Source organism: Aulonocara stuartgranti (assembly GCF_965226115.1).
Source record: "Aulonocara stuartgranti genome assembly, chromosome: 20".
In the NCBI taxonomy this organism is placed as follows: domain Eukaryota; kingdom Metazoa; phylum Chordata; class Actinopteri; order Cichliformes; family Cichlidae; genus Aulonocara; species Aulonocara stuartgranti.
In genome coordinates this window covers 30,295,628-30,439,806 of record NC_138956.1, presented here as the reverse complement: position 1 = coordinate 30,439,806, position 144,179 = coordinate 30,295,628, and the positions used below count along the sequence as shown (strand labels likewise).

Genomic DNA, 144,179 nt, shown 5'->3' with positions numbered 1-144,179 from the left:
ACACTACTATGTGTGCGAGCAAATATAATGTAATTTTATTGCAATGCATTTAAAAATGTTGCTATAAAAATCCTTCTATTTTTGACCGTTTAGCCAATGAAGCCCATCGCATTTGTCGTAGAGCGAGAGGCGAGGTACACTCTAGACAGCTCACCAGTCTATCACAGCATCAACAGACCAGATCCTCAAGACAAAATCCCTACACCTGCCAAAAAACCTCACCCAAAATACTGTCAAAATTAATTTGAGTAATGCTAAAGTAAAGTCAAAGCTCTCATGCCCGGTCCAAGCGAACAAATGTTCTGCAGGCTAAAAATGTAGCACAGAAGTTAAATATCCTCCAGAAAACTCACAATAAACAAACTGATCTACAAAACAAACTAAAATGCAGAACGCACAAACAATGAGTTCATTCAGTGCTGAATGAAGTAAACGTCCTGAAACAGAGCTGCCATTTTCCTCATCTCCCTCGCACTTTTATGTAGGCTGCACAACCACAGGCTACACATTCCACCGAGAGCCCAAAGCAGCCAAAGGTTTGCTCAGTGGACTGTTTAGCCTGAAGTGAGATCTAGTTTTGAATCATCTACATGACTCAGCTCCACCAGGCCGAACGGCAAATGGCAAATAAAACCTGACGTAAACAAACAAAACAGGAAAGAAAGCATGTCACCGCTCTGATCTCCCCTTCAAATGTACTCTGATATTTACATGAACACAGATGTGGCGATATGAACATTTGAATATCTTTAATAAACCAACAATATAGCGTGTTTGTTCAGCCCTGTGCGCAAAGGTGTCCTGTGACTGTAACAGAAAAACAAACAAACAAAAAAAAACAACCTTGGCTAACCTTGATGATGAGAAATGCTTTGGTCTGCAGAAGGATATCGTCTTCCAGTTGGGCTTTCCGCCCACAGGAAGGTTAACGGCCTGGCTGAGTGTCTGAGAAACACCTTAAACCAAATCCAGGATCTCCATCAAGGATGATTCAAGACAATAAGAAATTATTTTCTTACTCACAGCACCAGCCTGCTGCCAAATCTATAAATAGTTGTTTTCATAATCTGCACGAAATGCTTACTTCCAGACCTCCAGGACAAATGCTTTTGTTTTTTTCAGCTGCAAAGGTCCAAATGAAGGAGACAGAAAATACGTGAAGTAGGACACGCGCAGCAGCAGACACACAGCTCAGGAAAGCAGACAGGAGGTGAGATGGACAGACAGACTCCGGGCTGACTGAATGAGCAGCAGGCAGAAAGGACTCAAGATGCTCATGGGGAGGTTTATTTATAGTTGCACTGCAGGATGAAAAAGAAACAACTGGGACAGTCTCCAACTTGCATGTCACCCTTTTATTAATGTCACTCTTCCTGCAGCTTCTCAGCAGATTACTGTTGAAGGAAACGTGATCTTTCAGTAAAGATGTGAGGTTAAAAGTCTCTTGATGTGCCCCTCACCCTATGACACTAGAAAAAGGTTGAAGTCTGACCCTAAACTGGATAATTGAAAGAAAATGGATGGATGGGAAAAAAGATAATATGAAGCAAGTCAGCCTTCGAATTGGTCTAACTTTGTTTTGACATGAATTTGCATAAACTTAACTAAAATTAGTGTTCGCTCAGCTGTCTTCTTATTATTAAAATCCAATACCTGTTCTATCAACGTTCAGAAAGGGCTTCTTCCTGTTTCTTCCTTTCACAATAAAAGGCCCTGACATCTACATTGTCTGTTTGACTCACAAACTAAGTGCTCAGCCAGACTGAAAACAGGAAGTTAGTGTAGAGCTATACAAGCATATTAATAAATACGGGAAGCCAGACAGAAAAGAGGAACTTGTACCATATAAGGAGTTGTTGAAACTGTGTGACATGTAAAGTACCAAAATAACACCTATATGAGACACATTTTATGATTCTAATGTTAGAGATCCTGCAACTGGCGTTGGGCTGTGCAGGGCTCTCTCTTCCGGAAGATGATTGAATAAAGAATTATAAATGTTTTGACCACTATGAGTCGGGTTTTCTCTGTTCTATCATGGGGATCAAAGAATCGGGTTTTAATAACATATATATATATATATAATTTTTTGTTTGTTTGTTTTTGCTAAGAATGTGTGTCACCAGTTAAATATTAACTGACATTTACAATATCAAATAAACTCTGTTCCTCAGAAAAGAATGTTTATGAATTCAATTTTGTGATCCACAAACAGGATGGGTTTGAAAAAGATTTAAAAAACAAAAAAAACAAAAACAAATCTTAAGCATTAGTTGCATAAAATAACTATATTCTCCACCTGAATGAAAAAAAGCACAAACACTGTCAGCTTAAAAACTCTCAGCTTTCACACAGAGATATCATTCGGCTCTCTCACTATCATGTCATAATCTTGTTTAACTCACCATTTTAATGTTCTTATTTTTTAATGAGAACAAGGCTTATTTAACAGCGCTGTGTTTTCAAAACTAGCTTGATCACAAAAACCAGCCCTCATAGGAGAGTCTGGACTTCTCTGAAGTAAAGGAGATGCAAAATTAACAGGCAAATGGCTGCGTGGGGATAGTACTGGCTGCTGCACGATGAGGAAGACGCAAACAAGAACAACTGAATTCATATCCTCATTTTTTTCAGAGTCAAATCAAAGGTTTATATACTTTTAAATACTTACTAGAGTATTTAAAAGTAGAATGGGAGCGAGAGCATTCAGTTTTCGGGCCCCTCTTCTGTGGAACCAGCTTCCAGGTTGGATTCGGGAGACAGACACTATCTCTACTTTTAAGATTAGGCTTCAAACTTTCCTTTTTGCTAAAGCATATAGTTAGGGCTGGACCAGGTGACCCTGAATCCCCCCTTAGTTAGGCTGCCAGGGGATTCCCATAATGCATTGAGTTTTTCCTTTTCAGTCACCTTTCTCACTCACTATGTGTTAATAGACCTCTCTGCAGTGAATCATATCTGCTATTAACCTCTGGCTCTCTTCCACAGCATGTTTTTTGTATCCCTTTTATCCCCTCCCTGAGCCTGGTTCTGTCGGAGGTTTCTTCCTGTTAAAAGGGAGTTTTTCCTTCCCACTGTCGCCAAAGTGCTTGCTCATAGGGGGTCATATGATTGTTGGGTTTTTCTCTGTATCTATTATTGTACGATCTACTGTACAATATTAAACGCCTTGAGGCGACTGTTGTGATTTGGCGCTATATAAATAAAATTGAATTGAATTGAATTCAGGTATTTACACTTTCTAACAACCACGCTTGTTTCCGAGAGGCACATGTCGGCCGTAGCTCAGTCTAATGAGAATATGATTTAGAGGCTAATCGGCAGTCTCCTGTCATGGCAGATCAAACCATACAACTAGAGTCACTTATTGATCAGTGACTCTCCCTAGTAATGCTACTTTTCTGCAACAAATTACTCTAACCATGCAACATCATATTAGTCACTGACTTGAGTGTGTGGATAGTGTTATCTCTGATACACCACAGGTATACATTGACTAATCTGCTCATCAGCATTTATAGGGCTGTACGTCACTGACCTTCAGAGTGTATTTTTATTGAAACCATTTAACCAAAACCATAAAACTTGCAACAGACATTGCCATTGTTGTCTTGTTGATATTAGCTGTAGTCAATAGGAATGTAGGACTTCAGGCAAAACCACTTTGATTTCCACTGAACTCTTCACCAACTCTTCAAAGATCGCATCTCATCTCAAATACCTGAAATAGCTGCGCAGAGTTGTCACAGACCTGTGTTGTGTTAACTTTACCTGGCTGGACCTCATTTTCATTTTTGTTTTGAAGGAACTCTACACAGGCTTTCTGACAGACACCTGCAGCCATCTTTGGCTCTGCATGTGTTGGTACAGGAGGATCTAATCTCACAGAACCACACAGGCTTTTGTCTGTTTGTACGCGTGTGTGTCTTAAGAAAGACAAAAATAGTCCCTTAAACCACTTGGGTTTTGGTTTTTGGAATTTCGTTTATTGTTAAACTTAGAAACTAACTGCTAGTAAATCTGTTTCTCATTGTTACCTAGATGGTATGTTAACACCTGTAACTAATCACTCGATCGTAGTTGAAGGAATTTACACCCATTTAACTGCCAGTGTTGTGCAAGTATTTATCTAAATATGATCTGAAGAGGCATTTGGACCGGAAATGGCTAAGTGCGTCAGACTTGACTAGAACTCGTGCAATGTAACGTGTAGTTACATTTCAGACAGGCTTTAGCTACTTCAGTTAATGACACTGGGGCGATCGTGGCTCAGGAGTTGGGAGTTCGCCTTGTAATCAGAAGGTCATTGTGTCCTTGGGCGAGACACTGTGAATGTGTGTGTGAATGGGTGGATGACTGAATGTGTAAAGCACTTTGGGGTCCTTGGGGACTAGCAAAGCGCTATACAAATACCATTTACTGGTTCCACACAACAAGGCAGAGACCCTTTAAAAGTAACCATCAAACAACAAACAAACAAGCCACATGCCACAAACAAATGTGGCGTGTAAACTTATTAACAATAAATAAACTTTTTATCCTGCATATACAATTTTTGTCACCCAAGGCTTAGTTTACCAGACATGCCATAAGCCTAGTGTTAGTCTTAGGTTTAATCCAAGTCTGGGAAACTAGCTGGGAGGATTTAAATACAGTTTTGTTAATAACAGGAAAAGCCAAAGCCTTCTGTAAGGTGAGCCAACACAGACTCTTAAGCCTCAACTATATGCAGACCAGTGCTTCCATGAAATTTAATCTCAAGCCAGGAAAACAAGGTAAATAATCTTTAAAAAAAAAGTTTTAAATGTCATAAAATACTATAAATAATTACACTTGGAAGAGAAAGAACTAAGAAAATAAAGCCATGGGATTTAAAAATGACGTGTGTTGATCAGAGTTGTAATTAAAGGTTTGGGCAGGCCAGAAAAGCTTTCTACACGTCTAAATGGCCTGCAGACATCACTAGTTTGGCTGACCTGGCACACACACACACACACACACACACACACACACACACACACACACACACAGCTATAACCATACCTGGTGATACTCTGACAGGATGTTGTGCATGTCTGCCACATCCTCGCTGGAGATCTGCTTAACCACCAGCGTCCGGTCATAAGAGTTAAGGAGCAGGCCTTCTCCCTGATCATCAACGCTGAAAGGTGGGCTGCGAGTCAGTGACACCTGGAAACGTCACACGGGTTAGCACAGGCACTCATCTTTAGTAAAGTACTAAAGACAAGAAGTAATTTCAGTCATTTTTTATGAAAACAAGCTACGATCATCCCTTATGGTGCATTCGCCCCAAACATGCAGTACCACCAATGAAAGCTCCGCCTCTCAAATGGCTTCAGTACAGCCATCCTCCATTTCTGATTGTCGGTGGTGCCAGGAGATTTACAACTAATACTTGCTGTCTTTGTGTAGCCCAAAGCAAATTCAGGTCAATTCTCTTCGCTGCGCAGACTGTTTGTACTCGAGCCAGGCAAAAACTTCATATTTGTTTTGAATGCGCCATTCAACAGTATCATCAGTGATCACCAGCCAACGACTCAACTTTACACACCTGATAGTCCAGATCCTCAATACCAAACCGTTCCCTTAGATTTCGAAAGACCTGAGGGCAGTATTCTTTGAACTTGAAATGTCCTGGGAGGTTTTCCCTGTGAGAGGAAGCAGTTAGGAAACTTAACTCATTCCAAGACAAACATGACTTATTTCTCACTAAATTTCAGCTCCAAAACATTTGTCCAGCTCTACAGTCCAACACAAACATCCAGTCTTATCACTGATTTATACCCCGATGGGTTTTTTTGTAGTTTCTCAAACGCTTCAAGGGGTCAGCAAGTTACATTTTCACTTGACTAGTTATAAATTTCAATCTGTTCCATGTGAAAATGTGCTCATTTCTGAGTCTTACTTGTTGAAGAGGTGGTTGTTGACTTTGATCTTAGTGTTGGCTTTGAAGTCATCGGGCAGCAGCATGACGGGAACAGGCACCTGGTTGAGATCATTAATCTGCAGAAAAAAAAGAGGCAATCATTAAACAGAATTCAGTGTCTGAAATAAACCCACAACTGACAAATATCATTTTGTTTTTACAAGCAATGAAAGACAACTGATCTTAATGTTACAATGGGCTTCACAGAAAGATTAAAAATGCATTAACCATTCAAAAGAAAATGATTAAAAATACTTGAAAATGACAAGAAACAAGCCAAATGAAGCGAAAACAAGTCAGGCAATAAGAAGAGATTTTTAGAAGAGATTTAGAAAACAAACATTTGTAACTCTCAAGCTGTAAGACAGCACTGTGGGGACTTGTCAGTTTTCTGATGTTGCACAACTAAAGCGGCTCATTAATCATTTTAAGAGAATCCAAAATGAGGCCATCAAATGTCTTTCATGTAAGAAGAGAAAAAGCACCAGATTGCTGATATCTTGGATTAAAGCAGCATCAAATGTTTAGTTTAAAATTACTTCATTACTTTTCAAAAATTTCTTTCAATCTGACACTTTTTAAAAAAATATTATTTGTAGTTAAGAATGAGCTACTTTTATAAATGAAGTATAGAGTGGAGCAATCCTCTTGTTACTCAAAACCACAGGCAAACTTTGGGGCACAAAGTCTGCATGGATCTCAGCTAATTTGCTCTGTGACCTCAGCAAACACCTTCTTCATGACTTTATGGGCTCATTCACTAGTTTCAGGTCCTACTGAATAAAACATGGAGTGCGGTTTATAAATTAACGCATCCACCAATAGCTCCAAGAAGAAAATGCTCAGCAGCCCATCACGTTCATTGAACAGTAGGACAAGAATAAAAAGAAGAATAAGACATTTGAGCTGTAACGTGTTTCCAATATTTTAGTTGAAATTTAAAGGCTGTTATTGTTAAGATGTGGTCATTATTAGACAGCTGTGTCAGAGTTTCTGCATGATTCAGCACGTTTAACCTTCAAGTGGAGTTTTTTTAGAACGTAACAATGCTTTCTACCAGGAATCTGTTCATTTACACAGTTCTATTTTTTTTTTGTTTCTTTACAGAAACTGACCGATCAGTGTGGCAATACTGAAGGAAACCTGTGAGGTCATGTGCACCCCACCCACAAAGATGCACCTTTTGTATTTGTAAGCATTTTGAGATATGCACAAAAGATTTACAGACTGAGCCACATGCAGACTTTAAGTGAGGATCTTCACCCTATACAAGTCATCATACAGCGATGCTGGGATAGCGTGGAAGGAGAGACAGTGATCTCAGAGAGAGATTATTTTATTTTAGTAGTCAGCTGCTCAAACTTCCAGTTTTCATCTCATCAGTTCCCTATCCTTTATTTCTAGCGCCCCACCCAAACACAACAGACTAGAACCACCCTGATTTCCCCTGCTTGACACATTTAAAGGGGGAATTCAAACAGATCTTGAAATATGAACATTTTAATTTTAGGCTGTCAAAACACAGATGGTTTCTGTGGTCTTATAGCCCCGTATGTGCCAAGTTTGAATGTTCTTGTATTAATGTATACTTGTCTTTTATGTTTGTTTATGCCATTCATTCATCTGTTATGTAGAAATTGTGACAGGTGTTGTGACCCCTTCAAATAATATATACATCTGAAAGTTCATGAATATTAAACTACACCGGGAATTCTTTAGCCAGGATTTTATGTGAATGATTTTCACTCGTGAGAAACTTCAGCAGGACAGAATCACATTTACCTGCTTTGTAAATAAACTGTACGACTATAAAGACCTTTCAGCCCCGTGTGCCGCAAAACAAGTTCCCACCGTTTGTGCAGCTCTGTAAACATCCGTGTTCTTCTCCAGGTGAACGTGTACTGTCACTCAACCAGACGGATTTCGATCTAACACCCTCACCTGTCCGGGGATGTTACCTGTACTCTGGCTAGCTTTCATGCTAACACTGAGCTAAACATTAGCATTTAGTGATACGTTAGCTAACACCGACTCACCGAGTGATTAACGCCCCACATGAAGACGCTCAGCACGGGGTCGCTAGCCCGGAACACCTTCACCTTCTGCTGCACGAAGTGCTTCTTCTTCGTCTTCGTTTTGGGCGCCAGGATCACCATAGGACTGGAGGTAGCCCCCGTGTTACCGAGGGCAGCCATAGCCGCAGACCGTCTCCCCCTTGTGCCCTGCTCCGACTGGCGCTGGTGCGGGCGGTGACGCCTCTTCCTGACGGCTGCCGTCACCCGGAGCTCTCAAGCTAAAGCGGCTAACCTTCCTCGCGCTGTTCTGTCCAGGCTCGCAACAACTAAAGGTCACCAGACCCGCTCAGCTGGTGTCAGACTGACGCTGTTTCCCCAGAGCACCGCTTAACGTTTAAACCGAGGAGATGAATCATTACTAACTTCACCCAAGCGTGACTTCACAGGTCCATGTAATCACTGACAGACAGTCCACCACCGCCCCCTCGAGCCCACCTGTGTTATTATAGACCACGTGGTCAGTGTACGATTAATTTCTCCGTCAGTTGGATACGGTTTCTTAAAAACTGGATCATATCAAATGTTAATTCATCTCTGTCATAGATCTGAAAATGAGAGTAAATATTATCTTAATACTGATATATAGTAATGTGCAAAAGTCTTGAAACAGCCTTCATTTCTTTATATTTTGCTTCTAGGCAGCCAAACTTTAGAATAAAGTTTTTTCAAGTGGTTTTGAGCAACAGTTCTCCAGTTTTTCAGTCATTTTCAGAAATCTGAAAAAAAATAAGACATCCCCACTTTTTCTCTCCTAGTGGCTCTAATCCTCTTCTGTGCTAAAGAGCAATTATCCAAAAACTTGGCATATTTCAGCTAGGTGTGCAGTGTTTCCTTAAAAAAAATTAAGGAAAATTGAGAAAAATGTATAGGTGGAGAACAAAAGAATAAGTTGAAGATGTAATAATAATAATTATGACAAATAACAAAAAATATTGTGTGTGTGTGTGTGTGTGTGTGTGTGTGTGTGTGTGTGTGTGTGTGTGTGTGTGTGTGTGTGAATATGAATATGGCACAATAAAGATTAGTATTATAATATAATACAGCTGTTTTAATGCAATAAAGTAGTGTTGCTATTTTTAATGTCTTTAGCTATTTAATAAAAAATAGAGTAAAATAAAAATGACTTTGTAATTACAGTTAACAGACATAAAAAATAAAACAAGCACAGTAAATATATGATGGCTTTTAATTGGTTGATAAGGGTGTAAATGTGCAAATTGTAGTAGACAGAGTTGTGGGTGATTGCCATAAAAACACACAGAATAACATACAGATTTTTTTCTGTCATGATTTTTCTTCTTCTCCAGGTTCTGCTGCATAAAGCAGATTCCTCAAAACCAGCTGAAATTCTATTTATTCCACCATTGTGGTGCCAGTGCTGATGCAGAATCAGTTCTTGTGTTGATATCTTCGGAGAACTGGCCCACATTTTGACAGGTTTGAGAACGAATCATTATGTATTGTGGCTGAAAGAAGTTAGTGTAATTTATCACTTGTTTTATAAATGTTGTTTGGACATTTCAAGGGGGTTTATCCAAGCGTAATACAATTTTCAGCTCTTAATTTCTGTGGAAATTTAGAAATGGGCAGACTCCATGGATTGTTTCTGATTATCATTAGAGAATTTCTTTCAGTAGCCTGTCCCATTTGAACCTACTGATGTCATTGGTTCAACTGGTTTTGTGATACCTTACTAACACTGGCATTTTTCAGCATAAATATGTGCTCTTTTCGCCAAACTATGTGGATCCCAATCTGACTGAGCATCTGTAGAATGCTCTGATAAAACAGATCTGATACACTGATTCTCCAGCCGCACAGCCAACAGAACCTAACGGTTTTACCTCCAGCATCCCATCCTCAGAGGTCCTGTGTCCAAGCCCTGAGGGACTGGAGATGTTTTGAGAGCATAAGATGGAACCAATAAGTATTAGGCAGGCATTTGTTACTGTTGTGACGGATCTGTGTATAATGGGGGCCATAGGGGCCCAACAAGAAATTGTATTTATATCATTTGACTTTGGGACTGCTATGTAAAGATATGTAACTCACTTAAATAAATGCAAAACGTTGCCTTTATACTACTATACAGTAATCTTTATAGTTTCCTTTTTTCATATTTAGATGCGTAACCTCTAGGGGGCAGCAAAACCTCAAAATTCTGTGAGGTTACTTTGTGTGGAGGTCACTAAGAGATCTCACAGAAACAGCTGCCTTGCTTTAGCTTGTCTTTAAAGGGACACTGCAGCCGATTGATATTGTACTTCTACAAAGCCTCTGGACCTGTTGGACCAAATCTGTGCAGAACAGTCTCTTGAAATGTCCTGATGGGATCCCAGACTGCTGGATCCCATTTTGCACTAAACAGCAGAGATGAAAGATCCATATCTTTCAAACTCTGAGCTAGAATATGCAACACAAATGTGTTTTTAAAAAAGCTAAAAACCTGACATAATCCTGTTTGCATTACGAAAATTCACAAATGAAGTGCTTTGCAAGGTGCTTAAGACCAAGCAAGGTATCTGTTATAAAAACACATGAAAATAATTAACAGTTTCCAACAACTTCAACAAAAATTTATCATTTTATCTCATTTAAAACCAGAGAATTGAGTTGACTTTTGATTCAAATATAGAAATAGGACACACATGTGATTTCTGCAAAGGATCATGTTTGCGTCTTCATTTTCTCCAAGACCTTCAATTCATATTATGCATTTATAAAGAGATATGAGATATTCTATGCTGTTACCTTGGAAACAGGCATGTATCTGGTCCCTGAGCGGAGAAGCAGAAGAAAATTATCCTTTATGTGCCTACTAATGGCTTAAAGGCAGCATGACTCTAATGTGCTCTAATGTGTAATTTCTGTTTCGCTGCTGGCAGCTGGTTAGTGTGACTGCAGAGGGGATTCTCAGAAAATGGATATAAGCACAAAGCCTTAAATCCAAGAACTACACAGTACCATGCTTGCATGCAGGTAATGATTCAAAGAAGTCTTACTTGTTCATGATTAGAAAAATGCGAAAGTTCATAATGTTTGCGTAGCAGTGCCCAAAAAAATGAGACTTTAGTGTTTTTCCCTTTATGAGATCAGATTTGATTTGTCACACTTTATTGTTCCCTTTCAGGCCTAAGTGTTTATAGCCATTAAGTACACACTTGATTTAAGCTTCTCGTGTTTTGTTTTGTTCAGAAAAACCTGTTGTGGAAATTGTTTTTTAATTTTCAAGTGGAGCCTTCATCCCTGAGATCAGGACAGAATATGCAGAGTGTTTAACAACAAATAAGCTGCTGGGGCCCATTCAAGGGCCCTTTCTGCAAAGATTCACTGGGAAGTGTAACTCAACATTATATATGAAAGTATTAATTTTATGCCATTACTGTGTATTCAAATTATATCGATAGAAGCACATATAGTTTTATACAGCATAGTCTTTAATGCTTTGAAGATTTACTATGTTTTACTCATAGGCTGTATATAAAAGATGGGAGTCATTTCCAGGTCTGACAGTGAAGCCATATGTCAGCTTCGAAAGATACTTTAGGCCGTGTCGGGTGTTAGAGGAGGATGCAGAAATGTGGAGGTAGACTGAGTTCAATTTCAAGCAAGCCATTTAATGACTGTTGCAAATGAGAGACAGCTGAACTAAATCACAGAAGCAAAACAAAATAAAGCAGGAAGTGTGATAACTAAACTAGGAAAGCAGACACATGAGTGAGCTTTATACTTGGCTCGACTCAAGACGATTGACTACTGAAAATTCCAAAATGGACCAAGAACAGGACTAACTACAGTAATGCGGGCAAATAGGTAAACAATATAAACACTGAGAAAACCAAGAATTACATAGAGTAGTTAAATAAACAAAACTTGAACGTCTAAAAAACTCAAACAAACACCGGGTAAACTGACCCAGGGTCATGATAAGTGCAGTTTAACTGCCTTGAAACTGTATTCTTTTCAATATCCATCAGAGGGTGACTCGTGTGACGGCTAAAAGACTTCTGGTTGTTTAGAAGTCTAATGAGTTTTCAGCTCCTTCGTTTTGAAGCCTCAGTAAAAACTTTCCTGATGACCTCATGGGCTCTTTTGCTAGTTTCAGGTCAAGCTGAATGAAACATGATGTTCTTTTGGTAAATTGTTCTCATTATTAGAGTCACGGTGGACGGAAAGTCTGGGTTTTGGCAATGAGGGTGCACTGTCAGCTCAAGGTTTCACAGCAGGTTGTCACTAATGAAGAGCCGGCATCATATCAGCTACGTCCATCGTTTATATACAGTGTGAAACAGGAAGTCGCCAAATGACCTATTTAACACTGACTGAAGAGTTAGAATTTACCCAGTGACTTTTCACAAGCAGTTCAGGACAGTGCAGTTTATTTCATTCCCCAATAAACAACAATGGTGAACTGTTGTTTTGATTCTTAACCTGCACATTAGATGCACATCATTTAAACCACACTAACAAGTGACTGTGCGCTTTGTGGTAAGCACTGCAGTGAAATTTGCAAAGCAGTAAGGTCGAAGTTTCAAATACAACTCAGTTCCCTGTGTTCGTACTAAAGAGCCGTTAAAAAGAATCAAATTGTATTTAATATCCACATTTTAGAATCACGTTCATGATTTTAAGTCTCGAGCAGTTATAGGCAATGACAAGATTAAAACACAGGTTTGGTAGATAAGTCCTGGCATGCAGTTTTGAGATAAATACATATTATATGGACTGGTTTTTTTTATAAATTAGTAAATCCAAATACTTTTTGACAGTTTAAGTAGTGACGCTGTGCTCTCTCTCTGTTCAGCCATTCGTCTTTTTTTCTTTTTCTTTTTGTTTTACTTCAGAGTGGTGCATTATTTTGAGTCTACAAAGCAGGGTGTCATCTTTTATGCATTCAGTTTTGGATTCAGATTTTCATGCTTCATCATTCTCATAACACTGAGCCTGTTTTCTGATTAGTATTTGTTGATTTTTGGATGCATTTCAGGGTGATTAGTTTTGAACTCCTATTTTTCATTTAAATCTAGTTCCCATTCTGACTTTGTTATTTCTCATATTTACTCCCTTGAGTGTTTTCCTGTCTGTCTTTTTTCCTGTTCGTCTTGTCTTTCTGTGTTTATTCTCTAATCAAAGGAGCTTGCAAAGAAAAGCGTCTGGACTTCTTTAAGTTGCTTGAAGACGTTTCACCTCTCATCCGAGAAGCTTCTTCAGTTCTAAGGTGAAATGGCACTTACAACATTGCAAAACACCTTGCTACCATCCTTGCACCTCTCGTGGGGAACACCCCACACCACATCAAGAACTCCACCGACTTCACTGACAAGGTCCAGAAACTTACCCTGGATACAGATGAAACCATGGTGTCCTTTGATGTAGTCTCCCTCTTCACTTGCATACCCACCACGGAGGCAGTGGACGACTACAAGAAGACAGCTCCTTGGAAGACAGAACCAACTTCACACCCGATCAGATCTGCACACTGTTAGACTTCTGCCTTACCACAACATACTTCAAATACAATAAAGGCTTCTACAGACAAAAACATGGCTGTGCCATGGGCTCCCCCGTGTCACCTATTGTAGCCAACCTTTACATGGAGGAAACTCAGGAGCGTTTTCTCCAAGCACGACATCCCGGTGCATTTCAGACCCAGCAACACGCTCAGACAGAAACTGGTTCACCCGAAAGACAAAACTCCAAAACACAGACTTAACAATGTGGTGTACGCTGTACAGTGCAGCGAGGAATGCCCAGACCTCTACATTGGAGAAACCAAACAGCCACTTCACAAGCGTATGACACAACATAGAAGAGCCACCTCCACAGGACAAGACTCAGCAGTCCATCTGCATCTAAAGGACAAAGGTCACTCTTTCGAGGATGCCAATGTTCACATTTTGGACAGAGAGGACAGATGGTTTGAAAGAGGAGTGAAAGAAGCCATCTATGTCCACTGTGAGCGACCATCTTTGAACAGAGGCGGTGGTTTACGACACCAACTGTCTGCCATCTATAATCCAGTTTTGAGATCCCTTCCCAGACGCCTTAACGCCCACTCACATCCTGGGCCATCTGACATCAGGAATTCGCATGATAAGGTGGGGCCAGGTTTCACAATGAACACACCCGAAACTCTGGCTGATTGGGACCCACACCCAGTTTCACACCTTGGCTCAGGCGATTAGAGGATCATCAGGGGGTCCTTTGTCCCTCTTTGGGGGGATACTCCCACTAGGTTTAAATCTGGGACTCTCCTATTTGACCTTAGAACTGAAGAAGCTTCTCGGATGAGAGGTGAAACGTCTTCAAGCAACCTAAAGAAGTCCAGACGCTTTTCTTTGCAAGCTCCTTTGACTACGATGACCTGGATGACTGAGAACCTTCACAGATTTATTCTCTAATGTTTCCTGGTCTCTGATTTGATGTTTAGTGTGGATCTTGTCTTTGTGAATAGTATTTTCCTTTCACTTCATGTTTTAGGTGTCTTTCATATCCACCACTATTTTTACTTCCACGTTTCCTGATTCTTTTTACCTGTCAATTAAATTTTATTTATGCAGCGCCAAATCACAACAACAGTTGCCTCAAGGTGCTTTATATTGTAAGGTAGACCCTACAATAATAGATACATAGAAAAACCCATCGATCAGATGCCCCCCTATAAGCAAGCAGTTTGGTGAAATGGGGAAGGGAAAACTCCCTTTTAACAGGAAGAAACCTCTGGCAGAACCAGGCCCAGGGAGGGGCGGGGCCACCTGCTGCGATCGGTTGGGGTGAGAGAAGGAAGACAGGACAAAAGACATGCTGTGAAAGAGAGCCAGAGATTAATAACAAGTAATGATTTAATGTAGAGAGGTCTATTAACAGATAGTGAGTAACGTGACCAAAGAAGAAACACTCAATGCATTATGGGAATTCCCCAGTACCCTACACCTATTGCAGCATAACTAAGGGAGGATTCAGGGTCCCCTGATCCAGCCCTAACTATATGCTTTAGTAAAGAGGAAAGTTTTAAGCCTAATGTTAAAAGTAGAGATAGTGTCTGTCTCCCGAATCCAATCTGGAATCTGGTTCCACAGAAGAGGGGCCTGAAAACTGAAGGCTCTGCCTCCCATTCTACTTTTAAATACTCTAGGAACAACAAGTAGGCCTGCAGAGCGAGAGCGAAGTGCTCTAATGGGGTGATATGGTACTACAGGGTCATTAAGATAAGATGTCCCATTCCTTTTCCATTTTCAGTTAGTTTTAGTCCTCAGTGTGTATACTCACTGAGTACTTTATTACATACACCTTTCTAACACTTTTTTCTTCAGAACTGCCTTAGTTCTTCATGGCATAGATTCAACAGATTCAACTGCTGGAAACATTCCTCTGAGATTTTACTCCATATTGACATGGTAGCATCACAGTGTTGATGCATTTGTTTGCTTCTTGTGAACTGTTGGGGCCATTAGAGTACAGTGAACTCAAAAAATTGGTACCTATGGTTATGGAAAACTTGGGCCCTCTCGCTACATTTGCCAAACCTTCTATCAGGACCCTTGGTGTAAATTTTGACTCAGCTCTGACTTTGGACACTCATGCTAACTTACTGGTTCACTCCTGTTTTTATCATTTAAAAAATATTGCTAAGCTGAGTCCCATTGTATCACGCTCAGAACTAGAAATGGTCATCCATGCATTTGTCTCATCTCGTTTGGATTATTGTAATTCTTTGTTCACGTGTTGTGTGAAGGCTCTGTGGATCGTCCGCAAGTTGTTCAGAACGCTGCCGCAAAGCTTCTGACCAAGTCTTCTAAATACTCTCACGTTACACCTCTTACTTTATGTTCAAGAAATCATTTTAAGATGATTAGAGTTTTGTGAAATGCTGGAAGCATGCATGTTGTATATGCCAAAGTCTGTTCTTAGCTGACAAGAGTGGGACCTGGTGTGGTCTCTGCTACTATAGTCCATCTACATTAAGGTTTGACATTGTACTTTCAGAGATATTCTTCTGCATATCTTTGTTGCAACGAGGGGTTATTTGAATTACTGCAGCCTTCCAACCAACTTGAAGCAGTCTATTTACTCCCTTCTGACTTCAGTCATCAACAACGTATTTTTACCCAGAGATCTGCTGCTCACTAGAAATTTTCTCTTCTTCAGACCACCTTCTGTAAACCCCAGAGATGGCTGTGTAGGAAAATCCCAGTTGGTCAGCCGCTTCTGAAACACTAACACCAACAACCATCCCATGTTCAAAGACACTTAAATCATCTTTCTGCTCAATTTTGATGTTCAATTTGGATAATAAACCTAAGATGTTTGTGCAATGTGATTGGCTGATTTGATATTTCCATTGATAAGTAGTTGAACAAGTGTACCTAATTAAGTCTTGATATACACAGCACTGGCTCTAGCTATTATCAGTAAACAAATGTTGGTCCAAACACACATTTGGCTTTAGCGCTAATTAGTCTTAGTTTTGCATTTAAATGCTACAAACACTGGCATTATGCAGTCATACATCTATGTATAATTTATAGTACACATAGTGTATTATTATTTCTTATAGCTTGAGACTTAACTTCAGTCTACTGTAAAGTGTTTTAATCAGTGTAGCTACGTCCTTTTTAATTACATAATTGCTTGTTCTTGTTGTGAAAATTTGAGCCTAAAGAAATGATCTTTACAGCTGTTTTCTTCTCTTGGTCACTCCCTGGGTGATTAAAATTGCTCTCAAATGACATATTTCACAAAAGAAACACACACAACACCAGTTGTTATATTAATATATGTTTTATTCTTCTCTATTTTTTATTATCATTATGTTTTATTTTCATATTTGCAAATCTTACAGGTCCTTTGTGCATGGACCTTTCATCACGGCACACACATTGGCACAACAAGATTGGTCAGAAATAGATAAATTCTAATCACACTTTAATAGCACACAATTTCATGACTTTTGCAAGGACTCGGGAAAGACATACTATAACAATAACAAATTTGATCTTTTTTTTCTGTACTGAAATCATAATTTTAAAAGTAGGATGTGCCAAAAGAAAACATAATAGTAACATGGACATTCTTAAATTCTCAAATGAACAAAGCATAAATAAACAAAAAGGAAAATTAAAAACATGAGATCTAACCATAAGATGTACAGCAGTTGAATAGAGCTCTGATGAATGTGATGAGTTTTGCCATAAAAGTGCCTCTAAAGCACAACACTTCCCCTAACATGAAATAAAATAATCTCTGTCTTTAAATAAGAAACTGCTGACAATATAAAAATACATGGCATTGTACTGTAGTTCATTAAATAAACCAACAATTCATATATAAAATATTATATTGACGTGTATAAAAATATGCCTTACAACTTTTTGAAAAGGGTAACAGCCGTAAGCTTTTTGTCTGCCACTTCAGAACACACAGTCGACCACAAAAATCCAACATATGTACAAACAATCAACCAATAAGCAGTCAGAACGCTATTTTGACAAAGAAAGTGAACAGAAGCTTCCAGTATCATATTAGTATGACTTTTTTTTTCTCTCTGACTTGACATATATATATAAGATACTGTGAGATTCAAGCAGTACTTGATGGAAATACTCAAAAAAAATAAATTAATAGAAAAGAAATATTCTGTCAATTATAAGTATGTTGATGTCAGTGTATCTTTGGAGAGAGGGAGAGAGGACGGTGAGGGAGACACTTTTTTTTCGAACGTTTGTGTCACATCACCTGCGTAACAGTATTTCAGCCCACTGAGATCAGAACAAACACAGGCAGTGTCAGCTATCCTAAAGTGAAAAGGGAAAATAAAAATCTACCAGAAAGCCAGGACAAGAGCCAGGGAATATAGAGATCATTCGGAGAGATACAGCTTGGATCACTGAGGCAGTTCACGGAGCAATAATGTGAGCATGCAGCGCGCCACCACACGACGCAGAGGACATTGCTGCAACTGTTGAACATTCAGGCAGATGTTACTGTTGCTACTGCTGGACTGTGAGAGTGTGTTTGTCTTGCTTATAGAGAGGACATTAACTGGTGTGTATTTTCCATAGGAAGTGGTTTATCCCTGCTCCCTCCTGTCCAGGCAGTGTCTAGCACAAGCTAAAGCCACCCCCTCTCCCCGTGCTCCTGCTCCTCCACCTCCTCCTCGCCCTCCTCCTTCTCCACCTCCTCCAGGCTGAGAGCAACCAGGCGGACTTGTCCCTCACTCGCCATCGCATGGTATGGTACCATCTTCGCTGGCACGTGAAGGCACGGGCGTGCCGAGCTCGTCTACGCACCAGCAGTGGCCACGCTGCATGCCCTTGGAGGAGCGGCACTGTGTGAAATTAAAGGAAAGAGAGGGAGATTTTTATAGGGAAAGAGCGCCGAGATAGAGGGTAGGAAAGGTGGTGAGGGAGGCAGAGAGAGAAAATGATATGTCATCATAGCGCAGTAGTGATTCTCTGAGCCCACAGCTGAGAGGCTCAGAGAGAGGTGTCAGTTATTCTCAGCCCCTGTGGTCACACACTAATCTGTGGATGCACTGAACAGAAAGCTGCAGTGGAGTGCAGCTCTGACACATGTACAGTAACACCAAGTCAGTGCAGCAACGAGACATTTTCCCATCACATAAGCTCAACAAAGTTCCACTGTCATGCCTCACGATAGCTCTACTGATAATGCTCTACCTGCTTTTTCCTGTAGAAGCCACGAGTGTCACAGTTGGGTATATAGATGTCGCGGTCAGACTGGAAGATTGTCAGCTCAAGACCCCTCAGGACGCTATTGAGCAGCTTGCGACAGGGTGCCTGAAAACAGCAATGCAGAGTGTGACTTCAAACACCGCCAGAGGCAAACAGAGAGAACCTGCCTTAATATGAAGAGTGGCAGTGGCAAGCTGCTATCCCCCCTCAGGTGATTGTGTTGGCAGAAATCCTCTTTGCAGAACACATGTCGATGTGAATCACTAAGGATTAGCTACGGTGATGCAGCATTCCAGCCAGAAGCAGAGAAAATGCACATTTCTATATATATAGATCAGATGTCACATATTGTATATCATTATATAACCATATTGTTATACAATGCTTTTGATTTTCAGGTCACTGAATGGTTTGAAGTGACTCTGCGTTTTTGTGTCACTTTGAGAAATTGAACTGTGCAATAGCCACCTAAATATGACCATTTAGGTGGCTATCGCATTCTACTTATAGCATCCATACTGGCTCAGACACTGCACAGCAAACCAGCTCACTAACTGAGAAATCTGTAGCGGCAGCGGCCGGCTCGAAACTTTCCTGATTCACATCATGCTCAATTAGTTCTGCCGCATAGCAGCACACACATCATGCACCATAATGCATGGCTTCAGAGCAGTGTGTGCGTGTGTGTGTGTGTGTACATGCCACTGCAACACCCCAAACGACAGAGAATCTATGGGAAGAACTGTGTAGATGCAGCTCAACATACAGCCATAACAGGGTTAGAAATGTCAGATTTTTAATGATTTAGGTGAAGATGGAGTAGCTTATCTCACAATAAGAGGATGAACTTACTTTTTCAATGTCACCACTGTGTGAAGGATGTGGACCTGAGAGGAAATGACACGCCGACATGAGAACATTGAAGCATGATACCGGTAAAACAGCACCCATTGTCAGATCATACACTATATACTTAAAATAATGCACTCACACTTTGTGATATAGCTTTGCTTCTTTTAGCGTAGTACATTAATGAACCTTCAGTAAGAGGACATGCATGTGTGCTGGCCATTTAATGAGAGACCTAATTTCTGTCAGTACGGCTCCTTTTCAGATAGTTAATCGCAGTATCTCAGTTTGAACAGTAGATGGAGATCACTGCAATAAAAAGCAGCTTGATCAGAATGTAGGTGACACTGTTACAGTTTTCACATTCATTCTAAATTCTCTACAGAGAAGCCGGCTTGTTGGACAGATCATTGTCATGCACCCTGTCACTGAAATGGATGGTAACAATAACACTTCATGGGTGCATATCTTCACTTACAGATCCCCCAAAATTGAAGAAAGCTCACACAAGGTGTAGTTTTCTCTTTGTTAATGTGATTGTGGTGATTTTCCACCATAAAAGGAACTGACATTTTCATCAACAGCGAAGCCAGAGGTGCTGCGGAACAGATGCCAGAGGTCTGCAAATTCATTAGTGGTGCACAAAATGCAACCAGGCTTAAATGCCACATACTAATTGTCCCTTCTTGTGCTGGTAAGTGACACAGCATCACATGCAATTTATAGCAATACTGGGGGAGGCACACTGTATATACACTAATGTGTGGCTGTCGCCATATATCCCCTTCAAATCAAGCCTATATGCAGTTGCCGTGCAAGCCCCTGTTTGCATCTGTAGGTGCGTGCCTATGTGATTTCATGCACGTGTGTGTGTAAATACAGTATCTTACCTGTGGGGTGGGGCCTCTCGGTGGGACTAGTCTTGCTGTACTTGGCGCAAATGCCCCTTCCCTGCAACAGAGCCTGGAGGGGGCTGTGCTCCCTTGGTGGGGGAACACAACGGAGCCCCTTGGCACAGGTCAGGGTGTACACACCACAGGGCTCTCCTTGGGCCAGCACTGACGTGCTGCCAGCAGCATTATGGTCCCTGGGGGGCCGACCTGCCCCCAGTGGATCCTTGCAGGAAGGGCAGACCTTGAAGGGACCCAAGCGGTTCGCCCCGGTCCATGATCCGCAGTGAGCAATGAGCAACAATACAACGGTTGTTAAGTTAGAAAGGATAGGCATTTTCTGTCCAGGTCTCAGGTTCTCCACACTGTCACTCTCTGTCAGTTAAATGTAGCTGATGCTATTTCTGGATGTATATTTCTCTCTCACTCTTACTCTCTTTCCCTTTCTCTCCTCTTTCCTCAGTCTTCCTCCCGCTTCTATACAGTAGCTCTCCTTGGTGCTTTGCCGGTCGAGAGTCCCCTGCAGTGCCAGATGAGACAAATGGAGATCGTGAGAGACACGGCAAAGCACCAGCTTTTAAAGATCTGAAAGGCGGTGATAGAGAGAGAGAGTGAGAGAGAGAGAGCACAGTTATGACACCTTCAGGGGCTGGGACTCAGAGAGAGAGAGGGAGAAAGAGAGAGAGAGAGGGAGGTGGCAGGGAGGGAGACAGAGCAAGTGGGGGGTGGATTATGTTCCTTTCAGAAATTATCAAAATCTCCCCACCCTTTCCTGGTATATACGAACACATTCATCTAGTCCTTCTTCTTCCACTTATGTTCAACATCACCCATGCATAAACAGTAGAAGTCACGTTCAGCCATTTGCACTTTTTCCAATGTCAGAGACCTTTCTGGAAGAACATTTGCCATGGTAACAAACACAAATGTATAGTATGAGCTTCCATCGGCGGCGCTGCCACTGCATTGTCATTCGCCACGACAAATGCACAGCTGTGTGTTCGCTCCTGCTCGAGTTCGGTTTGAGGTTATGACAGAATGTTTCCTGAGCAAACATGTAATCCTAAAACTGAGCTACACACCTGTAATACTCCGTCTTTCTGTCACACGTGTCAAAGTTCACAGAATGAGCTGGATTCAGAAGAAATACACCAAGAAATCCAGCGTGCTCATACACTGATGTAAGTTTACTCCACGCACCAACTGCGTGCATCAGCCTAATCACTGCCATGTCGGATATTGCATTACATCTAATCCAGTCTTTCATAAGCTGTTAAACCTCTAGATTATATTTCAGTAGCTATCAGATATTAAATGGCAGTTGGAGCTTTTGCTTGCCAGGTGTTTGACTTGGAAGAGTAATCATCTGGATAATTAGAGGGAGGAGGAGAGGGACAAATGCACAAGACCAAACTGAATTATGCTCCACTCAGTGAGGATTTTCTTCAGCTACTGATTCCTCTGCGCTTCTTCTCAATGTACAACACTTGACCGTGGCATAATAAAATGGACACCTCAGCCCAGTTATGTTAAATATTCTCATGTGATTCAGATTATTCAGTGTATCTAAATGATGTTTTTACAGCGCACAAAACTGTAAAAGGCACAAGTCTTGTTTTCTTACAGGCATATGCAAAAAGTAACTTTGCAACTACTGCAGTTGAGAGAGTGAAGTGGTTAGATCAGACCTCTCATTCTTAGTCAAAGCTGCACTTTTGTGTATAGTCATTTAGTTAGAAAAAGCATTTATGTTTTGGGAGCAGTTCTTTCTGTTTTTTTTTTTTTTGCCACTCTTGTCACTTATGCCCAACTATCCCTGCAACATATCACAGGATTACAACATCACTGGTAGAGGTTGGCCTAATATTGATTGAGTCTGCCAAAACAGCTCTTATCCATCAGGGCATGGACACGGGAACTCTCTGGATGTCCATTCAGCTGATCCTTTGGGTGCTGTGAGTTACAGGGGTGGGACCTCTGTGGTTTTGGCTTGTTCTGGCACATCATTGGGATGTTTGATCAGACTGGGGGAGGCCAAAACTCAACACCTTAGGCCCTTTATTGTGTTCCTTTCAGGTTTTGTAGTCTGGTAGGAGCTTTGTCCTGCTGGGGGAGTCTGCAGCCGTCAGGGAGTGCTGTTTCTCAAACAGTGCTTATGCGTGATAATAATCAAGGTTATAACTTTACCTTGCCTTTCACTGGTCCGCATACAGATGTAAAAGCAAACAAACAGGGCATAAATATTTATATTAAGCCAACAACGCTGAGTGGTAATGACATTTCTCACTAGCTTTTTTTTTTTAATACAGTGCCTGACCTTAAGACATTTAGTTGTTAAAACGTGTGCCTGGCTCCCGCAGTAGCAGCTCAGACTCTGCAGAGCATACAGACATACCCACCGGCCTGTACTGGCTGGAATTCAGGGCTACATGAGGCCAATTTCGGCCTTGCCATCAGCCGCCTGCTGTTCTGATTAATCTTGGCAAGAAGGGCAGAAATCACCTGCCATCTTGTGTTCCCATCAGCTTGCAAGCCGCAGCACTTCTAGTCCTTTTCCACATATTAGGAGAATGTTCCAAGACACTTGCCAGACCGACGGGGGCTCTGTTTTCCACAGTGCCCTGGATTATTCATTTTTCCTCCTTCGGGCAGGCTAAATACAATTTCTTCCTTCTCTTGATTCCTCCATAAAAGTTCAGATCTGTCCCAACTGGCTCAGAAAGTTTCTCTCTCTGCTGCCACTTCTTCTTCTACACAAACCCTGTGGTGGGGAGTGGGTCAAATCCCCTCTGGACCCCTACTGAGGTAGCCAACTGCCTAATTCATATTTATAGTAATGTTTCAGTTTGGGATAATGAAACAGAACCTGTGAACAGAAGGCGAGGTTTACAGAGTGTAAAGTGTGTGGTGAGGGATTCATGAACATAATGAATGGTGCCAAATACATGGCTGATATATACATCGCAGAAGCGGGATTGGCCAAGTGGCTTCTCACCACTTCTCAAACCTCGCTGCAATTGGCCCGTTCAGCGGAATGGGGCGTGACGTCACTGGGAAGCGCCGTTCCCAAAGTTTACACAAGTGTGCCGCTGATGGATGGATAGCTGATGGACGAAAGTGAGTTTCTGCCTCATTTACTGCCTAGATAGCAGGTTAGCGAGTGAGTTATCGGAAATGACGGCTACACTGACGCAAAACTCGGCTCTCCGGCTTTAGGGAACAGTCTCTCGTTGTTCTCTTTGCTTTGCGCTGAAGCATAAAGAGGCTATCGCATTAGCCGCTAATGACGCTAACCTGCGTTTAGCTCCCTGGCCAAATTCAACCGCTTTCTCCCCCTCTTCGTCTGGTGAGCTGATGTTTGTAATTTTGGAGGCTCGTTTAATCATCCCTTAACTGTAACCTTCAGCTAACAATACACAAGTTACCTGTTTGACCATCACCTGAACTTAAAACTAGCATCTTCGTTAGCACGGCAGCTGGATGACAGATGTAAACATCGGCACGCCCCCTTCTTGCGACTGTGACGGCGAAAGCTTTACGTTTGTATTTCTAGTGTACCGTTTCTCTTATGCCTTGGGGTCATTGGAAGCAAGAATTTTATAGAATTTAAAACTTTAACAAATGTCAATAACTATCATAACTATGATTTATTCTGGCTAGCTTCAGTGTGTGTGCCACCTGTTTCTTCGTGCTGATACATGTTTAATAGTTCATAAAATGGTTATAGAAAGTAGGTGACGATTAAGACTGAGATTTATTTAGGAACTCATCTGTATGATTGACTGGCGGTTTATACATGTTATTAAGTGTATACAGTTCTCTGAAAAAGCAGAAAGGCTATTTAAACCTACCTGGCCCTGTGTGAAAAATAAATTCCCCCTCGTTAAATCACGAATGAACTGCAATTAATCACATTCATTTTCAACTGAAGTTCACTATATTTGCCATATTACTGATTGCTGCCAGACTTTTTGTCTCAAGAATTCTGTTAAATAGAATCTGTCTGATGAAGTGAAACAGGATAAAAGCAACACATCATGCCACAATCGAAAGAAAGAACAGATGAGAAACAAAGTCATGGAAAGGATTAGAGAGGCATTCTTGAGGGTTTGGGACTGCAGTGAACCACGGTGAGAGCCATTATCTGCAAATAGAGAAAATTTGGAGCAGTAGTGCTCTTTCCCAGGAGTGTCTGGCCTTCCAAAATTACTCCAAGAGCGCATCTACGACTCATGCAGGAGATCACAAAAGAACACAGAACAACATCTACAGAACTGAAGGCCTCAGTTAAGATTCAGTGTTCATGATTCAAAAATAAGAAAGAGACTGCATGTCATCTATGGGAGTGTACCAAGGTGAAAACTACTCTTAACCAAAAAGAACATAAAGGCTTGCCTTACATTTGCCAACAACATCTTGATGATTCCAAAGACTTTGGGAGAAAAAAGTCTGGGAACTGATGACAGAAAAGTTTGCGTCTTGTTACATTTGGCGTAAAACTAACACAGCATTTCATAACAAGAGCGACAGCTTTTGGTCTGAAGTTGCTTTGTTGCTTCAGCGTGACTTGCTGTAACTGATGGAAACATGAATACTGCTCTCTACCAGAAATTCCTGAAGGTGAATGTCTGGCTGTTAGTTCATACCCCAAAGGTCAAAGTATGTCTTTGTGCCCCCTTCTCCCTGTTAATGCCCTATCGGCCCCCCTGGCTAAACTTTGCTAGATCCGCCCCTGCACAGTTACCAGCTGTCAGCTATGTAGAAAAGGATCCTGGTCTAGAAAGTAATATTAAATAAATTCTAACAAAAGATTATCAAGCTTAAACGTGCTGCTGTTGTTCAGCCGCTGGTTTCCTCTTTCTGGCGCGAAGTGGGCGATAAACAAAGAAGAGAGACGGACTTGCGACAGAAAAGCCAATCAGCTGATCATTGATCAGTTTCACGTTTTAAGTAGCAGCAGGAGAGGGAGGAAGAGAGAAGAGGCAGTCGCTCCATATATCGGTCGTTAAGCTTAACGTGGGAATGCTTTACAAACATTCAGAGATGAACTTACACACTTGCTTTACTTCTCTCTGGGATCACTTCCTCGGAGATAAAATGCTGGTTTGGTAGCGAGGCTACAAATACACACAGCCGCTCTATCACGTGACACATACTGCTCCGACGTGCTACGGTTATGAACCGAGTTACGCCGTGTCGCAAGTTTTGTGAGGTGCTTTTTTGATATTTAATGGATCGGATTACATTTTTTATTTCTCTCCGATATCTGATCCAGGAATTTACGTCAGTATCGGACCGATACGTAATATCGGATCGGTCCATCTCTATTAACTACTAAATTGTTGGACAGACCCCTCAGAATCCTCTCCCAGAGTTCTGGGAGCCTCTGGAAGAGGATTTATATAATTTGAGATGTCTGTCTGACTTCCTCGACTTCTCTTAGACTGTTTCTCAGCTATTTTCTTTCCAGTTACTCCAAGGAATAAATAAGATAAACAGTCAAACTGTTGCATTCGTCAGTGTGAGAAGGGGCTTAACTGAAAATGGGAGGCTAGAGTTGATCAAATAAGCCTTCAAGCTGATGTCTGTTAGCTCTGTAGTGTAGTGGTTTACATATTTGCCTAACCAGCGAAAGATCCCTGGTTCAATCCTGGGAGGAGACAGGGCAGGGCAGGGCAGGGATAGCTCAGTAGGTAAAGTGGTCGCCCCATGATCGGAAGGTCGGCGGTTCGAATCCACTTAACGGCTACCCTGAGGTACCCCTGAGCAAGGTACCGTCCCTACACACTGCTCCCCGGGCGCCTGCTTAGTGGGCTGCCCACTGCTTCACTGAGTGAATGGGTCAAATGCAGAGAAAAACAAGTAATTTCCCCATGGGGATCAATAAAGTATCTATTATTATTATTAGAGCAGGGCGATATGGCCAAAAATATTTATCACGATATATATTTGAAAATTTGCGATAACGATATAACTGACGATATAATTGATGCGAGACAAAATACAACTCCACAACATTACTAGCGCAAAAAGACAACCTTCCATTTATTTTCACTTAAACAAGAAGCTGGTTTTTATGTACATTAAAGCTTTATAAAAATGTAACAGTGCAAATGCAAATTCCTTGCTGAAAGTTTAACCAAAAGGCATTTCCAGTAGAAATGGGCTGACATATCCTGAGCATAACCATGTATAATATCCACTGAAGTTAAAAAGAGGTGCTTTGCAACATTAAACTGCAGTGTGCAGTACGTATTTTTCGGACCATAAGGTGCACGGGATTATAAGGCACATTAAGCGAAACAAAGCAGTCAGATAAATCAAACTTTATTAAACTCATTCTTCTTGCTTCCTCCACTTCTGTACCATTGATTCATTAATGTTGAATTCTCTGGCAGCTGCTCTATTCCCATGTTGTTGCAGTATATTAATGACTAACCTCGTATTGTGGATGGATTATCTCAGTTGTTCTCCTGACTGAAGATTGGTCCTTTTACAGCATCCTGCCATGCGATTGCATTTGTCTCTAACCATGAGGAACCTTAACGTTAACTTTTATAAGTGGAAAAGTGTTAGTGTTTGTCCTCCAGCTTCACTGTTTATGTTATGCTAACATAGCTGTGTCGCTAGCGATCACGTAGCACATAATTATATACCAGCTAGCCCAACTTCAGTAACCCTACAAACGTCACTGCTGTTTAGTTTCCTGTCTTCATTTATGTTGGAAGTGATAGCAGAGCTGTACGTTTGATTTTTTTCAGAAATCTCTCAGTCAGAACATGCAATATCATGCTTAGGTAACTAGCGAAACTAGCGAGCTAACTTCCGCTAGCTTCCTGCTAGCTTCTAACTCCGTTAAATGTAATACATTTTGTTTTCATGGATGCCTGGAAGTTAAACTTCATAGTTACACCTGGTAAAGCGGCAATGCTGATCGTATTAAAGATGAAAGAATTTAGACAGTTTTTAACTCTTAGTGATGCTGCAGTGTTAGTTTGACCTGAAGATTACGGAGTTTAGGACCCAGATTACTCCCAGATTTAAGGGCATCTTAGTCCGACGGCCGCTTGCATGTTCTGCAAAAAAATGTGCTTTGTCGTGTATCTGACGGACAAACACCAAACCAGTTCCACATCACTGAAGTTGCACCATTTTTACAAACCAATTCTGGTTCATCTGTTTCACTCAACAATCGGCCATGTGCGTATGAAAACAAAGGCACTGCGCATGCGCGTTTTACTCATATTCTATCGCGATATTTCATTTTCCTATCGTAGCCTAACATTATACCGGTATTACCGTGAACGGTATAATATGGCCCAGCCCTAGTAGCAACTAAGGCTACGTTCACACTGCAGGCGAAAGCGCATCAAATCCAATTTTTTTTTACTCTATGCGACCCATATCCGATCATGGTATGAGAGTGTGAACGGCACAAATCCGATATTTTCAAATCCGATCTGGGTCACTTTCGTATGTGGTACTGAATCCGATACATATCCGATGTTTCAGAAAGCGACTGCTGTTTGAACGGTCATGTCGCATTAAATCCGTCTTTTACGTCACTGACACAAGACAGACGCCAATTATCAGCGCCAGAGAAGACATCGTGAACGCTTCCTGGCCATCCGGTGAAACTGCTGGGAAGACAACGTTGGAGAAACGTTAACATTTTATTTGTACTGCATAACCTGCAGGTTCTGACAGAAATCTGCAACTATCCTTTGAAGCACCGCTCCTCTAAAACAGCAATAAGGATCATTATTAGGTTATCTACATTATTATGTAAATAACAAAATAACTTAAAGCAAAAATCGGGAAACATGAAGTCCGAAGTCTTTATATTAAGGCCATCAGTCAAACAACAACAGTTTGTTCTGGGTCTAAACAGAGCGCGTTGTGTATGACGTCTTCTTTTGCGCATGCGGGCCGCTTTGAGGGTTCACACTAGAGAGCGTTTGCTGTCGCATTTTATTTGTAGTGTGAACGAGCAGACAAAAAAATTGGATTTGATCAAAAAATCGGAATTGAGCATTAAGACCTGCAGTGTGAACGTAGCCTATTGAGCAGTGCTTAGGTCAAGTGCAGAAGGGTGAGACATAAATTGTCCTCACTCTTAGATTTGTTTGACCAGGCACATGTAAACATCACTCCAGGTTGTGGCTATGAAGAACAAAGAGTTTGGAATAATTTGTGGAGAACATAAAGAATTACATGTCTCAGAAGGAAGTCAATTCATCATTAACCGGAAACCGGACATGCCCCCCCCCCCCAAAAGAAAAGAAAAGAAGAGAGATTAGACAACAGATTGGCCTGTGTGATTTGATAGTAAAGATTACAGAGCCTGCTGTACATGATCATAAAGTGCTTATTTTGTTTTAACAGTTCCATTTTCTTTACTCAGATGGATGACATCAACGTACTACACCACAGATGCCTCCTGAATCTGAGGCGTCGTGTCAGAGACATCGGTGATGGTCGACCAGCACAGGAGCGATATATGAGGCTGCAGAAGGATGGAGACACACTCAGGTCAGCCTGTTCTTAAATGCCACTGTTTGGGGATTCACTTGAAGAGATCATTTGGCTTTGTTGAACAGGGTGAAGAGAGGACTGTTTTGTTTTGTATTGCTTAGACCTTTGGAGCCTCTTGTAATTACTGATGCACATTAGGAACAGTTATCAGTGCCATGATAAATATTTTCATTTCCAGTAACAGTCAGTTTGGCAATTTATTTTTTTGTCAGTTTATTTATGTAGAACATAATCCTGGGAATGGTTCCATCTCCCGTGTGACTCTAAGATGGATAAGTAGGGAAGAATATGGGCCAGTACAACCATCATCAAAGCAACACTGGTGATGGTAGAAATTTCTTGACATGAAGGTTTAACAGGCTTGGAAGTTCACACACTAAAGATGTACAGGAGGTTTTCTGGTTGAAATCTCTAAACACAGGGTTTTTCTATACAAAATAAAGTCACCAGACACTTCAGTAGATACAGAGGCCACTACTGCCACGAGCTCACCAAAATTGGACAGTTGAAGATTGGAAAAAACGTTGCCTGGTCTGATGAGTCTCCATTTCTGCTGAAGCATTTGGATAATAGGATCAGAATTTTGGGTAAGCAACAAGGAAAGCATGGATCCATCCTGCCTTGTATTAACAGTTGAGGCTGGTGGTGGTGCTGTAATGGTGTGGAGGATATTTTCCTGGCACACTTTTTTCCCCCTTAGCACTAATTGAGCATAATTTCAAAGTCACAGCCTATCTGAGTATTGTTGCTCACCATGTACATCCCTTTCTGACCACTGCGTACCCATCTATCATCTTATGGCGGCTTCCAGCAGGATAATGCACCATGTCTGGAAGCTCACTCCTTGCCTTAACTACTGTATATGTGGCCCCATTGTGCTTATGTGTGCTATTTGAGCCAGGAATAGCGACATGTCTAATTTATTTGCATAGCTTAACATTTTTGTTCTCAACAAATTCTTCTTATTTCCAAAGAGAATTGATTTGAGTCTGCACAAATGTATAGCTGTCTGCAGAGACATTTCATCATGGATATATTTATTTATTAATTTTCAAAATTGAATGGCAAAGGAAATAAAGCAGCAGTGATCTGCTCCCCCGATCAAACACGCAGCAGACAACAGTCTCAAAAGAAAGTCCACAAAGGGCAGAAACAATTGCAATCATTACACGTGTGTGGTTTATTTGAATTATATAAATCTGCTTTTGTTATTATTAGCATTTTAATGTCCATCTTATTTCTCACATCTGTTGCTGTGTCGGTGTGTGCCTATTGATCAAAATCAAGAGGACTTTGTGTGAGATGAGATGTATTCTTTCTGACTGTGCATACAGCAATTACTAGAAATCACCCATTGTTAACCTGTAATTTCTCCTCTTTAGTTACCAAGGGAACTCTGAAGAAGTGGGATGCTATGTGGCTGGCCGGCCTTTATCAAAGGGAAATTGCTACTTTGAGGTAAGGCACATCGATAGTGATGCTGCATGTCAGCATTGTTTTATTGTATTCCAAGTACCAGGATTTATTTGTTCTCTTGCTTCCTCTTTGTAATGTTTAAGTCCAGCAGAAGTGGATGAACAATATGAAATCAGTGGATCGTTATTCATTATATGATAGCCCACATACCACCATCCTTGGTTGTGCCCGCGATTGCTTTTCCATCCAGCCATTTTATCCCCTGGAATCCAGTTGCTGACAATTTTCTCAACTTCATATTAAATTCTCGGTGCCCCCCTACAGCCTCAGTTCACCAGTGCAAAACCACTACCTCAAAAATGTCCCAGCTGCTTTGGAATGAGGGATGGGGTGTCGGTTAGGTGGTTATCTGTAAGCGCAGAGATTAGTCTACCACACCAGTGTTTTTCAGCAGACAGGAAGGCATTCAGACTAGCAGCAGGAGAGGTTATTATACATTTATATAGCAAAGCTGATGCGTCAGTTCCTTCTGATAGTTGTTATCCTTACGGACACGGGCGGAGCCAAGGGGTAGCCTGGGGTGGACACAGTCACCACAGATTATAGTCTGAACATCCTTCTCACTACCGCACACAGCACTGTTGTAGCCAGTTAGGCAGTGTCCAATGTTTTCCCCTACCAACCCACAAAAAGCAAATTTTCATCACTACATATATATACTGGGAATCTTAATCTTTAATAATAAAACATATTTTATTAGTAGATTAGATTTAACATTAATACTCACACGTATCTATACTCCTAAATCCAGCATCCACATGGGTAAGTTAGACAAAAAAAAATCACCCTTGAGGGACTGTAGTTCTTCAGGGAACTACTGAGCTGGTAGTCACCTTGAGGCCGTTCCAAGAATTTGCTGGTCTGAAGTTACTGGTCCTGTTTGAATACATGTGGTAACCAGAGACCATGAAATGTCAAAGAATCTCAATGGCCTGTAGTGAGGTGAAAAAACTGGATTTACAAGCCCCGAGTGAACCTTAAAATCAGCTTTTAGATGAGGCATTGATGCAGCGACCGATTCACTAGTAGGATACCGATGATTGGCATGTGAGGGGGGTGGTACATATGTTACAGGGTTACTGACGCAATGGGGAGCCTGGAATGTCCACTAGCAACCAAACATCAGCCACAAAGCGATGCATTACGAGCAAATCGTTTTGAACGGGGCTTGATATCTACTGAACCAGTCTCTTTCTGCTGGGCTGCAAATATACTAAGACAGGACCCTCCAGCAATACCATACTTCTTCAAATGATTCACTTCTTCTAGTTTTCTTTTCACATCTTTTCTTCTTGACATGAGAAGCATCATTTCAGATATATGTTAAAATATTCCTCTACTGAGACTCTATGCAGGCTGGCAGCATGCTTTGACATTATTTCTTATAGCTGTGAGGTGTCCCTGATATGTGCCAGAGTTGACATTTCTCTTAAATCTGATGTCAAACTCACATATGACCTCTCTTCTCTCCCCTGCAAGGAAAATCTTCACAATAATAATGTTTATACTGAAACAAGAATCACATTTGGAGGATGGATTTCTTTGACATTTAGTGGATTTTACGTTGGTCATTACCCAGAGGTTTGCGCTACATTATTCTCCACTCTGTGACGCACATGCTGTCAGTTCCCAGGATATCTCAAAATTCGGAAGAATTTATTCTGATAAAGGTCGGGGTTCTGTGCGCGTCTGCGTCACCGCTATCCTCGTGTTTCCCCATCTTTCAGCTTTCACAAAGAATCCATTTCAGCTCCGTTGTCAGTACCGCTGCTCGCTCTCCACTTCTCCTCCTCATCGCTTCTTTCAGCCCAGACTGAACATCTGCAACATTCCACTTGTTTTAATAGATTTATTTGAAAAAGTCAAAACTATCATAACTTAGTTGTCACACATGTTTTTGTAACTTTTATTTATATCATACAGACACAAATGATATTTCAACAGCACAGAAGTGGTATTGTGCCTCGGCCAAGAATGTACTTTTTTACAAACCAGTGATCTACACTATAATCTCTCAAATGCCAGATTGGAAAGGAATCAGACCAGAAATCTTTAGTAAGGGAAACCCAAGAAGTTTGGTTTCACATGTTGATATACTTAGAGAGACAGGTGGGATGAAGGAAACCTAGAGAGGTGAGAAATAACTTGGAGTGTTCGCCAATAACATAACGGAGCTGATAAAGATTTAAACCGGATGGGGCCATTTTCCTGTACAGGATTAGGATTGCATAACCTCTGACTAGTGCTGGGCAATATCAGCAAATCGTTGTAGTCATATGAAAAGAAACTTTTATTAATGATTTTTTTTTACAAGACTGCATCGAGTTCTGTGAAAAACTAAGTATACCTTTACTGTTTCAACACCAGTTGGAAAAAAGCAGGTTTTTTTGCATTTTGCAGGTTTGAACATTCAGGTGTGTGTTAAACAAAACCACAGTCTTCCCAGGATTAAAAGTCCCAGCAAATTCTCTCCAACAGCAGACTGTGCAATGCTCAGAGAACGTGCAAAAACCCCAAAAGCTGATTCTGCTGAGCCCAGTTAGCGTGTTATCCCTTTATACCCAAATACAAATGTATTCTAATGTTCCAGATTCCTGAACAAAAACAGAATGTATCAGTTATCAGTTATATCAGTTTTTTAAAAACTATACATAACCATTTAAGATTTGTACATTTATATTTTCATCAGTTTTTCCTCCTGTTATCTCTTCCCTCATCTTCACCTATCCTCTTCCTCTTTTATCACAAGCCTCATCTTCTGAGCTCAAGGCAGGGATCTAATGCAAAAAACTGCACATAAATATGCTTATGTAATTACTAATACCATCAGCAGAACAGACATGCAACTCTCTCGTCTCTGGATAGCTGCTACATAGAATATATATAAGCTATATAACAGACATAGCTGTTGTTGTTATAGCTGGCTAACATTATGCTAGCTAATGTTAGGCTCGAGTGTTTAAACATCACACTGTTTTGATAAACAGCTTCATTACATTCTCATTTCGAAATAGAGCTTATTTGCTATGCTTGAGCCTGACAATGTTAGATCTAAAGAATTCAAAGAAAGCTTCAGTAACACCAGTTAACAGTGGCTAACATTGGCAAAAACACAAAAATGTTTACCGAGAGAAAAGTTCAGGTAAAGTAGCATTTGTTACTGATGAATGCCAGCCAGAGCATTTGAGGTGAATTGGGTGTAAAACAAACAAACAAACAAACAAACAAACAAACAATAAAATATTGCAATTAACCTGTAATTTTTGTGAAGTGTTGATATTCAGAAGTGTTGAGGTATAGTGTGTACAGAAGTGTTTTGTACACAAACAGTAACAGTAGAAAATGTCAACGGCCATTGTGGGGGAAACGAAAAGCAGCTGGCTATGGCTGTTATGGTGTAAACAACGTTAAGTGTTGAAGCTTGTGACTGAAAAAGACTGAACAAGTATGGTTTGTTTGGAAAGATTGCAAGGAGAAAGCCTCTTCTATCTAAAAAGGTCATGGCAGCATGGTTTACATTTGCAAAGTTGGGTCATGATTGGGTGATGGGTGATGTGGGGTGAATGTGATAAACTGAAAAATGAAGAGCCAAGCTTTTGCAATGGCTCCAAGTCCAGACCTCAACACGATTGAAATGCTGTGGTGGGACCTTAAGATAGCTCTGCATAAATGGATGCCCACAAACCTCAATGAACTGAAGTGACATTTTAAAGAAGTGTAGGACAAAATTCCTTAACAAAGATGTGAGAGACTGATAAAGTCATACAGGAAACAATTACTTCAAGCTAGTTATTCTTGCTAAATCCCCGGTTCGAGACACAAACGTAGCTGGTCCCTAGTGCCAGTCCCAAGGCTGGCTAAATGGGAGGGTTGCGTCAGAAAGGGCATCCGGTGTAAAATCTGTGCCAAATCAAACATGTGGTCCATCCACGGTGCTGACCCCTTGGGAAAATAGGGAGCATATGAAAGTACCTTTGTATTTTTTGAGAGTATATGGAATATAATATCCCAATGCAACACAGCAAGTTACTTGTATATCAGAATCAGAATCAGAATACTTTATTGATCCCTGGGGGAAATTATTTTTTGGAGGACAGCGTGCAAACACCATCTCCATTGGTTTCGTACTAACAGTTCTTTGCTCTGCATAGCCAACTACCTCTGCCAGCAGACACTGCAGACCACCAAGAGACGTGGTGGCACTGAATTAATTTAATGTGATTGTAAATGACCTGGATACAGTTAGTTCAGGCTGTGGATTTCATATCTGAATATTATACCCTTACCCTTGCTTCTGGCATTAGACACTGACTTTTATCGATGTTTTAGGCATTATTGGCACTGTGGCTTAAATGAACTGTAACTGATGCCACTGTAGTGTGTTTTCAATATAATGTGTGTGTCTTTGTGTAGGTGACCATAGTGGACACAGGAGTGAGAGGGACCATTGCTGTGGGCCTGGTGCCTAAGTTCTACAGGCTGGACCACCAGCCGGGCTGGCTGCCATACTCTGTAGCTTATCACGCTGACAACGGCAAGTAAGTCAAACTGGAGTTGCCTATACGCTACAGGGCAGTGGTGGTTTCTTGCATGGTTTGGCTGCTGCATTTATATATTGGTTCGGTAGTGTTAACTTGCTCATTTCCTCATTTCTTGGTTTGTTGATATTTTGTTTTGTGTGACTATTTTAATAGTAGCAAAAAGGAAATTTAACAGAAGTAGTTTAAGGTTACTTTTTCAGAGTATTTTTTTCTTTTTGTTTGATGAACAAGTAAATAACCAGTTCATCAACAGTTAAATATTTTACCTTCCAGTTTTGCTTGCTTCATCCTATGAATACTGTGTGTTGGATTTATACACGTGACTTACTTTTCAAAGCAATACATTCTGCCTCAGGAACTGATTCATATGTCAGCATCTAATTTCACTTGATGATACCAAATTTCAGCACCAGACAGATGTGTGGCCAATTATCAAGCCAAAGTGAGCTGTAATTATGCGCTTCAAAGTAATTGTGTTTACATATTTTTAATTTCCTTTCATGTTAAGTGAGATAATGGAACGTTTCGTCTTGTCTGGCTGCGTTTACTGAATATTTGAAATAATTTTTGCATTCTTTTACTTGTTTTGTGGTAGAGTGCGACAGCTGTGGCAACACAAGGTTTACGTAGTGAAAGCTGTACAAGATTACAAAGTATGCGGTTGTAGTTCAAAGAAGCTTGGACTTTTCTTAAAAGGATTTTTATCTCCTCTTTCCATTTAGGTTGTATAATGGCACAGGGATAGGGAAGCAGTTTGGCCCGAAATGTGCTCGTGGTGACCGCATGGGCTGTGGAATACACTCAGAAAATATAGAAGCAGGTATCACAACAGTCTTTTTCACCAAAAACGGGAAAGAGGTAGGTATTTTTGTTTTAATAATAACACGCTCATTTCAAATGGGCATGCAGGGTTGTTTATTCAGGATTTTTACATCCGCTTTCTCTCCAGGTGGGTTCAGTAGAGGTTCCTGTGTCGGCAGAGGGGCTGTTCCCCGCTGTGGGGATGCACTCTATGGGGGAGGAGGTGAAGGTCGACCTGCAAGCTGAGTGGTTCCTGGAGGAGGATGATAGTATGATGATGGTTGACAGCCACGAGGACGACTGGGGACGACTTTATGACGTCAGGGTGAGCGGCACGGTAAGAGCAGGTTCTTTTTTTCCTTCTTTGCTTGATTAAAAGGGATGTTTGGAAACATTGGAAGTTCAGTGCTTTTGGTTATATATTAGTGGAAAAAGGTTATCATAGGTGTTAATTAATTTGCTTGGGCTGCCTCCTAAACATTACTGATCAGTCACTCAAGCCACATCGAGAAGGTGAAGGAACTCGTGTGCTGCTTCTCCGACTCTCTCAGCTCTGATGTTTAATGTTAGTGAAGATTTTGTAAAACCTCTTTTTTTTTTTTACTTAATTTCTGTGTAATTTTTGTTGTTATATCACAGTTGAAGAGCAAAGCCATTAATTATGGGATGAACAGTGTCAGAAGAGTCCATTATGGGATGGCTGCCCTGCATTTTTTTTGTGTTTGTGAGACGTAGTGAAGAAGAAATGTTAACCACCAGACCTAAAATCAATTAGTTGAAAATATTTAGTAAAATATTTGTTCAGTTCAGTGGTTCTTTAATTTTATAAGGACGATAATTATGAAATCCCCTTTATAATCCTTTATAATAATAGGATAGCTTATGTTAAAGCATATGTTAAATGCATTTGTCCTATTACCTCAGAAGACTTCAGTGTGCCTGTGGTGTCACGTTTTTTCGGTTGTGTTTTGACCCTCAAATGACAGGAGGAGTAGAGCATATAGGTCAGCATGTGACTTAAAATCATGAAACTTTACCTGATTCTCTGTGCTGTGGATGCCTGCAATGTGGCTTGATGCAGATTCTATTGACAGAAAATAGACCTGGAACTTTTTATGTTGATACAAAGGGATGTTTCTTTGTATCAACATCTTTCTTGGATGTTTCTTCAAATTAAGAGCAACTTACAACCAAATCACAGAGACACCAAGTTTGTGTTAGTAGTCCCAGGTTTGGTGCCTGTCCAACTCTGGCTATTGTTAGCTTACCTGTCTTTTGAATGGGACAGATTATAGTGTGGCTTTTCTGCAGCTTGCTCTTCTGTGCAGTTGTTGACATTCCACCATGTTTGTTCTGTACTCTTACAAGATCCTTCAACTGCCTGTTCTTTACCAAATCCCTCTTTGTTGACAGCTGTGCTTAATGCTCTCTAAAGTTCGGGGAAAGCTCCAGACACAACCACTTCAGTTTGAATTATTTTGTCTCAGCCATTGTATCATCTTGCCGTGACGGGATTTGGGTCACCTTTGGAGGGGTTTTGCAGATTGCTTCATGACATCCGCTCAGGAATTTTCCTTTGAGTCCTGCACACATCACTTTCATTAACAAGATAAACAGCCGACTTACAGTAAAGGAGTCGTGTCTGCTGTGCTTTCTCTGCCTTTCTGCTGTATCAGAGTCTGGGGTGATGCAACAGTTTGCCATTTGTACCCTCAGAGCTTAAGCATGCAAGCAGGGCCGTATACCAACTTTTTATCTGCACATGAATCTGAACAGGATCTACCAAACTTCCATTAGGTTGCTGGATGTGGCAGAACGCTTTCCACATGGTAATCATTTAACTGCCATCATAATAAGCAGACATAATAGTACTGTGTTAGCGGTCTAACGAAATAAAAAAAACAAAACCCACTCATACAACACTCACAAAACATTTGGTGTTCACATTTTCACTCAGGTTTACAGTCACAAAAAAAAAAAAAATTAAGGCTGCTTAAAGTTCAGACTTCTTTTTAATTCTTGGATTCAACCACCCCAGCTTTGAATGACTTACCGTTTAAAAGTAGCCCTTATTTATCTTACACACGGCTACTCAATTCATCCACCATCTGAAACAAGCCATCTATTGCTGCCTGAAGTTGATCTATTATGCTAATTTTTAGCTCTGTGTTTTTATTCTAGCTTTGCATCATTTATTATTCCAAAGTCCTACTTTATCTTACCCTGGGCCTCGCTGCAGATCGGCCAGTTATTCGCTGTCTGATATAATCAGTTTTAGGTTTTATGCCTTTTAGACGTTAAAGCTTAAAAAACAAAACAAAAACGTGAGGGCTATTCTAAAACTTTGATGTTTTATGATGTTTTTTTTTTTATTACTGACATCACCCTGTTATGGCGTCACACTGTGACATCATAGGGCGAGGTATTGAAAAATTAAAAAGGGGGTTTACAGCTCTCTCCATGGATTACTCGATATGGTTTCTTTACATTTTTTTCAAGGTCAACTTTGACCTCGGGCGCTAACAGTGAAGGTGAAGGTCAAATGCTTAGCCAACCTACATACTCATGTCCCCCGAGGCCTAGTATATTGTTTGAAGGTAATCCATAAAAAATTGCAGGTAATGATATTTGGTTAACAATAATATTTGACATGACTGATTTTCACAAGATTAAATCATATATATAACGATATATATCGGATGACGATATAAAAACATCTATCGTTTCCTATCACGCTATCGTTTGTTTCGTGGTGTTGCAAAATAAACTGTTTACAGCAATATTTTTTCATAATTTTGATGGTCACTGTAGTGGCTATATTAATTTCTTAAAGTTCTCTCTTTCTCTTATATTTAATATAACCACACTACGGACGGACAAGCGCCTGTTTTTACGTGTTGTCGTTAGCAAAAATGATGGTAAAACCATTGCCTGTCTCCGCTGTCCGCTTGTTTATTTTCCACGTAAACATTTCACAATAAAGCTCTTATTTTGAAAAGATCATGTTGAGGCTTTTCAAAATAAACTAAAATCATGTGAATGAGTATGCCGAGTGTTTGCGAATGAGAAGCAAAAAAGAGCTGTCAGGTGCTAAAAAATAAATGAACAGCCTTTTCCCCACAGCATGCCGTGTAATAAATACAAAGAAAACGGCGGCTGTTACAACTTATGTCTAAAAATGTATAGTTAAACGATGCCCATCTGGAAACACTAAACGCAAGTCGAGCTGCCCGAGATTCACAGAATTTACAGAAAAATGTTAAACTTTTGTGATTTATATTGTTGTCTTATATCGGGATATGAGATTTTGGTCATATCGCACAGCCCTACCAACCATCATACAGAAGTGATTGAAAATGATATCTTGACGACTCTGAACGTTAAACTGCTAACAAACAGACAGACAAACAAACAAAACTGAGTACTACACGATGAAGACTTAATTGTTAAAAAGAATATGTTTAAAGCATTACAAAGCATGTTGACAGTCTGATATGTGGCAGCTAACTTATTAGTCTGGATCCTGTTGGGCTTAAATTAGATTATTGGCTGCTTTAAGATAAGGTGAGGTAGGGTAGTTAGTGCCTCAGATTGGTAAAGTGAAATTGTTTTATTTTCTTAGCCAGGTACGTGTATGTCTGTGTTTCAGCCATAAAGTTTGTGATGCATCTTTATAACCAACCGTGCTAATGTTATCTGATAACTTGGTACTCCACACCCTCTCAGATACGGTAACTTCTGGCTGCAAAGAGGGTGACGTTAATGTGGCTACCTCTTATATACAATCTGATTATGATTCAACAGTTCGTGGTGGCGGCTTGAATGGAACTCATTGTTGGCTCAACTGTGTCATCAGAGGTATCACAGATCTTTATTCCCACCTGTTTACAGTGGAGGTCTATAACACCTTTGTTCTCCTTCAGCAAGTAGCCACAGGGCTACAGGTAGGTCTGTCATTGGCACAGGGGAGATGAAGGCCAGTGTGTGGGTGAGGAGGATGATTCAGCCAGCCGTCTTGCTCATTGTCTCTCTTTTCTGTTTTTCTGGACCGCAGAGTGGCAGTGGCACAAAAAGTGTTTTTGGAGCCAAGTGCCTGGCAGCACACCAGGTTGTAAAAATTCAATAAGTGCAGGAATGGGACTCTAAGGAATCTTTTACTTTTTCTCATGTGGTTGGAGGTTTTCACAGCTGGGCTGGCCTGGCCTGGCAGTGTGGGCTGCTCGGCAGTCCGGCAATAATTTTTTTTCTTTATTCTTCCTCCCTTTCTTAGTCTCTTTCATGAAGAAACAGACATTAGCCTTAAAGGGACAGTTCACCCAAAAGTCAGATGTATGTAGATTCCTGGAGTATGGAGTGCTGTTTTTCCCTTTACATTATTTTTGGCGTGTCTTGCCCGGTTTTGGAGATATGAGCTGCATTGATTTTTACCTTTTATTGATTATACTGCAACTTAATTGCACTTGACTGATGGTGAGGTTTTTTGGATATATCCTGGGAACAGATTCTTGGAACACTCAAGACATGCTGGGGAGATTATGTCTCTGGTCTGACAGAGCTGCAGGTTGGGCCAGGGAGGTCTGAGTAGACCTGGATAAGTAACTTCTGGTATCCATATTGATGTTGGGTTGTTGGTCCTTCAGTTTAGCTTGGGCCAAGGAAAAAAAAAGACTGTCATCGTAATAATAAAAAAACGTATTTGTAGTAAAGTGGAATGGAATGGTAAAACAACTGAAAGTGTCGCCTCCAGCTATTGTTTCCATTGTGTGCTTTTTTTTCCTTCTTCATCATTGTTGTTTCCTGCCTGCTCAAGATTTAGAATATCCATAATTCTTCTCCTTTCTCTCTCCCTAACACAAGAATTATACAAAGGACACAAACACAGGATCTTAAATATGGCTTCCCGAAAAGAAAGAGCCCTTTCATCCATGAAGACTTGCCTTACTGTGGCAGGTCTCTGTAATATTAGCTAGCTGTATTCTTCTTTTGGTTGTATCTCTCCATCCAGCCAGCCACCTTCTTCTTCTTATCCAATTCAAGGTTGCAGGAGGGTTTTAGCCTATTCCAGCTGCCATGAGTTAGACGTCGGATACACTCTGGTCTGGCCAGTCTGCTGCATGGCTAACACAGAGAGACAGATAACCATTAGAGTCACCAGTAACCCAAACATGAAAGTCTTTGAACTGTGGGAGTAAGCCGGAGGGCCCACAGACGACACATACAGGCACACAAACAATGTGGAAGCTCTACACATAAAGGCCCCAGCTGGTGGATTCAAACCCGGGATCTTTTTTCTATGACGCACAGAAAGGAAACTAGCTCCTACGTGAAGGTGGTCACAGCAATTTGCGAATTATTTTTAACTGGAATGGTCTAATTTTTGGGATGAGCTGTACCTTTAAAATCCATTATGTGATCACCGTTGTGAGGGTTTAAGTGAGTGCTAATACTCAGACTGATAACGCTGTCAGGTTCTGACATATACAAGGATTTTGTGTACACAGTGAAGACAGTGAAAATTTTGGTTTAAGGGGGAAGCAAGCAAGAGAGAGAAAGGGAAAGTGTGACAGAGGAAATGAAAAGCTCGTCGGAGAAGTGCAAAGTTTTGTCTTGATCATTGGAACTCTTTGCGTAACAGGATTATGCTTCAAAATTATGTCAGCCACAAGGTGGTCTCATTTAATCTCTTTGTTGGTTTTGACTTTTAATTCACTTCATTGTGCGGTTTTAACCAGTCTCAGTGTGCCTCAACTTTTCCAGCTGTCTTTGGACCTGCTTTTCTCTTCTCTACCCTTCTTCTTTATTCTGCTGTAGTCAGTCTGCTTTTACTCTTGTCCATCTCCTCTTTTCATGTTTTTTCCACTTTCCTTTTTATCTCTCCTCCTGTCATCTGCCCTCATTTTTCTCCTCTACCATCAACTCCTTTCCTGTCTCCTTGTTGTTCCTTCTCTTATCTCCTCCATACATGTCTCCTGTCCTCTCCCTATTCACTCATTTTTCACCTACTGTACCGCATACCCCCCTCTATCCTTGTCTCCTGTCCTTGCCTTTACTTTTATCTCCTCTTTACTGCCCTGTGTGTCCTCTTTCCTTGTTCCATGTCCTCCTTTCTTCTCGTAGTTTCTCATCCTAGTCTCCTTTACTTCTCCCATCTCTCCTCTACTCTTGCCTGCTTTGTTTCTCCTCTTCCTGTTTATTCCATTTTTATTATAGTCATGTAGATTTTAAGTGCAGCCTAAAGCTGTGAGGTAAATTTTAAATGTCATGGGATTTTTTCTTTTCTTTTTTGTACATGTGGCTATGCAACAGACATTTCCAGTGTCTGTGGTTTCTGAAGACTTGCGGATCTACCGTTACGTTGCCATAGATGAATTAGGCATCAACACCTCACCAACATTTAGTCAAAACGGTGGAATAGTTTTTACATGTTAACTATTTAGCAAGTATGGATAATCACTGTTCTGGAGGATGGTCATCCTTGGTGGGTGGATGGGTGGCGGGGCAGGATGATGGAAAAGACTGCTGCAAGATAAATGAGTTATTTGGCTGGTATGCTTTTGATGAGAAGTGCAAAGCCGCAGAATGCACAGAACACAATGGCGATGGTAGTGACTTGTCTGCAGCTAAGTCTTTGCCTTTGTGAACTGTTTATTTTACAGTAGGGGGATGGCCACTCCTGTTTAAATAGGTGGGTTTCTCATCCTAGAGCACTCTTCATACCTACCTTGCCAAATATGTAGACCTCTTGCTCTCTTTGATGCAGTCACGTGTTTCTCGCTGTCTCTCTCTATCTCTCTTTTATAACTCTTTCCATTTTATGTCTTTTCACCAAATATTACACTTGCATAATTCATCTTGCATGTCCTTGAAATGGCTCTGACGTAGCTGGTATAAAAGATATTACTGCTTTGGCTCTGGCCTCTTTCTTTCTGTTTTGAATAATCTTTATTTTGATGCAATCTTTGTTCCTTTCAAACTTTTTATCACTCATCTGAAGGCCATTTGTTGAGGGTAATAAATGCTCTCAACTCATGCTTCTCTTTTAATGGAAAAAATGAAGTAAATCAAGTGACTTATAGTTTAATGGCTGTGTCCTTGTGGGCATGAATTTAGCTTTAAGGAGTTTCAGTGAAAGCTTCATGTGGCGAAAATAGCTTTGTCATTAAGCAAAATGTAAACTTGGAATGTTTTCAACAGATGCAATTGTTTCAGTTTAGGAAATATAACAAAGACCTCTCTTTGCTACAAGCCTTTTTATGCACAGTGTGATCATAAAATTCTGCTTACAAGGAATGAAAAACGTTTCTTTTTTTTAAGCCTTTTAGGATCAAAACCACAGAATGTGTAAAACACAGACAAATCCATTGTGGTATCACAGGAGATCATAGACACTGACACTTTTTTTTGGTACCTGTAAGTTACCATGTTTGAACTAGAAGGCGTAGTGCTAATTTATTAGCTAACATTTGCTAGCTATGTCTATAAACTATGGGTGTAGCACTCAAACCTGCGAATAGATGCTAAAGCTTCAGTCACACAGGCCCAGAGACCAGTTGGAAACCCTTTGGGAGCCAGTAGCTGCAAGGGAAAATTGTGGTTAGTTGCTGAAGATCGCTGCCAGTCTCTGTGAAACCCATACTTGGATAACATTCGAGGACCGCTTGGTAACCGCAGAGAGGTATAAAACTTTGCTATTGATTTGGTTGGTAGCAGGTAGCCAGGTGGTTTGTACCACACAATAAGCCATAATATTAGTCAGATAATGCCATTAAAAATGCTCCAGAAAGCACCAACATCACAAAAATAGTCCAGAAATCCAGTCCAGTGACTCCTGTTAGTGGAAGTGAGGCCTTGCAGACAGTGCCTGTGATGGGACCGCACTGACTCAACTTGAGCCAGACCTGAAACTTTAGAGTCCAGTGGGTTATTGGTTTTGAGATGTATGGTACCTCCTTCAACATTGGAACTGCAAACCTCTGCAGATTGAAGTTGTAGCCAGGGACCAAGCTCTAATTACCAGTGATGATCCCCAGTCCCAAAACTTTGAAATCAATGGTGATATTGCCAATGAGCACGTGTTTCTGTTAAGAACGGGGAGTTTACAGATTATGGAACCTTCTAAAAATAACAACTTTGGAAGTGGGACAGAGGTGCTTAAGGAGACAGCCTTCAGCTTTTTAGTTGGTTACAAAAACATTGATCTCAAAATAGAAAAGATTTCATGCACTTGATTTAGCAACCAGTTTACATCTGTAGACTCTGGAAAGGTATGTGCAAGATTAAATAAGCTATAAAATAGAATTACATGTGCAATACAGAAGGTACAAGTTGAGTAAGTACATAGTAAATATGCTTACAAAGCTTAAAAACCCTCCTGACTCACTCACTCTAACAATTAAAAACATCCATCCATCCATCCATCCATCTTCATCCGCTTTGTCCGGGGCCGGGTCGCGGGGGCAGCAGCCTAAGCAAAGAGGCCCAGACCTCCCTCTCCCCAGCCACCTCCTCCAGCTTATCCGGGGGAATACCAAGGCGTTCCCAGGCCAGCCGAGAGATATAATCTCTCCAGCGTGTCCTGGGTCTGCCCCGGGGCCTCCTCCCGGTGGGACATGCCTGGAACACCTCACCCAGGAGGCGCCCAGGGGGCATCCTTGTCAGATGCCCGAACCACCTCAGCTGGCTCCTTTCGATGTGGAGCAGCAGCTGCTCTACTCTGAGCCCCTCCCGGATGGCCGAACTTCTCACCCTATCTCTAAGGGAGAGGCCAGCCACCCTTCGGAGGAAGCTCATTTCTGCCGCTTGTATCCGCGATCTCGTTCTTTCGGTCACTACCCACAGCTCGTAGCCATAGGTGAGGGTAGGGACGTAGATCGACCGGTAAATTGAGAGCTTCGCTTTTACACTCAGCTCCCTCTTCACCACGACGGACCGGTGCAGCGTCCGCATTACTGCAGCTGCAGCCCCAATCCGTCTGTCGATCTCCGGCTCCCTTCTCCCATCACTCGCGAACAAGACCCCGAGATACTTGAACTCCTCCACTTGGGGCAGGAACTCATCCCCGACCCGGAGTGGGCACTCCACCCTTTTCCGGCTGAGAACCATGGCCTCAGATTTGGAGGTGCTGATCCTCATTCCCGCTGCTTCACACTCGGCTGCAATTAAAAACAATACAATCATATTCTTGGTATGTGAGCTATTTAACTATAGTATAAATCACGATGCTCAAGGGCAAAACAACACCAGATTTGAAAATGTTGACATGATTGGTTTCTTAGAATCTGTTTTATTTGTACCCTGAGAAAAATTATTGAAAAAGTACAAAAAACAAAATCTAAGGAGAATTTAAATCAACAGTTGGTTTTAATAGTTACGTATTGGAAATCAAGTTCAGTTATTATTTAGATTGTTTCAAATTACAGAAAGAGTACAAATCATGACATTTATAGTGTTAATAATCTTATCAGTTTCTGGGAATTAAAACATACCAGTGGCACGACGTACATTCTAACATCTGAAAAAAGAGAAATGTGTCATTGACAGTTATTTTATTGAATATGGACGTTGCAACCCACAAAGGGTTTTTTGCAAGTGAGCCTTGTCCTTACTATGATGACAACTGTCTTAAACTGACAGAGCTTTCACTAACAAAGCTGCAACTTAGAAACGTGTTCTAATAAACAAGAACAGATGTGTGAAAATGCCAGTCACTCAGGTGTGCTGATGTTGTGACAACCCTCTTTCTGTATTTTTGCGATGGGGCGTGCAGCGCACTTACAAACGAGGCGATATTAACCGGTATGTTAAGGACTAGAATGGCCGACAATGTTACCACCTGTCCTCGGCTTTTTCGTTCATTATCCTTCTTATGTCAAAAAACCTTCAGTTCTTCTTTGGGAAGCAAATGATGTGCCTTAGTTCAGCAGATGTTGCCTTTTCAGTTGAGGTTATGTACATCTTTAAGGATCATTTGCCTGATGGATAGCTTTAGCTTTCATACAAAAGATATCTAGGCTTTCAATAAAATGCAAAGACAAAACAAAAACTGCAGCATGTACTGGTAAAACTATGACTCAAACACGTGATAAGTTTTTGGCTTTACATGGTTACACGTACTTTTAAATGTAACACATTTCATTCACTGTTGTTTGGGGAATTTGTCTGCTTTACTGTTTGACTAAAGATGTTTTCATGGCATTTGTCTTTATCAGTAAGCATATATCTGATGTTTATACTGTACATGCAGGGTGCAACATATACAGTGCAACCCTTTTGATAAATAATGTAATGAAAACTTGTAGAGTTTACAGTTTTCCTTTAATGCCTTGACTGAAAGTACTCCCTATTTAAACCTATATTTTAAACCACTAGCAGGTGACGTGAATAATATTGGTCATCTCTAACCCACAGACCTAGCTGGTTATCAGGGAGCTTTTAAAATAAAAGCAAAGGTTGCTAGTAAACTGATTGCAGAGGGTATTTTTCTTTTAGCAAGATGAGAAATAAAATTGAAAAAAAAAAAAACCCAAATATATCTGTTCAACCTGTTCAAGTAAAAGTTAATATGGGAACAATGAAATAGAAAAGTGTTGCCTCCAGTACCAGATAATTAATATTAATAAAATAATAATATTTTTTATACATGTCAGATTTCTGATTTACTGTGAAAGGTAGTGAGTCTCTACATTTTCTCTTCTTCTCTCAAATAATATAATATTTACTTGATTCATTCTTAATTCTCATAACTTTGTTTAATGATGGTCTTCTGTCACGACTAAATCGTATTATGAGACAAACATTCAGCATAAACCTTTTAGTTTCTTTTCCCTGTGGGTTAATGGAGGTGTGAAAGTGATTGGATTACCTGACATTAACAAATGAAAACAGCTGTTTCAAGCACCGGCTCGGGCCCTTACCGCTGTTGAGAAAAGGCTTGATTGATTGTTTAGCTTCAGGGTTCCTGTTTTACACTGGTAAATTTAATGTACCTTTGAAAGTGATCTCAAGTTCTCACACATACATCGGGAGATTTATTTTTTTCTACCTTTCTCTTGACTGTCAGCAGCTGGTGTCTTAGGCAAACACAACATGTTTAATACTCTACATGAATGATGTTTTTTCGCTCGCCACCATGCTTCTGCTCTGCTGTTTTTTCTTGAGAGGAGGCATTTGGCTGGCTTTCCACTGCGTACGTGCGGCTCAATGCGAACATGAGCCTCCAATCCCCTGCCTCCTGTTGTCACAGCAGTCACTGTGCCCACCAGCTTAATCCCCTCAGCTGCGGATGAGCGGGCCGACAAGTAAGTGGACAGCACCTGAGTCTACAGTTATCGGTTTTCCCAAGTGTACCGTCACCCCCTCACAGCCCATATCTCCCTCCACCACTCCCCGACATGTAGAAATTGGAAAAATATTCAGGCCGGCATTTTTTTGCGCTGTATTAGTGCACAGAAGTTTTTCAAAAGCAAACAAACTTGTCGACAAACTGCAGTATCCTCACAGGAGCATCTCCTCGTCTGCCACGCAGCAAAGTGTATGTGAATGTGAACCACTGTCCTCCATCGCTGCTCCATTCCTTGTTTTACCTTTTCCACTTGCCAGAGCCAGCTGTAATACCAACGCCCCTCAAAGGTTGCCTGCTTCCTTCCTTCCTTCCTCTGGGAACAATAGTCATGAATCGCCACCATGACACTGCTCCTGGATGAAAGTTCACAACTTTCCCATCAAGTTGTTGTAGTTGCAACCTGATGATGGCACCATCATGATCGCCTCCCATTCTTTGAACTGATCAGCGTGAGAAAAGAGGAAACTATGAATAACTTAATCCAGGCTGGGCAGAGTGAAGCCTCTTCACACAAGATAACCCAGCTGGATTTATAGCTGACCCACAGGATGTTGTAGATGATTATGAGTTAGAGATGGGTATCAAATGGAAGGAAAAGCCAACAAAAGATGTCTTAGTAAGGCGTTGGTCCGTCAAATGTTGCCAGAACAGCTTCAGTGCGGCACTGATTTTCTGAATCTATGAAACTCTTCTAGCGGGATGGGATCCTTCTTTCAAAAGGTCGTTCTTCATCTGTTTTACAAGGCAGTGCTACATCCCTGAACCCAATGTTTTGACCTGGCCTCGAAAACTCTTGAAATCTTTATCTGATCATGAACCTGCCGGAAGTGCCACAAAGCCAGATCAGTATCCCACCCCACCACACCTTAAAGTCCTGGTTCCAGACTTTACAGAACACTGCAGAAATCCCACATCAGTGTCCTGAAGAGTCTGTTTTTGGCACAAAGAGGGATGTGCGCATTATTAGGCAGGTTATTTTAATGTTGTGGCTGGCCAGTCATCACCATATTCACAACGGTCGTCTCAAAGCGCTTTATAATGTAAGGTAAGAACACTGTAGTGCTACAGAGAAAACTCCAACAACCAAACAATTCACTGTGAGCAAAAAAATTGCCAACAATGGGAAAGAGGATTTTGTTGTAACAGGAAAACACCACCAGCAGATCCATTTTCAGGAAGGCACAGCCATATGCTGCAGCTGGTTGGATGGTAAGGGAAAGCGAAGACAAAGGGAGAGAACAGAGAGAGAAGAACAAAACTCTGATCAAATCTGATAGCATGTGGTATATAAACATATGAGATGAAACAAGATATATACAGAAGGTGCATCATGGGAAATTCTCCAGTAGCTTGAGCCTATAGCAGCATAACTATAAGGAATGGTTCATGTTCTAATGAGAGACCTTTATCAAAATGTAAAGTTTAGAGCTTTACCTTAAAATTAGAGGTAGTCTCTGTCTCCTGAATCCAAAGTAGGAGCTGATGCGACAGCTTGAAGGGTCTGCCTGCTGTTGTAGTTTTGGATATGTTAGGAACCACGTGTAAGCCTGCAGTCTGAGAGTCAAGTGCTCTATCGGGGCAATATAATACTGTAACGTCTTGAGGATAATTCAGAACATTACGCATGAGGAGAAGGATTTTAAAATCAATAGTTTATTTAATGAAAAGATGTAACAAAACATACATAGCATATCTCGCTTGATCTAAATGCTGTACAATTCACGTCATTTTCACATCAATCAAACCATTCAATGACCCCTTGTGTCCTTTAGATGGGGATATTTCCATCCTGCGGTGGCTTTTGTAGTCATCACATCTTAAACCCACTTAAACACCTGTGCTTTGTTCTGCACTGATGTTTTAAACAGTGCTTTCCATCACATCATCAACGCACCAGATCAGGAGATATCTTTTGGACAGGTGGTGTTAATCCCGGTAGTTGAGCTCCAGAGACGTGCCAAATTCCACTAAAGATTGTGGAGGTGTCTTGTGCCTTGTCACATGGCCTGGGCAATTTACGTTGGTTTTTCTTTAAATTTTTCACTCATCTGAAAGTAATGAAGTTTAGCTGAACTAAACTCATAAGCGAGAAAATGTGTTTGAATGTTTGCATTTGCAAGTATTGCTTTGCAGTAATGCTTCTGTACTTACTGATAACCTAAAAATATGAAATGTACCTAGAGGGCAGCCTAACGCATTTGCAGATTTCAAGTGCAAATGTTTCCTATATATGCATTTATGTTAGTAAATCTATTTCTCTTGAAATATTCTTGGGGAATACAGTTTGGCTTAGACCTTGAAAAGGTGTAGTCTTTGGACAATAGTGTTGACTTGGATCCTCATCCTGTTATAAAACACCTTCCTCATTGCTCTGAATTGTGCTCTTGTTTCAAACATACAGCAGCAGTCTGGCAGCATGAAGTGTTAGCACTAAGAATTCATTATTCTAAACCTATATGTGTTGCCATCTTTTCATGGCATCCTCTCTCGGGCGCTATTTATTCCTTACCCAAGAGTAATGTTGAGGGTTTTTTTTTGGGGGGGGGTTCTGGCAGTGGCAACCATCCTGTGAAACTGTTAACTTTTTACGACTTTGTCCAAATAAATCAGCACTGGTGGCAATACCTGCTGGCACTGGAGCCCCGAGTTAATTTGGGCAACATCTTCTCAGCAGTGGTAATGGTGATAATAAATGGAGTGTATTAAAAGGTGACGAAAAGCTCCGCGTGGCCAGTGAGCAATGAGGTGTCAGTGAAGGGCAACAATGTGGGTCTTTGCTCGCAAAGGTTTCAGCTGAATATTCTCAGGGATGACTGATTGATTGAACCGTCAAATCACTGCGTGTGCCTATTGTTTTCCTGTCTTGTTTCATGAAATAACTTGTGGTTTGTGTTCAGGTTTCATGCGTACTCTCTCACTGTCTTGGGTGTTACTGCAGGTGGGCATGTTGCCTTTAGGCATTCTGCATGCACCCAGGCAAATATCATCTTGTCTTCTGACGGTAAATGTTCACATTTCTTCACCTCGCTTGTTGTCAGTTTTGTGGTAATTATAGGTTGCGTTTAGATTTTGCATATAGTTGGTGCCAAGTGAACTTCTGAAGGCGGTTTGAAAAAAAAGAAAAAAAGTTTGTCCTAAAGGAACATTCATGAGATGTTTTTCTGCAAAAATGCAAACAAGATATTTTTTCAGATTGAGCGGGAAACCTGCTCTAAGCGTTGTTTGGGCATGTTTGCAGTGCTTTCTAATGAGTAGGTTGTAGTACGTTGTAGTAATTTTGTTCAGGTAATTTATTCCTAGGTAAAGTGGTGCGTTGTGCTTGTAATGTAAACAGAGTCATGACATGAAGAAGACAGAGTATCTTTTAACTGTGTTCCGTATCAGTGGCTGCATTCAGTACTCATAATCTGTTGGCTGGAAGCCCATTAAAAAGCAGCAATGACAGAGTGGCTGTGACCAGCTGCAGCATAATGGCAGTAGTTTTCATCTGGGATACCTCATGCATTAAAAAAGTGACTGATGGACAAGTCAGATTTAGCTACTGGAGGCCATCCAACCCAAGTGAGAGATGAATTAGAGCAGGGAATCACAGCCTCTGTTCCAAGGACAAGGCCAGCTCATATATTTTCCAAACCAGGGTGCCACTTTTGGCCTGGATCAGTCAACTTTCTATGTCCATATTTTTTTAGTTTTTAAGCACACAAATGGCGAGGATTTATTTTAAGAAGGATCATGAACAGAAGAAGAGAGTAAGAGGGCACAAAAAAGAAGGTGAAACAATGAGAAATGGAGATGCTCAGATATTGATAATGTTTTAAAATAACAATTTAGCTGATTCCAAATGATTTATATGTATTTATTGTAATTGCCCCTTGTATATGTGCCACCGTAATTAAATCTTCATTATAAATAAAAATGGAACTAACCTAAGCTTTTAGCCTTTTATCATATTACACTGTTTCCAACTAAATTTATTGAAGTAATGCAAGCAGGACTTTCCAGCCTCGGTGTAGTGGCATATGAATGGGTTCTCTGCCTGTAGCACGCTTCGGTTAGCATGCTGCAGAACTTCCATTGCTACCTGCAGTCCAAGAGGGTGCAATGGGAGTTACATGTCACTTTCTGGGAAGACCCGATCATCTGGTCACCCTACATTCATATAGGTGACAGTACTAAACACTGCACCATCGTGATGTCCATAAGTTAGCGCATATGCAATAAAAAGAAAAGCAAACAAATCCAGGAAAAACATGTTCAGAATGAAAAGAATAAAATACATAAATGCAGTGAAAACCCAAAGAAGTAGTAAGGATGTTTCAGCAGGTGATCAAACTGTGTTGACAGTATCAGGGCTGTTTTAACTTTTTGTAGCAGTTAACAACATCACAGAGCATTGCTTTGGTGATTAAAGTGTTTTACCCAACAGAGCTCTTCTTTGAAGAGTCTTGATGCATGCTCAATCATTAAGGTAAGGAAATCCCAAAGAGTTGATTCTGTTCATCTGGACGTAGCGTTTTCAGTGGGAGAAAAAGAAGTCACTTGGATGAGTGAGCAGTTTGAAGCGAAAAATCAAATCTTACTTTAAATATCACTGACATATGTGGAATATTGCAGTATTGTTAGGCTTACCAATCCTCTCATCTGCAGACTTCTGTTCTCAAACTCAGGGAGTCGTGAATCGCTTTTGTTGACTGTGTATTTCTGTTTTGCTCTGACAGCCTACATAAAACCACTAAGTAAAGTAAAAACATGGCAGAAGTGTGCTGGTTTGTCGGTCTGTCATCTGCTTTGCTTTCTATTTTGACGGATACTGAGATCACACAGGTGTTGTGTTTAATCGGGTTAAAATTTGGTCTTCAGATTTGATTCACATGATAAAGAAGCAGTCTCCTAATTTCATTTTCACCTTCTACTTAAGTTTCCCTGTTAGCTGTGACAGGAAGCTGGCAAGACCAATGTCTGGGTGTTACATCTGTTTCCCAGGCAGCAACTCAACAAAACATGGCCTTGCACACCAACATTACCATTCTCACCGCTTAGAATTATAGGAGTGAGATAGCAAGAAAAAAGAAAGGGAGAGGGAGGCTGTCAGCTGTCTCAGTGAGGCATGCTTTGCTCAAGGCTACATCTCTCTTTTTCTGCCCGCTTGTCTCTCTCCTCCTTCCATTACTCAGCAGCAAGAAGCAAAAAGAGGTGTGACTGAGTGCTCATCACACCGAAACTCTTTCCTCCTCTCCCAAAGGAGAAGCAGCTGTCCAGGCATGAACTGCAGCAGGTTAAGGTGGAGGCTAATGTTGAAAGCTATCCATGAACAATTAATCAACACGGTATTACAAAGACTAAACAAATGAGGCTTTGGCACCGGTTACTGTGGAGATTTCCTTTGTGAAAGGGAGAAGAAACTATTCAGCCTTTAATACGGCGAACAATCTGCAGTTACTGCTTCTCTGTTGATTGCAAATCACTCAAAAGTATAAAAACTTATAGATGTTAAGCAGAAAAAGTAGCACTACAGATTAAGTTTGCGTTTAATCTTAATATTTTCTGCTACTCAGGCACATACTGTGCTGTTAAAATGTTGACAAACACACATTACACACACATTTCTGCAGACAGTTACAGTTAGCGCTTAACAGTATTGTCAAACTATAAGCAGACATTAGTTAATAATGAGTATTAAAGCATACAAAAATATGTTTTTTGTGCAACAATATTTCCAGAATATAAGAATAACATAAAAAGGTAATTGCTGGGCACAAAAGATGATGTTTGACCATAATTGGTATCCACTGTATTTGTGATGTCAGAAATCCTGTTTGTTGATCACTTAAAAGCAGATTTTTTTTTTTAAAAATAATTTTTTTTAGTGAAGACAGAACATGTACACTTTAATTGGTGATGTCGAAAATTGCACCAAGTGTCAGACTCTGCATTTAAAAATCTAATCGAATTTAAAAACACTAGTAGAGATGGTAAAATTCAGATCTAGTGCTGGTGGCGTTTTGATTGCTGTGGAACATGCGTTAGAGTGAATAATTTATTTATTTTTCTTAATAGTACACAACAGTGCATTAATGAAAGAAACAAAGTAAATGTACCTGGAAGGTTAGAGATGAGAAATTTTCAGTTGCGATAACTGTTGTTGTTGTTACCCTCATTTTTGTGTCTGGACATAGACTTTATATAAAAATGGTCACTGTCACCCATTTGGTTTGTGGACTCTACATTTTGAAGCTTCAGCGTGAGCATCTTGGCTCCTGCCTTGTTAGATTTTTTTGGGCCTAGAAGTGACCATATTTAAATGAAACAAAAAAAAGGAAATAACAAAATTAATAAAGAGATTTTTATGACGATAGAGACCATCAACAGAGAGCCAAAACCATTAATCGTACCAGACTGTTAGCGTAAATTTTAGTGATGCAAAGTTGGACATTTTCAAATTGGAGTTGTTTTTTGGAGCTAGCCTCTGGTGGCTTTTAAAGGAACTGCAGATTTTGGTGTTGGCTTTATCTTTCAGCACAAGAGGAACTTGGACAACAAAAACAACAACAAACACAAGTTGGAAATACTAGGACTGGGATGGTGACCCTATCAATGAAACAACAAAAAATAGCCTTAAAGTCTAAATACTAGTTAACATTTCCATGTATGTAATATAGTAACTTTAAAAAATTGGCATAAAACCAAGCAAATATCACTTGATGCTGATTCTGCAGAACAAAAGAGGAAATATTTGTTGCCACTACTAGGCATCTATCACACAGCAAAGCAATATGGAGAAGACTGCAAGAAATAAAAGACAAGAAGATGATGGGATGTTACATTACCAACTGCTGGCTGGCTATTAAATCACTTCAGATTTTCTGCATACAGAAAAACTCATGGAAGGTATGTCAGGGTTTTTCCTGACTCAAAATAGGCCTTTGGCGGATTGACTAAGCACGTAGGGGCGATTGGCCCAAAGATTGTCTGTATTAGCTCACTTAGGGCAAATTCATCCCCAGTTGTTTAACTTGTTTAAAATCACAGTCCTGGTAATTTTCCTTTGGGGGACGGCCAAAACGTCTTTGGTGGGCAGCACATTTATCCAATATATAGGAAAAACCTTGTGTGCAGGACTTCTGCAGTGGGTATTTATCCCCAGGTAGCCCCCAAAACTGAATGCTTGCTGTGGCTGTCCTTGTGTATGGCAGTGGGGACCAAAAATTTATTTCAGCTTGTGGCTGGGCTTCAGGCACAGGTCTGTGAGCAGGTTGGTCTCCACTGGCATTTTTACATCCTACATCAAAGAGAGCGAGTGCTGGGATTCCCAGATGGCACAGGGGGAAATTGCTGCAGCAGTTGGAAAACATGGGTTCTGCATAAAACTGTGGAAAAATCTTCACTACTGATATTTTTTTGTCCTGTTTCTGCTTGTTCGATTCCTCTCCCATCATTGAATCTGTGATTTCTATAACTTTTTCTGAGCAGCCAGGAAAAGACTGCAGCGAATGAAGTGTAAATGTTCATGGCACTATGCTGATATCACAGTCCTCAACCAGTGATCGATGTGTCCACTGACTGGTCGAATCATGAGGTGTACTTAGTTTTTTTGGCAGAGAGTCGACTGTATGTCCCATAAGAAAAGTAAGTCCTAGGTAGTGATCGTTAGCACTATAAAAAGATCTTGAAATCAATATCCTGCAATCTATTACATTGGTTATCTCATATAACAATCTGATATTGGTTGTGTGGTTTCCTTAGTCTCTGCATACTTGGAATGCTGCAATAACTCTTGGTTTTTATGTCTGTTAATAAAATGCGTGTAACTACATGAACTACACAAGTACAGTCCTATTCAACCAGTTTAATCGCCTTCGATTGCCTCAGCTCCATTTCTGAATCATTTTCAGTTTGACAGATCGCTAAGCAACAGCAAATAACACAGAGAAAAAAATTGTAATAACTTAATTGAGACACTTGACTTTTTTGACATACATGTTGAATAGCTTTTCCCACCAGGTGTGTCGTTTTAAGTGGCTGGCTACTGAATCGTAGCACACCCAGGTGGTGTTGCACGCTCAGAATCACAGAGGCTTAATGCAGAAGTAATTTTGTCCACCCCCACCTCGTCTGTCATCCTAGCCTTTCAGCCTGGGGGTGTATTCTTCATTGCGCACATGCTCACACATTCACTCACATGACATGGAAACTCCGCTCAGACTAAAGGCTTTGTCCACCTACTCACCTGTTCCCACCCATCTTCACCTGTTTAGATGCTTAAGACCAAAATAGAATTGAAAGTAATTGTATTACCATCAAGTAATGGATCTTCAGTCTGGAGTGGCTGTTCGTACTTGTAGGATAGTCCCTGTGGGCGATTCAGTGAGGGTTTGACTGGGTTTGGAAGTGTCAATCTATCATAATGCCCACTCACTTAGGATACACTTGTAACAGCTAGTTGCGTGGTTAATTAAGTCCCTGGCCTCTATAACAACACTGGGTCCTGCCCAAGCTTGATCAGCTGTGTTTCCTATCCATCCTGCCTTCACAGAAACAGGTGAGACATTTTTGAACGGTGTCTCCTCTAAGGCATTCATGGTTTTGTTTGTCAGCCCTACCAGTGGAAAGTCTAGGGGATAAGTAGAGTTTTTATTTATCTTGAGGGAAAGATGAATACCTGTTGGGATTTCATGCTTATCCATTTTAAAGTTAATTCATTTAGAAGCCGAAAGCTGCACAAACAACAAGAGCTGGTACAGTTGAGGATTATATGGACATTCAGATTCAGATTGCAGAGACATTTCCAGTGAAGTGCAAAATGAAACTCCCACGGGTCTTGATCATCTGCCCTTTCCGCACCTGCAAAATCTTTCAGCAGAACTTCCAATGAAACTTTCACAGCGGAAACGGGATGTTACTACACGATCTTGGGCATCTTACGGTGATTCTTTCGCAATGAACGATGAAGTTCACTAGACCAGTGGTCCCCAACCCCTGGGCCACCGGTACCGGTCCGTGAGTCGTTTGGTACCGGGCCGCGAGAGTGTGAAATTCATAGTTTTCAGAGTTTTATCAGTTTTTTGCGTTATTTTGTTAATCGTTTTTATTGTTAACTCGATTTCCATGGTTTTTTTCCCCGTGTGTTATGAATAAATTGTATTTTTTTTGGTACCGGTACTGGTTTTATTTTGTTGTATTTATCCGCGACACCTCATAGGCCGGTGAGTGAAATTATTGTCGGACATAAACCGGTCTGTGGTGCAAAAAAGGTTGGGGACTGCTGCACTAGACCACTGAAGAACGCAAAGGTTTATTTGAAGATCAGTGAGGAGAAGAAAACTCTCGTAAGATCTGAAGGACTCACCAAAACCATCTAACAATGAACCGTCCAGGAACAGTGGCACAGGTGAAAACAAAGAAAACAATTCTCTAACAACACTAAAGACTGGACAGGAGGGACCTTAACAGAAATTCACCTAACACCCAAAACCTGGAGTAAACTGGTGTCCTCTTTGTAAAATCTGGATATTTAATATCAAAGGGATTCATTGGTGTGGAATCAAGAATATGTGTACCATATTTCAATGCATGTATATAGATGATATTTAGGATGAAGCAGACAATTATAGTGCCAATAGCAAGTTATGGGATCAAATATGTTGCCAGTTTGACACGATGGATATTCAGTACCAAATTTCATGGCAGTCACCAATAATTGCTGCGATATTTAAAAAAAAAAAAAACCTTGATAACCTCTTTGTACTGCCAGAGAAAACCTCAGAAGATGACCAAACACTTCATTATACAGTGGCCATGAATGCTTACCCAAACATTATTTGAAATACATCCAGGGTGGACATTATATTGCACGTTCACCAAATATGGTGAAATTTGAAAACCACAAAAGAGCATTGGTTACACTAAACTATATATGATGCCTGTGACTCATGCCGAATAGGTGTCTAAAATCTTGTGCCTTTTGGTCAATGTTCATTAAGAACAAGTTAGTGTTTTGTCCAAAAAATGACCCAGTGGTGTGGTTTAAGAAACGTAAACGATTGAAGCTAAAAGTCTGTATAAATTCAAAGAGGCTGAAGTGGTCCTCTGCAAGGACTTGGTCATTAATACAAACTCTTAAAGAGTTGAGAAAGTAAGAGAAACACAATGACAGCAGTGGCTGAGCTGAACAAACAACGGGTGCCCGTTTTCATGGAGATTACATGTATGTGCTTTGAAAACATTACCACAGTTCCCTGCTTGCCTGCAGCTGTACCTTTGACAACCATTACAAAAGTAATGGTAGACCTCAGCTGCATATTTCTTTATATTTTTCCCCCTAGTTGCACCGCTACAACGATTCAGGGGCTAATACTTGTGTCATAAATACAGTTAGTTGCAGAACGGAGCCAATCACGCGGAGTCTGAAACCCTGCAGTCTTTTGTTGGTAATGTGAGTCTGTTGTTTATTTCTCAGCATATTAACCCCCATTCTTCTTCTTCTCTGCATGTTTTTTTTTCTTTCTCAGCTTTTGGAGTATGTTGGCAAAGGAAAGAGTATTATGGATGTGGGTTTGGCCCAGGCCCGACAGCCACTCACCACCCGCTGTCATTACTATGAAGTGGAGATAGTCGATGCTGGGGAGAAATGCTACATTGCCCTGGGCTTGGCAAGAAGGGTGAGCTTTCTAAGAAAAGAACAGCTTTTGACATTTTTACACCTACATTCACTTTTTTTTCTTTTTTCTTTGGGGGAGGGGGTGTTCAGCATTTAGCCACCATGCCTATTTTTCCACATTGTAATATATTAAAAAGCATAGCTTAATGGTTTCAGAGCATGTGGACTGCATGAACACGTCTCCCACTGACTTATTCTTGGATTCTACTCACTCATATGCGCCCTTTCCGTTCCCCATAGTTCGACAAGTGGTCGAGGTAAAAACATGCTAATGATGGAAAACTTTGACAAAAGCCTGAATTGGGAACTAGGCAGATAATTACCATGTACAAAATGTTCCTCAGGCCCTGTCTTGGGAATGTTGTAATGTTGGCCTGATGGAAGAGCAGCGGCACTCTTGTCCTTTTATAAGTTCTTTCACATACATGCAGATCCCAGTGAATTGAGAAAATAGGATGAGTTGCTAAGCTGGTAAAACTGTTTTTAGATTTTGGAGCATAGTTCAGTAGTAAATGTATTGGTACTGTGCCTTTATAATTGATTTTTATTCCCATTATCCAGCAGTTTACCCATTCTTTAATGGCCTACTTTGGGGAGATGAAACACCTTTAAGAGGAAAATACAATTAACGAAATTTTAACACTCTCGTTTGAACCCCTATTTCTTTTTCCAAAGTATGCACATGCGGTTCCAATTTCAGCATTAGCACCGCCACTTCGAGTGCTGGCCGGCTTTAAAGAACGAAACAGGCAGAATATAGTGAAACTGATAGACAACAGATGCTGAAATTGAATAAATCTACGATCAATAGGTCAAGACCTTTCAATACACACCTGCAGAGATTTAAAATAAAAGGAGTAATAGGTTCAAGAGAGCTGTTTTAACCCTCCTCATGAAAGACAAGATTAAACTCCGATGACTCAGGAACTATTTCTTCATCTATGTGGGTTAATGATTTGTGAGTTTTTTCCCCACCCTTTAAGTGTAGCCTTGAGTGTTATGGATGTGAAATATTAGTAAGTGCCAAAGCCAAGGCCTACAGAGAGCTGCCAGCACTGTCTCTCCCAGGGTCAAAACTCGGCTCCTTTTAATAACAAAAACAAAAGATGAAACTTCTATAACATCTTTCAAGGTTTCACAGGGAATTTATATAGAAGAGAAACGAGGGGATGCATAGGTCACCTTACTGGATGACGGGAAGATATAGAGCTATACAGATGTATAGGAGAAGGTGAGTGGAAAAAATAGACTTGGACAGCATATGCGTGCTCCACTTACACGTTTCCTTCGTAGCTATGGAATTCTTTAAAATTGGCAAATTAATAAAATTGTTTAAATGGACTACGTTGTGATATTAGCAGAGTTTCTGCACATGTACTGCAAGCCTATCAGCCTGTCAGGTGAAAGCATTGGGGAATTTTATAAGTTAAAGATATTTTTTAGACACAAGCTGCAACTATTTGTTTAGTTGGCCTGTCTTATGGCCTACTGTTACTGTTAAGCTGTTGTTTACTCACAAAAGAAAGGCATAGGACAACTCGAAAGAAGTTAAAAAGTTGACTTCATGACTCAGTTGTTTATCCAGTGCCTTTCCCTAATGATATTTCAACCAAAGGCATCAGGTATGCAGTGTAAGACAATGGGTAAAATGCCTTAAATCTACATTCTTTGTAATCTCCAGCAGGGGGAAGATCATAAAAATGATATGGGAAAATGATGCTACTTTTCTCCATGACCTCTTTAAACACTTTTCTGATGGGTTTATAGTTACTGAACATGATGCTCATTTTGTAAATTATGATCTCCAGTAGAGTGTAAAAGAGGGATAAAGCAGGATATGTGTTAGGTCGGGCCTGCCTTGTGACTGGAAAGGTAAGAGCGTGGAGTATCACAGTTTATTGCTTTCATTCATTCGTTTCACAATCAGTGCAATAAGTTGTTCTGTAACAGTTTCTACAATACTCAGTGAAAGTAACTAATGTTTTGATCCAAGGAGTAACAAAATAAGTAATTATAATTTTCATTTTAGTAGCATTTCAGAATCCACAAATGATGATAAGAACTCTTTTTTTGTTTCAGCCAACACTGATTTTGCAACAAATACACATGTCAAAAATGTTAGTTGACATTATTGTTATATTTTCAGAATTATTTTATATGCAGAAAAAGATAAAACCAGACAAATGTCAGGTTTCACACATGTAAGTAAACACATACAGACAGTGCTGGGTGAGGAAGCGGTTGAGCGGCGATTACTTAAGTCAGTTTGCTTGCTTTCAGGTTCCCTCACCTTTTTTAAAATGGCTGCATTACTTTTGTTTGTTGGGTTTAATCAGGGTTTTTGGTATAAAAGCTTTAAGCCTAAGTTCAGGAGCAATGCCAAAGCAGCTTTCCCCTTTTTAATACACGTTACGGTATCAACAGCAGCCCCAAGAATCCTGTATTATCCATTATTATGACTTTTACTTGAGCATCACTATCCGAGCAGATTTTCAGAATACCCCTGAAGCTAATAACATTCCTATTAGCCTGTGTTGCACTCTGTGTTAAATGCAAATTAGTGAAAGTTAGCATGCAAATGTGCTAAACAAGCACACGTTGGCTCAAAAATGAAGCCAGCATGGAAGTGCCAAAAACTGCAGTTCCTCCAGTGGCCACTGAAGGATGGCTCCAAAAGTGAACCAGTCTCCGTAGACTCATATGTTAACATTGCCAAAATTTAACAGAAGATAAAAATATGTTTATAGCCTGGCATTTCTCGCTTTTTTAAACCTTATTAAGCGTTAAGTTTAGGGAATTTTTTTAAGCTTTAAAAAAACACTTAACAAATCAAAAGAAAAGACGAAAAAGGAGGCGGGGGTGGAGTTAATTTTTCAATCCCCTAAGCCACTATTGCCAGTTTCCTGCAAAAGGGAAAGTCTGAAGAATTTGGGCTATGTGATAAGTCTGAGTTCTTTGTGTGTAAAGTAAATGCTGTTGTTTAGCGTGTTTCATAATCTAAGATCTGTTTTGACCCCGCTGCCATTCCTAGACCTGTCATGACCCCCTTGCTTTCTCTCTCATTCCTCTGAAGACGGAAGATAAGGGTCTTTATGAATGTACAGCATGCATACGCTTGGTAGCACAGTTGTTTTTCATCCGGTACACACAGCGGTTGCTAGGCTGTGGGACAAAGAGATCTAGGATTAATTATGGGGTGGAAGAGTGTAGAGAGTAGATGGCAAGGTGGGGAAGCTAGGTAAAACGTCAAGAGCTAGAAAAATCAAGGGAAAGGGAAAAACACAGGTGAAAAAAAACGAAGCAGGAAAGCCCTCATGTTTTAAAAAACAAACAACCGCCATCTGCTTAAAATCCTACAAAAAATGACGGTAACCCTGTGGGAGTATAGATGCAGCTGGGAGAGAAAAATGGATATGACAGAGGAGTGAACGGAAAGTATTTGATTGAGTAGCCATCAGTGTTTAAAAAAGACAGATGGTTTTCTCAGTTCACCCTTGACCCTCTTGTATTGAGTCTCTGGTAATGTACAGCAGCCCAGTCATAAAGCTACACACACACAGCATAGCCTACACGCTCGTACACACAAACAAGAAATAAAACGGTTTCCTCTGTCCTGGTGTGCCCCGGGAACAGGTCCTGGGAACAGCGCTCTTCCTTTTCCTCTTGTGATGCAGCAGTCCTTCTAACGGGTTTTTTGTGCTGCTCCAAGAATCTCTTTCTAGCAGGGTCAACTTAGGATAAAACAAAGGATCAGTTACTGTGCCAAGGCCTCTGATCACAACCAGTGCAACAACAGTGTCAGGGATGCTACTTAGTATAAATTCCGCTTTAAAGAATCATTCGTTTATAATGCAACAATGCTAAAACAATCACTACTTCCACTTTCTAAAACTTGACTATTTTATGCTTTCATAAATCTACTACTTATCTGGGTCTAAGCTGTGGCCACCCAGCTTTTCCGATGGGACAACAAGGCATTGCTAAGCCAGCCAAGCTCCGTCATCTCACAGCATCTTCTGGGTTTGTTGTGGGGTCTCCTCCAAGTTCAGCATGCCCAAAACATCTCAACAAAGAGTTGCACAGGATGCATCCCCGGCAGCTCGACTCTGAGTCCCTCCTCAATGAACAGGTTCCTCACCCTATCTCTAAGGCTGAGCCTAGACAGCCTTGGGAGGAATCTCATTTCCACTACTTTTATCCAAGATCTCATTCTTTCGGTCACTACCCGCAGTGTTTGGCTTTAGTTGAGGGTTGAAGTGTAAATTGAAAGCTTCACTTTCACTCTCAGCTCTCTCTTTACAACAGCAGATCAGTACAGCGTCCACGTCAACACAGATGACAATCCATCTTCAGCCTCCTGCTCTACTTTCCCCTTTCTCGTAAACAAGTCTCAGACATACTGGGCAGCAGCTCCTTCATGAATGTGGATTAAACTGTGTATCTTTTGGGTTTTGGACGGTGCCTAGATGGAAAAAGATGTAAATGATGTCTGAAGATGTTAACTTGAACTATGAAAAGGTATTATTTAAAATGGATAGATTTAAAGATGAAGAACATCATATTCTTTCAGTCTGTCCTTTTCTTTTGTACATTGGGATGTGGAATAGTTTCTTGGCCACTGGACAGAAACAGGAAGCTCTTAGGCTGGGAGTCAGCTGATTGATGAGCAGTGTAAGTTGGATAACTAAAGCAGAAAGAGAAGTGGAAGACGTCAGAGCAGAACTGGACATGAAGACAAGCATAAATACAAGTTGAGAAGCAGGTTGTAAACCCAACAAATGGTACACATAAAACCCAAACTGGAACTTGTTTTTGAAAACCGCTGTATGAAAGCTTTTTTTAAAAAAAATCTTCTTATAACAGCACAGTGATTGCAAGCTGTACCAACATGAGCAGTTTGACTTTGAACGCATGAAACTGCATTAGGTAGTACAGAAGTGATGGCTCCTGAAAGTGGGCCTATGTAGATACTCCACTAAAAATCACTAACTAACTTATGAACATTTCTGATAATAAGACAATAACTGCTCTAAGTGACCCCAAACTTTTAATGCAGTAGTCTAAAACATAGGTTTTCAAACTTTGTCCCCAAGGTACACCAGAAGGCAAGTCTGAATGCATTCCTGCAGAACATTTCCTCTGTTATCTGTGTAGTGGCATAGCGGAAGCTCTGATTGTATTGACAAATAAAGGTGCTTTTAAGTACGATATCTGTAATTTATTTGCTTTGCAATAAGCTCCACTAACATATAATTCTGTCCCCTTATCAGCTGCTTTCACACAAACCAACAGGTCTGCTGCCTCTGACTTATATCTGGTTTTCTATTCTCTCAGAGGAGATGTTTTGGTTTCCTGGTGCCTCCTTGGCACCATTTGCAGTAGTTTCCAGTACTATTTGTAAATAGACTTTTACCTCTGCCTCAGTCAGAGGCTTTAGTGTATTGTACTATTTGGTATTTCTTTGGAAAATAGCTATAAATTTTGCGACACACTCCTGTCTTAAATGAAAAATACGCTGCCACGCTAAACATCAGCTATGCACTCTCTCTGGCACTCGTTCAATAACAGAGCTAATTTAGCAATTTATCTGATTTCATCTTGCATTTGAACTTGCATCCATAAAAAGTGATGGACATGCCCAAACAAATACACACAGATAGGCTGTTGTTCTCTTCTCTCGAGTCACATCAATGGCTAATGACAGACAGTTGCTGTTATGTGGGCAGCTGGAGGTTTTAGCCTGATCACATGGGGTTAAACAAACAGACCTGCATTAGTTCCCTACACAGCCTGTGTCCAACCCCTATAGGTGAGGCACGTACAAACAGAAACAGTACTTTCCCTTCCCGCAAACTGTGACTTCTTCACACACGTATGCACGCAAACACTCGTACATGCACATCTGCGGCACTTCATGGCTTGAGTTATATTTTTAGACAGTGCTGTGATATGTCAGTGCGATAGCAGCAGTAGGTGATGGGTATCTGCTTCCACATGGTTTTCCTTTCTGCCCGCACCTTCCCAGTCATACTTTTTCAGACTTGTTTACTCTGCCACAGTGTGGAAATGCAGGCTGCTCTGATAGCAGCTGTGGATCTGATATCGAAGGCTTTTGCTCTTCCATGCTGTGGATTCAAGTCTACCGTTTATTATTCTTTCCAGGAGCTTACAGTTCTTTGCATTGCTCTAGGCAAACAGGGGTAGTGACCATGTTTCAAAAGTTTGGGTTTTGTGAGAGTAAACCACCTGGTTAATTAATCCAGTCATCAATAGAGGAGTGTACATGTGATTACTGGCACTATCACTTATTGAATACCAAAATTGCAGCACTGCAGAGAGAGTACATATCTATGGATGGTTTCTAACTGGGGATAAAAACATGTAAGAATGCAAACGCTGTAGGAGAATATTAACACAGGAAGTTAAATAGTTTATTAATTTACACTAAAAAGTGCAGTAAACAACTTTTAAATATATCTGTATGTCGTATTCTAGACTGGCTCTGATGTTGATATCAAGGCTCAGCGTGAGGCCAAACCAGCTACTCCAGGACTCCCTGTTGTTATATGTTTAGAGCATTTTCATGTATTCATATGTGTCTGACTGTAAACGGGATTACACAAGAACTATAGGATGGTTTTAATGAAACTTGGAGAAGTGGGGCATCCTCAAGAGAATAATGCTTATCTCTTGGCTAAGTTTGAATTATACAAAGACTGTGACTAAAATCATTCATTTATCACTCATCGCCAAAATGAAGGGGAACTAAACACTATCAGGCTCTGCTCAGATTGTTTTCTTGGCACAGGTTAAATGTGACACCAAGGTGCAATCCAAGAAATAAATGTGAAGCAGGAAATGGGGCGAATACAGCCCACTGTCACGCTAAGAGATCCAGGCTAAAGTTGCATGACCAAACAAAAATTCAGCACCCTTCTAAAGGAAATAAAAATATTCCTATTATCATAAATTTGTGATTATTTTTTAAAACATTACATTGCTTGTAAAAGGCTGCCAGAATATGGAGTGTTTGGCCAGCTTAACACTGTTTCTGGATAACCAAACATCAACCTTCAGGGCTAAAAAAAATGATTGGGGAGATGCCAAAAACTGGTTGGTTGAGGCTGACTTCAAAAACAAATCAATCCATAATGACTCCCATATTAAAACGCTTTTCGTTACATAATTTTATAACTCATACACCTTAATGTGGTCTAGTTTGAGTCTTTAAAAGTATTTGTGCTGTTGGTACCTTCTAATAGATTATCTAGAGGGAGCAACCAAAATAAGTTTTTATCTGACTAATATGATTTGATAGAGACTTCCCAATCAGTCTCTAATACAGTTTTTATTATTGAATTCATCCATTCAGTTGATGGCTACAGTTTACTAACTAATCTTCCAAGCATTAGTTGATCACTCATCCCAAATATGGTCACTTCGAGCTAAAACAATTGCACTAAAACAATAATTTTCTTTAGGGGTCACCACAGCGAATCATCTGCCTCCATCTCACTCTGTTCCTAGTATCCTCGTCTGTCACACCAACCCTCTGCAAGTCCTCCTTCACGACATCCTTGAAGTCTCTCTATGTTCTTACTCTTTTCTTCTTTCCTGGAAGCTCCCTATTCAACATCCTTTGTCCGCTTTATACCCACTTTCCCTCCTCAGCACGTCCAAACCACCTCAGCCTTGATAACTTTGCCTCTAAAGCGCTTGGTCTGAGCTGCCCATCTGATTATAATGAATCCACGGTAGACCCGACCATATTTTAATGCTTTTCAGCATACTTTCTTTATTCCTGGTTGCTGTGTCTTACAGACATGGCTGCAGCTTTTCAGCCGCCAAACGAACACACACCAACAACTTTCAATTAAATTCAATTGAGTTTATTTATATAGCGCCAAATCACAACAACAGTCGCCTCAAGGCGCTGACGTCAGTCTTTAAGTCTGACGTCATTAGCCGTGCCTGGGCCCAAACTCTGCTGCAGGTCCCTAAGTCCAACGATCACTGCAGCATCACTGAGAGTTAAAAACTGTCTCTTTCCTTTCATCTGTAATAAAATGATCAGCGTTGCTGCTTTACCAGGCATAACACTTAAGTTTAACATCCAGGCATCCACAAAAAACGAATTTATGAAGTTTAACGGCGTTAGAAGTTAGCAGGAAGTTAGCTCGCTATAAATATAATATACCATGTTCTGACTGAGAGAGTTCTGAACCAAATTAAGACGTACAGCCCTGCTATCATTTCCAACATAAATGAAGATAGGAAACTAAACAGCAGTGACGTTTGTAGGGTTACTGAAGTTTGGCTAGCTGGTATATAGTGATGTGCTACGTGATCCTTCCGATCACAAGACGAGCTGCCAACTCTTGAGCCACGATCGCCCTAGCTATGTTAGCATAATATAAACAGTGACGCTGGAGGATGAACGCTAACTTTTTTCCACTCAATAAAAGTTAACGTGAGGGTTCCCGAAGGTTCGGTACAATTGCAATCGCATTGCAGGATGCTGTAAACGGGCTGAAATTCAGTCAGGACAACAACTGAGAAAATCCATCCACAATACAAGGTTAGTTATCAATATACTGCTTTAAAATGATTAGCGGTAATAAAAACTGAGAGAGGCCGACAGTGATCACTGACTGTTTTTAGGGGCTTTCAATAGAACAAGATACAAAGCATTAAAACATGTAAAAAACACAAAAGCCTTATTAAACACAGAGTAGTTTGGGCCCGGAAGCAGGATTCATCATGTCATCACTTAAAGACCGAATATTGTAAGGTAGACCCTACAATAATGAACCAGGCTCAGGGAGGGGCGGGGCCATCTGGTGCGACCGGTTGCGGTGAGAGACGGAAGACAGGATAAAGACATGCTGTGGAATAGAGCCAGAGATTAATAACAAGTATGATTCAATGCGAGAGGTCTGTTAACACATGTTGAGTGAGAAAGTTGACTGAAAAGGAAATACTCAATGCATCATGGGAATCCCCCAGCTAATCCCCCCTAAATGACAGACAGAACCCAGTTCAGACTTTAAGCCGGCGAGGCGTGATTGCAGATGCCGCTCAGGTGCGTCCGCCTCCCCTGCAGCGGCACCGCAGACCTTTCACTCCACACTGATATGCTCATTTCTAATCCAGTCCATCCTAGCACCTCCAGTGTCACTGTCTACAAACCTTACACCACAGTGAGCCTCACTAGCATCTTGTAAACTTTACCTTTCACTCTTTCAATGCAAAGTCCAGAAACCAGTGGATGATGTCACAGTGGCTACATCTATTTTTCATATGCAGTCTATGTGGATGACATCAGTTGAGGTTGCTTTTTCTGTGCACATGTATGTGCAAACTTTTCCACTTGTCAAAGGTTTTTGATTATAAACCAAAGTGTTGGATTAATTAAATCTTTGACCTAACAAATTATGATCAGTCGAGCCACCTGAGTTCACAAAGATGACAAATGTCTTTATTGAATTCCCTGATAATCCATCCAACAGCTGTTGAGACCTTTTACTCTAAAAAGTATAATTTTTTTATCCCGTGCGGATAATTTTCATCGATGAATAAAATGTGTGGTAGTCTAGCCAATAGGCATTATTAAATCAGAGTTAGTTAAATCAGTAGGTTGTGGAAGGGACACCATATTTATTTTGATGGATGGAATACACTGAGGACATGTTTTGAATTAGAAATGATGGACACAACAATTACCACAAAGACATCTATGAGAACAAGCATTTAATGGTTGATCCAGTTATCAGACACATGTCTGCGGTTTACATTAGAAACTCTAAATCTTCCCCTTATTTGCTTAGCTGTTCCTAATAGGGCCTTATTTTAGAAATCACTGATCAGGCTCATCAATCAGGGAGAAAACACCCAGACGTTCCTTTCCTTCTCGGGGAACCCACATGCCAGTCAGCTGGAGGAATCCTCAGGCTTGTGGTTGAGACGAGGGGGAAGAGGAGCAGACTTGGCGGATCAAGGGGTTTCAGGCTTGGAGCGGTAGCTGCATTCCTCCATGTCTCTCTCTTCTTCTGCTGATGTCTCACTCTCGTCTTCTCTCGCTTTCCCCCCCTCCATCCATCTCCATTTCCTGTTCCTCCAGCCCCAATGGGGTTGTCAGATGGGATCGTTGATGTTTCCCTGATGTCGTGGCCTCCGAATGCCTGTCCTGGCCAAGCTGTCTGTCTGCACTGTCCCCGTTGTTCACCTCTCATCCCACACAGGTGCTAATAGTAATAATTTCATCTGGCTTATATTGCTTTGGGTAATGTATTACCTATTCAGTCTGCATCAGTCATCAGTCAGAGCCTGTTTGAATAAAAGCACAGCTCCCTTCACAGCGTCTTGCTAAAGGCTGATTTGTTTTTCTTTTCTGGACGTCATCCTCGTCATATTTGGATTTCTTTGACAAGATGAAAATGAAAGGTCTTCAGGTTGCCTTTTGTGTGCTAATACTATATGAAAAGAAGTGCAGTGGGAAGAATTTACTTTAGGGAAAAAGAGAGGATGTACAAGTAAGCATTTAGAAGATGTTGCCCACTGAGAGATAAAAGAAAACCATAATGTCATTGTGGCTCTTTTCTCTCTTGCTCAGTAGTGTGTTTCTACAGTAATGGATGTGCAGCCTAGAAAACAGATAAAAATCTTTAGTAATTACCTCTGAGTCATTCTGTGATCTTATCCAAAAGTTGGCCTGATAGTTATTACCGTTGGCATGGTGAAACCTGGAGAAAGGCGCACACACTGTACATGCAGACAGATGGAAAGAGAGAGAGAGAGAGAGAACACAACACACCCTCAGCAGACGCTGACAGGTATCCAAAACAGATGATCCTCACACCCATTAGCATGTTAACATGGATAAAGAACCCATTTCAAACTCCTCTGGAAATCTGAAGGCTGGCTTTGCAGAGCTGCCTAGATCTAAATCTGCCACTGTGTGTGACGTGCACGCTACCTGCCAGCCTGTTTAGCATAAATGAATTATAAACGGACATAAAAAACTAGGATTTGCAGCCTATTAAATCATTTTAACCTTGTTATTATAAAGTGAAATCATTTTTTTTCTGTCTTGGTGAGAGACGAAGCTTCACATCCAGCTCAGTCTGAGTGGAGCTGCTGTTTCGACACAGGATGGAGCCGGTGAAGCTGTGGCTGAATGCCATTTAAAAACTCCTATTTGAGAAACATATACCAGTTCTGATGTGCTCATGCCATAGATGATATATAAAAATAGACGAGTGGAAACTCTGCATTTACGACGCCGTCCTTAAGCACGCCTTCTTTCTAATGACCAGCAGGAGGCGACTCTTCTAGCTTGAAAAAGAAGTCCAGTTGGGTAGAATTGGGAAAACAATCCTTGGTTCTGCTCCTCTTTGGCCTCTGCACACACTTTCCTGTTGAATTATAGTCTCATTTGTTACTTTGAAGTCTTACTTAAAACAACATGATGTTTAGTGTTTTTAAATGTAATGAGGCATGAAAAAAGCCGGACAAAGACGCAGACTAACAGCCCCAGCTACGCACAAAAACAGCAGAGCATTCATGCAGTCGAGAACAACCGGACTCTTCAATATTTCCAATGTTTTTCATTGTCTCTGCTGTCTGAAAAAGTATGACCAAAAATGGGTTTTGTCGAGCAGTTTCTGGAGCATAAATGGCAAATAAAGTACGCACTGTTTTACCTCAAACCCTTATTGAACAAACCTCTCAGCTCTGAGGGGATAAGTGACACTGGAGGCATTTCTGTCATTGGCCCGTGGCGATAGCAGTATCTAGGTGGTGACTGATAGGCGGCTGCTTATAAACCGAGTGGTGTTTTTTCCCCCTCAGAAGTTTCATTGTTTGAGTTAAGTGAGCTGCAATAATTCAAAGAACGGAGACAGTTTGACATTTTCAAGTTAAGAATTCATAGATAATTACCAGATGGATAGATTAAATCTGTTTTTTGCTTGGTAATGTAAACGTTTGGAAATTTTAGGATATTAAAAAATAAACCATTTTAAATTTTGACTTTAAAACTGATCCACTTTAGAGTCACGTTTACAAGGGAGGTAATCATACCTTATACAGTCTAGAGTTCGTAGTCAAAGCTTAAGCAAAAGTCTTTCAAGTATTTGAGCTGTGCAAATACATGAAAAGTGGTCTGTTAGTTTGGAGCTGACACAGAGTAAAAGTTCATTAAATGTAAACATTTAATAAACATCACCAGAGTGTCACAGCACCGAGGCCTTCCCAAGACAGCCCAGACATGTGATCTTTCCAGCATGTCCCGGGTCTGCCCCAGGGTCTCCTTCTGGTTGGAAATACCCACACACCTAACCTAGCAGGCACCCAAGAGGCGTCCTTGTCAGATTCTTAACAATATCAACTGGCTCCTTTCACTGTTGAGTGATTGCTGCGCTACTCTGAGCTCTTCCCGAATGACCTATCTGCTCATCAAATCTCTCCGGCTGAGCACACCCTTTGGAGGAAGCTCATTTCCGCTTTTTGTATCAGTGATCTTATTTTTTTGGTCGCTACACAGAGCTTGTGGCTGCAACTGGCGATAAGGACATAGATGGAGCATTAAATTAACGCCCAGCTCTCTCTTTACTGCAACAGCTTTGTCATGACTGCAGACAGTGCAGTTCATCAGTCAGTTCCTCCCAAATGCCTCAATTTATTCCCAACCTTGAGCACTTCATTCTGTTGTAAATGAGAACCGTAGCTCTTAAGTTCTGAGATGCAAATTCTTATCCTAGCCCGCAGGTGATGAGGCCAGCAGGACTTCGTTTAACAGACTCAGCCCATGAGTCTGTTTTACCTTTATTACTTTGAAGTCTGTGTATCTATCTGTTTTTCTGACCGCTTGAAACTCCAACTGTCAAAAAAAACATATGTTTATGTCGATGTGAAGCTGTTTGTGCCGTTCATTAGCTCGTCTGTTAATCTGTTATCTGTTAGTCACTGAAGCTACCTGGTGCAGATATCTATTGTGACCGGTGTGTCTGTGTTTGTGCAGGACTACCCCAAGAACAGACATCCGGGGTGGAGCCGAGGATCAGTGGCCTACCATGCAGGTGAGAGATTTTAACTCAGTTTCCTCTTTTTTTCTTATTTCCCCTTAGAGGGTTGGGTTTCACAGAAAGAAAGTCATGTGTTGATTGTTTGTCTTGTTTTTTTTCCTCTCGGTGTGGAATTACCCCCGTAGAATACATAAATTGGATTTACTTCCTCTGAAGCATCTTTTGCTGCCTTTAGATGCCAACATCACAGAGGGACAACTCGGCTTAATGTTTAAGGTGCCTAACACAAACAGAGATCAAGGAGGATTGTAGACACAAAGGCTGATAAAACATACGGTGACAGCATCAGAGAGATAAAACGGACCAAATCTCTGTTTCTCTTTATCTGCTTTTCTGTGGGAGTTCGGTCAACTTTGTAAGTGATGAACCAAAACCCGAGTTTAGTTAAAGTTATCTTTATCTCCCTTTGCTTCCACACACACACGTTCAGTCTTGATTGTTTGTGACAACAAGCCTGTGAACATTATCTATCCAGGCATCTGCACAAACCCCCACAGTTCCCATTCCAGGCCTCACTAACAGCGCTAAGAGATTAGCTATCAAACGCTTGTGCCATGATATGGGAATAGAAGCAGCTAGGTAGGTGGTTGTTATTACTTGGTGAAGCTACTGTGGGTAGCCAGCTCTTTATCTGAAAATCCAGTGTCACAATTCAGATCTTGTTAGTCCTTATCTGACCAAAGCAGTTACGAGCTAGCTGGCTTTTATCTGCTTTATTTTGTTCTGAAGCATCCCATTGTTATTCTTTCTCAAAGGGGGGTTTCTGCTGCTCTTATTCTGAATGATTCACCATAACACACTATAAATGTCACTTTCCGTTCATGTTTTTCCACCACAAAAAGGGTAGGATTTTATTTTTAGAGGAATGTTTATATACTTTATTCCATTTGACCTCCAAATAAGCTATCAAAACACATTTTCTTGTTCAGTCCGCACATTCCATTTATGTTTTGAGTTAATGTTTATAATCTTAAATCCCCATATCCCTTTGCAGATTCCATTTATACTTAGGATTTATTAATAATAATAACAGTTGATGCTATGCATCCTGCCGGGGTCTGTGGATGATGCCTCATTGCTGAGTGACAGACGAGGCCTGTCTTTCACAGAGGCTCACTGTGCCAGTCCCAGAGGTCTTGCGCTGCGGTCTGCCTGGTTTGGCTGCTGTGCATTGAACACCACAGCAATGTGCACGCCCCAGTAGAGCTCGCATTAATCTTATTTGTTACAGACTAAAATGATGTATGTGGTTTTCCACGCTGTGCATATGAGGTTTGCTTTCCATGCTTCGGTTAATGTGTAGACTCTGATCCAGCAATTCAAAATCAACAGTCAGAGCCTTTTCTTCATGTCTCCACGCATCCAGGATTTTCACTGAAAGGCTCGTCAGTCTCAAGAATTGTACATGGATGCGCTTTGGCAGGGTGACAAAAGTAAAAAAGCAATATTTTTTAGAGTACGTTGACGGTTTTTCGAACATTTTGTTTCTTAGGGATACCAAACTACTCTTACTAGCATTCTTTGCTAAATGTGAGACATAAAGCTGCAAATGTTTGACCTTCATCATCCGCTCTAGTTGTTTGTGGTCTGCCTTTCTTCCTCTTCCTGATTGTGTCCATCTCAGGGCACACTCTTGGTCTGAAGATGTTGCATATTCAGTGAAGACACCCATTGCAGAAGACCTTGATTGGTTGGTAGAACTTCACATCGCTGTTGTAGAGGCTTAGATTTGTGTTCTGTGTAAGCTGTCTAGATTTCCAAATGGAGCTGAGCCTTCTGAAAGCATCCTGTGCTTTATCTAACCTATCCTCGATAATAAGTTCCACCTTAAAGTTCAGGGTACACCTGTATTCATACGTGAACAGTTCTTCCTTTAACTGTCAGATGACACGTTACAACAGCCTGACTTGGCCTAGCATGAACCTTCAGTGAGTGTGTCACCACTGCTTCAGCATATGCCATACTACGATCAACTTATTAAACTCATAGTTTTGTCTCAGTTTCAGATCAAGTGATCATGTAAAGAGATCTTTGGTTTCCTGTTGTCCTTTTCCAACATCGGAGTGCTGGTGGCCAATGCAGGGCCAGTTGCATACATTGCAGTTTTTCATTGGACATTGGCTGCTTGTCCACTCATTTCAGTTCAGCCCTGACCATTTTCAGAGGAGTTTTTCCCCCTTTCTTAAGCAACTTAACACTGAACTATGAATCATACATAAAAAACAAAATATTAAACATAAAAATGCATCTAGCTTTGTGGAGTCACCCGTATTGTGTATTCACATAACAGCTCGACAACTTAGGAAAGAGCAAATTTTAAATTGTATCTTTTGGCACTTTGCTACTAACAGCCTGTCACAAAAAACAGAATTTGCTCCAATTTCTTTTGTTGAATCTATGAAAAATGCCAAAGATAACCAAAGTTTTATGGGCATAAAATAGTATTTTTGCAACAACAAGGTGATTTCCAAATGGCTGTTAGCTGGAAACTTGGCATATCTCAGAATGTGTGCAAATTAAAGAAACCGGAGAAGTGGAAGACCTAAAAAAAAAACCTATCTACAGCAGATTATCAGTATCTGAAAGTCATGAAATAGGAAAACAATCCAGCAAATATCTGACATAGGACCAGGTATACATCAGTTGTTCCCTGCTTTGCTTGCTCATAGGGGGTCATATGATTGTTGGGTTTTTCTCTGTGCCTATGAAGCGCCTTGAGGCCACTTTTGTTGTTATTTGGCGCTGTATAAATAAAATTGAATTGAATTGAACTTTTTACTGAAACCTCATCAGAAATGGTCTCAGTGAAATGGTGACTGTAAAGAAGCTTTTCTCAACGAAGGGAAACTGGCTGAGGTATGCCAAATTACACAAGAATTGCCCTGAAAATCAGTGGTGATGGAGGCTTTGTCATGGTTTGGGGCTGCATTTCTCAGTGATGTTAGGGGCCTTGTCAGAACAATAGTTGTGAATGTAGAAAAGTACTGTCAGATTTTGATCCACCATTCAGTGCCATCTAGAAATTATTGTTTACTGCCAGTGCAGTAAAAGCATAACTGTGTAGAAAAACACACAATGTAACATCATCAGTCATGGATTCGCCTCTCCAGAGCCCGGACCTCAACATTATTAAAGCAGTGTGAGATCATCTGGACAGAGGACAGAACAAAAGGCAGCCAGCATCCAAAAAGGAGCTTTGAATGTCCTCCAAGACTGGAGAACTATTTACGAGGGCTACTTAATGCATGATTTTAAACATTATCCATATAAATATAGCATTACATTTTAATTACATTTTCCTTTAATGGAATCACTTTTTAAATGCTTTGCATAGCTTTGCACTCGTGCAGTGTTAGATTAGTATGAACAGTCTATCAGAACGTACAGAACATAGCTACAGCTGAGTGGATATATACTGTATCAGTTTACTCTGACAAAGCCGACACACTTATCTACATCAAAGTGCTGCAGAACAACACTGGTTTGCACAGCTATCATCTGCTTTCTTTCCACCTTGCTTATTTAACCCTTTAAGACCTACCATAGAACCAAGTCCGCCAGAGCTTGTATTATATTTTTACATGCTGTAGTGCCATTTTTGGGAGCATTTCAAGTTGCTATACATAAATACAACCATTATAGCCCAAATTTTAATAATATGTATGCATTAAGTGCATAGTAATTACATAAATTGCAAAAAAGTGCAATAAACTACAAAAAAAATTGTTTTTGTTTTTTTTAACATACATTCCTAGTTAGAGAAATTTAAGAGGCTTATCCCTCAAAACTGTAAATACAAAAAAGTTGCACAAAATAATTTCCCACCACAGGAAATTTATTTTGAGTGTCTTCATAGTTTTATTATTGAAATACACCAATTTTTATATACTGCAGGAAAAATGAAAATAAATATTATAATCAAATTTGCAAAAAAACAGCATGTGCATCAAAATAAACTATTTCCAGCAGTGCAATTTGAGTCCTAAGCATAAGTCATAAAGTCAAACATAACCTTTAAAGACACCAGTATGCTTGTATAGGCCCTGAAGGTAAACAACCACATTTCCGTGTCATGACGTCACTTCCAGTTTCGGGCAGGTCATGGCGGACATGCGATAGTTCGCGCTGACGTCTATTCCAACGTAGGAAGAGTTACGAACAGCTGATCGGATCAGCAAAGTGTGTTTCTGGAATATTATGTTTTTGTTGCTGCAAGTGCTTTTTATGCAATTTTTGCAAAGCCATATGTGGAAGGAAACCATGACCTAGGACAAGCTGATGACATGAGATGTAAGTACAACTCCTCTGGTTTCATATGCAAAAAAAATTATTGCGCTAGCTTATGTGGTTGCAGTGCTACCGGGATTTAAAAATAGTTACGCAAAACGGAGCGTGCCCGCTCCGACCGGCTTTAAAGGGTAAAAACGTCTTCTCACAGAAAGAAGGCAGGGGTTGCTGTAGTTGCATGTTTCATTGTAACATAACATAAAACAACAGAGAAACAACTGTTAACTTGTGGTGTACATTACAAAAAAAAAAACAATAATTAGTTTAAGGCCTAGTAACGTTTTAATTGTCTAGTTACTCGTCACACGTGTCTTTACTTTTAATCGAGGGTTGTTTTCATCTTCACGTTTCTTTATTACCATTGGACTGCTGGAGCATTGTTCTGAGATAAATTTTTGTAGATCTCTTGGTTTGATATTGAATTTAAGTTTGTAGCGGGCAAGAAGGATGAAGGTCTAACAAAATAGGGTCTGCTCAGTTCCACAGAAGGGCATGTTTCTGCACAGAGGTGTGTCTGTTATTTTATGGTTGTGTTTTTGTATTAGCCCTCAGTACCTGAACCAGCAAATATCTGCCAAGTTATTCTTGGCAGGTCTTGGCTCCAAATAAACACTTAAAGCTGATATCTATACTTTGATCAGTGCTGTTTTTCTCTGCATTGGCAGTACAGGAGTTTATCATTAGCTATTAAGAAGAAGGTAACGCAGTAGATTGTGTGATTTACAGGAAAAATGGCAAATTGCATCACGCAGGGTGACATTTGTCCTTTTTGTATAAACTTTTATAAACAATTTGTCACCAGAGCTCTGTTTCTTTTGGCCTGATTTATGGTACATAGCAGCGGACACGCAATCAGTGCTGAGCTGCATCACATTTGATGCGTATTATTGACTTTTGAGGCTGTTATTTTAGTCCTGATAAGTTCCAGGTATTTACACAAACTGTATTTCCAACAATATCACTGCTTCTTTGTACAGCTTGTATAGTCTGAGAGATCTTTGCCCGACGCTGGTGTTACAACGAGTGTTTGCATTGGAATTTTGCCCAGTGTGGACCTCCATCCTTCGTGCTTGCTCCACACATTAATGGGCCATGAGGTCCCTATGCTGTTGGTCCCTGTGGGCCCTGTCAGGAGTAACCAGCCATCCAACCAGTGAGTGCTCCTCAGCAAGCCTCATTAACCCAATCAACCCCCCGCCCCAAACACACACACACACACACCCCTCTTCCAAACACCCCTCCATCAGTGACTCACACGTGCTATGACTCAACACCCGCAGCTGAAGGTTGTGCCCGACCACCACAACCACCATCCATCCCGCTCAACCATGCCGACCAAGATAATAGGACTCAGTCTAACTTCAGTGACAGGGTTTAATCTGATTCAAGCTCAAGTTCTGCAAAAACAATTATTCAATAGCAACTTGTTACGTAAGGGAGATAATATCACCCTCTTACCTTGGGACAGATTAGTTTTGGATGGCATTGTCTGTACCACTTAGGGGCACAAAGAGAGGCTGGTAAATACTGTCTGAATCTAGGCTTTGTGGCTATAATTCATTTCAGTTAATTTCAATTTATATTGTGCCAAATTGCCAAATCACAACAACTGTTGCCTCCAGGCGCTTTACATTGTAAGGTAAACGCCATACAATAATACAGAGAAAATACTATACCACACAGTGGAATTCATTTGCAATAATTTATCTGACATATTTATAATGTTACGACCCGAATCTGCTAGAGTTCAGAGGGGGTAAAAACAAAAGAGAGTCTCACTGGGGAAGAATGGAGTCGGAAAAGTTTTTTTTAAAGAAAAACCTCAGCGAACTGAAAAATAATAGCGGCATTGACTACAAACAACCAACCAATACAAAGCAAAACAGGGGGGGGGGGGGCGTAATAATAATAACAGTCTCTGATTCTGCTCATTCCAGCTTCATAATTTTATTCTTGGACTCTCTTAGAGTAGTAAAGTAATGAATCACTTTTCAAAATAATCCTTATCCTCGACCTCGGAGCAGCCCGTCAGGCAGAACCCGCATGTCGATGCTTCAACTACAGCGGGTGTAGCGACTTCCACAGTCGCTAGAGGCCGGGGATGAAGCCTGCCTATTTGCCTGACGCGCTGTCAACTTTACGCAATAATGCGAGAGGTGGAATTGTTTGCTTGTTTATTAAAGTGCTTTGCGATTTTTACAGAGTAGTATCATCGGCTCCTGATTCAAACTCTTACAACATCACAGGCTCTAATATAACGAAGCGAACATGTTGTGCAGCGGTCAACAAAAACTACGGCTACCCAGCCCTCGTCTCTGTCAAAATCAAAACCAGTGAATGACAGACTGACAACGCCCATTTATGTCACCGCTAGCACCCACGTGACTCCCATAACAACCAAACAAATAAAAACCCAGTGATCATCAAAATTCAATACATTCAATTATGGCTCCTACACACCAGCCCCTAATTATTAGGATCCCTTCTAATAATTACCCATAATTAACCAAGTAGGAGACATAAAACATGCAGAGAAAAGTCAAGCATTTACTGTATTTCAATATTACCCACAGGAATCCTATAGGTAATCTTAAAGTCTATCTTAAAAGAAAAATGAGAGACATTTTATGTCCAAATACAATCAAAGTCTGATAATTGGACCCAGAAGTCTTTAACTGTGATCTGCCTCCAGCAGTAGACACAGTTTGGTAATAGGTCGATCCAGGCAACTAGTCTGAGTTTTAATCCGAACTTGACGAACGAATCCTCTTCGGTCAGGAAAAGTCTTTATCACACGTCCCATTGGCCAAGAGTTTCGAGGTGCCGAACTGTCCATGATGAGAACCAGATCTCCCACGATGAGGTTCCTTTTTACTCCAATCCATCGCTGACGTTCCTGTTGCTGTAGTAGGTATTCCTTCACCCATCTTTTCCAAAACAAGTCAGACATGTATTGGACTTGTTTCCATCTTCTGTGTGTGTACATATCAGTGGAATGGAATACTCCTGGTGGTAATATCGGTGAGGTCTTTAACAGAAGAAGATGATTAGGGGTCAAAGCTTCCAGGTCGTTAGGATCCATTGAGGCTTTGGTAATTGGGCGGCTGTTAATGATGGCTTCAACCTCACAAAGTACAGTATGAAGACCTTCTTCATCCAGGTTTTGTACTTTCATTATGGAATTAAGTACTTTGCGAACCAGTCTTATCAGTCGCTCCCAGGTTCCTCCGTGATGTGAACCTCCAGGTGGATTAAAGGTCCATTTAACTCCCTTTTGCAGAAAGACGTCATTGATTTTTACCTGGTTCCAATGTTCAATGGCAGTTCTAAGTTCACGTTCAGCACCTACAAAATTGGTTCCGTTGTCAGAACGCAGTTCTCGAACCTGACCTCTTCTTGCATTGAAACGTCTGAACGCATTAATGAAAGAGTCAGTATCCAGTGATGGAGCAACCTCAATGTGAACAGCACGGATAGCAAGGCAGGTGAATATAACACCGTATCTCTTCACCACGCTCCTCCTACTTTTTACACTGAAGGGTCCGAAGTAATCCACTCCCACCCGCGTGAATGGAGGTTCATCTGGAATGATTCTTTCATTGGGCAAATCCGCCATCTGTTGATTCACTGGTGGAGCATTAAGACGTCGACAGATGACACATTTAGATAACACTTTTCTTATTGCTGTACTAGCTCCAATCAACCAGTACTTTTCTCTTAGCTTAGACAGCATGTGGTTACAACCACCATGTCCAACTTCCTGATGTATGTGTCTAAGCAAGAGCTCGGAAATGTGTTGATCCTTTGCTAGTATTATGGGATGTTTCACCTCAACTGGCATCAATGATCTACTGAGTCTCCCACCCACTCTGAGAATTCCATCTTGCAGCTGTGGGCAGAGTCTTCTTAGAGGACTTGATTTTATAATGGGTTGTCCCTTCTCCAGATTCACAAGCTCCAAGGAAAATCTCCTCCTCTGACAGAACTTGATAATGACAACCTCAGCTTTGTCCAGATCTTCCACTGTAAGATTCTTAATCACAGATGTCCTCTTAAAGTTCCTCAGCTTTTCTTCCACAAATGATTTCTGTTGCTCTTTGGTGACCACTGGCTGTGGTAAGCTTGAACACAATTCTCTCCTTTTCTTCACAAAGGACAGAAGCAAGTCCTTAAATTTTAACAGCCATGCCACTGACTTCTTAAGACGTGTCCAGGTGGAAAAATGTTTAAACAAGCGAGTAACAGAATTTCTCCAGCTTGCTCAACACTCACTGTGGCAACTGTTTTTACCTCAGGATCATCAGATGCAAGCAGACTGATGTCATCTGGGTAGACAGGCCATTCACTCCTAGATTGTAGAAGATACTGAGGCCCAAACAACCATTTTGTATTCTTCATAAAAACATCGACTTTCACTCCTCTTGAGGCCATATCTGCTGGATTACTGGCAGTGTCCACATATCTCCATTGCGAGGAAGATGAAACTCTTAAGATTTGTGAAACTCTGTTGGTCACAAAAACCTTGAATCTTGAAGTCTCACTCCTGATGTATTTAAGAACAGAATCACTGTCTGTCCAAAACACAGAATCCAGAAGTTCCATCTGCAGCTCTTTCCTCCAGAGTACATCCAATCGACTGGCCATGGTTGCTGCAATGAACTCCATTCTCGGGATGGTAAAGGATTTAAGAGGAGCGACACGAGCTTTTCCCATAACAAACGCACAGTGTCGTTCTGAACAAATGTTTTCAATCAGCAGGTAGGTCACTGTTCCATACCCATCCTCACTGGCATCACAGAAATGGTGCAACTGAGCACTCGTGATTTCTCCAAATCCATCAGGTTTCAGACAACGACTCACTTCAAATTTGCTCAATAGCTGGAGCTGCTGGAGCCATGTTAACCATCTTTTGGAAAACAGCTCTGGTACGTTATCGTCCCAGCCGATTCCTTCCTGGCATAGATCTCTTAGGATTTTCTTAGCAGTTAAGACCACAGGACTTAGCATTCCAAGAGGATCGTAGATAGAACTGACAATTGAAAGGATTCCTCTTCTGGTGAGCGGTCTGTCCTTGAGCACAATCTTGAACTTAAAAGAGTCTGATTTTATGCACCACTCCACGCCCAAAACTCGCTCGATCATTGAGGAATCCAATTCCATGTTCAACTCTTTCATTCCTGTGGCTCTGTGACTTTCAGGAATTGATTCCAGCACTCCAGGCTTGTTGGTGATCCACTTTTTGAGCAAAAATCCTCCTTTGGCACACAAAGAAACCAACTCGTGGTACATTAACACTGCTTCCTCAGTTTCAACGGACACAAGACAATCGTCCACATAAAAACAGTGCAACAACTTCTTCACAGCTTCCTCACTGTAGAGATGTCCAAAGTCATCCGCACACTTTCTGAGTGCAAAGTTGGCACAACTTGGTGACGAAGTTGCCCCGAAGAGATGTACATTCATCCTGTATTCAGATGTTGGTTGTTCCAGATCACCTTTAGGCCACCAGAGAAATCTCAATAGATCTTTATCTTCAGCTGGAACCATGACTTGATGGAACATGGATTCAATATCTCCCATAATTACAACTGGCTCCTTCCTGAATCTTGTGATCACTCCTATTAAAGAGCTTGTAAGATCAGGTCCTTGTAAGAGTTGGGAGTTTAAAGATGTTCCATGATAACTCACTCCACAGTCAAACACAACTCTGAGTTTCTTCTTGGTCGGATGGTAAACACCATGGTGTGGTATATACCACAGCTTGCCATCATTGCGATTGATCTCCTCTTCCGGGACCTTTTCAGCATATCCTTTAGCCAGAAGCTCATTCATGAACACTTTGTACTCAGTATGAAACACTGTGTCTCTCTCAAATCTCTTTTGTAGAAAGCGCAGACGTTGTTGAACAACTTTCTTATTGTTTGGCATACTGATACTGGCATTCCGAAAAGGTAATGCTATCTGGATATGACCACCCACATATTTGGCAGAGTTAGTCACTATTTCCAGAAATCTCTGATCCTCTCTTGACAATCCAACCTGCTCATCAGCTTTGCTCTCAGGAAAGTCATTCTTGAACTGTTGCTGCCAAAGCTCCTCCAGCGTGACAACAGAAATTCTGTTGACTGTAACTTGTGGATGCTTCTGATCACTTGTAGCTTCACAGTTTCCTGAAAGTGGTCCATTGATGGTCCAGCCAAGCCTTGTCCTTACGGCATACGGTCCTCCATCAACACTACACACCACTTCCAGAGGTTCCAAGGCTTTGGGAATGTTTGTTCCAATCAGAAGTTCGATTCCTGCATTTATTTGAGGCAGGGTTATGTGTTTTAAATGTGCCCATCCTTCAATATCTCCTGGCGTTGTAATATTTCCTTTATGTACAGGCATGGACTCCTGTGTGTACACTTTTGGCAGTTCCAGAAATTCGTCACCACAAAGAGCGGCAACCTCCAGTCCTGATAAAGTGTTGCTGCTCACAACTCTTTCCTGGCCCATGGTTCTGAGGAGGATGTTTCCTTTCCTTCCCTCAAGGTGAAGTCTGCGCATCAGACTCTCAGTGCAGAAAACTGCTGTGCTCCCTTGGTCCAAAAAAGCATATGTTGTAATAATGTTGCTTCCTTTCTTTGACTTTACTTGGACAGGCACAATGGGCAGTTTACAGTCCTGGTCTCCAGCCCCTGTAAGACCACTCGACACCAGTGTGCTCACATGCGGCTGCATGTTCCTGTCGGTCTTTTCAGAAGGTGAACTTTCTTTGTGCAGGATGGTGGGATGTTTCCGGCTGCATTTGGAACAGGAAATCCTCTTACGGCAATCTTTACTGATGTGTCCTATACACAAGCAGCCAAAACAGATGCCATTTTCCTTTAAGAAGGTTATCTTCTTCTCATGAGCCATTTTTCCCAACTGTGCACAGACGTCCAACATGTGTCTTCCTCCACAACAAATACAGACGTTCCTTCCAACCTGATTATTTTTCATTTCCATTTCCGCAGGCTTAGGGGTACTCTCCACAACTTGCATAGTGGTGGCAAAGCTTGTTCCTTTATTTCCAGGTCTGCCTTGATACTTGGCTTTACTCATTCCTTTTGTTGGTAAAGAAAGCGGAGAATCTTGAATATTACCGAATACAGGATCAGTTAATATTCTTATTTGCTTCTCCAAAAAGTCTGCAATATCCATAAATTTGGCTCTTCTTTTATGCCTTTCTTGCAGGTCACAAACATGGCTTCTCCATTTGTCCCTAAATTTATACGGCAATTTTTTAATAATGTTCACCATATTAGAAGGCATGTCCAAATCACTCAGATGCTGCACCTCCTCCATTGCATTACAGCATCCCCTGAGGAACAAACTGTAGTTCTGAAGAGCTTTTACTTCCTCTGTTTTAATTGATGGCCATGAAAGTGCCTTGTCCAGATATGCAGCTGCGACCTTCTGTTCATCGCCATAGTGCTCCTTTAACAGTGATTTTGCCTTGCGATAACCACGATCTGAGTTCATTTGTTGACAGCTTCTCACCAATTCCTTTGCATGGCCTCTTGTGTACTGTTCCAAAAAATATAAACAATCACTGTTATTCTTCGTATTGCACTCAACTGCATTCTCAAATGCTTTAATAAATGAATAATATTGAAGTGGATCTCCATCAAAATGAGGTATTTCTCTCTTTGGTAAAGAAAAGAGGCTTTGTTGTTGGATTAAGAGTGTTGTTATTTCATTTTGTTTAGTCATTATTCCAATAACATCATTTTGTGGTTCCAGTTCCACCATACCATTTGTATGACAGTCATTTTGTCCATTTGCATCAGATGGGTTTGAAGGAATAACTGAATATTGTCGAGGATGCTTATTTTGAGAGGATTCAGTCAGCACGGTTTGTTGCACGACACATTCCTGGGTTTTATCTTTTCTCCTGTTTTGAGTTTCAGCATTAGTCAATGAATTTTGTTTTGCAGAAATGTGAGGTATAAATTCCAATGCATCAACATTAAGGGTTTGTTTAGATCTTTCATGGGAAATGTATGAATTCATTCCATCTGAAACTTTTAAAGATCCTTTTTTGCTTGTTATACTTTGAGCTTTAAGGACATTTATTGTAGCCATTTTTTCAGCAATTTCAGTGTCCAATTTTAGCCTTTCCTTTCTTTTACGAAGACGTTCCTCCTCTTCTTCCAGTACATGTTTCTCATCCAATGATTTCTGCTTTATCATTAAAGCTGCCAACTCTGCCTCAGCTTTCATACGAACAGATGAAGTTGAAGATCTTGATGAAGAAGTTTTGTGGCTTTCAACATTTGAAACACTATCACTTGGCTTGATATCATCCTCCATTTCTGTCTCAGTATTTGATGCAACATTGTTTTCCAATAAATTGATTTGCTTTGGACGAACAGCAGGATTTTGTTCTCTTTGATTTATCCAGTTTTGAATTTCATTTAAAAACACATTGGTGTATTTCATGATACTTGAAAACCATTCCTCTTGTTTTATTACTTCTTCCTCTGGCACCAAAGACAACACCTCAACATGTAAACTTGAAGCCTTTTCACACAGTGCCTTTAAATCCACCAAATACTGCTTAATTTGAGAAAGATTTTCATTGTGTTGCATGAGCGCTTTCATTTTTTGTATTAGTCCTTTCATTTTATTGACATAAATTTTGCATTCATTTTGTAATTTTTCGATTTTATTCAACAATGTCTTTCCAGTCATTTTTCTTTCTCTCTTTCCCCTCAAATGATTAGAGGAACAATCATCACCAGCTGTTTGACTCATGATTTTCCCGTTTGTTTGTTCGATTTTTTTATTTATTTATTTTTAATCTTCAGTGATCATCCATTAAAACATATATCCACTGGAAGCCACAATAGACTTTGACCAAAAAATCCTTTCAACGTAACGGCACTTTAATTGTCCATTTGAACGTCATCCAAGCAGCATAATTAATAAGACGCAGCGCAGACATCATTCCAAGAGCGCAGCCAAAAACGTTGCACATTTAACCAACATTCATTCCATTCAGTGTCTCCTCTTGAACATCTCAGCACTAATGCAATGTGGCTTCCTTTTCCACAACCAGACATGCACAGGTATTCTTACCTGCGCTCCTCAGAATTGCGTCAGGTGTGTCGGTGCTGCTGGGCTCACTCATTCAGATGCGCTGCACTTACTTGTCGTCTTTCAGGTTCCTTGATCTGATTTCTTTGATCCTGCTTGCGGCTGGCTTTTCCAGAATGCCGTTTTTTGTTGACTAAAGATGTAGCGACTTCCACAGTCGCTAGAGGCCGGGGATGAAGCCTGCCTATTTGCCTGACGCGCTGTCAACTTTACGCAATAATGCGAGAGGTGGAATTGTTTGCTTGTTTATTAAAGTGCTTTGCGATTTTTACAGAGTAGTATCATCGGCTCCTGATTCAAACTCTTACAACATCACAGGCTCTAATATAACGAAGCGAACATGTAGTGCAGCGGTCAACAAAAACTACGGCTACCCAGCCCTCGTCTCTGTCAAAATCAAAACCAGTGAATGACAGACTGACAACGCCCATTTATGTCACCGCTAGCACCCACGTGACTCCCATAACAACCAAACAAATAAAAACCCAGTGATCATCAAAATTCAATACATAGGTTGGACTAGTTAGCTCCCTCTTACTAACTTTGTTCATATAGAGCAGGCTTATTACTAAAGCAAAGATCAATGCCTCTTAGATTTTGATGCTGAGCTACACAAAAAAGCCCACTGCTCTCCCATGATAGTTTCATAATGTGATGTGATTGGCTGAACTTTTTAGTGTGAGCAGTGCAAGCATAGTGTATGACATCACTCCATTCACACTGACTGAGAAGTGAGAGCACTAAAGCCTGAATAATGTACATTTAGAGGTTGACTGAATTCCTCCTATTTGAAAGAAGCTGTTTTAGCTCATGCTCCTTTAACTCTTTCCCCCATAAAGACAACATTTTATGACCTCCCTTGCACCCATAATGACAAGGTTTTATCCTCAGCATATATTGATAAAGACATGGTTTTCACGACAACTAGGATAGTTTCCAGGCTTTTCCAAAGGTAGCTGCATAGATCGAGACAACCCTCACTAACCAGACTGAGTCATTTTGTTCAATTACCAGGCCTGAAATATATCAGAAAACATAAGAGAATGGGACACAATAGAGAACAAAATAGTTCTTAGTGCTTGGAAGTAGTGCAAAGAAAAGACTTGGTCTACATAGAGTCTGTGTGTGATTGGCCAAAGTGATGGGGGTTACTCATACCATGGCTCGGATTGGTGAGGTAGGTGAGCAGGGGTGGGGTGTTGGGGGGAGAGTGTTTAATGGCATTCTGAATGGCCCAGGGACAGAAGCTGTTTGTGAGATAAATAAAGAAAAGAAAAATAAGACAAAGACAATTTTACAAAAAAATTGTATGTGTTTAAACGTAGGACAATAACATTTTTAGGCTCATCAGAGATGGTTGAACAGATAATACTCTAAAAACTTTGATGATTTGAGATGGAATGACCCCATTAAATATTAGGGAGAACCCATCTGTGAGATCATAGAGATCCAAGACCAGAATATTACCTGAAAACTGAGCCTTAAAGAGTTGTTATGCTTAGTATTACCATCTACCATTGTAACATTATACATTTTAAAGAAAATTAGGAAAAGCAGAATAGTCATTTGCTCAGTCAGGGGATTATTAAAGTTGTTGCCATCTTTCTCTCAAAGTGCCTGAACTAATTAATTGACTGACTCATGGTTTTTGGCTGTAAGGGGATTATATTCCTCAGTCAACCTTCCAGCATGTTTGCGCATGTACAGTATCTGCATTATGTTCATGCGGCCATGACTAATTTTAACCCACCACATATCATCCACTTTTTTCAGATGTTGTTTTACTTCGTGTGTAAAATGTCATAAATATTGAAAATTTTCCAAATTCTTTCTTTTTCCAACCAAAACCCAGAGAGAGTCAAACTGGAAAAGATTTAGCCACATAGTATTTGAAAAGGTAACCTAAAAAATGAAAATATTTGTTTAAATCTTGATCCATTAATCAGCTTAAAAACCACCAAAATATTAAACATCACATTAGTACCACTATATATCGTAGAAACACCTGAAGATGTGCTGGTGTTGATGATGTTGTCCCTACAACGGTGTCAACAACAGCGTTGCTACAGCATCGTCACTGGAACTGACTGATCACATTTTGCAATGTCATAGCTTTGCCGATTGGGAAGAAACACCACACGTGGGAGAATTTTGCCTTCAGGGCTTTCTGCCTGAAAGCCAAGCCAGAAAGGCTTTTTAATACATGGGTAAGATTGTGAAAGAGTCTATTTTAATGCAAACCCATGAACTTTTCCTAAACAAATCCAAGTAGTATTCGTGCTTAAGCCTAACCAAGCAGTTTTTTTTTTTACCTAAACCTAACCATACTCATTTGGCAACAGATTTTTTTAAAATAATAAGTCCAGTAAGTCTAAAAATAAAAACTCCACGCTCACTTTTAGATTCACATGGGACACAAAACCCAGACTCATTGGTAAAAGTCCCATGTTCGATCCCTTCACACACAGCTTTGTCTTTATGTGGACTTTGTCACTTTACATCATTAGCTGTAGTTTCTGTGAGATTTTTAGTTTTTATTAGTTTCTCACCAAATGCCAACTGGGAGAGCCTCCAGCCACCGGTGACACTCGCAGTTGTAGCCATGAGAGCATGTCCCATGTTGGGGGTGCTTTAGAGATGATGCAACATGTGGAGTTGAGACTCTCACCACCAAATAATATCTCCTGTTAACTGTACATTGGTTATTAATGGTTTAATAGATGATTGTTGTGTACAGTAGGTGGGTACTTACTTTGTATCTTGTATACGGCTCTTTATTTTATACCTTTGAGGACTCATTTGGAGTTGGGTATCCTACCCAAAGAGGACTCAGGCTTGTGGAACTGGAGATTGAGCCACCAGCCTTATGGTAAGACAGCAATGTGCTCTACTTCCTGAGCCACAACTGCCTAAACTGATCTGATAATAAGTGTACATGAAGTACATAACAGTTATGCAATAGCAGCTATGCAGTGAAGGAAAGATCTAGAAAATACCTTCATGATAAGAATCCACATCCACAACTCACACTGTTATATTCACAAGGAAAACGAGAACATCAGATCATCAACTGACTGTTGTTATTGGACTTTGCTGTACATTAAGGTGTACAGTAGGGCATAGAAATGGGGCTATGACATATATCTTGTACTTTTCATACTCAAAAAATGGTTCTTTTGCTCATTAATCACACTTCTTGTCAAAGAATCTGGGCTACCATCATATTTTAGCCCTGTAATAGACTGGTCCAAACTGTGCCCCACCTTTCTCCTTATGATTAACTACAGGGAGTGCAGAATTATTAGGCAAATGAATATTTTGTCCACATCATCCTCTTCATGCATGTTGTCTTACTACAAGCTGTATAGGCTCGAAAGCCTACTACCAATTAAGCATATTAGGTGATGTGCATCTCTGTAATGAGAAGGGGTGTGGTCTAATGACATCAACACCCTATATCAGGTGTGCATAATTATTAGGCAACGTCCTTTCTTTTGGCAAAATGGGTCAAAAGAAGGACTTGACAGGCTCAGAAAAGTCAAAAATAGTGAGATATCTTGCAGAGGGATGCAGCAGTCTCAAAATTGCAAAGCTTCTGAAGCGTGATCATCGAACAATCAAGCGTTTCATTCAAAATAGTCAACAGGGTCACAAGAAGCGTGTGGAAAAACCAAGGCACAAAATAACTGCCCATGAACTGAGAAAAGTCAAGCGTGCAGCTGCCAAGATGCCACTTGCCACCAGTTTGGCCATATTTCAGAGCTGCAACATCACTGGAGTGCCCAAAAGCACAAGGTGTCCAATACTCAGAGACATGGCCAAGGTAAGAAAGGCTGAAAGACGACCACCACTGAACAAAGGGCAGAGAGCTCCAGTCCGACTCAGACGCCAGCAAGGTGGAGGTGGAGTACTGGTTTGGGCTGGTATCATCAAAGATGAGCTTGTGGGGCCTTTTCGGGTTGAGGATGGAGTCAAGCTCAACTCCCAGTCCTACTGCCAGTTTCTGGAAGACACCTTCTTCAAGCAGTGGTACAGGAAGAAGTCTGCATCCTTCAAGAAAAACATGATTTTCATGCAGGACAATGCTCCATCACACACGTCCAAGTACTCCACAGCGTGGCTGGCAAGAAAGGGTATAAAAGAAGAAAAACTAATGACATGGCCTCCTTGTTCACCTGATCTGAACCCCATTGAGAACCTGTGGTCCATCATCAAATGTGAGATTTACAAGGAGGGAAAACAGTACACCTCTCTGAACAGTGTCTGGGAGGCTGTGGTTGCTGCTGCACGCAATGTTGATGGTGAACAGATCAAAACACTGACAGAATCCATGGATGGCAGGCTTTTGAGTGTCCTTGCAAAGAAAGGTGGCTATATTGGTCACTGATTTGTTTTTGTTTTGTTTTTGAATGTCAGAAATGTATATTTGTGAATGTGGAGATGTTATATTGGTGTCACTGGTAAAAATAAATAATTGAAATGGGTATATATTTGTTTTTTGTTAAGTTGCCTAATAATTATGCACAGTAATAGTCACCTGCACACACAGATATCCCCCTAAAATAGCTAAAACTAAAAACAAACTAAAAATTACTTCCAAAAACATTCAGCTTTGATATTAATGAGTTTTTTGGGTTCATTGAGAACATGGTTGTTGTTCAATAATAAAATTATTCCTCAAAAACACAACTTGCCTAATAATTCTGCACTCCCTGTATTTAAGTGGATGGAAAATGTGTGGATAGAGCCTAACAGGTTCGTTTTTTAATTTTTGGTTTAGTTTTGGTTGGTTATAAAAACCTTGAGCTACAGTTCTTTCACTACAGTATTAATAGTTGAAAAGCTGATATGCTGTTGTTATTGTGTTATAGCATATGCAGTATAACACTCTGTGGTCCACATATTGACACCTGTGAATGACCAAATCGAAAGCTTTGAAAGCTACTGACTTGCAGGCACCTGTTTGAAACACAGCAGGAAGTGGCAAGACCATCCTAGAGCCTGTCACTATCTTATAAATTCCTGGCAGCATGATTAAAAAGTGTGATTTGGTAGGTTGCCATGGGTGCTCAGTTTGGATCCAGGTAATCCAACAGCTCACCAAACCATCAGCTGAGCTGTACATCCCTCTGAGGCTTCCTCTGCCTCAGATCTGGACCAGACCGTAACAGGGGAGTTACCTGATGGAAACTTTACTTTAAGTCTTATTTCTTTGAGAACATTTGCCATCAACCACCAAGGTATACCATAGCTTCACTGGTGCAGAGACTCTGCAGCCCTGCCTGTATTGCTTAATTGTGCAGTTTCTCTAACCAAGGAAGTATATTGTTCACATATGCATCAACTGGGGCCTCACTGGAAAATGAACCCAGGATGTATGTCATATCATATATCATCATCACACGGCATCTGCCATGCGGTTTTAACACACGGCAGATGCCATGTGGGCTTATTGCATTTTGTTTGTGATAAACCCACACGGCATCTGCAAATGGAATTTGAAGTACATTTTTAGCAGCATGTGCACATGCATGTGTGGGATCACGAAAGAACATAAATATTTAGGTTTAATTTTTCATGTTTTTGGAATCAGTGAAGTCATTGTTCCCTGGGCAGGGAAGCCCGCTCTTTTCCGGGCAAACTCTAGTGTTACCAGAAAGTTTTTCTCTTCCCAGCTGGTCTCGGTCGTCAGCCAGGCGCTCTTAGTCGCTCAGGAGCCACAGAGCCTGAGCTCTCCTTCTGAGGGCCCAGCGCCAAACCCTGAGCCCAGATCCATTTTTCACCCTCTTGTTGCTCTTGCTGTAGATATAACACCTGGTGGTGATGACAGCTACTGACAGTCTAAATCTATTATCAAGACTTCCAGTTTAACAGCATCACCAATCTGCTGCTTCGTTTAGCTTCCTTGGTCAACACCTCTATGCTAATTTTAAACTGCCTATTTTCCAGCCCTTTTTTCCCCTTTCCAGTATAGCAGTTTTCATCCTCTTTTGCACTAAAACACAGCAGATGCAGTGAAAGGCCCGCTATAAAATAAATAATCATTTTGAACCGTGAATCATCCAAAGCTACTCTTTAAGAATCCAGGAATAAAAACATGGAACTGGAAATGAGCAGATGAGGTCCCCTTTAAGGGTCATTAACTTCCACTTACACCCACCATAAATTAGCTTTGAACTGGTTAAAAGCAAATATATTAAAGGCCAATAAAAGGGATGTGAGCATCGTTAGTTTTAGTGAAACCAAAAAGCATTTTATCATTCATCAGGCCATCAATAGAGTTGCCCGTGTGCAGATCCCGCAGGAAATTGAACCTCATAGCTGAAGAAAGGAAAAACAAAAAACATCAACAGTCACTTCAGAGGTCAATAAGAAATATCAGATACCTGAAAAACTGAACACTAATATGGGCAAATATAGGTAATAGTTATATGTCTATTATTTTTATTATTTTTATCTGTGTAAAAGTCACTTTTTCAAGAGTGACCTGATGAAAAGATCTTTTAACAATGACAAACGTAAACAGTCACACAAATACAATGACACACAGTACAAGCAACCACAGACCACGGAAAAAGACGTTTGTTATGGCCAGTAAAATAAATAGTGGTTTACTCCATGCAGCGAAAGTAAGGTGCAAACAAACTCAGTGACATTGAGCGGCTTCAACCAAGGTCATGTGACATAACTGCTGATGACGCAAAGTAGGTTCAACTTTTCATTCCAAGAGTTTGATGAACTACCAATGGGTGCAGCTGGTTGGCAAATGAGGGGACAGTAAATGCGTTTAATGGTTACCTGAACAACCAGAGCCTTTAAATTTGCTCACAGTAACTAATTCTGATTGCAGTACTTTTGAGCACCTGTATTTTTTGCAGCAGAGCTTTTTGGGGGGCAAATATGTGGAAAATATAGTAAGAGTGATGGTCATGTTGATTATGGTTTTTACACTACAGCCGTAAAAGCCTCATGGGGTTTTGCCATCACTCTGCTGGGCGGACGGGTGGCCAGGCAGCGTGGACATCCAAGTTTATGAATGCAATAACTTGAGAATGAGATGACGTAGGAGTTTCAAATTCATACCACACGGGTATGAGTCTCAGTGACCTTGACCTTAAGGTGTGTCACAGGTCAACGATTGTTACACAGGTGTAAGACTCTATGGAGAAGAACTGGACTGAGGATATGAGAAAGGTGTGAGTGTTGATTTATGGGGCTGCTTTTGTTAAACCTTCATGATAATTATGAGGAGATGCTTAAATTCACTGGGTAGATTTTTGAACTTAAATGGCTGCAGTTACACTGGGATCCGATGACTTTGAAAGTCAGAATTTTTCCAAATGGCGCCCAGCCGAGTTCATTGTTTTATTTCAACATGTTTGTCCTTACAACACATCCACATAAAGTTCACAAGTATCCAGATTATGATATCTTGGCGTCTGCTGCAGTTCCATTATTTTTTTATGTTTCTTGTGGATGTGCAATAGCAAATCTACTAACTGCCAGCAAACTGTGAGCAAGAATATATAATTTGCTGTAGGAAACATCCCTCCAGCCACAGCCCTTGATGCTCTGCCAGGCTCTTCCTACCTTTCCTCTCCCAGTCAGCTAGCTCCAACCGTGGGCCCCAAACCTGGACTTGCACACCCGAGCTCACCTCTAGCGCCAGTCCTTGTCGCTCTCCAAAGCCCTGCTCGTCTATTTTTAGCTGTGCTGCGCCTCATGCCGGCGTGGCTCCACTGTTTGCCTAGTGTGTGGTGTTGTGACAAGGGCCCGCATGGGAGCCGTAATGATACAGTGTCTCTGTCTGCCTCCCGGTGCTCAGATAGAGATTGTTTAAACAGTATCCTGAGCCGGGGACGGGTCCCATGACAACTCCATAAATATTTACCAGCAGCAGCCACGCCGCTTCACTTGAGGAAAGCTTGTCTGCAGGCTACCTCTGCAATGTTTTTCTTTTGCCCCGTTTTTCCATTGTCGCTCGAAACTGTAGTGTGTGTTGTTTTGGTGATTTCCTTTAGATGTTGTTGATGCCTTTTTTTCCCCCTTCTTTTGAGAAAAGTGTTTTTAGTAGTGGCTGGTTTTTTTTCCGCCTTTACACATCATCATCCTGCTGGAATGTCAGGATGTCCTGTATGTTAGCGCTACGCTGGATGTGCACACGTTGGCCTCTGTGGTAAACACATTAAAAGAAACACTGCGGTCCAGTTCACTCAAGTTCAGCCTTACAGCTTGAAACTTTGTTGCCTATGTTACAAATACTTCTTCATTAAACACCTACAAATTAAAAGCATTTCACCAATGAACTGCTGCAGTCAGCCCTGTCAGGATGCGTCACACAAAAGTTATTTACAAGGGATTGCAAACTGTGGCGGTGTCCACAAGTGAAAGTTGGAGATACATTTGAGAGCAAGTGCTCATGTATGCTCATTAGTGGTTGTTTCTTTGGGTTACTTAAACTTGTCTGGTGTGTGAAGGAAGCTAAAATCATGTTACAAGCTGCAGCTTGCATGTTTAAGGGTTGGAGTAACAAAGCCAGAGACGCTAAAAGTTCCTTTGCTACTATTACTCCTGCTGCTACTAGTGTCAGTTTTTTGCTTAGATTTAAGTGATTGTGCAGTATTTATTGCTTTTTAATGAGTTACCCGTCACGGTTCGAGTCACGTTAATTTATTTAAATGTTTAGAAAGTGCTGGATACTGCAGGAAACTGCTAGAATATTATGTAAGAAATAATTATAGGCTGTATTGTTGGTGCTGGTTTCACGTCATGCTTTCATAATTTGTCATAATGATTGTGGTTTGAAAAAAAAGTTCAGTGTAATTAATCCTGCAGAAATCCTGAGCACAAATAAACAGAGGAACAAATTCTTAATAAACTGGTTAAATGGATAGCTTACAGTTTATTTCTCTCACTCTCTCATAGATGATGGAAAGATCTTTCACGGCAGCGGAGTCGGAGATGCTTTTGGTCCTCGCTGCTTCAAAGGCGACATCATGGGCTGCGGCATCATGTTCCCACGAGACTACATCCTGGACGGGGAAGGTGAGAGGAAAGCTGCAATTACACTGTCACTCATTAAAGAGGTTTGTTTGTCCTGAACACACCTCCGTGATTGTATCGATGCCGTCATCTAAGCTGGTTATTTAAATAAACTAGTGAAACAATTGCTTGACAGTATTTCTTAAGGGCAAGAATCAGGCGTGCAGAAGGCGACTGGTTCACAGTCGTGTACCTGTTCCAGTCTTAAACATTCCAATTTCGTGCATTTTTTAGGTAACAGAATGCACGAACAAATGCACTTATTGCCACTACAGAATCAGATCTGTTTTTGATGTTTTAAGGCAGCGGTCTCCAACCTTTTTTGCGCCACTGACCAGTTTATGCCCGACAATATTTTCACAGACCGGCCTTTAAGGTGTCGCGGATAAATACAACAAAATAAAACTAGTACCGGTACCGAAAAAAAGAAGATTTATTCATAACACACGTGAAAAGACCCAGGAAAACCGCGTTAACGATAAAAACGATAACAAAATAACGCTGAAAACTGATAAAAACCCTGAAAACCATACATTTCACACCTGAGCCTCTACTCTCGTGGCCCGGTACCAAACGACTCACGGACCGGTACTGGTCCGCGGCCCGGGGGTTGGGGACCGCTGCTTTAAGGGGCTCAGGATCTCAGCCAGTTAGTGTAACTGTTTGGCAGACAGAGATTCATGTTGACTGAATCTTTTAATGATATTATGAACTGCTGCTGATGAAATCCCATATTAGATTATTTTCCCACACAGGTTTGAATGGTGAACCCCTCTTTGTGTCTGTTTTTGCACCCTATCACACTGTTGATCTTTTGCAATTTAATTTCAAACATTATAAGATTTCTGCTGTTATTAGTTTTACAACTTCTATATTTTGTTATATTCTCAGTTCTTCTTACTGTACCATTTTCATGTAAAAAATATCAAATTATTCTTTTTTCTAAACTTTGCATTTAATTTTTATTTACATTTTGTTCAGTTTCCCAGGATTTTTGTATTTACTGCTATTAAGGAATGTGTTGCACGTGAAAGAAATAATGTTCAAACTTACAAGTGGCCTCAGACAGCAGCTTATGTCATCTAACCATATCTGTCTCATCACACTGTGTTACCTGACCTTAGGTTTTATTAGGGAATGACTGTGAAGTACAGCAAGCTGCAGCCTCTTCTTAACCCCACAGTGTGTGCTTTGTCGTCAGGGGACACAGATGACTGGGATCGACTGGGCATCCGCCCAGGTCACGCCAGCGTCCAGAATGTTCTGTACCTGAATGACGAGGCGGAGGAGGAGGAGGGGGAGGATGGAGAGGAGGCGGGAGAACAGGAACAGGAGGGCAGGAAGGTCACGGTGAGGAACAGTTTTAAACACAACACAACCTTGTTTAATTTTTGCTGTATATATGTAAGGTGAGGTATGTGTGTTCAGGGTCTTTGGCCTGGGGCGGGGGGGATATTCAGTGCTGCCCTTGGTTAATGAACCCCAGTGATACTTCTTGTGAAGAACAGATAGAATAGCAGAGCTCTGTGCTGATGCAGGTGCAACAAAAAGCTTTCGCGTTTTTTTTCCGGTACCTTTTGGAGCAGTTTAAGTAGTAACATCCCCGAGGATTGTACCGAGGTTTTGGTGATTGAAGTGTTTTTAGAGCTCTTCTTTGAGGAGTCTTGATGCATGCTCAATCATCCAGGTAAGGGAATCCCAAAAATTGATTCTGTTCATCTGGAAGTAGCGTTTGCAGTGGGAGAAATGTTTTATCACTCATTCAGTCTGAGCTGACTGCAGGTTTCCCCAACCTTATAAACAGTACATTTGCTCAATGACTGAAACTAGCACCACTGACGAAGAATGGGCTGTGAGGTCAGTTTCTTGATCATTAATATGCAAATTGTCATGACCTTTGATCAACAGCCACTGATCAATGACAATTGACCAATGGCCATGAGTTGGGGAATGGCTGCAATCACAGCATTGTAAGATGGCGAAAGATGTACCCTTAGGCCCACTCCTCGATTCAGAGATGGTCTTTCCCTTTTCCTTGACTCTCCGCTCAAACCAGCGTTCCTCCCTGTCCATGATGTGTGCGCTCAGAGTGTCCACTGTCCTGTAGGTGTAAATAGACTGCAGAGTCCTGGCCTGACGAGGTAGCTCTTCTGTGTAGTGCCATCCGCTTAGCCAGAGGTTGTTTGGTTTCCCCGATGTATAAATCACGGCAATTCTCCTGGCACTTAACAGCGTACTCTATGCTACGCTGTTTGTGTCGGGGGGACCCGATCCTTGGGGTGGACCAATTTTTGGTACAGTGTGTTTTGGGGTTTAAAAGCCACAGAGACAATGTTTAGAGAAAATGTGTCTCCGTCGATACTCCTGACACATATTTCAGGAGTATTTCATATGCCATTAATCTGTGGTTGTTGATCAGTGGTCATGACAATTTGCATATCAAAACTGACCTCACAGCCCGTTGTTCGTCAGTGGTGCTAGTTTCAGTCATTGAGCGAATGTACTGTTTATAAGGTTGGGGAAACCTGCAGTCAGCTGACACTGAAGAAGTCACTTGGATGAGTGACGAAATGTTTCTCCTACGTCCAGATGAACAGAATCAAGTTTTTGGGATCTTTGAGGAGCACTTCTCGTGCTCTGGTTTCTCCGACTATTGACTAACATGTTAGGTTAAAGCTGCCTCTATCAGCCCATTAAATTCTTGCAAAAGAGATTATTAATCCAAAGAGTTTCACTTCCTGGTTAAACAAATAATAAATGAAGTACAGGTCAAGACCTTTGCACATAGACATTAACTAGCTTGATTTGAGCCTGCAATTCAATGGAACAACAGGCTCATTTAGTGCTTTTACAGTTTTTCGCTTCACTTTAATAAACAATCAATAAACATTTCATATTACGTTCTTACAAATATTATAATTTACCCTTTTTACTTTTATCTCACATCCATGCGTGTACTTGTACAGAGTATATTTTCCACTTTCTTTTTCCACTTCTGTATTTTCTTCTCAAGTTTGCTCTTAAATGCCCTAAAGTGTTAAATTGAACTTGTTTATACCTGCAGACATCCTTAAGTACAGTAATGGAAGATGACCGTGGGTGCTGGGAGGAGTTTTTAGATCATGAGCTCTGCTGCAAAAGCTTGGTATTGTGCCTGTGATTGCCTGAGCATTCATGCTGCTATACATGATTTATCACAGCTATGATGTTTTCCACTTGCCAGCAAGAACCATAGAAGTCTGAACAAGTATCCAAAGTCAGCATTGTTGCAGTAAGATCTAAATTAATGTTGATTCTGGGAATTAAGAAGGCGGTATATACTTGTTTGCGTCTGATTTCACATGTCAACCAGCCACTATGGGAAACCAACTGAATGTGTAAATGTGAACACTGAGGTGGTGACCATCTTTGAGATAACGCATGACCTCTCACTAGCTAGACTTGTGGCAGGACTTCCTGTCCCAAATTCCTTATGTAAGTGCAGATCCCGAGTCATAAAAATCGATCTTTTGGCAGCATCACGAGAGGCAGAGAGAGCTGCAGCAGATAGTTTGGCTCCAAATGGATTACATGAAGACGCAGAAAATGCTGAGACAAACTAAAACTTCAGAAGAGTTGTGACAAACTCTCCAAGATGCTAGAGGAACAAACAACCTACCCTCTTATACACTGAAAAATGCTCGTCTATATTGAAGATAACTGATTATAAATTAGATGGTGGCCACTGCAAATATTGATTTTCTTTTTTCTATTTACAAGAAACCGAGGTACTTAAAATCCTCCAGTCGGAAAGCAACTCGTCCACGACCCGGGCACTTCATCCTTTTTCCAGCTGAGGAAAAGGCTAGGTAGTGACCGAAAGAATGAGATGGTGGATACAAGTTGAGGAAATAGGCTTTCTTCTTAGGTTGGTTGGCCTATCTCTTAGAGATGGGGTAAGGAGTTTAGACATGCAAGCAGAGAGAGGCTAAGAATAGAACCGCTACTCCTAAACATCAAAAGGACTCAGTTGAGGTCGTTTGGGCATGTCCTACCTGGAGAAGGCCCGGGTTAGACCAAGGGCACGCTTGAAAGATTAGCTGGGCTTCTGTGCTCAGGCTGCTCCCCCTTTGACCCGGGCCCCTAATAAGTGTGGATGGGTGTGGGTAGTGCAATTCCTTTAAAGTAAATTGGCTCTTGTTCTCCAAAAACCATGAAAGGTCAGTAAAATGAAAGCTTTTCTCAACTCTGAGGCGAGTGATTGATCTGCCCCCTGTGGGGTTCCCTTATTCTTCGCCGCCTTCTTCTTCCCCAGCCTTTTCTTTATTGCCACCTTCCTCGCCACGACCTTCTTTGTCTTCTTTTGGTGCATTGCTGCCTCCTCTTCTTTGGTGGTTGTCACCAAAAATGAAGGATTCTCCACTTCTCTGCTATTTTGAGGTTGCTCAGTATTACAGCTCCTCCTGAACCACTGCCGCCCTGCCAAAGTTATTATGGTTAAACTAAACTACTAAACTAGACCGTTGAAAAAAAAAAAACTGAAACAGTTTTGTGAACTTGAAAATACAAATAAAAAAAACTAAAATTATAGAGGAAATGTTCTGGGATTTCTGATTTTTGTTATTACAAACTAATTGGGGATTGATGGATCTTGTGATTGAGGCTTTGGATGTCTATAAGACAGATCTTCACTGGTTTTCTTCAATATACAAAACTACAAAATACAAAACTATAATAACTCTGCCGTCCACTTCAGTAGACTTTCTACATTGTGTTTTTGACCTAATCTCTCTTTCCATAACATTTCTTTCTTTTCTTTAATGAATTTGCTTCATAATGAAAAAATGCTTTACTGATGTTTTCTTATCATGAATAAAGTAGTCTCTATGTCCAGTCCAGAGTCTGCTAATTACGAGTTTGACTCTTCTATTGATCACTATGTTTCTTGATATTACAAAAATTTTATTTTGCACTGAGTATAAATTCCTCCCTGTTGTACTGCTGTCCCAGTTAAGTTGACACTCTCCATCTTTGTCCTTATGGATAATTTAATATTTAATTCTGTGTGAGCTTTTTTGATCGTGACTTTTACCAGTTTGTTCGACCTCTCGTTGCCCGGAATCCACACATGTGCTGGAACCCACATAAGTGCTATTCCCTTCCTGTGTCCTTGGCACCGGAGCGCTCCCCTCCCTGGCCTTGAGTACTCTGGCCTAATTGCTGAGGAGAATCAGCTACACAGAAAGGTGGCACCTAAGGCTGGGAAGAGTTGAAGACACACCCACAAAGGCAAAATCACAGCAGCCCCTGCTCGAGCCGTATCAGTTAGGTTTTTTTTTTAAAAAAGGTAAAAATGGCAGCTGCCACTTCTTTAAAGAGCTGCTTCCTTGCTTAGCTGACTTTTCCCTGGTGAATAGTCTGAACATCATATGTGCTACAGACACAAAATATGCTTCCAATTGAAATATATCCAGAGTCACAAAAAATGAGTATTCAAGTCCATGAAAATAACATATAGATTGCTTTTTATTGTGTGTGTGCGACTTCTTTACATTTTGCTATCAGCCCTGGCGGCCCTGCTTGCCATCTGGGAATCACTCTAATTTAGCATAAATCAGTGGCTCTCAGTTTTTGGGTAGCGGACAATGAGATGGAAAAAAAGGAGGTGAAACAAGGGGAATAAATACGTGGAGCAGTGGGGGAAGTGAACTAGTGATTGAGACCACAAAAATTTCAGCAAAGTGTTTAACAAACCCATAAAGCAAATGAGAATTAAGACTACACAAACTTCTTTTTGCCACTAGAAGAGTCACCACCTGCTGGCCACTGGAAAGAATGCAAGTTTATTTAAATATACATTAGGTGCACTTTTCAGACCCTCAGGCTATTCTTGTCTCTGTATAATAATTGAATACAGCTTTGGAGAATTTTCTTTAAGTAACCGAGGCACAAATCATGTGTAGTGTTTTGGATTGTTGATTGTTGGTGAACTCTTATAAACAGAAATTTCTGTGCATATTTTGTTAAAACCTACCCCGAGGACTTCAGCGTGTATATCCGTGAAGCTTAAAAAATGCAGAGCAGGTTTACATATTATAAGAGTTAAAGCATATGTCCTGTATTTTCTTCTCGAATGTAATCCTCCTCGTCTCCTCTGCCCTTCACTCTCCTGTTCGTGACTCAATGTCCCATTTTATGTGGGATTGATACAGAAAAAATGTCCCACATTTTGATTGGTTCTATTTTTAAAAGTTTGAACACATTTTACTAGAAATGGGTGGCGCAAAGACGACTAAGAGACAGAAAAGACCCAGAAATACACTCATCTGCCACTTTGTTGCGTAAATCTCGTCAGGTTGTCCTTTCAAAGCTGCCCCAATTCTTCATGCATTCCTGGGAGATGTTGGTCCATACAGACATGATAACGTCACGCAGATGCTGCAGTTTTGTTTGGTTGCACATCCATGATGCAAATCTCCCATTCTACCACATCTCAAATGTGCTGTATTGGATTGAGAACTGGTGACTGCGGAGGCCATCTGAGTACAGTGAACTCATTGTCCCGAGCTTTGTAATACATCATCCTGCAGGAAGTAGACGCAGACGATGGGTACGCTGTGGTCATGATGGAATGCAACAACGTTCAGGTCGGCTGTGGTGTCTCCACCATTACAGCATCAGCCTGAACCGCTGATAAGAGGCAGGATTGATTTCATGTTGCTTTTGCCAAATTCTGACCCATCCATCCAAATGCAGAAATCAAGGCTCATCAGACCAGGTGATGTTTCTGTTGTCTACTTTTTGTGAGCCTGTGTGAACTGTTGCCTTAGATTCCTGTTCTCAGTTGACAGGAGTACACCCTGCGTGGTCTTCTGCTGCTGTAGCAAAACAGCTTAAGGATCAGTATGTTGCACGATTAGAAATGGTACTAACAAGTGGTTATTTAAAGTTGCTGTTGCTATCTTATGAGCTCAAAGGAGTTTGTTAATTCCCCTCTCACATCTGGCAACAACAAGGCTTTTTCATCAAGATAAATGATGCTCACTTCAAGGAGGAGCATCACTATGGCATAAATGCAAGTCTGTTAAATAGTTAAAGCATCTAATATGTCAGTTTTTGTTTCTGGGTACAAACGTTTACGTTTTCCCTGTATCCAAAGAATTTTTATTTTTTTGTTAGACTCGTTGTCTTTTTTAATAAGGATTACCAAAGGTTTATTAAACCTAGCAACAATCATGATGTGTAAACATCTGGTCAGCGGTGTAAGGCGGTGCATGGAGGAGATGTATGTGCAAAACCAAATCAAGAAAACAGTGGTGCTGCGGCAGTAGACGGCACAGACACCGTCACAGGAGCGGAGACGGGGTGTGATTTGAGCCCCGAGCACTTGCCAGGTGTTCCTCATTTCCTGTAGTCTCCACCATCACACAAGAAACTCCTGCAAAAAGCCCTGGAACCGTAACAGCACGTCTCACGTTGTCCCACCAAAACGTCCTCTTTGTCCCTCGTTTGTGTTGTATGAATCTGGCTGCTCAACCTCTAACCTGCGACTCCATCTCAGTACACCATCTCGATGATGGTCGTGTTCTGTTTTGGTTCCTCTCCCCTCTGAGTGCATCTAAGGAATTAAGACATCCTTCAGGATGAGATTATAGAGAAATGATGGCACATTGATGCTTTCCTTGCTGCATTAGCGCCACCTGTTGATCAGTCGAGCAGTGTGAACCAAGAGAGAACCGTTAGAAAACATTCCTGAGGAGAAAAATATCTCTCCTCAGCGTTCAAAAAACTCCTCGAGGTACCTTTAACCTATTTATTTTCTGGCAGCTCTTCACGGAGCGCACTTCGCAGCGGGATCTCGGTCATTATTTTATATTACTTACAACAGCAGAAACCGCAGCGACTTGCCTCACAATGATTACTTTCATATTCGTGTGTAACACGGCTCCTGTGGGAGCCATCGCCGCGGCCTGCATATTGCAACCCACACGCGTGCGCCGTCTCACCACGCCTCACTGTAATGTGCACCCAGCAGCTCTCTGTACACTCTAACCATCTAACCACTTCATGTTCCAACTGTTGTTTTTTTTATTGTTTTAATTACTGCAGTTCTTTACTCTGTCTTGACTCGTAGCTGCTCGGCTCGCTCGCCTGCACCGTTGTGCAAGCGGAGGCCGAGAGGTCACCGAGCGGGTGTGAGCACGGAAAACGCAAGTGGGTGAGAATAGAACGGCGTAATCCATGGATCTGTCAGTGTTTACTCAGCAGGACACGTTTAAGTCTCAGTGCACCGCTCCTTAACGTTACACTGCACCGCCACGCCGCTGTTGTTCAGGCTAACGAAGTATGTTTCCCTCAGCCTTCATCTCTAATTAAATAGGCTAAGCCGTTCTTTTTCGAGTGGGTGGTACAGTAAATGTTTGATATGTGACTCAGTCTGATTTTTAGAAGACGCAAACTCGCCAGTACTTTGCTTGTTGGTTTAGTGTTTCGGTATTTGCTCTCAGACTTGGAAAGAAGCCCTCGGTATTAGGATTGAAAAGCTTGTTGATGTTCTTTTGAGAGCAGCTGGATAATGTTTGATCACTTGCTGATTTAGTACAGACATGTACTGTAAACACTGACCCCCCCCCCCCCCCCCAATCAAGAATCCAGACATTACCCTGTCACCCATTTGTTTAACGATATTTCCTAACTGGACATAATTCCTGTTTACAACTGGCACGCTTCGTGCTCTCAAATTTTAGTATCGGCGATTATGTGAAGACTTTCGTTTCACGACCAATTATTCGAGCGCTCCATCAGCAAAAGGCTCACGTGTGTGTGTGTTTTAACTGTTTGATGCCCTGCAGGTGTTTTTCACGAGGAATGGGAAGCTCATGGGCCGGAGGGAGATGGTCGTCCCTCCTGGGGGCCTGTACCCCACCGTGGGGATGCTGAGCAGCGGCGAGAAGGTGAAGGTGGACCTGCATCCCCTCAGCGGATGAGCCTGGGACTCGTGACGCCTTGCAAACAGCCGACTGCGCTGTAGAGCTCACAAACGGTAGCCTAGCATGCTACTAACACTCAGAACGCACTCACTTCAGCTGCACTCATGCACATCGCTGTCGTCTTCCTTCCCCGACTTTTATTTATAAGACTTGTACATTTCACAGCCGTCACGGCAGACGGCCAGCCTCGTGGCTGTAAAGAAGCAGTGACAGGTCCTACGTGGGCTGTGTAGGTTACAGAGTACTTGCTGCAGGAATACACGGCTGCACCTCAAAGCGAGAAACTCCAGAGAGACATTTAACTGTTAATTGTATGCAATCTGCACTGCTGTCGTCCTCTCCTCTAACCTCCTCCTGCATGCAGTGTGTGTCTGTAATACTGAGCTGTTAAATCCCTCTCATGAGGTCTGGCACACTTAGTTTATTTCATTTGTCACAACCCCAAGCAAAGCAGAGCAAGGCCAACAGTTGTGCCGAGTCAGAGCTCGTTCGCAGTTTATGTGTCAGGGAATAGACACCCCCCCTCCTCTTCACCTCCTCTCTCCTTGCCACTCTCCTTTTCTTTGTGTCTCTCACTCTCTTTCCCAACCTCTCCTCATCCTCTCTCTGGGTGAGGGTGCCCTCCTCTGAGCGATCGGAGACCTGCTGTTGCCCCACCTCGCTCGCTGCTCTCCCAGAGCTGGCTGCAAGTCAGCAGTGGATCTGTCTCAGACGTGCATTAACATTCATTTTTTTGCTTTTTGTTTTTTTGAATCTGGATTATTGCAAGTACGGTAAACACAACCAAACATAAGACGCTGCCACTGAGCAGCACAGACGTTTCCTCAGAGCGGACGAAGAGCTTTTTGAGTGTTTTGTAGTGAGATTACAAATGAAAATATATATAAAAAAACATGTCAGGTATATTTTCTATGAGGAATCTGTGAAATATACTTTTCAGTTTATCTTCTATGTCAGAAGTTCAGGGAATGCGATTTGTTGCACTTATGTGAAAGGGAAGCTGTTAAGGGAACACATGCACACAGCGGGTGGACAAAATAACAGAAATAAACAGTGAAATGCTGCCTGATGCGACACAACACACTACAGCCATAACAATAACCGCAAACCTAACAATAACCACAAATAAAACACCTCTGAAAGGAAAAGCCAACTCTGCAAACCTCACACACAAGCATCAGGCGCAGGGCTGTTGGATTCGATTGCATCACACTGTACTGTAATGTAATATTTTTGTACTCCTTCTGCATGTTTGCCCACTACATGAAGAATTATTCAGCATCTTCATTTTCTTTCCCTCAAAGTTTTGAGTGATATCTTTCGAAACAATCTGCTAGTTTCTCTCCCTTTGTGATGTAATATTAACTATATTGATGTTTATTTGCCGTTTGTGCGACATGTCAGAAGAAAAATGTTTTGTCTTTGTGTTTGTGGCCACCAGCACTTTAACATTGTGTTTGTGTGACTGTGCAGAGAGCAGAAGCAGCACCGGGAGTCTGTGTCACAAAGTTCGATTCGATCACTTTTTCTAATTTTGTGCATCCAAATTGTTTTTTTCCCCTTCCAGTCACCGTCTAGCAATGTAATTGACTTAAATTGCTATTAAATGTAATTTAATTTCTATCCTGCTAGTAAAAAAAAACCGAAGCAGCAGCTTGCATCAGTTGCTCAGAGGGAAAAAAGGTCGCACTTCAGCAATATTTTTCAAGTGATAGAAGGCAGATGTGGTGGCAGACCCGACAGAGCACTAAAGTTCAAATCTGAGTGAAAGATCACTCCTGGCATTTCTTTCTTGACGGCTTGGTGCAAATCCAGGAGAATTCACTTTTGCAATCAGTTTTTGCCTCGAAGCTTTAAAAGTGTTTGTTTATCCACACACTGAATCTCTCAGACATCATAAGAAAAGAAGGGTGATGTCAACGGTTTGTCTCAGTTTATCTACTTGATAACGAAATCCTACAGTAGGAATTGAAAGAAATCAGTCAGCACAACCCTTTGAGGTTAAATTGTAAGAAAGAAATGTGTAAAATTACAGAAAAGAATGTCCTGTAATTAAAAAACAAAACAAAAGAAGTTTTATGTAATTTAATTGTTTATCTATCAGTTAATTACTTTGATGTAGTATGAATGGCTGTGAGGGAGGTCTTTATCAGTCGTAAAAGTCTGAAAACAAAAAAGAAAAAAAGGATATATAGTCCAAAACTTTTATCCTCCACTTCTTCCAAAGAAGTACAGATGGCCAGATTGGAGTTTTTGCCAGGCCGAATCTGGCCCCCGGACCTTATGTTTGACTGGATTAGTAAGCGCTGGCTATCCAAAGAGAACGAGACCCAGGTTAAGTTGCACTTTGGGACACAGACTCCGGAGCTGAAGCAATCTGTCGAGTTTGTCGGAGCTGGTTTCCACACATTTCTAATTTATGGTTAAAGGGAGAAAAGTCATCATTGTTATTCTGTATCAGCCAAATCAAACTGAATTCCTCTGCATCTTCCTATTACAACATCTGCATCCCTGTAAAATAAACATTCCTCTGCGCCTTCATAAAAGGTGCAAGCAGCAGGTTTCTTTAGCATGTACACAAAATCATCCACAGGTCACTGCAGACGGTGATGCTAGAAATCTAATGTGATGTAAAACTAATACACAGGGTTACCTATTAAATCACATCTGCTGGAGAGTGCGTGTTTGTATTTAGTCGTCACGTGTTTGTTTGTTTTAGAGCCAATGATATAAAAATGTAATCAGATATTTGTTTTTTCCTTCACATGCAGGGCTGGATAGAGACTTATAACTAAAAACTGTAAAGCTAGACAGCGCAAAGATACAAATGAGACACCGATGTGGGCGATGTTAGCCACATCTCTGTCCAGGGTTTTGAAGTCGCTTATACTGACGTTTACTCAGTTCATCAGTTTACAAAAAAAGTTATGCGGTTCAACCAAATTAGAGCTAAATGCAGTGAGAGTTTTTGTAGCGTCTCCAAACGTGTTCACCAAGAATTTATGTACCAGTTTAAAAAATAAAAAATTCTTTGCCTTGTTGAATTGCACTATAATGGCCTTGTTCAAACATGTTTAAACGTCAATAAAAGTTTCAGTAATGTAACAAAGTGATTGTTTTGATTTCTCCGTGGTGGTGGTCCATAAGTGGATTTGGTGTCACTCTCAGGTAAGTCAGTGTTTAATGAACAAGGGTAAAAATGTAAAATGTTAGTGTTACAATGAAGGGAAATGTCCTGTCCTGCAAGTAATTTTACTTTATTTTTAAGTAGTTTTATATCATGCTTCCTGCAAATGTTTTGTATTGCAAAGCTTTAATTACTTATTTGAAATATGAATCTAAAACATTATGTTGTAGTATTTCAGCTCCAGCTCCATTATTACAGTGATATACACGTTATATACATGAATCAGTAATTATTACTCCAGTAATATAATGTTTAGTCCTGTTAAAGAATCTCTCACGTGAATCTTGTGGAGGACGTTTTCTTTTTATCGTTCGTTTGCAGACCTGCTGCTGTGCTCGGGATCTCTGTCGGCCCCGTTTTGGCCCAGCTTTAGCTGTTGGACTGATCTCCTCACATTCGACTCTAGAATGTTTTGGTACACAGAGGAGTTCATGGTCCACTCGATGACTGCGAGGTGCCCAGGTCCCGTGGCTGCAAACCAAGCCCAAACCGCCACGCTGACAGCTGGTATGAGTTTGTGCTGATATGCCATGTTTGGTTTTTGCCAAATGGGCACTGAGCATTATGGCCAAACATCTCCACTTTGGTCTCTAAAGAGGCATTGTTCCAGAAGTCTCCACTAAGCCGTGCTGCCGTGTTCTTTTTTTCCTCCTGGCAGCCACACTTGTAGCTTTTGCTTTTTCAGTTTTCTGCTCCTGGGAAGATTGACAGCAGTCTTGAATGTTTTTCACTTGTTTCTCAGCATAAGATGATGCACTTCAGATTGTTTGGTCAAGTGACTGATTAGTATCTGACTGCTACTTACACTCTTAATGGGAGCAGTAAGATGTACTTTCCTCATAACTGCATATGATCCTGTATAATGAGAACCTTTGTGCAATAAGGCTGCTGCTTTAGTTTAGATTAAAACTTTCATTTAAGAGTCTAAATTCCTTGTTTGACCACTTGTCAAAAGTTCTTGTAGCGTGCTGCTTTTTCACGTAACCTCAGGGATGCACCTGGAGCAGCTGCACTGCGTTATGGCTCTAAAGCAGATCGCTTGTAGTCCCACCAGACCCACCGCAGTGAGTTTCAGACACTTCCCAGAAGTGGTAATTCACACTGCACCACTTTAAACGGTGCCAGGTCTTGTTTATTTTCCCCCCCAACTGACGCCAGGTCACGCTGCAAAGAACAGATGAGGAGGGTCCAAGGAGAGTCTGGTCAGATTTCAAAATAAAAGACCCCATGAGAACTTAATGTGTGTGAGGTGCACATAAACATGAAAATAATACCACAGTTTTTAAACAGTGGTCCCTTTTTATTTGTGTATGTATATATTTCTTTTATTGTGTTTCAGTGATAGTTTTCCTGGACAATGAACTCCTAATTCAGGCTAGTGAAGTCATTCTTGCATGATTAGGATCTTAGCTTTTGGTCTGGGGTACAGATGCAGAAGACTGTAGGAGGGGAGTTTCTCTAGCCATTCCCATCTGCCTCTGACACTGCTTTGTCTTTCCCGCTTATAGATGCCATTACAAGGCTAACTAGGATTTCTGTGATATGTCTGAATAATATGAAACCAAATAAAACATCAGCCAAACTTTAATGCGAAATTACAAAAGTACATCACAGTTTTTGAAAACAATCTTAAGCAGTATGTCAAAAGATACTCAGTTTATTTATACAGTAGCGGGTCAGGCTGTTTGGTCCCCTGGCTTAAAATGTTACAATAATTTTGTCCAGTTTTAACTTGTCAGAAGTGGAAACAAATGATCATTAGTCTCTTACAGTTCAATGCGTTCATGGTTACATATGTGACAAATTAAAGGGAAAAAACAAAAACCTAACCCACGCAGTGAGAGGTGGCTGTGTGCTAGTCTGGGTCCACCTGTAACATTTCCATCCTGGTGGAAGTCTTCTTCTGGGTGACAGTGCCTCCACCTGGACACGAGGGCTCACAGTGGTTTGAGGGTGAAAATAAAGTTACTCATAGGCTGCGGCTTTCACAATCAACACATCTCAAGCCAAATGAACGCCTATGGGAGATTCTGAACAAGCGTTTTAGACCGTGCTCTCAACTCGCTCACCATTAAGCTACCTGAGTCAATGCCAAGGTGCATTAAAGCTGTAGGTTTTTCCTTTAACTGTCATCCATCTGTGGGATCAAGAACTCAAAAGTCACAGCTGGATTCTTCTGAGAAAAGAAACCAAACTTATTATTTTCTACTTTGTCTTAATTCAGAAACTTTTCAGTCACAGCTGAGCTGCAGTCTAATAAGACCGTGCAGTCGGTTTCTCATGACAGCAGTTTGATAATGAAGCATCCGATGAAAATACAAAATTACAAAAGTCGCGTACACAAAAAAAACAAAACAAAAACATCTATTCTGTGACTCATAACATTTGGGTTAAAAATATTTATTTAAAGGGGAATCATTTTAAATATCTTTTTAAAAAAAATTTGATTATTCTAAATGTCGTGAAAGAGGCACGAATAAAATTCACTCTGGACACGGCTGCAACTTTATATCACGAAGAGAAGAAGAAACTGTCTGAAAGAGGAGGAATGGCAGAAGATCAGTTAAGCGTCCGTGGATGTCGTCGTTTTGGCCGAGAGCAGAAAATTCGCTTTATACGTCCCCTTCTTCCTCCTCTTCTTCCTCCTCGTAGTGTCGGTTACGTTTAATCAGCTCCTCCACCGTCAGCTCCTCATGCTCTTCCTCGCTGTCCCAGAAGCCCACGTCCTGAGACGACCGGCTGGCCTCCACCTCTGCCTCCGGAGAGGAGACTGCAGTCGGCTCAGTTGGAGTCTCCTGAAGTTTAGCATCTGGCATGTCTTCCTCCAGCACGCCTCTGTCTTCCTCCTCCATCTGCTCCTCCTCTTCACCTTGTCCTCCTGCAGCGTCATCGAGATCCTCCTCTGTGGGGAGATGATGGTCTGTAGCGTCTTCGCTCTTCATCTCCTCTTCCTGTTCTTCCTCTCCGGAGCTGGTGTGCACATCTACACAGCTGTCCTCGGTGGGGGTTTGGCTGTCTGACGACTGGCCGCCGTGCTGGAGGTCCATGCTGGCGGGTTCAGGACTCGGCTGCCGCTCTACCGGTGCACTCTGCTTTTTGGGCTCAGGAGCAGGAGGGCTGTCAGGTTGAGCTGCCGCGGTGAAGGGCATGCTGCGCTCCTTCAGGGGGGTGTTTCGACGCAGAACAGGCGAGCCCCTGGCTTCCTCTGGTGGTGTGGATGGGGAGTCTTCCTCTGGAGGCCACTTGGCTCTGATTGGTTTACCCGTGGAGACTACCTCCGTGTTGGCGGCAGCTCCACCGCGGCTGGGCGTGTCCTCAGGCTCAGTTTTTGGTGGCCAGGAGATCTTCAGCCTGCGGGTCTCTGTGGGTTTGTCAGCCTTCTCTGAGGAACCTTGTCCTAGAGCCTCCATGGTGGCTGTCAGGACGTTGACTTTAGCCAAGGGTGAGTCCTCCACACTGGGGCTTTCCTGGTCTGAGGGTGTGGCCGGGCTCTGGGCTGTTGGCTTGGTTACAGATGTTGGCGAGGCCTCAGCGCTCTCGTTTTTGCCCTCCCAAAGTTCCTTGTGCGGCCGGTGGCCGAAGCCCTCGTCGTAGTTTCCTTTGGCCTTGAAGAGCTGGGAGAAGTGCGGCTTGCAGTAGACGCTGTTGTGCAGGGAGGCATAATTTGCCAAACTAGACCAAAACAAAGGACAGTTTAGAGAAAACAGACCTCTTCTAAAAAGAAGTCAAAGTCTTGATCAGGAATGGTTTGAAAGAGATTGTTAACGTGGGTTCATAACAGGTTAAAATGGTACTTTTGAGTAGTTTTGAGAAGGTTATTGGATATTTTTGATGGAATAAATAGAATCAAAATAAACAGCAGAACATATCTTTAAATTCTTTAGATTACTGGGAACACAGGACCTCGAGATAAAGTTTAATTTAGAGGGTTTTTTTTTCTCCAAGTAACCCTGCAGAAAAGCTTTAAATGCAGTAAAATCCTTTGTAAATGTTTGCCTGGGTGTATTGTCTGACCCGATCTGCTGTGGCCTCACCTGAGTTTGGTGTTGCAGTGTGAACAGCGGAAGCAGGAGCTGTGGTAAACGTTCTGGTTGGCCACGAGCCTCTCCAGAGGATAGACAGTCTTCAGGCACGATGCACAGGTCTCCCTCACCGGCAGACGGAAGTTCTGCACACGCATAAACATGATTTCCCCCCATTTTTAGTCACATATGGGCACCAACAATGACTGCTGAGCCCATCAACCCTCCCCAAAGCTACTCTGTTAAAGTCTAAGAATAAAAATAAGGAGGTGGAGATTAGTGTAGGGTGCACAGGTGTGTGTGAGGTGTAAATGTTTGTTGTGAGGGCTCACCCTGGGAGTCTTTGACTGGGACGAGTCTTTCTGATTGGAGGACGCAGGAGTGCCGGGTCCTGAGCCTGAGAGAGCAAAATAAGAAAAAAAAAATTTTAAAAAAAGAAAGGCAGTAATGCAGAACCAACACTAGAGGGAGCCATCTGCATATTTGATAAAGCCCTTCCACTTACAGGATTACAAACTAAAGCCAAGGACGGACAGTTCATACCGAGACGTGAGAACCTCACTTCAACTTTTCATCACGAATTATCTGCAGAACTTACCGTTGGTCTCTGAGGTGAAAATTCTCCTGGTGTTCGGTTCAGACTCTGGACTCTGAAACGGGAGAAGAGATGTGAAAGAAACAAAACAAAAAAACATCACACACTGACACACGTTTAGATAAATGCGTGTCGAGATGAGCCGAAACTGATGCACTGGAACAAAAACACCTTCAGGCTATAAACTCTCACCATGTCCAGAGTGCACGGGGGGACGTTCTCCTTCTGCTTCCCACTGAAACCATCCAGCTGATCATCCTGAGCAAAACAAGAAGGACGAGTGGAAAGTTAACAACGGAATATAAGCCATCGGCATCACCTGCTTCATAGGAGATAAACCTACTGGGTATCACCTGTAGGGTTATTGTTAACAGAGCATCCACAATGCTGCACACTGTGTGGGACTGCAGTGTCTTAGGTATATGTGCCATTTGGCTCCAAGTAATTTTTAAGTATACAAAACAGATGTTTAAACCTATATCAGAGAGAGCAGTCACTGCCTGTTGACCAATAATGCAGCTGGTCAACAGCAACAACAACTCCAGGAAAAAGTAGGTCCACAAAAACACAATTACTACATGTGCATCTTAATCATGCAAATATCTTTGCTGGGATCACATGTAAGGAGTCATTTTGTTTCAACTTGCTTCCATTAGCTAGTTTGTCTCCAAAAATCATCCTAGAAAATACAAAATTCCCCAGTGCTCTGCCCCACGGGTGTCCATTCAGGCCTGGAATAATTCAGGAACATCGGTGTGGTGGTGATGGCACAGAGTTCACAACCCAGCTCGGCTCCACAGAGACCGATTTACACTGTTTGTTTGGAAATACTTTAGCTTTTTGTCAGCGGGCAGTGTGATTCTGCAATCTTAACTGCGCTGTCTAAATAATAAATAGGCTCGTGTTACAAGCGTCATGCACCCAAAGGTCATGCATGATTCATTTCCTGTTTCACGTCGAGGCAAAGATAACAGCTGAAGCATGTTTTTCACAGCAGGGCTCGCTCAGGCCACTGAATGTCCATCCTCTGTAACTTAACCCAATTATTTTATAATGTGAAGGTATGCAGATCTTTTAAGGGCACATTTTTTAAATTCTCTGGTTGATTTGTGTTATTTCATATTCAGCTCCAAGACAATTAAATAGGATTATTTCAAATTCACTAACCATGAATACTCCACCAATCTCACTTTTATTAGAAATTTATAAACCAGAAATGAAAGTTTCCAGTAAGGCACAAAAAGCTCACATTGACTGAAGCGGGAGGGACTTCCTGTTTGGAGATGGCTGCTTGATAGAGGGCCATCCGATCACGGAGAGGCGTGGACTCGGCGAGGCTTCCATCTGCAAAAAAACACACAACACTAGAAGTTATTGCCTAACAAACACTTCAGCAATTTTAACTCATCTTTGTGGGCACATCATGTCTGAACAGTGTTTTCTGTGCTTGCTGTAACCTGCAGACGCCACTTTTTTTGTTACAGTTCATTAATTGCTGTGAATGCAGGCTGATGACGGGAACACGGGGTCAGGAGCTGCGTGCAGCGTGGAGGGAAACTGTGGGTTTGTCTCTTCCTGTGCTCTCTTAGGCAGTGGGCTGATCACAGCGCTTACACAGCAGCCCGTGTCGTCACTTCTGAGCTTTTTCATTTCGGGGAAGGATGTAATCCATCCAGGAAGATAGCAGGAAGAGACTCTTTGTAAAGAAAAATCCCAAAGACTTTGTAAATCTGACACCGTTAACGAAGAGCTCCAGTTTACCTTTGACATAGCAGATGTCTTTCCGTTTGTTTTTCCATCGCTCATGTTTTTACTGTATGTGGTTAAAATGACTGCATACGCACACGAGGTGCCTTTTTTGGCTGTCATCACAAAAGTCAGACAGCTGCTGAGACCAAAACTGAGCTAAAAGAGGCCGAACTCTGCATTTATATCACATCAGGGGACTCAAATGTGACTCCAAACATTAAAACCGAAGTATTATTCACCAACTGACTGCTCTTACTGCAGACCTTCACTTCATCATTTTCCTGATACAAGCTGTTTAAAGTCAGCCTCTTTTTAAGCCAGACAGCATGATGCTCAAGAATAAAAATAATCTCTGTAAACAGAACTCAAAGGGATCTACTTGATTCTGTTTGGTCAAAACTGCTCTGCCTAGAAAGTATATTTGAGCAGGCTTGCATTATATGCAGGTAAAGAGATTAAAATAGAGGGAGGGCATTTGCCAAAATGCGCCAGATACCTAACAGCTATTGACAATAATAAAGCTTTAAGCTCAGCAAAACAATGTGCAAAACAAAAAGCCTGGGAGCAAATATCCAAGTATTGGCTGTTGCTTCATCAGGTCACTTAAGCATCTACTTTATTTGGTGCTTATGTTACTCAGCTACAAGTAAATATCAAAACTATCACGATCGTCTCAGAGTTGACCAATTTGTTAGCAGAGAGCCACACTTCTGGTTTATACCTGAATTCTAGGAAATTAATCATCTGTGCATTTATTTATTTATTTATTTATTTATTTCTACCGTAGCCGTATACAAGATTGATAAGACAGCTAATCATGAACCTAAACAATGAGAAGAGCAGCAACAACACGCTTCTATAAAGCTGAAGTGGACCGCAGAGTCAGCAGCTTTCGCTCTACTGAGGAGGTTATGTCACGGATTCTGGGTTTACTAAAAATGAGCCCTTTAAGGTCACATGCGGGGGCTCGTTTTCTCAGGTTTCTCCTCAGTCATTTAAAAAAGAAAAAAAAAGAAAAGAAAAAAGGATGACCTGCCTCTTACATGTCAAAGAGTTTCACTTCCTCTTTAAATTAAAACCACCATGAACCATTAGCCAATGAAATGACTGAGTGCACCGTCTGAGTCGCATGTGGTGTGGAGGATATTTTAAGATTCGGCAGAGGTGCGAAGTAGCGCACAGCTGTCTTTTTATCCACCGACAGCAGTTTTTGAAGATGAAGCCATTCACCGACTTACATTCAGCTGAGATGTGTATTACAGAAGGTTTCCATTCTGCCAATAATAAAACTCTGTCGCTTACTTTTTTGGTATTTGATGACATTTAAATTTTGTCCACATCTAAAAAGAAATGCGAGGCTCGCTCATAGATAGAATAAAGCACATAATAAGAAACATGCAACACTAATTTCACATCAGCCGTTGCCGTCTAGGTCATTTGGTGTGTGTTGTCGATCACCTCTCAAACAAACTGCCCCCTAAAAACCCTGAAAGCACATTAAAGAGAAGCATGTACCTCCTAGTAGTTGGTCCATGCTGCCAGTGTTTCCTCGGCCTGTCTGCTCTCTGGATGCCTGCAACGCAAAAACAGACAGATGAAGAAAACAAACCGACATAAGGCAAAGAGATGGAAACACATGCAGTCCTTTGATGCTCACATGTTTTACCTGGTAGAGCCAACAGGCTGCAAGCTAAAGCCCGGCCATCAGAAAGATCAAAGAGAGACCGAGGAAATGCAAAGGTAAGAGAATCACAGAGGTCAAGAGCGGCACAGTGTTTGTGCAGTCCAAACCACTTTAATCCCCTTATGAGCTCAGTGTCTGAGACAAGACACCCCGTCTGTCCTCAGCCACCAGCCAGAAAACAAACCGATCACCTCTCTGCTGCAGGGCAGAAAAGAACACCTGCTGCTTTATAACAAAGGAGCATCTGCCCAGAACGTGGGGAATTCCCCAGTCGGACATCTCCCCCAAACTTCAGGGCACAAAATCATCCGTCTCATGCCATTTAAGGTACGGCTTACGCAACGGGACAAACAGCGGCACAGCACATTTAGCCTTTAGGCTGCAGGGGCCACGGGGAGGATTTTGGCTTCGGCCCGAGTCCTGACAGGCTCGGAGCTCTGCAGGCTTCGGCAAGTCGAGCTCAGGAACATTTCACAACATAAAGCTGAGGCAGAGTGGCCTTACATCATGGAAAAAACTGGATGAAAGTATGTTTGAGACAAGTTAAACCTCATTTGTGTAACACATTATGCATTTCCACTTTATCTTCTCTAAAAAAATAAATGCATGAAGGTGAAAGAAGAATTTATTTAACAAGCGTTCAAACCTCCAACGAGCATTATCTGTACATCTTATCTGTTATGTGCCACAGAGTCAGTGAGTGGGAACTGTACGTATTTTGAAAAGACAAGAACAAGTTTTCAGTTAGACTGACCGTGAACCTGTGTTTGTGTAAAGGTGTTTTAGAACAAAGTGCTAAACGCCTGATATGACAGATGCGTTCCTTAAACTACACACTGGAGAGTTTTTGGTCTTCAAAGACTTTTTATATGTTGGTGCAGCGTCTGCAGTGATCCGTTTTGGTGAAGAGAGCTGAACGTGGAAGTGACGCTTCGAGTTACCAGTCGATTTCTTTCCCACCATCTATGGCCTCGAACTGGGTGTAGAAGGAAAGATCGCTGACAAGTGGTGGAAATGATCTTTCTTTGAAGGTCGTCTGGGTTCAGTCTTAGAGATAAGGTGAAGAGCTCAGTCGTTCAGGAAGGCTTAGTAACGCTGCTACTCCTCCACACTGAAATGAGGCTCAGGTGATTCTCATTCTCATTAGGATGTCTCCTGGACAACTTCCAGGTGAGGCATCTCTGGCATGCACACCTTGGATGAAACCCTGGAGCGCACACATAACATGCTTGAGAAACTTAGTCTTTTAGTTGGCTTGGGAATACCTTACTGTGCTACCTGCGGGAAGCCTGAGCATCTCTGCTCAGACTACGGCCCTGTGACGTGGACCCAGATGGATGTTTACATTAAACACATAAGAAAATTTCATTTTTGAGGTCAACTCAGTGCAAATGTCCACCCTGTCTAAAGTAAATGAAAGTGGAGACAGCGTCCACAAAAAAAAAAAAAAAAAAAAGTGTTGCACTGGGAAAGTCCAGCCTCATCCTTTAAACTTTCGTGTTCCCTCTTTGTGGGAAAACCTTCACAATGTTCAACTGCTGCTCACTAAATGGTGCCAGAGAATGTCACAATTACAAAAAAGTGGTGAGAGTTCAGCAAAAGGTGATAGGAAAGGTGTTAAATCCTCCAGCAAAATGAGAGAAACTGCAAAATCAGATAATTCTCTTCACATTGAATAACTCACATGACTCTAATAAAAAAAAAAAGATTATAACAGCTTAAAGAAGCAGGATTTCCAAAGCTCGCACCTCTAGGCTTAACCTCTACCCCTTTAAAAACTGAGCAGTGACAACCAGATCATCACAGATGATGTAATCTGAGGGCGGGTAAGGGGCAAATCTGAGAGTCTGAGTCAGGAGTGAGTTCAATAATTAATAATGCACATTATGGTTAAGAAAGAACTGAATCATCTGCTGTGAACAGGAAAACACACCAACACTCAGGCCCTAAGCGGGGCGTTAAGAACAGAAACGAATCACAACAAAGGAAACAGTCATCTTCATAAGAATGGATCTATTCCCCCGGGTGGATTAGCTTCCACAGACCGGAGGTGCAGCTTTGTGGATGAAGGGGAGGATGAGGAGGAGGGGGGTCCGAGACTGGTTTGCATGCATGTGTGTGCATGAGGGGTTGAGTGGCATGTAAACAAGCATACGAGGCCAGGTTGTGTCTCGAAAGGCTGGATCAGTGGGCCAGACAAAGAATCTGATGCTAATCCTGATACTATTAAAGCTCCTAAACAGACAGACCGAGCGAGCTTCAGTTCCCCTCATGACCCCACCTCACACACACCAGAGTCTACCAGAGACAACGACTTCTTCTTACACTAAGACTTACCCAAACAAAGAGCAGGAAGGCACCTGCGGCATCAGTTAACACCCTTTAAAGGTGTTAATATACCCAGTTCAAGCCACACAATAACACTGTTTTTAAAGTGAGCTGACACAGTTGAAAGGAGCTACTGATAAAGTCCATAAAGTGGACTCTGAGAAGCCTTAAAAGGCCCCTTTCAGCTGCTGCGCAAACATCCTCGTCCAACACAGAAGTCAATAAAATAACAAGCAGGGAAAGTAAAAGTGGAGACTGTCTCAGAGCCAAACAAAGAAAGCCACAAACACCATATGTCATAGCTACCTCTCGCGAAGACAAATGAAGAGGGAGGACAAAAAAGCCACAGAGGATGAGGAGTCGGCGGCGAGACCGAGGGGAAGGCGGTTCTCACGGAGTTTGATCGTGTGTTTGAATCCAGCACCGGCAAGACCTGCAGCTCCAGAGCGGGGAGGCACAGACTGTGGCTTATCGCAGGGGAGATGTGGGGTAGGACCCTCTGGAGATGGCTTTAGGGGAGGGGGAGGAGGATGAAGGGCAGGGTGGGTGGGAATATTCGAGGCGACAAGGAGCAGGTGTTCCTAGGGGGTGCTGCTCAAAGAGGGGTGTGGTCGGATGAAGGTGGGGATGATGACGGGAGTGTGCCGTGGTTTTACAGATGGTCTTTCTTTCTTTTCTTTTTTTTCTTGTTTAAGTGTTTCACGGCCCCCCAGCATCAGAATAAAGCTTTGGGCCTACAGAGAGGAGCAATGTGGGGCAGGAGGGAGGCGGAGAAGCAGCAGCTGGTGCAGTAAGGGGGGGTGACTCAGGGAGGTGACTCAGGGAGGATAGGGAGGCTGGGGCTGAGCTGGGCTGTGTGGGAGGGAGGAGGGGTGAGGGTCAATTAATTTCAGAGTGCATCGAGTCGGCCCAGAGAGGGGAGTGGATGTAGAGGGGGGTGTTTAGATAAGAGCTGGAGGAATAAACGCAGACAAACTCTTTACCGATCTGTTAGTGCGTTTAGCTTTTAGCTCAGAGAGGCCAATGTGAGCATGCTCACAGTGATGATGCTAACGTGCGTCACACAGACGACGATGAGGCTGGAGAAAGTCGATTTTGTTTGAGTAAATCTTCCTAAATATCCCCCAAATTATAGGTAATGAATATCGATTCTGTTACTAAAGATGGTATAAAAAAAAAAAAAATAGGCTGAAACACCGTGATGTCACATATTGGCTAATTAAATCTCAGACTCAAAACTAGTGACCGAGCCCATAAAATCATCAGGAAAATATTTACGGGGGTTAAATAAAAATAATGAAAGCAATTCCACACTGGCTTCATTTGTCAGATCCCAAAGCTACGTCTGTCTGTCACACCATCTAGGACTCCTAGTAATTCACACGATGGTGATATTTTTTGCTAATGTGTGTCCACAGTTGGACAAATGCAGAGGTTTTTTCCATTTTATTATTAGGCATCCCCACCCCTTTGATATGAGGCATAAAGCAAGCAGCAGCAGACAATTTCTACAAAAATCAGCCTGCATTAGCAGAATGCTAGGACATGCATCAGGTTTTAATTAAATTCAGACTCATTTACTGGTAAATGGAGTGGTACTTATAGAGTTAAGCACTTAAAGCACACGGTTTTATCTACGCCCATGTGTTCAAACATCCACTCACACCGATTCATAAGGGGCAACTCCAAGAAAACTTCAGCATGCAGAATGAAGGAGTCGATTGATTGGCAGACAATACCATATTTGCAAAAACAAACTTATCGTGCATCAATTTACGCAGAAAAAGTACTAAATACTAATTTTCGCTGAGGACCACCTCATGTGCAAACATCACAACATCAAATTTCAGCTAATAGTATAGCAGTACTAAAAACAAATCAAAGGAAAGTTAGGTCCAAGATAAAGAGCGCTTAGCATCTCCATAATGATCTGAGATTTATCCGAAATGAATCCAAACTTGCCAATATAAGCCGTCTTATCACTTGGGGACTTTCCGAGTCCAGGAGCATTGGGATTACTCATTTTGCTGCTTGTTTGAAACACTTTCTGTGCAAAATACACCACACGTCATGCTTGGCCGAACAGCCAAGTTTTTGTTGCTTTTACACTTTTCCTATGTCAGCGCCAGTCAGCACACAGTGGAAATTTATAATATATGTACTTAAAAAAATAAAAATAAAGTAACACTTTTAAGACTGTAAAAGGAGAGATTATGATGATGATTTTGACCTGGACCTGAATGCTTAAGTGCAAAACTGACATTTTGGTGTCCGGAGAACACATTTTGGTCAAAGCTTTAGTGATTGCTGATATCAGTCCATGATTTCATACCAAATATATTCAGTAGTTGTTATGAAAATGCTCATGACAGTGCGAGAAAAAGCCAGGGGACATTAGGGGTATTAGACCATTCACCTCAAAGGAATTGCCATCCAAGATAACATGACTTCAAAGAAAAGAAGGGTGGAGGTCTTTGATGGGTGGCAGTGAGGGTTAAGAGAGAAAACAGGGGCGAGGTGGAGCTGAGGAGCAGAGAGTGGAGCACAAGGGTGATTGATGAGGTGGGGAGGGGAGGCGGAGAGCTTTGACGGCCTTGGGGGGAGACTGTCTGACGAGGCTCAGAGTGCAGATCAGCTGTCTGCAGTCATGAGTCTGCCAGCCTGCTGCACCATGACATCATCTGCCCCGTGAAGGGGAGCTCAACAAAGAAGCAGAGAGCCCGCCTCGGCCCTACAGTGGAGCCTATTGTACAAGCCCCGGACACTGTGTCTACAGAACTGTATAGATCCTGTATTTCAGCTCGAGGATTTCCCCAAACAAGCCCTCCTTTGGAAGGACAACTATGCAGCGAGCAATAAAAAGACTCCTTCCCTCCAGCTCCCCAGAGTGCTCCTTCATCTCACTTTTTAAAAGCCCACATAGGAGGCGGGTGTGGAGAGGAGAGTGGCGGATGTCTTTGTTTAAACGCCACGTTTTACTGCACGTTTCTTCATCCCATGTTTCCTTACAACCCCTTCTTTGTCCTTTGTTAACAAAAAAAAAAAAAAAAAAGTTTCCATGAAGAATCAGACTCTTAAGCCAAAACTGAGAGAGTCAATCCTGCTCAGCATTATCTGTGCATCTTCCTCCTCTGTGCCACATTAAGACCTTAATATCCAGGTGCCATTAATTTGTATTAATGGCACCTGGATATTAATTTAATCTCTTCCTGGACTGAAAACCAAAGCTGCACTTCCTCAAATTGCCACTTGAAGGTGGAGTTCATCCCCACTGACCTACATTATAAAATGTCCAATTTCACAACAGAATTAGAATCAGTATATGGAAGCACCTTAAAGCAGCGGTCCCTAACACCGGGCCTCGGACTGGTACCAGTGCATGAATCGTTAGTTACCAGCAGTGTTGGGTAAGTTACTTTAAAATAGTAACTTAGTTACATTACTAGTTACTTCTCTCAAAAGTAACTCAGTTACTTCAAGTTACTCGTTACTTTCAAAGTAACTAGTTACTAGGGAAAGTAACTTTGGTTTTACTCATAATTCTCTTGTTAATGTATTGCTTCCATAACTTTGCCAGTCTTCTAGCTTGCTTACTTGCCACAAGTGCACTGTGCCACCTACCAATAGAAAGGAAAAGATAATGTGCATATTTCCACTAGAGAAATCCCACGCCTGGACCGTCATTGACTGCTGCCATGATTCTAGCCTACGTCACAGAGTCATGTGCGCCTTTTACATCAACACAAAAACTGCAGTCGTGGTGCTTTGATTGTACTCAGAACTCGGAAATTCTGCCTTCTGAATAGGAAGATGTAGGTAACACCAGACTGCAGATGAGCTGCATACAGGGCTGGACTGGGACAAAAAAAATCATCCCGGGCATTTTGACTAGAGACCGGCCCACCATTATAGGAAAAATCATAAAGCCTTTGAATGAAAATAAACACTGTTGTGACAGTGATGTACACTGTTTTGATGGTATATATGCATCAATCTATCAATCGTTTGTTGTAAGATTCAGATTATTATTTTTTAAAAGATAGACATTTTAAATGAGAATAAGAAAGAAAAGTATTTCTTTGTGCCCCCCTCTCCCTGTTAATGCCCTACATGGACCCCTGGCAACACTTTGCTAGACCCGCCCCTGCACAGTTACCAGCTGTCAGCTACGTAGAAAAGGATCCTGGTGTTATTTGTCTCTCAGAAACAGTTCATAACTTCAACTCATTCATGTCACCTAAAAGGTAAACCTGTTTCTCCATCACCTGTTCAGCTCTGATGATTCAGTAAGGACATCTCCTGGTTTCATCTTCATGTTTCCCTCTCACCAGATAACCAAACCATATCATGACCAGCATCTTTTTTGCAGCTGTGGCTCCAGCAAACATCAGCTGATACTAGAAATTAATATTAAATAAATTCTAACAACAGCTGATCAAGCTTAAAAGTGCTGCTGTTGTTTAGCGCGACATCCGCTGGTTTCCTCTTTCGGCGCAAAGTGGGCGATAAACAAACAAGAGAGCCGATCAGCTGATCATTGATCAGTTTTCATGATTGAAGTAGAAACGGGAGAGGGAGGGGGGAGAATGAGAGAAGAAGAGGCAGCTGTGCAGCGTAAACACAGAATAACTCCAGCTTTGTGCCTTTTCCATTGTAGCTGAATTACGGGACAAACTGTTCCTTTTCACCTCAATAAGAAACGCGTAATATTTTCTCTGAATACCAGATGGGAAGGTTGGCAACTCTAATAACTTATGAACAAAATAAAGTTTAACATCGTTAACATCATAGCACCCACCCAGCTGTATAGAAACTCCGTCATGCTAGCTAGCACGCAGTACGGAAAAAGTCAGCACAACGAAAATAAACTCCACCTAAACTTGGTTTATATCTGACCCAGAGAGACTGCAGGTTATAACTTCTTACCTGAAGTTCAGTTCACACTTGGACCGGCGGCCGCCTCGGGTCTCTTTTCCTTCTGCGTCCCTTTTCCTTCATCCACCTGCTGCCTCCACCACTTGCTAATGTTACTGAATCTGTGGAAGCTCCGCGATAGCCACCACATGAAGTAACGAGTAACGAGCCAATCTAAATCCCAGTAACGAGTAACGCGTTCCTGATTTTGGCATAATAACTAGTTACCGTGCTCGTTACCACAATAATAACGTAGTTACTGTAACGCGTTACTTAATAACGCGTTAGTCCCAACACTGGTTACCAGGCCGCGAGAGTTGAGGCTCGGGTATGAAATTTATGGTTTTTAATCTTTTTTTTTTTATCGTTTTTATCGTCAACTCTGTTTCCCTGGATCTTTTCCCGTGTGTTTGAAATAAATCTTCGTTTTTTTGGTACCGGTACTGGTTTTAATTTGTTGTATTTATCCGCGACACCTTAAAGACTAGTCTGTGAAAATATTGTCGGACATAAGCAGTTTGGGGACCGCTGCTTTAAAGCATGTTAGCATCAGCTGAAAACTGAGCCGTCCACCCGCTCCTCCAAACATTGGGAGCAGCATGAACACGAAAGCTGAAACTTGAGAGAGAAAAAAAATGAGCAAACACATGGAGATAAAGGGAAGGAAAAACTGGAAGAAACCTCGGGAAGAACCAAGCCTCTTGGGGTAACCAAGATGACAAGAAATAAACCAAAGAAAGCCAACAAATTCACCATTTTCACCTTTTTGTCAACAGTTTATCCTTTCTGGCCTAATGACAATTTATACATTTGTAACATTTTTAAATACTGAGGTCTTCTTCCCACTGAGCACCACAAACATCAAACAATCAAATTTAATAATAGAAAAACTGAACCTCTGTCAAAACTGAGTGAAAGTGAATCAACAGTAAGTGGAGTTGTTGATTTTGTAGGACTGAGAAGAACTGCAAAGCACACGTCTTTCACTGGGTCCCATTATTAACGCCCATTTTATTGTTATGCTGATGACTCACTTATTTTCCCAGTAATCTAAATCAAATCTTATCTCTCTGATATTTAGAGCCAGATGTCTCAAAATTTCCTATGTCCTGGTGTATTTGCCCCCCCAGGAGCTGGACACAGCTTTTATTTCCAAGTAAGCCGTTTAATCATACTGTGTCTAAATGAATTTTTTCCTCCCTTTCTAGTGGCGTTCTTGAGAAGGTCATACATGCTTTCATTTCCACATCTTTATTAATAAATATTATGTGGTCATGTCTTAAATATTTAACTCACCACTATTAAAGCACTCATTAGCTCACACATATGAAGTTTTTTTTCCATATTTAGTGTCTAATCACCACATTTTTAATTACTGTTCCAGTTTGTAATGAGCCCTTTAACTAGAAGTGTTTTTGTTATATTAGTATTTTTATTATTTTAACCGTTTTGTCTTTTTTAGCATTTGTATTTTAGAATTTCTAACTATTACTTTTATTATTGCTGGTGTATTTATAAGTGGTCATGTTTATTTCAGTATTTTTACATTTACATAACTGGGAGGTCACGGTAGTTAAAGGCTAAACCCCAAATTTAAATTTGTAAAGCACATCGAGTTCGGACTCATCAGTCCACCTCTGAAAGCCTCACAGTGGCTCATCATAAAATGGTCGCTCTCTATTGAGGAAACAGCGTGGCTCTTGTTAATGTGCCACACTTTGGAGTACGAGCACTTTTCATTTTACACGCCTTGAGCTGATGCATGACTGGACGTCAAATTCCTCGACTTTTATGCTCCACAAACAACAATTAGCTGCCTCGGGGAGCACGAAGCAGAGATCTCTCAGGGATCTTTGCAGAGAGAAATGTGCGAGTCAGCTGAGTGTGTGTTTCTTTTAAGGGAGGAGGATGTGAAGTGGGGCTACACCATGTGACTATCAGCATGACGGCACTGGGGGGGATCTGACTTCTTTGAGAACAAGTGGACAGTTTTAGGAAGCCCAGACTACTAACTTATCTTCTCAATTTCTGATTCATTTTAATGTATGATGCTTCATCAGAGGAAGGCACACGAAGCTAAACTAGGTACTCATGAAGATTTTATTCCACAGCTTACTCTACTTACAAAGTTTCTATATTAAGACTGAAAATAAAAATATATTTCACTGAAACAGAAACGCCTAAAAGTTGAAATGAGGGCAAACTCACAGAGAAGCAGTACTTGCCTTTTCTGGGCTTTCTCCTTTCTCGAACATCATCTTGAGGCTGTTGAGGGGGATGCTGGGCTTCTCGCACTCGGGCACTTCAGCTGCCGATGCCGCCGCTCCCTCCTGCTCCTCTGAATCTCTGCTGGGCTTCGCCTCCATGTCCGTCATGTCCTGGCTGGTCTCTCTGGTTACTCTGTGAACCTGGATCTCTGTATCCTGGTCCTGTGAGAGTACTGTAGTTTTTAGGGAGTCTTGCTGAAGCTTGATTTGGGATGAAGGTGCAGATCTGGAGCCTGGTAACGTGCTGACTGGAGTCAGAGGGGCCTGAGATTGGGATCTCTGGATGGACGGCGGTTCCTGCTGTTGCTGCTGCTCCCAGCGTTTCTTTAAAGCACTCAGGTTCCCGCCACACAGTGTCGAGGGTAGAGCTTCCACAACCTGAACAGGAAACAGTCACTCGGTTAAATTTTTTACCTCTGTAGCATCAAAGGTGAAACAGTTTTATAACTGTTAGTTTCAATAAATCTTAAGACTCTTTATCTCAATGTCAATTTAATTAACACCATCTAGGTTCATTTTCCTCCCATCCTCAAAAAACAAAACAAGATATGGACATAAAAATATTGGATATGCAAAGACTGAAACATATTTCCAAACAATACAGAGCATTTCTGATTATACATCCAAAACCTTTCTGCTGTCATATTTTGTTTGTGTGTCAGGAAACAAGAAAAGATTCATATCTGAAAAGACAACTCGATGTGGGTCAGATGCACAAGTCTGTAATGCGCTGCAGTGCAAGTGCAGTTTTCTGTTATTGTAAGAAAGTCCTGGGGAAAAAAAAAGTCATCTGATGGTAAGCTTCAAGTGTAATTTTTGTCCAGATAACCATTCAAAACAAGTGTAGCATCACATTTTTAGAGGGAGTACACGCTAGAATACGTCTGATGTTTGTGCAAATTAATCAACTGTTAAATCACCTGACGAGTTTGGCTTTAAGCCTCCAGGTCACAAGAGCCTAAAAAACTGATTTAAGCATAAAAAGTCTATTAATTTATATTATTTACTGAAAAATGTCACAAAAACAAATATAGACTCTATATGTTAAGAATCTTGAATCAGAAAACCTGTTGAGTGTCTGCTTAAAAATGAATCAGCAGTAAAGATGTTTCCACTCAGTAAATAAATCACCCAATGAGCTGGACTTTAATGCACGAGAATGAAGAGATACAAGAACTACAAGAACCTGGGACTGACCCGACTGTAGCTGTAGCTTTCTGTTGTTTTGGTCATTTAAGACTCAGATGCCTCGTTTATCTATGACGGTTGTTCTAAACACGAGTTAGTCCAGCTCTTATCTGTCATTTCAGACGTTTTTATCGTCACTTTGGGCACCAAGTATCTGCCTTCAGGCTTCTGCAGCAGGAAATCTTAATACTCCATGGTTCACTGCAAAACATTACAATGCAATCTAATTAAAGTCTGCATGCATACATTTCACAAAACCTCCCATCCATGCCTTGCTGGTTAACTTTGAGAGTTAACCAGCTCTAGTTTTGTGTATCGTGCAGATGCAATGAGATGAAAAGGTTGCTGGGTGAAGAATTCAAACACAGCAGAGACCACAGAGAAGATAACCCTCATTTTTACTGCCAACCACACAAACAATCACACAACAAACTATGATGACTCACAATTTCTGAGGCTCTGGCAGAGGAGACTCCCACTGAGGGATGCTAGCTGCTCTCAGTCTGTTTTTAGTTTAGTCAATAAATTCCATCAATGCTGGACACACGCCACTTTGACTCTCCGATTTCTGAATGACGCTAAAAACATTTAAACTAAATCAAACAGCATCTGCACTGACATTAAACTACATGTTCGCATTCTTGCAAGCAGAGTGTGCACAGTCTGAGCTAGGTAACAAAAGGAAAAGACATGAAAAGGAAACAGGAAGTCCTGCATGAAAGACAAAAGAGCCGTGAGTTGCTCTGCATGCGCATCTATAAACCTGGAGCTGAAAAGAAAGCTAGAAAAACTTTTTTCCTTTTGTGTGTGTGTGTGTGTGTCAAAAACCTGAGTGTGAGGCAGACGACCTGGCTGTCCGGTTGAAAATGCTGTGAAAGTGTGTGTGTGCTGGTGTCTGCTGACCGGCTGGAAGTGCTACAGGCTGTCCCAGATGTGAGAGGCTTGAGAAGTGATCAGAATGAAGCAGAATGAAGCAACTAGCCCACCCCCCCCCTTTCTATGACACAGAGGAAAGGAAGGAGGGAAGGAAGGAGAGGGAGTGAAGGGGGCGAAGGGTGAGGGGGCGGGGAGGTAAGGAAGGAGGGAGAGAAAATCAGAAACAGACAGTCGATGAGGGAAAGGAGGGAAAATAAAGACAGGAAATGTGAAAAAGGTAAAGGGGAGGGAGGTGGAAACCTTAAAAAATAAAAACTCTCACAAAGAACTGCACAGAGCCTGAACCTGGATAAATACCAATCTCCTGATAAGCCTCCCGGGCTGGTATCTACATCTGATGTTTAGTTTAGAGATTGGATTTGATAGGAACACCTTTAGCTCCAGTCTTCCTCTCAGGAAATGAGGGATTGCCAGAGAAATTCGACAGAACTGCCATTCAGCATTTACACGAACAACAACAACAGATTTGACACCCTGAGAAGTTTGACGTGGGGAAGGAATGCAAGATTGTCTTTAATGATGAGATGTTTTGCAACCTGGTAGAAAATACCAGGGAGAGGGGGCGGGGTTTGGGCTTTACAAGGCAACTTCAGGTTTAAGCTCAAGTTTTCAGGGTTAGGAAGGTGTGAGAGAGGAGATCAGCAAAACCCACCACCTACGGACTGATCACTTCTCTGGACCTCATCGCACAGGAGGGTCTAAGGTTTTAGAGGCAGCAGAGTTTTCTTTGTATTGATGAGGATCAACAAGAAAACTTTGCTTATATAAATCCTCTGGCTGCACGTAGTTATAAAGCAGTTTCACAGTCGTGGCCCTAACATAGTGACCATGTAGTTGGATCCACTTTTCTGATACTGTTTACAAGAACTTTAAAACAAAAACAGAAAAAAAAAAAGACCAGGTAGCTCAAACCAAAGTCTTGCAGAACTAACCCACATGATATACACAGTAACTGAGACCTGCTGTAAAAAGTGGCTCATTAAATATCAAATCAGAGCCTTTAATTTGGTTAAGAAGTAAACTCAAAGCAAAGAGTGACCGGCGTATAAAGCCGCCCGTTTAACCTGAAGCTACGTCCACAGTTACATCTGTGTTTTCCACTTTACTTTCTAAAAAAACATCCCACCTACAAGGATACATTGTGAAAAATAGCTCCATCCACATCTAAACAAAAATTACAAAGCAACAGGTGATGATTTAACCAACTCTACAGAAATGTTGGCCAATCAGAAGCCTAGTTTAATTCTATTTTCTTTATATAGTGACAAATCATGACGACAGCAGCATCAAAGCTGAGCAAGAAAATATTATCAGGCCACCTAAGACAGCTGAGAGGGGAAGAAGTGAGTGATGTTTGGACAGGCAGTGTGGTGCTACTACAACAACAACAACAACACGTGTGCGTTTGTGAGAAAGCATGTACAAACTGCAGATAATAAGATTAACAGAAACAATATTTGGTTCACATCCACCACTACAGAAAATGCCCTTATACTAAAGAGACATACACCTCTGATGCTGCAAGAACAAAAAATGTCAGAGTTACTTAGAAGGTTTTTACTTTTTACTTCATTTTCAATGACTTAAAAGAAACAAAGGGGTCAAAAGTGTAGAAAAGGCTTCCCGTGTGTGGAAAGGGCCCGAGTCACCACGCTGACCAGGTGTGACGGAGGCTCCTTGTTATCAGTGCAGCAGAACAGCTGATGCCCAAAGCGATAACAGAATAATTTCACTGCTGGAGCTTGCTGCATGCTGGAGATGTTTCCAAGATTATCGTCTCCAAGCAGTTATTTGAGTCTCCGCCAGACTGAGAGCAGTTTAGGGTTTATATTTTAACACTGCATTTGAAAGGCCAAATATTATCCTTTCAACTGCTCTGTTATTAGCTGACAGCTGGAGTTCCCTTAATAAGGCTTTTAATCAGCTTTCAGAATGAGTCACATTACTACAGTCGAGATTTCCACACAGAAACGGAGTAAACAAAGAGCAAGTGAGGTCACTGAACTCCAAATTCTGAGAGAGAACGAGGGTTTGGTCTGTGCATGTCCACATAGTTTTTGGGAAAATGTTAAGAAATGATGCAGCAGAGCATGTGGGTCTACGCAGTAGTTTATACTCGTATGAATATGGGGAATGAGATGCTGCTGATGGGTGAAGTTTTCCCCTCTGTGAATTAAAAATAGAAAGTGTCGAAGCTTTTCAGATTAAAAAATGTGGCACGTTTGGGATACAGGACTCACTGAATGGAGTTCGACTTCTGTGCGTCTGTGTTAACGGCAGCAGCAGCATTAATTAGCAGGTCTAAACATGGCAGCAGGCTGTGTTTTAATGATAGATACTGGTGGTTCTGGTGCAGGGACTACTAGGGTGGAGAGGGTGAAGCACTTTGTTTTTAATTCTGAAATTTAACTTGAGGCCAAGTATTGAGGCCATGATAGAAAACACTTCTTCCACCGCTGGGAAGCAACGAATCGTCACAGACATACAGGAGTGAATTTGAATGTACGCACCGTTTTCTTCTTCTCTATGCTGCCCTCTTCTGCTGCCATCTGGTACCTGTGGAGGACAAAAACTGCTTCAGATAAACAATAACTGAGAGGACGAGGCCCATTGAGGAAGAAGCAGAACCGCTTCCCAGGAAATTCGTTAGAAAAATAAATAAATGTTCCCGCTTCTCTCCAAAAACAATAAATTAGTTAATGTGTTAAAGTAAAACTGTTTGGAAAAACATCATCACGTGTCGTCTTGCAAAAAGTACACAGAGGGAGTGGATTCATTGTTTCAGAGTGAAACAGATTTTATTGGCCAGGTTTTATTTAAGATAAAGTATTTTAATTGATTGAAGATTCATTTCCTGTTTTGTTTCTGAGACCCCGATAACCAGCAGGAATTTACAAGTCTGGATGGCAGCAAAAAGTATGTGACTTGTATACATTAATATAAGCCATCAATTAATAACCCACAACTAATCCTTTCAACAGAGCAAACATCATCACACAATTAGTGAAACTAATCATTTTCATCTTCTCATCATTTGCCCTGTTAAACAAAGGGAATTATGGTCCTTAATCTCTGTCTTATATTAATGTGTCTGCTGCTGAGAGGTTTATAAGTTTTAACAAGTGACTCGTTCTGCTTAATTTCTCATTTCTTGTGTGTGTCAGGAGAAAGTTGATTTGTTGACAAGCAGGCAAGAACAGGGAAAACAGTGGCAGCGGATTTCGCTGAAGTTCAAATAAAACATCAAATATGAATAACTGTGGTATGAAAAATACAAAATTCTCCACAGTCGACACTTTTTATTGTTCAACGCTTCAGATCTTCAGCCTCAGACTGGCTGCACCACACATTTTAGCCCCAAACTGACAACAAACACAGCCAGTTCGTAGCTGAACCACTGCTGTCCTTCACAGGTGTTTCTACCCGGAGACAAAAATCATGTTTGGGACAGTGAGTCCAAATTAAGTTTGGCTCAAAGCCTCTCAGCTGTGCTGAGGAAACATTAACACTAATAAGCCAGATGTGGCTGTTTCTGCACAGAGCCAACAGCAAAAAGAGACATTGTATCTAATCAATGAGGACAACAGCCAGCTTTAAAGACCGACTCTTGAGTCTTGCACTGAATATTTAAGTTTTGTTAACAGAACCTAAAGACTAGATTTTACATTGCTGGTTATGTGGGTTTGTTTGTTTTTTCCACTCCTACTTGGTAAGGAAAAAAAAATGAGACACTGCAAACATTTATGGAGAAATGATAATGCCACCATAGACTTAATTTGGATGACATTCTTCATTTCCAGCTGCCAAGATAATATGATAGCTCATGTAATATGAACTTTTGCTTTCAAATCGAGGCAGGTGGTCGGACTTATTCCCAAGTGGGTCTCCTCCGCCTGCTGCAGAGCAGATTTCAGGTTTCATTTACCTGCCAACCCCTGATTATGTTCATTTTTTGTCGTCATGGCTCTTGCAAATAGTGAAGTTCATTCGCATGAAGATTGTCAACAACTTGTAAATGCACTCACTTCCTTATCTGATCTGTGTCTACAGTGTCTTCTTTTTCTTTTGACCCACTGCACACACAAAGGGCAGCTCTAACCAAAAGCTTCTCCCATTTCAGCTGATCAGCAGTTTTCTTCATGTAAATTTACACCAGCAGCATGATGGAAAACCATCTCAGGAGGTTGTCGTAAAGAGTGACCCTGCAAGGTCTCCTGTCTTTAGATGTGAGAGGGCTGCAGAGTTCAATGGCTTAAAAGTTTGTTTTTGTGCATAGTAAGGATAAGTGTTAAATACACAATTAATGTTAATCAGGAAGAAAAACACAAAAACCTGCATATTCCCCACCAACTGACAGACTACTACTATCACCTAGTGGTCAAGTTGATCAACTACCGTGCATTGTCTCATTTTCCAAGTTAGTCACTTGATATGCGGTAAAGGGGGATGCCCTGAATGGTGAGGGGCCTCCATAAAGAATCAGATCCCGTTTTACTCTGTAAAGTCTGAAAACCAGACAGGATGAGTGAAACTGGAGCAATTCGTAAAAGGTCGACAATGTGATAGTCACATCTTTCAAGAAAACGGGAAACTGAGAAAAGCTGAATGGCAAGAAAACGTTGAGAGGAAACCTATGACCTAATTTGTGCTCATGACGAGAGCAGAAAACTCTGAAGTGTAAAAAGTCAAGACAGATCTGCTGAGTGGCTGCTGGTAAATTATTAAACTTAAGGTTGGACTTACTTGGAGAAGCGCTCTGCGATGGCGGTGTTTTTACCCCGGGCAGAGACGATTGACAGCTCTTTGGCGGTGACCCTGAGCGACTGGGATGCCCACTGCCTGCGGCTGAACGGTGCAACGGAGGCCATGTTTGCTGTAGGTCTGAGTGATCGGTCTGCCTGTCAGCTTTCCAGGAACACAAGTCGTACCTCTGAGAGGAGGGGACACAAATAGAAGGAGCACCTTCAGCCAATTAAACACTGAGCTAAGGCAAACGAGCGCGTCGTCTGGTGCCAGCTTTGCTTCCTTTCGCCACTCTAAATCAAGCTCAGAGGAACACCCTTCCTGTGCATTCAAATTTTTATGACACTCATCTCATGGTGCTAAAAACAGTCTGGGTCTGAGCATTTAAATACAGGCTTTTATATCAAGGGAAGCAGTTTGTTCATGTGTAAAACTTCACACAGAATCAATACATTTTGTCACACTGCACAGCTGGTCCATGTTACCACTGCAGCACGGAGCGGCCTCTGCATCTGAGTCAGAAAGTCAATAGACCGCGTCACACAGCCATTGACCATCTGTTCCCTGCTCTGACTGAACGCCAGGGGCGACTACCAGCAGACAAAAAACAACCGATACGCCTGCAATACAAAAAAACCCTCTTGTACACACTCTCCCTTTCACAGGAAACACAGACACACACGTCTATACCTGCTTGCCTCTTCTGCAACATCACAGCCTGAAGGCCGTGGGCATGTGACTGCATGCAGCCGTAACGGCACCTCACCGCTAATAACAGTCATCCGAGAGAGCTATCCATGCTCTGGATGAATGAAAGAATGAGACTGGTGACGCAGCCCCCTTGGGGGTCTCTACATCACTCAACAGGTGGACTATAGTGGGATGTTGCCACATTAGGAAAGGTTTGTGCATTACTGCAACACTGTTGAGTGTAACTGGAACTGTTAAGCAACACCCAAAGAAACCTGGGATTTGTATATAAACACTAAGGGACACTAGGCTCAACTCACTATAAAAGAAATTAGAGGTAAATGGTACCACCTTTACAGACAGACACAAACAACCTGCCCGAAACCACATTATGAACCAGTATAAATACATAAATTCACGAGATGTTCATACCAAATTTGTTTTACAAGTTCCAAGTGAAAGAAAACTGAAGGCCTTTTTCAGTTGTAGACGCATTTATATAAGTGAAGACAGGAGTTAGTGCGACTCCATCACTGTCCTCCTGCTGCTACAACTGGTGCAGGTGCTCCAAGATGCAACAATGGGATGTGGGTAATTATCATTTTCATTCCCAAATCAGCTTAGACTTAAAAACCTGTCGGAATTCAGCAGTGACTGCTTGGGTCATGCCTGGCCCATCCCATAATACTGATACAGCGTGCATCGTTTCCAATCATCCAAAAACCCATTCAGGTTCAAACCATCAAACTTGTGACATCATTACCAAAACATGAGTCACCTGTTGCTTCTTATTTAGAATCACTTGTTTCATTTCCCCAGTCATTATAAACTAAGAACTTTCCTACATTTAATGATTCAATGATTCAGATCTTATGCTAATATTAACAAATAATTAGATTAATAATTAAACCAAAATTAAAAAAAAATGTCACATAAATGAAATGAACAAATGTAGGGCAGCTTAAATATGGCAAAAACCCACCAATCACATTGATTTTGGTCAATATTAAAATAACAGTAATGAAAAAAAAAAAAAAAAAAAAAAAAAGGAGCTTTATTAAACTGACAAAAGAAAAAAAAAATATTGATGATTAAGTGAATTTCCAGTAACTTTGATTATAATTCTCTGATCTAACCATGACACAGTCTGGTGTGAGGCGATTTAGACTTCTGAATGAATACACTGAAACAATTCCACAGCACTACATTAAAAAGTCAGAAAAGTGAGGGCGACTATCAACCTGATTTAATTCAATTTTATTTATACAGCACTAAATCACAACAACAGTCACCTCAAGGTGCTTTATACTGTAATGTAGACCCAACAATAACAGGGTCGACCTTATTATGATGTCTTTAAATGTCATGTTTCGCCCAGCAGTGACTCGAAAACTCAAAGACACCCAACAAAACAGTCCAAAAGCAGCATCCCGCCACCCTACTGAGGTGATAACAGTCAAATGTTAAACCACTGGATTTAGTCTAGCCTGATGCTGCAGTCACGTCATGTGATCACAGCGCTCCCTGCTAAAATACAAATGAGGGGCGATAGCGACTCCAGAGCGTTTCAGGTCACCACTGCTGCTGCCAGATGACAAACAAAGCAGCTTGTAAAACAGAGGCGGCCCATGCAAAGCTGAACTTTAGCAATAAAAACAGTTGAGAACAAAAAAAAGAACAGAGTTAAACTGAGGTGAAAATAAGAGGGGGGCCAGATGTCTGACCTTAAACTTCACAAGTACAAAGACCACAGTGATGCTCGCCTTTAAATTTGATACAGAAAGTTGACACAGTTTAATCTGCCATTTTCCTTCCTAATCACTGAAATTGTAGAAAACTTCAGAACAAAAAAAGTTTTAAAATAAAACCACCAACCTGTGACTGTCTGCGTTTTGACTCAGCTGTTTCAGAAGCCCACTGCTTGAAAATTTCCTTCTCTTTTCACTTCCCAGCTGCTTTCATTCGTGCTTTTGAAAAGAAAGGGAAGTAGGAGGAGACTAACCACTCCTATTTAACTCCTCTCAGCCAATAAGAAGCAAGATTCACTTCCACCTGGCAGGTATGAGCTTCCCCTCCCCTGCTGATCAACAGCACTGTGTCAATGGCAGTATAAAGCAAACTGAAGGTATGTGAAACCAGCAAGGCTGTGGGTCGAACGACAAGGCAGACAAGCTAGAGGGAGGAGGGGGAGGAGGAGGGGGGGGATTCCCACACTGGATTCCTGGAATCTGAGTGACTCCTGGCTGCCCACTTTCTCACAAGGTCAAGACATTAGAGGATGTGACTCATTCACATTACTCGCTGACTTCACCGAGGAGGAAAAGGAGTATGGAATGAAAAAAAGGAAGAGATGCATCAAAATAATAAAACGAAAAGGAGAAAGAAAAACAAACTAACATGAGTAGAAATGTTGTTTGGGAAGAAAACGATCTGCGTCTGCATCCAGCTGTCAGTCCAAGCAGCAACACCAATAACAAATAACTAAAGCTTGAACACAAACAGGAGCTGTGCACAGAGCAGCAGTGAGGCTGGAAAAGGCAGAAGACGCCTTTAATCTTCCTTCTGTAGATCTGGAGGTTTTAACACAGCAGTCTGTGGAAGCTGACTCACTTCTGCAGCCAGCCTCTGGTGGCCGTTTGAGGAACTGCAATTTCGGGTCTAGAGGATGGTTTAAAGAACTTTAGATTCAGGGAGTCTGAATGAGTGAAGACTTTGGGCTCTTCATCTTCCTCTACATGGTTTTTTGAATATTTTAGGGTTTTGGTAATACTAAGGGAGACTGTTGCCATTGGTGATTGCAACTGCTTTTTTTGCAGCAGGGGTTAATTTTTTGACACACTTGGTGTATATTGGAACCATTACTGGACGACCATTTTCATTATGGATTAATCTGCAATTGTAAACCAATTTATAATCTGTTTCTTCTCTAAAGTTTACAACAAAAAGTTCATCGAGACTTATTTTTGTCTGAGCATTGATCAATAAACAAAGATTGTCACGTTACTTTACATTTCCACTGAATTCATGACATCCTTTAAACGAATGTTTTCCAGCTTTGTTTGAAAAACGTGATTAGGAGACCTATTAGGGAGTAGAACATTACACAGAGGCCCTCTGGGATGATTAAACTTCATCCTCGTGGTGTCCCTAAAGACTTCCAGCTCCATCAGTGTCACTTCCTAACAGTGGGGCTAATCCCAAACACATGACGGATGTGGGTCTGACTTTGTCTTACCTTAGAAATTCCCAACAACTCCTGCATGTACGATTCTAGAGAAATTCAAAAGGTTACAAAGCTACTTTGATTTTCACCTGCTGAGACAGAAAACAATAGAATAATAATGACTTTAACATGCACGCAAACTTTCATTTTCAATTCACAGCACTAACAATGAAACAAGAAGATAAGGAAGTTATTTCAGGGAAGTCTCACTTCAACAAAATCCGTTTAGAACAATTGATCGCTGTCAGTTTTCCTATTTTACCTCTAAATAAACTCCAGCCTGCAGGCGAATGAAGGCCCTCAAGTGTATTCAATCATTTACCACTTTTAATTTTCTTCACCAGGAAGCTCAGAGCAGAGCCACAGATCCATTTCTCTCCAGCTTGTTCTACTTACAGTAACTCACTAAACTTTCCCAACACTGACAAACACAGCTGCTGTGAAGAAATGAAACCTCACTAATGGTATAAAACTGTAAACATGCACACACACACAAAATCACAACTGCAAAGCAACCACAACACAGAAATGATGCATAAGTTGGGTATTTAAATTGCTACTCTGTCCTCAAAACGTTGAGGAGCCCTGCTCTTGGTAAATGTGGGCTAAAAAGAAAAGCATTTAGTCTTTATTATTACTAACACATGCCCATGCAACTGGTGTTTGTGCTGCTGGCAAACTGGTAATTAAAAATTAACCCATTTTTATGGCTTCCCTGCAATGCTGTATTCGGTTATCAAGTTGCCTAGATACTTCTTTACATCACATTATACGGACAAGAAACTGGAAAGACGAAAGGACTAGAAGACCTGGCGGTAGAATGAGGAAGCGCAGGTACTTATTCAAAGAAAGAGGTCAGCAAAGAAAATGTGGGAAAGGCCGGGAGATGAAAGCTTTAGACAGAAGTAGCTGAAGCTGAGCTAACAACAAAAATAAAATTACATCAAAGCACTTTTTAAAAACTTCCAAAACGTCCATACGGGAAAGAACACGTGGCTCACCTGCAGTGAGGTTACTAAGCCTGAATCATTGCAGACTTTGTTAAGTCACTCCCACTCGATGTTGTAAACTTGGAAGGGTCATGCAAACAAAGAGTGACAGTCTTTGGGATCTTACCACAAAAACCACACACCTCATCGTAAACTGATGTTTTCTTCCATCCCAGCGTCAATGCAAAACATTGAAGAGTCATGAAAAAACATTGCACTTTTTGCATCACAACATATCTCTCCAACCTCTAAATGTAGACTTTTTCATCATTTAACAGTGAAAATTATGAACTTTGTGTACATGGGTATGATGCAGTACATATGGGAGCAGACAGAAGAAATATCTCGTCCAGGTGAGGAAAAAAAAAAAAGTGAAAAATTCATGCCCAAACACAAATCGTTGTAGTGAAAGTGCACTGTTTCTCCTGGCTAATACCAGAAAATTTTGACAAGTTTTTCCACAATAAAAGATTTTGTAAGACTAATGCGACACAAAATTACGTAAAGACATTGTTCTTAAAACTCTGAATCATTTGCCAGACAAGACAAGAGATCCAAAGACAACATCATGGACCGTATTGCCATTTCTGATAAAATGCCTCTCTAATTATCAACAGCAGACCCACAGAGCAGATTTAAGTCTGTCTGTGCTCAGTAACGCTCGATACCTTTACCTCACTGAGCACAGACGCAATCACAGAAATGTCACAGTGTCAGCAGACACACACTCCTCTTCAGATATGAAACCATCGCACAGATCAGCGTCTGTGTTGTGACTCAGCGTGTCATTAGGAAAGAGAAAAGATGACTGCCGTCTTTTATTAATCAGAAACCAGTTTAAACGCGTCACAAGACACAGACGTCCTCCCAGATGAGGATCCTGTCTGATCCAGCTTCAGTTTGTCATTTATCCTGATGATCTGATCATCGATGAGTCTCCTGTCACTACTGCTTTATTCAGATTGCTGCATTCAGGGAGGAAGAAACCTCCCCTTCCCATCATGTTATAATATCTACAGCCTCAATAGGACTTAGCAGGGCAATTTTTCCCCACAGGGTCACATGAGAAACTGGGACTGCTGTGAAGTCTGCACCAGTACCCTGAACTCAATTCTGCTCAGTGTTGATTTTATTTCTTTACAAAAGGTTGCTGGTGCAGCCCTCCCCACAGTCGAGTAGAAGTTACACATTAAAACAACCTTTTTCATGACATGAGAAAAACCATAAACAGCAGCCTGATGTTTCACTGGCTCTGGAGGAACTTTGTAGAGACTGAAAATATCCTTTTATGCAATTTATGCCGAGAAATCAAACCAAACTGACAGCGCTTTGTAATTGCGCCACATTCGAGCTAACTGAAATATTTTCCACATGTTCGCTTCAGTTTATTATTCCAAAAAAAAAAAAACTGTGTTCTTTATCACATTGATCATTGTTTTATAGTCCAAACATTAGGAAACATCTTTACAAAACCCTGTTTGGGTGCAATCAGATTGTCACAAAATCTTATGTTAATATCAATTTCATATGATACAAATCTGTTTCCATAGATTTGTTTATTCTGTTTTTATTTTATCACCTCTGAAATAATGTTTTGTGTTGCTATCGCTCTTTTGAGTTTATTAATTTTTAACTGGACAGGTGAAGCTGATTTAAGACAATTTGACATGAAAAGGAGGACACACAATTTTAAAAATCCTGAATGTGTGTTTTTATCTCATTATCATCATTAACTGATAGTTATCATTAAGAATACAGAAGCTAGAATATTTTTAAATTCCACTGTCACGTGTCCTGGTGTCACGAGGAGCTATGGATATGGTTCACATCCAGCAGATAATATCTAGAACCACATAAGCCAATCTCCTGGTCGACCCGACCTAACATTTCCCACAACACCAGCTGGTTAGCTTAGGTAAGACAGGTTGTCTTCCCAGGACCTTGAAACAGGTACAGCTCAGGTGAAAACTGACTCACAGGTCTGTCTGGACATGAAGCAGCTCGGTGTTTCAGTCCTGTTTACGCACGTTTCCTGCTGACTCATTTGCTTCGTCTGCACTATTTTTTTTTTCTCTTTGTAATTTCTCACACTCACCTGAGATTCTACGGGAACTCTTTTCAGGAACTCACTCTCACCTGAGCCTCAGGGACCGCTCACATTTCACAAAAGGCGCAACAAAGCTTCAATTAACCCAGTTTTCATCCGCGCTAATTGGCTGAATAGTATCGTTCCGCCAGACAGCGGACTGATATCTGGATCAAGCTGTTCTGAGGTTATAATAATAATAATAATACAAGTTATTACCAGAAAGATAAATAAATAAATATACAATATAGCAAGAAAAATAAGAACACAGTCAGTAGCTGTAATACTTTTAGAAGATAAATTAAGTCACAACACCTCTCTTAATGTAAAGACAATATTAACATAACTTGTTAATACCTCAAATGAGCAGCAGACTTGAACAAAGGCGCCTTCTTCTTTTTCTTTTTCTTTCTTTGTTTACCTTGTTCACTACCTGAAGTGTCGTTTGTGTGATTCTTTTCAAAATAAAGTTCTCTTTTTAATCATCACAACACGAAACTTATAGTTTAGCCCAGCAGGTGGCAGTAATGTTAATTATTTATGCAATGTTCCTACTTCGCCACTAGATGGCACACGAAAACCACTATTACACACTTCGAGCTATTTCCACCTTAGACCATGAATGGCCTGCATGGCTGTGTCATTCCACATATCTGGCAACCTACCTACATACTTATATAAGTGTGACTTCAGAAGCTCTACTGTCCGCGGCTATTTTTAGTCTGTTTGTTCTGGTACATTCACACATTGAGCATTCACAGTGACACAGGTATGCAGGAACACTTTCAAATGAACAGACAAGCAGACCGTCCAACAGTTTCTGGCCAATTATAAATGGAAAGCCAACTATTTTTAATCAGAAAGTTTTACTACTAATCTCCACACGATGCAATAAAAACAATCAGCACAATTAGCTGCAAATAAGTTAAGAACCAGATCAAATGGGTCTTTTAGGGACTCTTTGTGTTCTATTTGTGTTGGAAGGAGACGTGTGGGGTTCTCAGTGAACTGTGAGAGGATGTCAACAAACAAACAACACTATGTCAAAAAAACTTAAAATAAACTAAGTTGGATATAAGGATCTTTCTCTCTAACGCTAAAGAGGTTGAGTTTGTGCCTGAAGAGCCCTACTTCAGCTCATGGCTCTCACTTGGCCACTTTGAATGGTGTCAGCAACACCTTGGCCTTTCTTCATGTGAAAAACTGATCAGGAATGTTAATGAAGACTTGCTATTCTTTGATAAAGAATAGACTTCCTGTAGCTACTTTGGCACTTAAACCACATCTGAAGCCTGAGTACAACTCCTGGAGCCGTTTCTCAGAAGGCTTGAATCAATGTGTGCTTTTGCTAATGAAGTAATTTCTAGAGGCGGTGTCCTACCACCTGTTGTGCCTGATCCTTTGATCCCATCATCCCTTTATTTTCATCATCCCCCTCCCTTCCTCCCTACCCGTTTAAATGCCATAGTCAGTACGGTGTGGCTCACCTTTCCCTGTCTGGCACCCTGGTAGGAATGAGGACAGCAGGATGATGAATCTATGATGTGACAAAAACACTGGGTAAATACATCCCAGTCACAATGTTAATGAGTACGGGTAAACAAACCCCTTCAGAGTGGACATATTAGACAAAGGATGTTTAATATGGAGCTGCCAGGCAGGAGGAAAAGAGGAAAACCACAGAGAAGATTTATGGATGTAGTGAAGGAGGAGAGGCAGAGGTCCACAGAAAATGAGCAGCAAACAATGGATAGGTGATGTTGCTGTGTCACACTTAATCTTTAGCTGATATCGCTTTAAAATGACATCTCTGAAACAAGGATGTCTCATTTTATTAAACATTCAAGTACAGAACAGTGTTTCCATCACAAGAAACGAAGGACAGACATCCAGCCCCCATCAACATGTGAATGAGGAAGAAAAGAAAGCTGAGTCATTTGTCGCTGATGACCTCGTCGGCGGGGGTTGGGTTGTAGCTCCACCTTGGCTGTGATTGGAGGGAATCATGGGTGGAATCTACATATGGCTTTAATTTAAAGTTTTGGTGTTCGCCTTTGTTCCAGGGTGCAGAGGCTGTGGCTAGCATGTACAGAAAGTCAGTGTGTTGCATGATTTGATTCACAGCAGCCTGCGATGGATTCCTGACTGTGGGCTGTGCTGCAAAGTGTCCTTGGCAGCGTCTCGACATTGGGTTTGGATTAGGTTTTATTTGTTTTTCGCTCATTTGTTGAGATGAAATGACCACACACTTGCCCTTGTTAGATACTTTCTTCTTGTTAAACGTTTACCTTTAGCCTCCCCATTAGTCTGGACACTGTATGTGGCAGACACGTGGCTCACCTTGTGTGTTTTGACCTCTTTCTGAACCCATTTTTAGTTGTTTAGCTTAGTTTTATATCTTATTATTTATTTAATGAATCACAACTCCTCTTGTAAACATCAGATATTGTAAGATAAGGTTTAAAAGCCTCTGTTGCTTCAGCTACCTCTTTAGCTGCAGAGCACTTAGAGTTACCAGCTGTTGCATGTGAATGTGTAGCACCCATGTGGTGTTCATATTTGGGTGTCAGCCAGTGTCGAGGGTCTGGTGTTTTTTGTTTTTTTTAATCAATGAAGCCAAAAAATGTATTTGGAAATCTTTAGCAGATGTTTATCCCAATTCCAAGAACTACTGACGCCATATATGGTTCATATTTGACATTTACTGGTATTACAGCCTATTTATGAACAAAAGCATTTTTTGTTTCGTTTTTTTTTCTCATAAAATAAGAAAAAAAGAAGAAAAAAAGTCATAAAAACACTAAAACAAGGAAGCTAAGTTTCTGATCACTACTGATCCTTACTTCTTCATCCTTAGTGTATAGTTCATCTCTTTCTTTTCTTCTTCTGACTGGATTTAAGGTAGAATTTAGATCCAGGAACATCTCCAGGGATTTTCCAGATGACTGTTCAGTTTCACCATTTGTTGACATCCATATTTGTCCCATTGCTGGCTGCTGATGTGTCTTTGAAGCTGACTAATGGCAAGTCTTATCCTCGCCTTCAAATTCACTGTAGCCTCTGAACTGCTGTTGTTAGGCCGCATACTGAAGATTGCAGTAGCCTCAGTCTGAGTTTGCTCCACATCATCTCTTCCTGTCTGCATGGTCCAGTAAGGACAAAAGTCCTCATGTTCTCAAATCTCTTCTTCATCTCTTGAATCTTGTCTCTAATTTAAAATAACTGAGGTTCTCTGAGCAGCGAATCTAACAGACAAAGCTATGTTCTAGTTGCAGCTGGGATATAGCTGCAAATAGACAAGAGGAAAAATGTTTGGGAATGTGGAAGGACGCGGATGTGAGAGCGTCAAATGTACCATTCTTACACGTATAGGGTAGTGTTATAGCATGCAGGCAATAATAATAATAATAACAATAATGAGGCACACAAATTAAACAAAACAAAACATGAAGGAATATCATCTGTGGATGAAGCTCTGTTCAGCAGGATTTCACTCAAAGTAATAAAAACAAACACAAAAACGTCATTTTGGTGAAAACATTTCTGAAGCGAATAAGAAAGTTACATTTGGACCTGCTGCTTGACATTTGGCGGTGTGTGTGTGTGTGTGTGTGTGTGTGTGTGTGTGTGTGCGTGCGCGCGCGCGCGCTATCCGTGACGTAAATACAGCTGATGTAAATGAATTGTTGACACTGGCATCCACACAGCAGGGGGCGCTGTAAAAAGGAGCTTAGCAGTGACCTTGAACAGAAAAGCGACGGTCGTCCTGATTAAGATTAAACACGTTATGGAAGTAAATCTCTGAGCGCCTCATCCAAGGATGGATGCAGCGCCATTCAGGAGAAATGTCATTTTGCTAGTTTGTCAAACAGCCTTTGATTCCAGGGCTGAGGTCCAGCAGAGCGCACAGAGACTCTCCAACTTCACAACCCTCCTCTGTTTTTAAATATTTACCATTTCCTCCTAATTTTCGTTTTGCCTTTGTTAGTTGTTCTTTGTGGTTTGGTAAAAGCTTCCGCAATTTGAGGCTTCTAGAAAATTATATCAAATTGCTCCATATCGTTAAATGTCTTTAAATGATTATTACCAGACGGTTTCCTGTGCACAATTAATTTGGATAAAAAGATGGTAGTAATAGTCACCAAAGCAGAATTTTGAACCTTAACCGTTTTATTTTCTCATTTCTAAAAATAGTAATTTATTCAATACAATTCAGCGGGCTGTGCACTGAAGTTAGAGGATAGAAATAAAGTATCTATCATATCGCACTAGTATTGGTCTGATACGAATACCAATGCTGTTCAATATTTGTATCAATCGGCCGCCTCTAAACCACACGATCAAATAATAGGTCAGTAAGTCCACTTTACACGAGTTTATCAGCCACAGACTTTAGAAGAAAATAGTTAAACAGACTCACTGTGCTATATAAAGGCAACTGACAGACTTTTTTCATGGTGATGCACTTTCATTGTCTCATTAAACAAGAAGAATTAACTGAATTATGCAGAATATGTATTTTCTATTTCCTCATTTGGAGAGAAAATGTGGCAGAGCATCATACTGGTGAGTTTCAGTACCTCATAAAAGTCCTCTGTGCTCCCAACATTGTTTTTTTCCTTAGGATATCTTTTAAGGCTAAAGGACTTTCGTAAATAACATCTTTGCCAAGATCTAGTCGTAACATTATGGGGAAATTCCTAGAAAACATCATATTTCTGGGAACGCTTTAGAATTCTATCACAAGGAGTTACGCTTAATATTGGAGGCATTATGAGTACACAGGGCTAAGGTTTATTGGGGATCCATACTGATAACAGCAGCTTTTAAGGTATTTATAAAGAGCTGGGATAGTTTTTGAGATAATGACGCTTCTTATTGTTTCCTTATCTGCCTCATGCATGCCTACACTGTGGCCCAGCTGTGCTTTGTGAGTCTTTTTACCCAGCTCCCTCTCTGTGTTTACTTGCCTTTGTTTGTGTGTAGATCCCCAAAGACATGACCCTCTCCAGTTTCAGCACACTTGCAAACCTCTGGGTCATCATTTAGTACACCATCTGCACCACACCACGCCTGGCCATTCAGTCCTCGCCAGATAATCAACTAAACTTCTGTGATAAAAGCAGACAGGATCACATCCACTGTTTTCTTTAGTTGTGTTTTTTTCCACACTCTGTTTCTCTTGTGAACTTCATAGCCTGCAAGCTAGCTAGAATGAAATCTTAAAATGATGTTTTCTAATAAATGTCCTTGGAATTTAAGATTTAAATCATGGTAAAGATAAAACAAATATTGTAGTTGCTATTGGATGCAGATATCCACTCCTTGAAGTCTTCCCCAGAAATCTCTGCAGATGACCCAACATTTGCACAATGACACTCTAATCTCCAGTTATTGATTAAAGAGTTTAGCTTTGGTTTACCTGCCTCAGCAGAATCTCTTGTTTTACTGTATATCTTCTTTTGCAATGTGTCCAAATGAAGTATTAATTCTGACTGTTAGAGTTTGTATTGTTGATTGTCATTTATGCTTAGAAATATTTAACCATATATGCTTAGAGGTGTATAATCAATTGTGTAGTGATAAGTTGTGTGATCTTTAACAGGCTACAGAGGCTTGGTGTGTATTCCACACTGGAATGCACCCCTGCATCTTGGGGGCATGGGAAAAGTTTGCATCTTGTCTCATTGTTTTATGATAGGATTAACGTAGCTACGTCTGTTCTAGTCTAAGTGCTTTTCTGTTTAGATGAACTGCTGGACTTCCTCACCGGGGGGGTCTAGTCTACCCTCTTCCTGACCAAGGATGTTATATGACCCTTTGATCAGCAGTAACACACACACACACACACACACACACACACACACACACACACACACACACACACACACACACACACACACACAGTATTCTTTGTTCACATGTATACCTAGGTAAGATGCTATATGTTAATGAACCTATGCATATTCATGTAACCACAATAAAAGGAGTGCTGTGGGGAAATCTGGCTGAGAGTCTGACAGAGGTCAAGTGGTGGAACGACGCTTGGCTCCAGCCAGGTCTCCCTCATGCATGAGTAACCAGAGAACTTTGGTGCCTTGAGTCTTGCTTTGCGGTGTAATTATATTGTCTTCAACGTTCCAGCGAATAGGGTTTATGCTACAAACCTATCACTGACAGTTTTATTTTGGGTTTTGCTTCTCTTTGTCCATCTTCCTTTTTTTGAGTTTCTGCCTTTGTCTTCTCACTACTGTGATTTCCTGATGGTTTTCTCATGTTCATTAGTTTCACCTGTGCAGCTGTGTTGCTTCCAGTGTCGCTTTTTACTCTGTATTGTTCACCTAACATCTTCATATTCTCCTTCAGTATAGTTTTTTATTTCTTTGTAAAATCAGCTGCTCTGCCTGTGCCCTTACCAATAATTGTTAAACAGAGCTGGAGCCCATCCCACTGGGTGAGAGGTGAAGTGCACCCTGAACAGGTCACCAATCCATCACAGGGTTTTTTTTCCCTATAGCCAAAAAAAAGAAGATAAAACTGTGGGAGGCAGAAGTGGGATGAAGGTTAATGGGACAAAGGTAAGAGGGTCTTTAAAAATTAACACTATCTATGGGACAAAGGTGAGGGAGTCCAGCACTAGCGTGGGTGAGATGACAGACCCAAACTCCAGTTTAACTCTTAAAGTCCAAGGCTATTGTTTTGACGTTCCCACCAAAGAAACTTTCTCACATCTGGAGCAGAGACGTGTAATCCTGTTCACCAGTCCAGGGTAGAATCTGAAAAGCAGATATTGACAGTTTTACATCTATCCTCTTTACAACTCTGAGTGAATGGACGTTGATGTTACTGCACCTGCAAGATCTTTAATGAAACATAAGTGAAACACAACATGATTTATCCATTTAAGTCTGTCGTCATGGCACATAGCCTGAACCCAGGACAGAGGCCTCCGGGGCGGAAGGGGTTAAATAATCTAAAAACACAGAGACGTCACTACTTGTTGGTTCAACGCATGCTTGATTTGAGACACAGACACAAACAGAACAGAACACGTAGTTTTTATTGACAATGACGCACTTGGTGTACTGTTTGTAAGAGAAATGATGAAATCAAATCAAGCATAAACACCCGATCGATCACATTTTGTGTATGCTCAGGCTAAGATGTCCACGTTTTGAGGTCGGTTTAAAGTTTCAAGGTGATGTCTGTCCAAATGTCACACAGATCCAACCCATTCTCACTCTCAGCTCCTCACCTCCTATCCCA

The 144,179-nt window shown here is 41.2% G+C and overlaps 4 protein-coding genes across 8 annotated transcripts in view; 1 reads left to right on the top strand and 3 right to left on the bottom strand.

Moving 5' to 3' along the window:
• pip4k2ca (phosphatidylinositol-5-phosphate 4-kinase, type II, gamma a) overlaps positions 1 to 8,467 on the bottom strand; it is a 15,263-nt gene extending 6,796 nt beyond the window's left edge. The window contains exons 1-4 of the mRNA XM_082518556.1: positions 7,984 to 8,467; positions 5,927 to 6,024; positions 5,573 to 5,669; positions 5,044 to 5,190 (exon numbers count right to left, since the gene is read on the bottom strand). Coding sequence (XP_082374682.1) covers positions 5,044 to 5,190; positions 5,573 to 5,669; positions 5,927 to 6,024; positions 7,984 to 8,142 — 501 coding nt within the window. The 5' untranslated portion in view covers positions 8,143 to 8,467. The remainder of the gene's footprint in view (positions 1 to 5,043; positions 5,191 to 5,572; positions 5,670 to 5,926; positions 6,025 to 7,983) is intronic.
• Positions 8,468 to 18,006: 9,539 nt separating this feature from the next.
• igfbp6b (insulin-like growth factor binding protein 6b) lies at positions 18,007 to 21,261 on the bottom strand. Its single transcript, XM_082518572.1, has 4 exons — positions 20,456 to 21,261; positions 19,569 to 19,603; positions 18,702 to 18,821; positions 18,007 to 18,349 (listed from the first exon to the last, which is right to left on the bottom strand). Exons 1-4 carry the CDS (start codon positions 20,790 to 20,792, stop codon positions 18,236 to 18,238), a joined length of 606 nt encoding a protein of 201 aa, XP_082374698.1. The 5' UTR covers positions 20,793 to 21,261; the 3' UTR covers positions 18,007 to 18,235.
• Positions 21,262 to 23,471: 2,210 nt separating this feature from the next.
• On the top strand, positions 23,472 to 105,422 carry spryd3 (SPRY domain containing 3). 3 transcript variants are annotated; one of them, XM_082518552.1, is made up of 11 exons: positions 23,472 to 23,572; positions 28,860 to 28,987; positions 30,373 to 30,448; positions 34,880 to 35,004; positions 35,730 to 35,865; positions 35,957 to 36,145; positions 57,658 to 57,807; positions 70,828 to 70,885; positions 93,227 to 93,346; positions 94,545 to 94,693; positions 102,175 to 105,421. In XM_082518552.1, the coding sequence occupies exons 2-11, from the start codon at positions 28,860 to 28,862 to the stop codon at positions 102,307 to 102,309; spliced, it is 1,266 nt and encodes a 421-aa protein (XP_082374678.1). In that variant the 5' UTR covers positions 23,472 to 23,572; the 3' UTR covers positions 102,310 to 105,421. The 3 variants fall into 3 exon arrangements, with proteins under 3 accessions (XP_082374678.1, XP_082374680.1, XP_082374679.1); XM_082518553.1 differs by having other exon boundaries at positions 23,520 to 23,607; positions 102,175 to 105,422; XM_082518554.1 differs by lacking the exon at positions 57,658 to 57,807 and having other exon boundaries at positions 102,175 to 105,422.
• A 1,643-nt stretch (positions 105,423 to 107,065) lies between these two features.
• Positions 107,066 to 137,045, bottom strand: lima1a (LIM domain and actin binding 1a). Of its 3 annotated transcripts, none has more exons than XM_082518538.1 (11): positions 136,923 to 137,045; positions 129,926 to 130,112; positions 127,693 to 127,738; positions 123,017 to 123,436; positions 113,381 to 113,438; positions 111,366 to 111,460; positions 110,309 to 110,374; positions 110,120 to 110,171; positions 109,854 to 109,918; positions 109,534 to 109,667; positions 107,066 to 109,171 (listed from the first exon to the last, which is right to left on the bottom strand). In XM_082518538.1, exons 2-11 carry the CDS (start codon positions 130,048 to 130,050, stop codon positions 108,112 to 108,114), a joined length of 2,121 nt encoding a protein of 706 aa, XP_082374664.1. In that variant the 5' UTR covers positions 130,051 to 130,112; positions 136,923 to 137,045; the 3' UTR covers positions 107,066 to 108,111. The 3 variants fall into 3 exon arrangements, with proteins under 3 accessions (XP_082374664.1, XP_082374663.1, XP_082374665.1); XM_082518537.1 differs by lacking the exon at positions 136,923 to 137,045 and adding an exon at positions 132,491 to 132,738; XM_082518539.1 differs by lacking the exon at positions 129,926 to 130,112.
• Between the last annotated feature and the right edge of the window lie 7,134 nt (positions 137,046 to 144,179).

Excerpts from the sequence above, each read along its gene's own strand:
- igfbp6b (XM_082518572.1), bottom strand. The coding sequence starts at position 20,792 with ATGCCTATCCTTTCTAACTTAACAACCGTTGTATTGTTGCTCATTGCT. Across the intron at positions 19,604-20,455 it reads CGAGAGGCCCCACCCCACAG|GTCCACATCCTTCACACAGT; the intron begins GTAAGATACTGT and ends ATTTCCTCTCAG. Across the intron at positions 18,350-18,701 it reads GCTTCTACAGGAAAAAGCAG|TGCCGCTCCTCCAAGGGCAT; the intron begins GTAGAGCATTAT and ends AATTTCACACAG.
- spryd3 (XM_082518553.1), top strand. The coding sequence starts at position 28,860 with ATGGATGACATCAACGTACTACACCACAGATGCCTCCTGAATCTGAGG. Across the intron at positions 28,988-30,372 it reads AAGGATGGAGACACACTCAG|TTACCAAGGGAACTCTGAAG; the intron begins GTCAGCCTGTTC and ends TCTCCTCTTTAG. Across the intron at positions 94,694-102,174 it reads AGGAGGGCAGGAAGGTCACG|GTGTTTTTCACGAGGAATGG; the intron begins GTGAGGAACAGT and ends GATGCCCTGCAG.
- lima1a (XM_082518538.1), bottom strand. The coding sequence starts at position 130,050 with ATGGCCTCCGTTGCACCGTTCAGCCGCAGGCAGTGGGCATCCCAGTCG. Across the intron at positions 111,461-113,380 it reads CATGGACCAACTACTAGGAG|ATGGAAGCCTCGCCGAGTCC; the intron begins GTACATGCTTCT and ends GTTTTTTTGCAG. Across the intron at positions 109,919-110,119 it reads TTTCACCTCAGAGACCAACG|GCTCAGGACCCGGCACTCCT; the intron begins GTAAGTTCTGCA and ends TTGCTCTCTCAG.